General features: G+C 34.6%; 2 protein-coding genes across 2 annotated transcripts; one reads left to right on the forward strand and one right to left on the reverse strand.

The window, feature by feature from the left end:
• Nucleotides 1–18,131: 18,131 nt before the first annotated feature.
• TrpA1 (Transient receptor potential cation channel A1) lies at nucleotides 18,132–85,600 on the forward strand. Its single transcript, XM_076479068.1, has 25 exons — nucleotides 18,132–18,570; nucleotides 23,950–24,106; nucleotides 28,688–28,863; nucleotides 29,363–29,473; nucleotides 31,549–31,660; nucleotides 36,202–36,299; nucleotides 40,508–40,744; nucleotides 45,410–45,610; nucleotides 53,010–53,185; nucleotides 53,729–53,893; nucleotides 55,094–55,208; nucleotides 56,314–56,483; nucleotides 59,248–59,332; nucleotides 60,875–60,934; nucleotides 61,286–61,372; nucleotides 61,810–61,880; nucleotides 63,146–63,335; nucleotides 68,583–68,675; nucleotides 72,227–72,402; nucleotides 73,164–73,296; nucleotides 74,262–74,465; nucleotides 74,983–75,051; nucleotides 77,370–77,480; nucleotides 82,153–82,280; nucleotides 85,131–85,600. Exons 1-25 carry the CDS (start codon nucleotides 18,286–18,288, stop codon nucleotides 85,294–85,296), a joined length of 3,576 nt encoding a protein of 1,191 aa, XP_076335183.1. The 5' UTR covers nucleotides 18,132–18,285; the 3' UTR covers nucleotides 85,297–85,600.
• Nucleotides 85,601–111,218: 25,618 nt separating this feature from the next.
• LOC143239631 (uncharacterized) lies at nucleotides 111,219–132,211 on the reverse strand. Its single transcript, XM_076480938.1, has 2 exons — nucleotides 131,536–132,211; nucleotides 111,219–112,487 (listed from the first exon to the last, which is right to left on the reverse strand). The coding sequence occupies exons 1-2, from the start codon at nucleotides 131,966–131,968 to the stop codon at nucleotides 112,036–112,038; spliced, it is 885 nt and encodes a 294-aa protein (XP_076337053.1). The 5' UTR covers nucleotides 131,969–132,211; the 3' UTR covers nucleotides 111,219–112,035.
• Nucleotides 132,212–144,179: the final 11,968 nt, after the last annotated feature.

Genomic DNA, 144,179 nt, shown 5'->3' on the forward strand with positions numbered 1-144,179 from the left:
GTAGATTTCACTGCAGAAATGTATACACTGATTCTCTACATGTTTTCTTTTAAGATAAAAGAATGAGAGATACTTGGAGGTTGAACCCTCTCTATAACAAATTCATGAAACGACCATGACTAACCAGCTTATTTGAGATACCATAAGTTTTAAGATTAAGCCCAATGAAGAGCAGTGGATAATAAAATCCGATTTTAGCAGATGATACGATAAGAGCATGTATAATTTAAAATCATGTTTTTATGATATCTGCAAAAGTTCCTTTTGTATGTAGCTCTTTGTTACTTTCAAAATGAAAACGGTTATTTGTTCTTAAATAAAAATCATGGTACTGTTTCTATAACAATGCGAATTTTATCCATCTACCGCACAAAAGACGTTTTTTGTTTTAAGATACCTGCGCAAAACTACACGAGGGTTATTTGCTCTAGTGGTCCTCAAATTTGAACTGATAGATGAGAGAGAAGACAACTAGTTAACAATGCTACTCTTGTCTAACCTAATAACAGGCTTTGATAGTCACAAGACATCCACGGCACCGAAACAAGAAATGCGAGTTTACTTTTTTTTTCATTAACGGTACAGCCCCGTACATTAAATAACTGGCCTTATAAAAGACGTATTTTAACTTACAGTTTAAGGTTTATTATTTTTTGACGTACATGAAGACAAGAAGTGTTCACTGTTTCTATAGTTGTTCTGTTTATCATAAAAGAACACACGAGTTTTTTTTTGTTTGTTTTTTGTGAGTTGGTGCAATGTGTGAGTGACTTTTTTTATTTTAATCGAGACATTTATATTGTAAACCAGATGGTGCTAAGACAGCTGTTGAGTCAAAAACAGTTGTCGCATATGGATCATAATCGCCAACCAGTGGCAAAGTCTGCGTACTTATACTGCTAGAAACCGGGTTTCGAATATCCATGGTGGACAGAGCACAGATAACCGTTTGTGTAGGTTTGTGCTTAATTAAAAACAAACATTCGATCATAATCAAAATTATTGCTCTATCGCGAAATTTTACAACGTGTAAAAATGTAACTTGATAAAAGATGAAGTGAATAAACTACATAAGCTATAAAACTGAATTACGTGTAGTACATATACATATAGTGGGGATCATAATAGTATATACACCCACACACACACACATACATAGTTGTGATCACAGTGGTTCCAAATATATTTTTATGAATTAATTTATTTTCACACTAAGTATAAAAGAAAAAAATCTCAATTAAAAACAAAGTAGAGAACTGTACAGTTAACTGTATCAGATGTTAAAAAACCAGTTCTAATACGTTTAAAACGGCTAGTACAGATGTATTAAGAAATAATACATAAGACATTACTGTTAATTTTATTACAGTTCAAATGGGTTTCTCATATTATTAATAAACGGCATGGCCAAGTGTGTTAAGGCGTTCGACTCATAATCTGAGGGTTGCGGGTTCGAATCCCGGTCGCACCAAACATACTCGCCCTCCCAGCTGTGGGGGCGTTATAATGTGACGGTCAATCCCACTATTCGTTGGTAAAATAGTAGCTCAAGAGTTGGTGGTGAGTGGTGATGAATAGCTGCCTTCCCTCTAGTCTTACACTGCAAAATTAGGGACGGCTATCGCAGATAACCCTCGAGTAGCTTTGCGCGAAATTCAAAAACAAACAAACAAAACAAGAAAAAATTCTCATATTATTGATAAACGGCTTAACATCTCAGGAACTGACCAGCACTCTGAAGCTATCGAATATTTCCATATATTACATTTTTAAACACTACATTCTATAACTAGTCCCCCTGAGTCTTTTATAGAACTACAAAAGTGTATAACAATATTATTCCAACCACGCTGTATCGGTTGCCTGGTGTCTTATTTGTAATTAATTATGACATGCTTTGCCAACATGAAAAGAGAGTTTATGTCACAACAATAGTTTCTGTAACAAATGGTTTATATAAAATGGTGTCCGAGCGCTACTGGTCGTTGTATTCCAGTCGGCATGAGCAGCTCTGGATTAGGCGAAAAAGGTCGTCGGTTATGGATATGACAAATATAGTGTGGTTGAAATATGATTAGTATGTATTCCTCTAATTAGTAAAATCCCTAAAAGTCTGGATACAAACAAACTGTTTAAAAGGTAATAGGCTTAATACTAATGTTTTATGACAAGTGTAATTAATTATTGCAATTATTATTGGGTTAACATGAATTGAAAATTGTTCACCCATTACATTCTTTAATCGTGACTCGAAGCACACTCTCAGATGTTGCACCTAAGATGTAAATAATCTAATAATCTTATAAATAGAAGTTCTTAACAAATAGTTTAATCATGTTCCTATTTTTTTTCAGAAATCAATATAATAAAATCTTAAACCGTCTTTTCACCATAAATCTCACACTTGAGCTACTTCTCTTTCATTTAATACGGATCTTTCTAATGAAAAGTATTTAGATATGTGGAGGGAGCGATTTGATATTGATTGTGATTTCTCTTTCTAGTCTACGTTCTACCCACCATTGACAAATAAAAAGATAGAACCACGTTAATCAAAGTGAGTCGATAATAAAAGACCTATCTTAATAAAAATTAGATCAAATAATACTGAAATGACAGAGTAACGAATCTATGTCAGTAAAAAAAAGTGTTTTCTTTTTGTTTCGGATTTTCATACAAAACTACACCACGAGGTACTGCATATAACTGTACCTGATTTTGACCAGACAGAATGGAAGGAAGGCAACAGTTCTCATTACCAGCTCTTGGGCTACTGTTCGTTGACCGAATAGTGGGATTTGACTGTCACTGCTATAACACAGCCTACGGTGTCAGAGTGAAGAGTGTATTTTTGTAATAATGGGATGCAAACCATGAATCCTCGGATCCACAGTCTAGGAACTCTCGATATGTAGCTACGCCTGGCCCAGAAAATAAATGCAAAACTACACTAATCACATTCGATCAGTAACAAACGGTTGTTTTATTTGTTTTGTAATATTACACCAGACTACACGACGGGCTGTATGCACATAGCTTTTTCTAATGTTGACCTCACATATTATGTATATAGGGATGACAGCTTCTCTGCAGCATCTACCACCAACTCGTTGACTATTCTTGTTTGAAAGAATAGTGGTACTCCACTGTAGATGTTATAGTGAACTCATACCCTCAAAGTCCAGAGGGCGTATTTGTGATAATAGGACTTGAATTTCTAATCCTTGGATTCATTAACGTTTTTGAACACTGCAAATCAAATAAACACAGCATAACCATAGAAAACACCCAGATATTAAGTAGGGAAACAAATATAAACAAACGCAAAATCAAAGAAGCCCTACTGATACAGCAACTAAAACCAAAATTAAGGCAATATAAAGGAATACCTTTATACCTATACAAATTAATAACCTGAAATCCAACTGCAACGCCCCCTACAATCTCGTACCCATTTATACTTTCGTCCCTAAGACACGTGTCCGGCAACGGTCACTTGCAAACTCTCTCTTTCTTAAGTTGAAGATGACCTAGAAAGGTCGAAATGTTGTTCTCTGCTTATCAATAAATGTGTTAATATCCACACCAGCCGTTCTGAGATACAATTTTATTTCAAGTAGGTTTCTCGTCATCAAGAATAACACCCCATAAGTACAGAAAATTCAGAACCACATTACTGACACTATACCAGTAAAACATTCAACACAACCACGATCTCTATCAAATGGCCTCAATATTTTAAAGTGTACATTATATTCATCATTGTTTTGAATTAGCATAATATTAGAAACAAAATCATAAAAATGTTTTAATCACATGAGGTTTTTTCTAACAAGGCGAGTTGTCTCGTCTTCCATCAACGTAACTTTTACAGCATTTGACCCCATACAAACGTGTAACATTCAACTTGTCATACCAGCGTCCAACTTTGGTTATTGTACATCTGGCTGCTACAATTCTTCGAGCGATACGTCATTTTATACTTTATTATTTTAAAATTTATGATAAAGTAAAAGAAATAATGCACATAATTAGACAAAAAAGTAATTCAGTTGAAAAGAAATGATGATGAAAGCTGACCAGTCACTGTTAGCTACGTTTTGCTAAATAGTTTTCAAAGGTTAACTACTTTATAAGTGACGACCACTTTGGTACAATTATGAAAACTTTAATTCACAAAACAAACAGACGCATGCGTACTATATTCGATAACGGAAAGGTCGTCAGGGAAATTAAATGATGAAATATAGACCTATTTAAACCTCTAAAGACATACGTTAAAACACGACACTCACACATCAATTGGTGAATGATGTCACAACAAAAGACGAGGCCACTATTTCATAAGTGAAATGGGTCCATGTTTGATCCTAAGAGGACGCCTTATTTTGTCAGTTCTGGTTTCCATTTTTGTTAACTATTCACTATACGAAAATATAATGAGTAAGCCGTGTTCTATTGCATAAGTTTCAGTTTTGTTTTTACCTATCATACCATGTTTATTTCCTTCCTGTTTATTATCTCGATAGTAGATGCATTAGAAGGCCTTGAATTATAACACTAGATATACATTATTGTTTTAAAAATGAAGGAGATGAAGAAAGATATAATAATGTATAATATTTTAAATTTTATGGTTTTTGTCGTTATGAGATCTTGCTTTTGTTACTTGCAGTCACGAGGATTTTTTACTTTTGTATTTGATTAAAGACAAATAATTGCATTGTTTACATACACAACACAGTCACTGCTACCTGGGTATAAGCAATGCAATGACTGCCCGTCTAGGTACAACCAACACAGCTGCCTGGATATAAACAGCGCAATGCTTCTTGATGACGAGAAACCCACTTGAAATAAAAATGTATCTCAGAACTGCTGGTATGGGTATTAACACTTTTATTGATAAGCAGAAAACAACCAGCCGTTGTTGTGATTGCTGTCTGAGTACAACTAACACAGTGACTGTTACCTGGGTATAAACAATGCAATGACTGCCGTCTGGGTTCAACCAGCACAGCAACTGCTGCCTGGGTATAAACAACACAGTGACTGTTGCCTGGGTATAAACAACATGGTGACTGCTGCTTGCCTATAAGCAAATTAATGACTGATTGACTGCATTCTCTATATAAACAACTCAGTGACTTTTGCCTAGTCACTGTGTCTATACAGGCCACTGACTAATATTTGTTTATAGACAACTCAGTAACTATATCCTCTGTATAAACAACTCAGTTACTGTATCCTCTATATAAACAACTCAATGACTGCATGTCTGTGTGTTATCCTCTCAGTGTCTTCATCCTCTGTATAAGCAACTGAGTGACTGCTGTGTGTACCTAATAAACTCAATGGTTGTTGTCTATATATTCGAAAAAAACTAACTGATTATGTATATAAAGAACAGGTCAGTAGTTGCTGCTTGTGTTTGCGCAACTGCTGATTACGTGTGCAAATAAACAGACTGTTTCAGTACATAAAGAACGTTTTAATAACTGCTGACTATAGTCTTTGTGTGCCTGCAGCTTTTCATATTACCATTTCTCGAAACTTACGAGTGTTTTATATAATCAAAATCGGCCAAACATCCTACTTAACTTGAAGCCAATTTAGTAGCCATTGCAAACCTGCAATTTACTGATTAAATAGGGTTAAGGCATTATGTTTCCTTAAAAACAATGGAATTCTTTAAAAACAGCAAGACCTTTCGCTTCAAAGTATTTTTTAATCTAAAGGTTGAAATAATTATATCACTCAGGGAACTAGATGTTTCTAGGTCTGCATCAAGCTACACGAACAAATATAACAAGACTCATACCTTTACAGGAGAACTAACATTAGTTAATTAATATTAAAGACTTTCTATGTTTTGTTTTACTTTAAATTATGATTAAGAATTTAAAAAAATTACGAAAAAAGCTAATGATCTTACTTGTGTTTCTCAGTTGCTTTAATTTTCTAAATGTTAAAGAACTGTTACATATACTAAAGAGATGTTACATATAGACCTTGGAATATTGCACTGCTAATACAATACAACTGTTCACATTGACTTAATTACAAACTTTAAACAATGAATTTTTTTTCAGTTACATTTAATAAGGAGTTAAAAGTGTTTCACTTAAAAACACGTTAGGTAAGGTTGGACGAGCAGCTTTCGAATCCATGTGATACTACTATATATTCCTTATTTTTCGGAAAACTTAATGAAAGAATAAAACAGAAACGTGATAATACAAAGAGTTGATTAAACGTTATGGAATCTTCACAATTCTATCATCAGTAAGCTATAAGTACTAAACAAACGATACTTGTAACTACAAAAGCAATGTGTGCATAAGAGTAAATAATTTGAATAAACAAATATAAGTGAAATTAAAAAAACATGGCATAACTGAAGTTGATAAATTAATATATAAATTTGTATCTAGTAAAGACTGTGTATTAGTTAGGAATGGAAGAAGAGTTTTATGTATAATGTTTGTTTTATAAGAATTTTGGATTTGAGAGAACTTTAAAGTTAGAAAAAATGGACGTTCTGTTTCTGTTTATCGTGAAGGCCTGGCATGGCCTAGCGCGTAAGGCGTGCGACTCGTAATCCGAGGGTCGCGGGTTCGCACCCCCGTCGCGCCAAACATGCTCGCCCTCCCAGCCGTGGGGACGTTATAATGTTACGGTCAATCCCACTATTCATTTGTAAAAGAGTAGCCCAAGAGTTGGCGGTGGGTGGTGATGACTAGCTGCCTTCCCTCTAATCTTACACTGCTAACTTAGGGACGGCTAGCGCAGATAGCCCTCGTGTAGCTTTGCGCAAAATTCAAAAAAAAAACAACACAATAAACAGTTTGATGAAGCTAGTCATCACCACTCACCGCCAGCTCTTGGGCTACTCTTCAACCAAATAATAGTTGGATTGACCGCAAATTATAACGCCCTCACAGCTGAAAGGGCGAGCATGTTTGGTGTGACAGGGATTTGAACCCGCGACCCTCATATTACGAGTCGGGCGGTTTAACCACCTGGCCATGTCGGGGTCTTCTGTTTCTGTATTATGTTGATAGATAGTGAAGTTGGACTAAACGACACATCTCACGACATAGTTGTCGTTTGTCTTTTGAGATATAGCTTTTAATAGTTTTGTAAAAGTATTGTCCAATACTTAGCTTATCAGAAAAGTATTGAAGATAGATAGATTTAAAAGGGTACTCAAGAGTCATGTTTTTAGAAATCCGAGATTAGTCCAGGTTATTTGTGTTTTATCTGTTAACTTTAAGATGAGACACGAGAAATAAAAAAATGTATTAACTCATAGTATCAAAAGTGGATAAATATCAAGTTGTATCAATAACTTGATTACCCCGGAAATTGAAAATTTGAAGACACACTTTCCTTTACCTTGTGTTTGATATGTATTACTAATTCAACAAACAGTTCTATCAAAACGATTTTCTTCAAACTCAATATATTATTATAGAAATAAATATAATTGAAAAATGCCCTACAAAAAAAGGAAACAGATTAAATCTTATGAGTGTGATTAATTTTCGATTCATGTTATGAAAGGATATTTTTTAAAAAATTGCTAACGTTTTATAAACTACTTATTAACATCTGTTAACACTTCATAAGTCTACATATCTCATACAGTCCATTGTTCATGAAGTGTAATATCACATAAGTCAATTGAGAGTTAGTAGTCCATAAGCATAAGGCAACATTAAGATATCAACAGTCTGCCAGGCTACTTATGTCACCCTTGCTTAGATTTTATAACAGATTGTATAAAAGAATACCCAGGAAACATTTCTTCAGAAGTTATTGGCTTGTAAGGTCATATAGGACACCGTTAATTAGAAATTGATGATTTATAAAGCTTTCTAAGACACCTCTTTTCCAGTGATGGACTTGTGGTTGTGTGAGCTCAGAGGCTACTAAGTTTTGTAGGCCCTACATTTCATATAATTTTACATAGAATGAAATTATCAGTGGGCCCCATTAAAAACATGGGCCCTAGGGCTGAGCTCCCCTCTAGCTTTTACCTAAATACGCCACTGCTATTTTCATACGCAAGCAACAAACCTGTCTGTCAACCTGGGGCACTCTTTTTTCCGATATTAACAGTTTATATATAATGCAACCTATATAAAACAATTCTCTTCAGATGTTAACAGTTTATATATAATGCTACTTATATAGATACGCTTCTTCACAAGTTAAAAGTTTGTATACCCTCCTTCAAGTACTAATGCAGAAGTTGAACAAGTTATATTAAAACGATTTTCGAGTTTCCATTGCAAAAGGCTTTGGCGTAAGACTGTCATTTCCACAGCACACGACTCCTCCGTGATGCTTTCCATAATCCAGCTAGTTTGCAAGAATGAGTGTTTTTCAGCGTCCTTTTCAATAAGTTAATCACTCAGAAATTAATACATTCTACATTCTGTGTCCAACGACTTGACTGATATATATTTACATGAATCGCATGAAATAAGATAACTATTCGCTATTTTCCATTTGTTTGACGTATGCAACTGTTTAACGAAAGGTGTGTGTAATTTTTTAATGAATAGTTTATACTTGTAGAATTTCTCAATCTTTTAAACGTTTCGTGACGATAACAGTTTATAACTTTTAAAACCGTCTTATTATTCTCGTTTATGAAATGTTTGGAATGTTCTGACTACAGCTCTTCGCCAGACTTTCCCTTTTCATTAGTTAATTATTATTTTTTGAATATTCTAGGCCTAAGTTATAAGACGACTCGTTTCACATATTTTCAACGTTAACAGTTTGATGTGTAAAGTAGCCTTACTTCTTAATAACGATTTCCCCTAGATAATAATAATTCCTTACTCATTACTTCTAAAAAAAGATGGAAATTAAAAGCAGGTCTGTTGAACACAGCATTGTTTTATATGTATGTACAACCCACCACAAACATTCTAGTGATTCTGGCAAGCATGAATTTGAAGTCTATCGTGAAGTGAAGGAGTTGATATTAAGTATTTTCCAACTAGATTAACATTAATGTAGGTTATTAATAGCGAAGGGCAAACAATAAAAATACCATACACCTAAACTACGTTTCACAAGTTTGTCTTGTTTTAGGTTTGCTATTGTTTAGAACGAGTTCCCTGAAGCTGGAGTAATTCAAGTATTTATGTCCAAGTAACATTTCAAGTGTTATGAATGTGAAGTGTTTGTGTGATATAAATACTAAGGATATATATATTTAAGCATTTGTAAGGAGTATATTTTATTTTTAATGTGTATAACCTCTGGTATGGAGAAAACAGGAGATTAGAATTGTTTTATAAAACAAACGTGGACGATAGTGAGCCACTATGTATCTCAAGACAGCATTAAAACATTTATTAAAATAAAGTAGAGAACAAAGTTTTGGCCTTCTTAGGTCATTTTCAGGTTAACAAAAAAAAACAGAAAATTGAGCCACTAATTAAAGAAGACACAGACTTGAAGTCCATCGCAGAAGTTAGCTCGTGACCTCATATCTTCTTCTTCATCTGGATTTTGTCCATGTTGATCTCTTCCTTCCTCTCAATAATTGTTAGTTTGTTCACACTGTTACTGAATCCTAGGTAACAATCGTTGTTACGCTGTTGCTCTGGCGAGAATCCTTAATTGTTAGTATTCAGGTTCCTAAAGTAACTCACTTTTCCAAATTTTGGTTTTTCATGCTATTAATGTGTGGTATCCAGTTTAATTTTAAGTCAAATGTGGTTAATCCCCAAGCACTATACTGATGATCCAAACAGCAAGAGAGTCCAGTAACTATGTAACTATGGTATTAATTTTCTTGTTTACTATAATTTCGTAAATAATATAATCTGTGGTTTGTGTGATTTAATTTTAAAATCTCTACTTATTGCACTACAATTCTATTTCGTTTAGTAGTGGTTGTATATTGTATGTTGATGTTGTTGGATTTGGGGCATTCTTCCAGGCTGAAACATTGTCTGGAAACTGTAACAAAGAATGTGGTTTGGGTCAATGAGAGGCATGTTGTTGGCCTACATGATAAACAGAATAGAGCCAAGTACTCTTCCTTGAGAGTGCAGCACTCTGAGTAGGTACCTTAACATTTACTCTGATGATTCTATCTTCCAGAAAGCTAGAAACCCAGAGAATGTTTTGTATGGGATGTCCCATTTTGGTACGTTTGTATCTGAGTCATTTTACCATACTTTAACAAATGCTTTTTGATATCTAGAAATCATATGGCTGTGCAATGGTCTTTTTTATATTAAAGATGTGTTTTATTTCTTCCATTAATTTTATGAGCTGATCTATTGTTAGTCGTGGTTTACAGAAGCAATTTTATATTTCCGGGATTATTGATTTAGTTTCAAGGTAATTTACGAGTATATTATTTATAATTTTGTGAAGTAATTTTTTTCTAGATTGCTTGATAGACTTATGGGTCTCAGAGGTGCAAAAATTCACAGTAACCAATTTTCGCGCCAGACAGATGCGGTATGTTAAGAAACCTCATAAATTACATAAAAATGTGACAAAATAAACCAGTTAACAGGATGGTGATGAAATATAAGAGTGAAATACATTTAAGTGATTGGTATCATATAGATCATCTCTATATGTTCTAAATTAATTGTCTTGGATGATGTCGCCAAAGATATAAGACAAGTTACATAAATATGTTAGGTAAGGACGAATAACAAAAGTGGATTTGAGTTGCAGCCTGGTGGAATAGTCCACTTGTTGATGGAAGATCCCACTTGTACCAATCAAGTTAAAATAACTACTTTTCAGAGTAGATCTGCTCAACTTCTTGAAAGACCAGAAAATCACTAAAGATTGTGTATATAATTATGTGTTTCAGACTCCAAAATTGACTTCCCTTACTTATTAAGCTGCTTTGAGGACCTGAGGAGAAGATGGCAGTAATCTAGAATCTAACAGGAATTTGACACACAAACATGTTACAAATATGCTGCTTCTGATATAACAGTATTTCATTATAGGTGCAATGACGTACGATGTATAAAAAGAGAAAAATGTAGAATATTAATTAATGTACTAAAGAGATAGTAGATTTAATAACGCTTATAGTGGGTTTACTGAAAAACACCTTAGAATTGTTAATAAAGTTATACAGATTTTGACCATGAAAATTTCTCGTGTCAACTTAGTTTGTAACTTAGTTAATGGTGTGTCTGTTACTGAACATAATAGGAGGTCTTATTAATGAACATTTAGAATTTAATAAAAGTAAAGATTTCAATTACTTAGAGTGGTTTTGAAAGAACCTTGAGAGTTTCAATGTAAATAAACTGTTCAACATTGTCGATGATAAGAAACCATACCAGCCATTCTGAGATACACACTATTCAACAGTGTATGAATAAAGTTACTTGATTTGTATTCAGTTGTCTCTGTGTGAGTTCTTTATTCAATGCAGTTGACAGTTTGTGTGCTTTAAAAGCACAATCCTAAATTCTAATAATGTTTTTGTAACGAGCGTAAAGTCGATCCTAACGACTAAGCCCACACGACCGTTAAAAATGTAATACATTAAGAATTACTGTTTGTTTTCGAATTTGGCACAAAGCTACTCAAGGGTTATTTGCGCTAGCCGTCTCTACTTAGCAGTATAAGACTAGAGGAAAGGTAGCTAGTTATCACCACCCACCGCCAACTCTTGGGCTACTTTTTTACCAACGAATAGTGGGATTGACCGTCACATAATAACGCCCCCACGGCTGAAAGGGCGAGCATGTTTGGTGCGACAGAGATTTGAACGCCTTAACCCACCTGGCCGTGCCGAGCCGTTAAGAATGATAAATATGGGTAAGAAGTGTTCTGATTGAGAACTTCTTCATTGAAAATAATATAGTTACCAATGCTTACATCTATTTTGTACCATACGGCATGCTACAATTGACTAAATTGAGTAAAAGGTTTGTGACAACGTTATTGTTCCAGGTAAGTAATAATAGACCAGTTAGTGCTTCATAAAGGGAATATTGGGTATTGCTGATGAACGGACAGGTGAGATAATTGAAAACTTGTTTAAGTCTACTAGCATATCTTGCTATCTGTATTACATTAATTCTATTTTAAACATAGTTCAGGTTATCTGTTTGTTGTGTACGTTGTAGATATTTTCTGAAAAAGCTCATACCTTAAATAGCTAAAAATATAAAACGTGTGTGTGTGTGTTTTATAGCAAAGCCACATTGAGCTATCTGCCGAGTCCACCAAGGGGAATCGAACACCTGATTTTAGCATTGGAAATCCGTAGACTTACCGCTGTATCAGCGGGAGACATATAAAACATGTTCATTCTAACTGCGAACTGTTGAACAGATGGAGAGCAACCAGTCAGCAGAAACTGTCGCTTACCTGGCTATTCTTAATCGAATGTCGGAATTCACTGTCACATTTATAACACTCCTACAGCTTAGAGTTCAAAAAATGTTTACCGGAACATAGCGATTCAAAAATTGGACCTCCCGGCTCGCAACATAGCAAATTCACCACTAGAATGTATCTAGATCATAGATACTAAACGCTTTCGAGGCAAATTATTTTTATGTCTGTTGAACTAAGAAGTTTGTCTGTATTTAAACACTATCAGCGTAAGTCATTCACACGTTTCTTAAAGTAAGCAATGTCGACGTAAATCATTCACACGTTTCTTAAAGTAAGCGCTGTAATTAAATACGAAACATGTTTCTTAAAATTAGAGCTTCTGAACAAATTACTAAAACGCTAATTACTAAAATAACTCAAAAAACGTTGTCAGTTTGAACGTAACAAAGGTTGATTATAATTACAATGAACTGTCGGAAAATGTATTTTAACATCACTGTTTTCTGTGTTCTGTTTTTTATTGTAGCTCAAACCATAGAAAAGGTATATTTCAAAATAAACACGAATGTTTAACATTTTCTTGGATAAATTTTACACATGAAATCCAATACATTCATTCATGTTTTAGAACTATCCATCTAGAAATCTGAGGATCGCGGGTTCGAATCCCCTTCCACTAAATATACTCCCCATTTCAGCCATGAGGACGCAATAATGTGACAGTCAATCCCACTATTCGTTGATTAAAGAGTAGCTCAAGGGTTGTAATGGATGGTGGAGATTAGCTGCCTTCCCTCTAGTCTTACACTGCTAAATTAGGAACGGCTAGCGCAGATATCCCTCGTGTAGCTTTGCGCGAAATTCAAACTAAGACAAACCAAGATAATTCGAAGTCCTTAATTGAGTATAGTTAAAGCGAATGTTGGGAAATGGCATCAACTGTGATTCTACTATAATATTAGAAGTCTGAACCTAACGTTTATAACGAAACATTGTTAAGAAATGACCAAATATCGACGAATGTTTCCAAACACGTTATTGCAGTTATATTTTACAATTTCTTCCCCTTAGTCTAAGGTTTAATAAAACTTTCCTAACGAGTTTCTTTTGTAGCATAAGTTTTAATTCACTAATGTTCGTAAATTCGCGTAAGTCAAATACAACTTTTATTTTTTAAAAAAGAAGCAATTTCTTGAAGTAAAGAATAATTAATGATTCAACAGTATTATTTTACATCACGGTAATAACGAACAAAAACCTCCATTAATCTAAATTAAAATATCAAAGTATCACAATAGAAAGAGTGACGACAAACAGACAAATAGAAGTTAAAAACAGTAAAACATTGGCCCCCTAGCGCAGAACTTTAAAGTGAAAGAAAGAACGAGGACTAATGTTAAGTGAATTTAATAGGATTTATTAATAAAATTATAACATTGTATTAATCTGAGACCAGACGACAAACAAACCCACAAATAAAATATTGCTTTTGTCGTAATTAATATTCATAAGTTTAGATTGTGAATCTTCGACCCTTTTGTTTATAATTTCCGGCTATTTAACTAATGGATATTTTTAATTAAGCTTCAATCGATCCTAATCGTACAGCAAAAGTCTCTGTCCAGTAACTTTACGTCACTGTTGAACCTTGTTAATGCGTATATGTATATTATAGTGCTTTTCATGATTTTATAAATATTATCATGAGAATATAATTGTTAAATAGGAGGTATTCATTCTTGTAATAAACTTGAAAATAACAAGGGCATTTTAAATACTACTTAAATGCCGTTTAATAATATTTTGAACAGCTTGTGGCTTAAATCGGAAATATAGTAACTATACTAAAAGAAATACATAAGGTTGAAAATTTCGCAACGCCTGGAAATGTTATCTAAATATCAGGTCATCCCATAAGTAATTTAATACAAAAAGTGCATCGTCATTTCTGTCTTTGTAGAAGGGTTTAATGACTAAAATAAGCAGTAGGATTTGTATAAAAATGTTCAGACAAATAAAAGAAACTATCCCAACTCCAATTTTTTTCAGATTACCAATCAAACAAACCCTTAAGAAAATGGACGTGTCTGAGGAGCACATTAGGCATATAATGCTTTACGAGTTTAAAAAAGGCAGCAGTGCAGCAGAAACCACACGAAACATTCAAGGTGTTTATGCTGCAGAGTCTGTCAATAAAAGAAATTGTCGAAGGTGGTTTCAGAAGTTCAGATCAGGTGACTACAGCTTAAGTGATGCGTCACGTTCATTCAGGTCGTTCTGTTGAGTTTAATGATGACTTGCTGCTGGCTGCACTTGATGAAGATTCTTCTGTTACAGTTAAAGAACTGCCACAAAAGCTTAATTCAACCCACTCAACAGTTCATCGTCATTTGCAACAGCTTGGAAAGGTGTCAAAACTTAAAAAATGGGTCTCCCACGATTTGACAGAAGCCAACCTTGGAGCAAAAGTGGACATTTGCACTTCTCTACACTCTCGTGAATGTAACTCACCTTTTTCAGACAGGTTAGTAACTAGAAATACAAAATGGATATATTATAAAAATGTTAAGCGCCGCAGACAATGGCTCAGTGCAGGTAAAGTGGTTAAAGCACAACCCAAAATGGACCTCCACACTACTTTCCTAAACTCTTGTTAAGAGTTTGGTAGGATATTTTTTGTGAAATCCACTTTCAGTTGCTGCCACTCAATGTAGCAATTACATCAGACTTCTATTGTCAACAGTTAGAGTGTTTGAATGTTGTACTGAAAGAAAAGAGGCCTGATTTGATCAGTCGTAAAGATGTTGTGTTACACCAAGATAATGCACGGCCCCATACAGCAAGGATCACATCTGCATAGATTGAAGAGATATACTGGGAAACACTTCCATATCCTTCGTATTCTCCAGACTTCGTCCCATCTGATTATAATCTACTCCGAAGTTTGCAGAACTATCGTGATAGAAAAGAGCTTGGAACACATGAAGATGTCAAAACTACCCTCTCCACATTCTTTTCCCCTAAACCCCACGAATTTTACAGAAGTGGCATTCAGAAGCTTGTGATTCGTTGACAGGAAGTAATTAATAATAATGGAACATACATTATTGATTAAATAACATAAAAAGCGTTTGAAATCCTTTCTCTTTTTCTGAACCTAAAATCGGACATTACTTAAGGGATGACCTGATACAATTATAAAATATTTAACTGATTAGTTATGTGCGTATGTCAACATTGTTTCAACGGGTATGACGCGCTAATCTCTAGATTTGATGATTTGCTAAAATTTTGGCTTATTATTCACTTAAATAATTTTTTTTCTTGTTTCCTTATAATACGTAGTATTGGCTGCTGGTACTATTGCAGTGTTTTGCTAACATTGATGTCTGCTGGTGGCGGACGAATATTTTGATAAAATTAATCCCCAGTGCTGTAAACTATAGGGAAAGTAATTAGTCAATATTAGCCAATGCTAAATCTTGAGTTGCTCTAAAGTGTAAAGCACGATTTTGAGGAAAATTTTCACTAACCTACACAAGATACACAATCTGAATACTTACAAAGAGCTACGCTCGGGATGGCCAGGTGGTTAAAGCACTTGACTCGTAATCTAAGAGTCGCAGGTTCGAATCCCTGTCACACCAAACATGCTCGTCCTTTCCTGCTGTTGGAGTATTATAATGTTACGATCTATCCCACTGTTCATTGGTAAAAGAGTAGCCCAAGAGTTAGTTGGCAGTGAGTGGCGATGACTAGCTGCCTTCTCTCTGATCTTACACTGCTAAATTAGGGACGACTTGCGCAGATAGCTACCGTGTAGCTTGGGGCGAAAATTCAAAACAATCAAACAAATACAAAGAGCTTGTTTCCCATATCTCTAAAACTGAATAACAAACACACAAAAAAAGTTTTTGTGTACAAGATATGTATGAGACAGTTGGTGTGCGTGCTAAACAGCTAGAGCAAGGTCTTTGGAATATGAATCAGGTCAAAGAGTAACCTACTTTCTGAAAGAAAAATATCATTATGAGTGGGTAAAGTTTTGCCCAATATGTACTTCAGTATAATTTAAAAGATTTATATCGAGAAAACAGTATGCAACACAATTTGTGAGTCTTTCCGTAACACAACATACCATGTTTTCACTTTTTTGCAAATTTCCAGAATAGGTAATAATGCTACGTAGGTCCATTCCCAAATGAGGTTTCAGTTTGCTTGTTTCAAATTTCGGGCAAAGCTGCGCGAGGGCTAACTGCGCTAGCCGTCCCTAATTTAACAGTGCAAGACTAGAGGGAAGGCAGCTAGTCAACATCACCCACCACCAACTCTTGGGTTACCATTTTACCAACGAATAGTGGGATTGACCGCGTATTTTAACGGACACACAGCTGTAAGGGCGAGCATGTTTGGAATAACGGGTATTAGAACCCACGACCCACGGACTACGAGTCGCGCACCCTAAGCACATGGCCATGATGGGATCCCAAAGTTTCATATGTCTACAACTGGTAGACAGTTTGTGTGATGGTTCATATATAATGTGCAGAAGTATCAGGATGAACAATCGACGTATGGATTTAGTGATGCTGAGATGCTTTCGAGATACTGAATCCAATTTTTTTACAATCTTTCGCGAGTCAAGAAGGATCAGACTTTATGGTTATGAAAAAAGTAAAATGATGTATTTTGTACAAGATTAGGAATCAAGAATTGGCTAACAAGGAGTTCTGATCTGAATCATAAAATACATGGATACCGCATACGTGAGCATCTGGACCAACCATCTGAAAAGGGAATTGTTATATGATTCTCCATTAACTAATCGCTGTAAGAAAGTTGTTGTAAGAGATGTGAATGTATATACGGTTCATATGAAAGATTAGATTCAATATCAATAAAAGTAGCCTATTCATCATGTTAGATTAAGTGGCCGAAATGTTGTGTTGTATTTCTCTCCCACGGGACTTTGTTTCCTGCCTGGTGTTATATGTTTTATTAACTTATATAGTTTGTTTTGAATTTCGCGCAAAGCTACTCGAGGGATCTGTTTGCTAGCCGTCCCCAATTTAGCAGTGTAAGACTAGAGGGAAGGCAGCTAGTCATCACCATATACCGCCAACTCTTGGGATACTCTTTTACCGACGAATAGTGGAATTGACCGTACCATTATAACGCCCTTACGGCTGAAAGTGCGAGCATGTTTGGTGCGACGGGGATTCGAACCCGCTACCCTTGTATTAGAAATCGAGTTCCTTAACCACCTGACCATGCCGGGCCTTTATTAACGTAAAGCTGTCGTGTTTTTGTTAATTTAGCAATAACCGACGGAGTGAACACAAGTTTCGACAACAATTAATGACCTAACAGTTAGTTGCTACAGAAAATCTTGAGTGTTATAGAAAAGAAAACTTTGTGTATTAAAGAAAACAAACAACATGTGAGAGGTTATAGAAACCAGCTAATAATCCATTCACGTGTACTGGTATTAGTCCATTAACAATGTTTAATGTGTTATCCTTAATAACATACTTTCTTATTATTAATACGCTTATGTCGTATTTTTATACTGCTATGTATTTGACTGGAGTAATATTTGTTCTATGATTATTCTCTAATGAAATGACCTGGTCTTAGTGTATGATACATACTGTAATACACAAGGTAGAACCTGTTGAGTGTTCCAGAATAATCGATAAACGAACATTAATTGGACGACTAGAGTGCATATATAAACACACACTGTTCACAATAGTGTCGTACAGAACCTGGTATGGCCGAGCTGTTCAATACACCCATATTTCTTATATTCGTACAGTGTCAAGAGCAAATGTCTTAATTCGTGTGTAGTGCAGTAAATCAGACAACAGTTTGGGTTCGCTTAAATATATTTTGACCTGAGGTTCTTTCTTGCTGTTTTTTGTAGACATGTATAAAGTTTCTACACTTCTACAAACAATACAGTCTTGGCGCCAAGAACAAAGGAGTCGTTTCCGGTTACCAGACTCGGTTACAAGTCCCGAGAAAGTGATCCAAAACAAGGACCATCTCTCACTGCTAACAAAAGGTCTCACCGAAGAGCAAGAAATGCAGGTGGTCGTGCCCGTAACAGCTCAGAATCAATCTTCTCCCGCGTATCTAAAGAAAAAGCTCGGACAGAAATTCTGTGGTGCAGTTTGCGATATTCGAGACAGTCCGATGCGGATAATAAAGGTAACCATAAGAGCTTAATTTCTTGACAGATTTGTTAAATGCGAGAACTTTATGTCAGTCTATGTATCTGTATGTCTGTCTGTATTTCTATCTGTCTAACAAGTATACTCTCGGATATTTCTGTATGAAATATTCGTGAAAAATAAATACCAAAAAATGAACAGATAGTTTGTGCAAAGCTTTTAAAATATTATTTTCTCTGTCTAAGACTCTATGGAAAGAATCCGAATGAGCCAAGATATTTTCATGTAAAAGACGTAGTTACGTTTTAGCGTAAAACTGCACAATGGATTACCTGCGCTCTGTCCACAGCGGATTTTAATGTTATAAGTCCGAAAGATAACTGCTGATCCAATGCGGTACCTTTGTAAAGAAAAGCTGATATTGGTTTTCGTTATTTTTCTTCAAAACCCATACTTTGATTTAACGTTACGTAAAACTCAGTAATTAAAATGTAGTAGTTACGTTGCTTCCTTTATGCGATTATTAGTTGTAAACGTGTCTTAATAAGATGTAGTCATAAGATGATGAATCAAAGTATGAAGTGGTTATAACTCAAGAAAAAACTCTTCATATCAACATTGTAGTGGCTGTTGTATTATCAACTTCATCTGAGTTTATTTATTATTGCAATACTGGCAACCATTTTGTTTGTTGCATTCTCCCATTATGAGATATAGAAGAAGTTTGTGTATGTAATGTTATAGAAAATTTAATATATGTATGTGTGTGTATGTGTATAGAAAACGTAATGTATGTATTTTCTTTTAGCAAAGCCACAGTGGGCTGTCTTTTGTGCTCACTGGAGGCATTGAATCCCTGATTTCGGCTTTGTAAATTCAAAGATCTACCCCTGTACTACGTGGTGGACGAAAAATATAATAAAGTTGTTTTTGTTTGCTTAAAAACGTAGCGCTATCTATGAATGTAACTACGTTAACTTACCTTAAAAATAAAGAAAGCTCTATAACAACAATAATGGAGCAAAAAGGTTGTGAACCCCCAATTAACACATCCTTTGTTTCAGACTATCACCCCGCAAAATTTAGTTTAGATTGGCCCAGCAATCTAGAAGTAGTTAGATAAGAAACAGAGAGACACAGAGATGTTTGTGCTTTATAGAAAAACAACAGCACAAGTACGTTAAAAAAAACTCATTCTGAGAAAATATATTATTCCAAGTTCAAATAAAACTGTTTTTAATACTGATTATAAAACCTATATAGCAATATTTGAACATTTGTTTATATCTGATCTTTGATCTCCGTGATAAATTAAATAATAGTAAGTGTATTATTCTTTACTGTAAGTAAACCCAGTTTCTAAGCTTGTACAAATTGACTTTAAATGTAGGAGAAACTCTGTTATGTTGTAGTAATATTTAAATAGCTAGTTATACGTATGACTTCTAACGTCTCTGATGAACATTAATCAATTAAATATTTTCATGCTAATTATTTCTGAAAAAGCTCATTTTGCAAGAACAAAATTGACTTGAAATATGCAAAAGTGAATCTTCATTAACACCTGAAGTGAAAAGCCACAACAAAGAAAACGTTGAATGTATACTTCCTCTTAGTAACGAATGCTATAATAATAGTATGAACCCCCAATTAACATGCCCTTTGTTCCAAATTATCATCCCAAAAACTTTGGTTGAGATTGGCTCGGCGACTTAGGAGTAGTTAGATAAGGGACAGATAGACAGACACAGATATTTGTGCTTTACATATATAGAAAAAACAAACAACTACATATGCAAATTTAAGCTTATTTTGAGAAAATATGTTATTCCATTAAGGTCAATTGAAAATACTAAACAATGTTATAATAATATTGTTTATTGGACTGTTTGTTATTAAGCACAAAACTACGCAATAGGCTATCGAGGTTTTTTAATACAGATAATTGAAGTTCAGTTTCTAGCGTTGTATGTCCATAATCGTACTATTGACCAATTAGGAAACTACATTTATAAAGAGGAACTAATTACCACACCAAAATAAATTTCATGATTGCTTTACCCTTTCATTTAGTATTGCAGAATAATGCTAGAACATTCGTGACATTTCGAGAACACTTACTGAACCCAATCAAATGCACTTTATTATCTGTGTTTTATCTAATATATAAATTTGAGTTTATACATCTGCTTGTTCACACCTTTCAGCCATTTATTTCTCATACGTTTTTACATTTCTTGATCAATCAGCGTCAAACTTGACACAGTGAGAAAGGTCAGGAAGGAGGATTAGACACTCATCTAATATTATATTGATTGAATTATTTAATACAGTATGTCTTTCTTTTATGTATTAATACCTTTATGCCTTTTTATTGTACTTTTAATGTTTATTATCGTAAGAAAGAATAGAAGCACAATTTCCTATCATTTATCACAAACAAGTTTTTATTTTTCCCGTCCAACGGAAAGGTACTCCAAATAGTTTTCCATAACATAAATTGGTAGAATTTCTTCTTTGTGTGTGTGTGGGGGGGCTATTATTTAGCACTAATAAGTTAGCTAAAAGGTGATTTGCATCGTTACAATTACTGGACATTCGTGAATGACTGAGTCGGGAGGCATAGAAATATTCTAGTTCAAGGTGTTTATTGTATTTCTACTCACACAAAATCAATACACCACATATTATTTTACATATAAACGCTTACTTGTATTATCAGATGTTGTTTTTTAGACCCAGGTTAAAGTAAAATCAATTTACGAATTTTAAGTAAAACAATATTTTTTTTGTATTATGACTGAAATGAGGGATATGATTCATATCTTCCTAAGAAGCAACAACATATGGACAGATAAACAGATTCAGATATACAGAGATTTTTAAAAACAAACAGACCTTGTTTCCACTGCTGGCTGCAGTGTTTGGTTTTGTTGGAAAATACTGACATAAATAAAATAGGATTAAGATAATATTTTAACATAATTTGTTGTGTTTTCTACACAGGCTAGAAAACTTTGTTTTTGGTAAGTAGTATATCTTGTGTGACAAGGCTCTAATTTTGTTTTGAACTATTTATGTGTGTGTGAACCACTCGAATCAATACACGGCAAGAAGTTTGACAGATTCAATGGCAGGTAAAAGGTGGGTGGAGTTCCAGTCTTTATATGTACACGCACTAACACACAGAGATTTTCAAAACAAACAGACCTTGTTTCCACTGCTGGCTGCAGTGTTTGGTTTTGTTGGAAAATACTGACATAAATAAAATAGGATTAAGATAATATTTTAACATAATTTGTTGTGTTTTCTACACAGGCGAGAAAACTTTGTTTTTGGTAAGTAGTATATCTTGTGTGACAAGGCTCTAATTTTGTTTTGAACTATTTATGTGTGTTTGGACCACTCGAATCAATACACGGCAAGAAGTTTGACAGATTCAATGGCAGGTAAAAGGTGGGTGGAGTTCCAGTCTTTATATGTACACACACTAACTGCAGTTTCTAGGAAGTACGACGGCAGTCAGTTGTGACTTAGTTTACTTTAAACATAATAAAACAGTTGTTGCAACATTAACAAAAAATGAGTCTGTCAATAGAAAGAAAATACTAGGAGAGGCTGAGGTTATTCAGGAGCAAATAGCCATCAGAAATATCACCCGTTTGTTTCTTATGTCTGGTTTTATCTATTGTTGCAGGCTGTGTTTTACCTTTTTTAAATTTAGACGTTTGTATTAATGTTGGATAAAGGAAGCTTTGACATCACGTGATGAGTGTGTAGTTTAATCTCTGAAGTTTTCTCAAACCTTTAGAGAACAATTTCAGTAGTATAAAAGCACGAGCTACACTGAAGGGAGTATTGACTAATTTAGTGAGTTGTGGCAGTGCTGGAGTGATTATTGAGATGAGTTTTTTAGTTATTTGTTACTTTAGGAGCTAATGGAACGTGTGGAAGGTGCGCGAGAAGTTAGCAAGAAAGTAAAATTGTTGCAATTCAGCGTCCTCTATGTTCGTGAATTCCAATCTGCTTTTCTCGTGTATATTTTTAAAGCAAGGAATGTGACAATTTTATCTGAAGTGCGTATGTGATAATGGTGTTTTTCTCAAGATTAATACTTATAATAAGAAGTATTCATACCTTAAAAAAACAATTGTTAAATAAAATTAAGTATGTAAGAAGGTTTTTCATACACGTAAAATCCTAACAAAGGTATTATATTCACACTGCTGGCCAAAATCTTAAGGCCAATGAACATAAAGAAAAAATATGCATTTTGCGTTGTTAGACTCAACCACTTATTTGAGTAGAGCTTCGAAAGATGAAAATAAGAAAAGAGAAAATAAAAATAAAAAACGTTTTTAGCATTTAATAGGGAAAATGTAAACACTGTGAAATCAGCCTAAATACTAGCTGGTCAAAAGTTTAAGACCATACTGAAACGAAGCGTTAATCGGTAAACACGTAACGAAATTTAGTAATTTGTGTTCAAGCATTAGCGTTGTCAACATCTCCTGTGTTACATTGGGTAAAAACATGGCAAAGGCTAAAAAGCTGACATAGTTTGAACGTGGCAGAATTGTCGAGCTGCAAAAGCAAGGTCTCTCTCAACGTGCCATCGCTGGTGAGATCGGGCGTAGTAAAACTGCTGTTGCAAATTTCTTAAAAGACCCTGAGGGATACGGAACGAGAATTTTAAATGGTCGGCTCAAGAAAACTTCGCCGGCGTTGAGCAGGAGGATTCAACGGGTTGTTCGGCAAGACACCAGCCGATCGTCGAACCAGATTAAGGCCCTACGAACGCAGAATGCAGCTCAAAAACAATAAGACGGCATCTACGAGAGAAAGGCTTTAAAACCGTAAACGTCTTCAAAGGCCACGCCTCCTTCCACACCACGAAACAGCTCGGTTAAACTTTGCTGAGAAGCACCAAACATGGGACGTAGAAAAGTGAAAGAAGATTTTGTTCTCTGATGAGAAAACATTTAACCTGGATGGTCCAGATGGCTTCCAACGTTACTGGCACGATAAGGATATCCCACCGGAGACATTTTCTACACGACACAATAGAGGAGGTTCCATCATGATCTGGGGTGCTTTCTCCTTTCATGGAACAATGGAACTTCAAGTTATACAGGGACGTCAAACAGCAGCTGGCTACATTGGCATGTTGGAGAGAGCATCCTTATTGACTGAAGGCCCTCGCTTGTGTGGAAATGACTGTGATTCTGTAAAGCATATTTCTGTTTTATATCGTTTTATTTCAGTTTAAAATGGTTTATAACTGTCATTACAATGAAACATCAACTTTGGGTAAACGTTCATAAAAACCATAGCTTATTTATGACTATATATCTCCTTTTTTCCATATCAAATACCTATTTCTTTTACAATTTCAACGTCCTTGTTTTACATCTAGGCTGCTTCAAGTGGAAATCTAGAAGAACTTGTCATATTGGTTAATGGAGATGAGAAGCGTTTAAATTGCCGTGACAAAAAAGGTCGTACAGCTCTGCACCATGCTGCAATTCAAAACAAAGTCGAGTGTGTCCAGTTTATCCACGAACATGGAGGAGGTAAGTTTGAGTCTTTCACAGCTTCGCGTAAAATATTAATCTTCATCTTCGTTCCAGCTATGACCTGCTAATCCACTTAATCCAATATTTACAATTCACTCCCATCTGTCTTAACAAACTTACTACATTGACGAAAACACGGAGAGGCAAAACAGGCAAATCCAATTTCATTAAATTTAGTTTTCTCACACAACATAATTTAGCGTGTTGTTTTAGTTCGTTATAATAAAAGCCTTTTGAGAAACACCCCAAGTTATCATAAGAATTTTGTGTTTCTCGTGAATTCTCTCAGAAATCAATATTGTTTCATTTGGCATGTCCCACACATGAAAATGACAGATGCATTGTGGCATGCACACTTGATATGTACTGGAAGGATTCATAGATCATTATTCGGGGAAACGTTTTCCTGAAATGTTGTATTTATTGCCTTATTTTCTTTGTTTGTAACAGAGGTTTTAACTGAAATAACATGGGAATCAGAAGTGGAAACAATTTCACTATAGTAATATACTTTTCGTTTGAAAACGATCTATAGCAATAATTTTATCAATTACTGTAGTACCTTACAGAATATATATAAAACTAGGCGTGGCTATCTATGGATTCCTTCTTGATAGGGCCCGGCATGGCCAAGCGTGTTAAGGCGTGCGACTCGTAATCTGAGGGTCGCGGGTTCGCATCCCCATGGCGCCAAACATGCTCGCGCTTTCAGCCGTGGGGGCGTTATAATGTGACGGTCAATCCCACTATTCGTTGGTAAAAGAGTAGCCCAAGAGTTAGCGGTGGGTGGTGATGACTAGTTGCCTTCCTTCTAGTCTTATACTGCTAAATTAGGGACGGCTAGCACAGATAGCCCTCGAGTAGCTTTGTGCGAAATTAAAAAAAAAAAAAACAGACCTTCTTGATAGCGCCACATCGTGGTGAAATAACAAAACAATAGTCAGACACAATTAATAGTTTGCTAAATAATTAACGTATCTAATTCTCAGTGTTGGAAGGTGCTGACGTGTCTTAGAACTGATTTCAAAGTTCACTGATAAACATCATGAACGTCGTGTGTTATTATTATAAATGAAGTTACACTGATCATTATAACCAACAATGAGTAATTCGAACACTGTTAACACTTGCTAAATACTGTGAATGGTACGAACACTCACTGATATATATTAATTAACCAACACTGAAAATTACTCTAAAATATAAATATTTATTTATCGAATTTCGCGCAAAGCACTTCCAAAGTTAACTGCATTACTTGCCTAATTTTGAAGTGATGTACTAAAATTTGTTTATTTATTTATTGAATTTCGCACAAAGCAACACGACGGCTATCTAAGCTAGCTGCCCATAATTTACCAGTGTAAATCATCACCCTCCGCCAATTCTTGGGCTACTCTTTTATCGTGGGGACGTTATAATTTAACGGTCAATCCCACTATTTATTGGTAAAAGAGTAATCCAAGAGTTGGCGGTGAATGGTGATGACTGGCTGCCTTCCCTCTAATCTTACACTGCTAAATTAGGGACGACTAGCACAGATAGCCCTCGAGTAGCTTTGCGCGAAATTGAAAATAAACCAAACCCTTTAGTCTCACATTGCTAAATTTGAGACGACTATCCCAAATAGCCCTTGTGTTGGTTTGCGCGAAATTCAAAACAAACAAGCATGCTCTCAATCAGTCAATTTAAAATTAAGGCCTGCTAATATCGCGCAGTTAACCATTCGTGTAGTTGTGTGCAATAACTTTAAAAGAAGGATAATAAAACAGTTTAAAAATACCTACATTTTAATGAAAAACTTTCTTTGCGGTTTTATTTGTTTCTGTTCTGTAGGTGTGAAAATTCGAAAGAAAAATTAAATATAAAACATTTCAAGCGAAAATGGAGAACTTCAAAACCATAGAACTTCAGCTTCAAAATTCAGCAAGCCGCTGGACTACTCTCGGATCAGATATTCTAAAATTTGGAAAAGTAGATCAACAGCTAATCATCAGTTTTTTATTATTATTAAAATATTCAGTAAACATATAAGATTTTCGTCATTTCAGCGTGTCAGTATCTCCTGGTGTTTTCCTCATGGTTCTCTTGATGGTAGTAGTTTATATTTTAGTAATATCTTCTGTAAGCTTGGTAGATTTCATGGTTTCAACGTTTCGGTATCTCCTAGTGCGTTCCTCAAAGTATTACTGATGCTAGTAATTAAGGTATTACCAATACCTTCTGTAAGCTTGGTAGATTTTCACAATCATGACATTTCATTGTTACTTGACTTTTTTCCGAAATCATGTATTTTTACGCGCTTAAGAATCGGTGTGGCTTAGTGGTAAGCCAGCTCGTAAAGTGAATCCATGAATTCATGATTCTAAACCTTTACCGCAAAATGACATAGTTTACATTTGTATATTAAGATTGTTACACGACATAGTTTACATAAGTACATTAAGATTGTTGAATGTCATACTTTACATAAATACACTATAATCGTTGAATGGCATACCTAACATAAATACACTAAGATCGTTGAAAGACATGGTTCACAAAAGTATACTATTATCCTTAATGACTTAATATATATAAATACACTAAATCGTTGAATTACATAGTTTACATAAGTATTTTAAGTTTGTTGAATGACATATTTTACGCACTCACACTAAGATCTCAGAATTACATAATTTACATAAGTACACTAAGATCGTTCAATGACATCGGATAAATATGTATATTAACTCGGTGAATAACATAATTTTCATAAATACACTAAAATAGTTGAAACACATAGTTTACACTAGTACACTAATATCGTTCAATGGCATAGTTCACATAAGTACAGTAAGATCGTTGAATGCCATAGTTTACGAAATTACATTAAGATCGTTGAATGACGTAGTTTAAATAAGTACACCAAGTACACAGTTTACATATGTGTATTAAGATTGTTATATGATATAGTTTACATAAGTTTACTAAGATCATTGAATGATAGTTTACATAAATACACTGATCGCTGAATAACATAGTCTACACATGTATATTAAGATTGTTACATGACATAGTTTACATAAGTATATTATAAATACTACACGACATAGTTTACACAAGTACACTAAAATCGTTTAATGACATAGTTTACACAAGTACACTAAAATCGTTTAATGACATAGTTTACACAAGTAAACTAAAATCGTTTAATGACATTATTTGACATAAGATCGTTGACATTACGAAAAAGAAATCGTTGAATGACATAGTTTATATAAGCATATTATAAATGTTACATAACATCGTTTAAATAAGTACACTAAGGTTGCTGAATGACATTATTTACATAAATACACTACGATCATTCAATGGCATAGTTTACATATGTGTAATAAGATTGTTATATGACATACTTTACATTAGTACACTAAGATCGTTGAATGACATAGCTTACATAAATACACTAAGATCGCTGAAGGACATAGTTTACATGTGTATATTAAGATTGTTACATGACATAGTTTACATAAGTATATTATAAATACTACACGACATAGTTTACACAAGTAAACTAAAATCGTTTAATGACATTATTTGCATAAGACATTAAGATCGTTGAATGACATAGTTTATATAAGCATATTATAAATGTTACATAACATCGTTTAAATAAGTACACTAAGGTTGCTGAATGACATTATTTACATAAATACACTACGATCATTCAATGGCATAGTTTATATATGTGTAATAAGATTGTTATATGACATACTTTACACAAGTACACTAAGATCATTTAATGACAGTTTGCATAAGACACTAAGATCGTTGAATGACATAGTTTACAAAAATTCACTAAGATTGCTAAATGACATTGTTTACATAAATACAATAAGATCATTGAATGACATAGCTTACACAAGTATACTAAAATCGTTAAAATACATAGTTTATATAAGTACACCAAGATCGTTGAAAGACCTAGTTTACATAAATACTACGATCATTGAATAGCATTGCTTACATATGTGTACTAAAATTGTTATATGATATAGTTTACATACGTACACTAAGATCGTTGAAAGACCTAGTTTACATAAATACTACGATCATTGAATAGCATTGCTTACATATGTGTACTAAGATTGTTATATGATATAGTTTACATACGTACACTAAGATCGTTGAATAACACAGTTTACATAAGTACACTGAGATCGTTGAATGATATACCTAACATAAATACACTCAGATCTTTGAATGACATACCTGACATAAGTACACTAAGACAGTTGAATGACATAGTTTACACAACTATTCTAAGATTGTTACATAACATAGTTTCTTTATTTCCTGATATCTTAAGTTAGCTTTATTTTTGGGGTGGCAGCTATTAGTATTTCCTAATTGTATTTTTTCTCATAGTACACTATGATATGGTTATAACAGATCAATATAAATACATATTTTTTGTATTCGATTTATATGAAACTTCACTCAGTCGTTTTATAGCATTAATTGTTATATATTGGACAAATTTGTTTTAGTTGATTTTAATCGGAGATGATGAATATTATTGTTTTTACATTGCAGATATAAACGCCCAAGATTATGATGGTAACACAGCGCTCCATCTGGCGGTCGAAAGTAATGCATTAGAGACAATAAACTACCTGCTGTCCAATAACGCCGACTCTTCTATCCGTAATAATGAAATGAATGGCCCGATTCATTTAGCTACAGAGCTAAATAGAGTTGAGGTTCTTGAGGTAAAGTGACTTTTTTTCTTAGAGTATTATTTTAAATAGTGACGTAATTCAAAACATATTCGTGTGGAGGGGAGAGACAATCTTGTGTTACTAAATAGAAATTCTAAATTAATTTACTCATCTATAAAGAAAATTTCGTCCACCTTGTAAGTCATTATATTATATCTTACAAAATCTAAGGGGAATAAAGAATGGGAACATTGTTCCTCTTGCACCATAGTAAGTGACGCCCCCTGATGTTAAAATTAAAGTAAAATTATAAACTATTTGACGAAAGTGAACATAAGTCGCTTAAATTTGGAGATTAAAGTAATTTTTGGAGGTTGGAATAAGCTTTTCTCAGTGAGAGGAGTTTCTGTCTATATTTTTAGTTTTATCACAATCAGTGCATTAAACTCACACGTATCTTGCAGTGTAATCCATACCAAATTATGTTGTAAGATTTTTCTCACTGACCATTGCTCAAACTTCATCGAACAAGCTAAGGTTTTAATTTCAGGAAATGGTGAACCATAAAAGCCAGGTAGATACGTGCTTACGAGGAAAGCATGGTCGACGAGCACTTCACTTAGCGGCAATTTATAACCATGCTGATTGTGCAAGAATACTGGTAAGTTGGAAGCTCTATGTTATTTATTTATCGGGTGAAATATTTTCGTTTTACAATTTTAGTACATTTTTCATGTAAATTTGTTTAAATTTTTTTTTTATATAACTATGTTTGTTTTGAATTTTGCGCAATGCTACTCGAGGGCTATCTGCCCCTAATTTAGGAGGGTAAGACTAGAGGGAAGGCAGCTAGTCATCACCACCCATCGCTAACTCTTGGGCTACTCTTTTACCAACAAATAGTGAGATTGGCTGTCACATTATAACGCCCCCACGGTTGAAAGGGGGAGCATGTTTGGTGCGACGGGGATTCGAACCCGCGACCCTCGGATAACGAGTCGGACGCCTTAACACACTTGGCCATACCGGGCGCTAAAACTGTGTACTAAAACCTTTTGATAAGCTAATGATTCACGCATGTTATTACAATATTATAAAGGTGTAAACATTCGTGTTTCTTACACAATAAACAGAACTAAAACTTATTTCAGGCTCACTATTTTTTAGGTAAATATGAAACATTTTTATAAAAGTTAAGAAAAAAACACCTTTACATTCTAATTAAATATAAGAAACTATATTTTTATTTAAACCAACGTTTCGCCTTTGCGGTTTCTTCAGGGTTAATATGCATAGCTAGCTGTTTGATACAAAAATATTCGTTCTTTTTAGTTATCAGGAGTCTAAAAGTCGTTTTTTTCTTAACCTTTACCAAAATATGTAAATCTCTTCAGTATGCACTACAAATTTTGAAAGACAACAAAATAAATATGAAACAACTTTAACAATAGAAAAGAACCAAACAGGAACAGAGATTAGGCTTACAAATTGCTTAGAGTGAAATTTGCAGAAAATGGAAACATTTGTTACAAAACAGATGAAACTTTGTCTGAACACAATAAACTTTAATCTGATATTCGAAGCTCATGAAGTGAAACCTCAACGATTAATAAGTTTTGTATTGTTAGGCTATATATTAATAAGTACCTGATTTATCTACTCCCAATACGTGAGGGTCGCAGGTTCGAATACCCATTACCGGACATGCTCGCCCTTTCAGCCGTAGGGGCATTATAAAGTTATCGTCAATCTTACTGTTCTTTGGTCACTTACTGCCTTCCTTTTTGTTTAAATTAGGAACGGCTAACGCTGATAGCCCTTGTTTACCTTTTTGAAGAATTAAACAAACTACCCATGCATGTTTCTATGATAATGTTTTTGAAGGTATAATATAGTAAAATGTTATACGAAATTTGTTTCCACCATATTTGGAAATAACCATATAATTACTTCTTAAGTATGTGCGAAATTAGATATTTTGTAAATTATTTAAATCAGAAATAAAAAAATCCACGATACCAATTTGTATTCATTTTAAAAAATAAATTTATATGATAATAAAACATTAGAAGTTGAAAATTAAGTTACGTTTACCATGCTTTAATTAGTATTAATATACAAAATATCAGTAGACTAGACAACAAAGCTGAGGCCTGGCATTGGCCAGGTGGTTAAGTTTGTTTGTTTGTTTGTTTTAATTTCGCACAAAACTACTCGAGGGCTATCTGTGCTAGCCGTCCCTAATTTAGCAGTGTAAGACTAGAGGGAAGGCAGCTAGTCATCACCACCCACCGCCAACTATTGGGCTACTCTTTTATCAACGAATAGTGAAATTAACCGTAACATTATAACGCCCCCACGGCTGGGAGGGCGAGCATGTTTGGCAAAACGGGGTTGCGAACCCGCGACCCTCAGATTACGGGTCGCACGCCTTAACACGCTTGGCTATGCCGGGCCACAGGTGGTTAAGGCACTAGACTCGCAATCTGAGGGTCGCGGGTTTGAGTCCCCTCGTACCAAACATGCTCGCCCTTTTAGCCGTGGGGCGTTATAATGTGATGTAAGACTAGAGGAAAGGCAGCTAGTCATCCACTAGTAAATTAGGGATGGCTAGCTCAGATAGCCCTTGTGTAGCTTTGCGCGAAATTCAAAAAGAAACAAACAATCAAAGCTGATAAATATCACTTTTGGTGTACCTTCGTTTTAATACAATGGTAACTGTTTTCTTCTCCTTAGCTAAGTCAACTTAAATGTTGCCCGAGAATTCCGTGCGACAATGGCTACTATCCAATCCATGAAGCAGCCAAAAACGGATCTGCTAATGCAATGGCAGCATTGTTAGAGTGGGGTAAGTTGAAAAACTAAATGTATATCTTCAAATAATATTGACAAAGTTATCTACGAACTACATTTTCCCACTTTTTGTGGTTGACCATAATATCAAAAAGTCCTTCTGCGCTTTTAATATTAAAAAAACAACAACAACATTAAACCCTGAAAAAAGTAAAGTTTAAACGACGTCTGAAGATACTGAAATATATCTGCAAATATCTTGTAGCTTTAAGCAAACTGACATTTGATGTTTTTCATCATATTTTCAGTTAACGTTAGACCATTCTTCGTTTTGTCTTTTTATCGTAAAACCACATAAGGTCCACTGCGGAAAATTAAACCCTGGAGTTTAGCATTATAAGTCCATAAAGTTATTACTGACTAGCTTATTCTGCCTCTATAGTTTTCTTCTTAAGCTATTATATTTACAGATAAAAATAATGTAACTGAATCTTTTCCTACCATGTGAGAAAGTTGACAGATAGGGAGTTTCAGTGTTATATTATCCACTTAATAGTTACAATATAATGATGGTTTTAACTTCATATCTGCCACAAATAAGAAGTTACACTACTGCCATTCTTTACTTATAAATATTTGACACACTGGCCACGTCTACGTATTACAATATAAACAGAAACAGTGGGAGTTTCAAAACCTACAAATAGGGATCGGAAAAAAACATAAAAGGAAACAAGGCTTAAGACACTGTAGACATTATTTACTCAAACAATACAACCATATTTTGGCTCCATGCTGTTACCTAGAATTATATTTGCTTGAGCCAAAATAGAGATTTGTAGTTTGAGTGAATGATGTCTATATTATCTTCAAGTCTTGTTTTCTTACTTTTTTACGATCTTTATTAGCAGGTTTTTAAATTATTGATTTTTGTTCTTACCTTATTTGCTGTTGTTTTTTTATTCTCACTTATGGGCAAAGGATTACTTGATATGGTTACTAATTTTATACAATGTAATGATAATAAACATTATAATATAGTTCATGATGATTTACTGTAGCTATTGACTATTTGATCACATTAGTTCGAGATATAAACTGTTAAAATGGAGCTAAAGATTGTCATGGAGATTTGTGTAAGAATGCAATGAACGTGTATACTTTCTGTGTGTAACTAAATTCTTAATGTATACAATTCATAGCAACGGGGAAATTACGACTAGATTAAGACACGACTCCTACTAAGCACCTATAAATCTCTACTAGTATATTTTTGTATGTTTATTTGGAAATCTGCACAAAGCTACACAATGGACTGTCTGCGCTCTGCCCACCACGGGTATCGAAATCCGGTTTCTAGCATTGTAAGTCCGCAGACATCTTTCTGTGCCACTGGGGGACATTTACCAATAGAAAAGCAGCCTCTTCAAATAAAACTTATATACTCAAAACATTAATTAGTGGTTAATTATCAACATGGTGAGACATGTCTTGTATGAGTTATAGCCACTTGCCACGGCGGCATAGAAATACGTTCTCGACTTTGTGGCATTCTTATGTAATCATCCATTATAGCTGCTTTGCCGGTATCCAACTACAATTTCAACCATCCATAAGTTTAATTGCCTCCTCTGGTGACACTTTGTTGAACTATGACATAATTATTACCTCTCATGGTGGCCTAACAACGCATTCCAAGCGACAATTTTTGGAACTATGAACTCGCTATATTTAATGATGTCATCCTTCCCACCGTCTTCTGAAGCAATCAGTCAGCTTGAGACAGCATTATTTGGATGATGAAGTGTGTATTTATTCACAGAGGAAGTCGGTCATGCGTACAAAATTGGTTTATGTGAAAACATAAGAACAGTGGAAAACACAAAAAATAAATAAATCTATGCTTTCTAAATATAAAATTAACAAAGAAAGACTTGACGTAAACTACTAGAAACAGCTATATACTTTCAGAACAAATTTAAGCCTAGATATGTTCATCAGTAGATAGAGTACAGATAGCCCATTGTGTAGTTTTGTGTTTATTTACGAAAAAAACAAACATCAGGTAAGTAGTTTCAGTTATTGAGGTTTCACCCTATTTACCTCAGTACATCTGACGAAGAAGAGGCCTTCAGATAAAACCGTGGGTATCGATGTACAAATAAAGAAAATAGAAAGATACTAATCGTGTCGTGCGCCATATTCTTAAAATTAGTAAAACTATACAATGTGATTTTTCCGTCATGTGACTTTTGAAAGTTCTTTTTAGCGTTTTCTTCTTGATGGATGAATCTTGTACTTCGAAGTTATTGATTAGTTTCAAAGCGTCGTTTCAAATATGTCAGCCACTATTTTAAAGTATAGAACTGATGGCAGCACTGTCGTTATTCTTAACCTATAGAATGTGATGAATCACTTAGGCCTAAAATCAAAGATTTGAGCCTTCACAATTTTATAATTAGAGGTAAAACGAAGTTAAGTCATATTAAGACTACATATCTTTATTTTATACTTGTAACTTTATTAAATTTCCAAAAATCATGACTTACAAATGTTGTACGTTTATGTGGAGTAACAATGAGTAAAATATTTCAGCACATGAATGAAGGTACGTTGAATAATTTGTTTACGAGCCCATTTGTCCTTTGTTTAGACAAACTTTTGTTTCTATAATACTTGACTTCGTGAAGGACAATAAGAGTTTATTTACTTTCTACGACGGCATGCAAAGTAGGCCAGAAATCTCATTAACACCTCTTTCTAATTAATACTTGACCTATATTGCTGATGCAATAAATTATTCGGCGTGTGTTTTGTGCGATCGTGTAAGTGTCGTAATCAACCTTAATTCACGTACCCAGATGGCTCATTGCTGCTCTCCATCACCGGTCTGTGTATCTACGGGGATTTGTTGATTTATTACTTGCGAAAATTAAGTCGTAGGCCTAGTAATTCGTACCATAGTTCTAACAGTGTTTCGCGACTGCGAATTGTATGGCTTTCGTTAATGCGCAACATGCGCTAAGATATAGAGTTTATTATAAGCACCGGAAGACATTATCGGCTCTGAACCATAATACTTTGTGGAAACCGTGCTTGGTTAGTGTTAGATTGTGCAATCTTTATCAAAGGCTTATCAGTTACTTACCTCTATGACCTATTTTGAGTGACATCTTGTTTGCGTAGCCATTTCACACGTTATTATAAGGAATAATATTTTATAAAGTTCACAATCGATATGCCCTGGAGTAAATTTTCACGTGTACACAGCAAATTGAAAAAAAATTATAATTACAATATAGAGTAATCTTTCGAACAAAACAAAACGCGGGACATTTCACCACGTTGGCCAGGATTTTGATATTGCAAATAAAAATATTTTGAACATTTCAAAAAAATGTCTAAAGCCGTATAAGCAAAGATAGGTAATCATTATGAAACAGTAATAATGTATTAAGTATAGGTGTTAAATCATTAGATATTTTAGGTGAAACCTGAATTATACAATGAACAATATTTCAAAATTCATCCAGATGAAACTGTTAACAGATATTAGTTAAAAATTTATGTCAACACTACAATAATTCTCTAGTTTTAGTAAGTTCGAACTAAACACAGTAGGCCCGGCATGGCCAAGCGTGTTAAGGCGTGCGACTCGTAATCTGAGGGTTCGCATCCCCGTCGCGCCAAACATGCTCGCCCTTTCAGCCGTGTGGGCGTTATAATGTGACGGGCAATCCCACTATTCGTTGGTAAAAGAGTAGCCCAAGAGTTGGCGGTGGGTGGTGATGACTAGCTGCCTTCCCTCTAGTCTTACACTGCTAAATTAGGGACGGCTAGTACAGATAGCCCTCGAGTAGCTTTGTGCGAAATTCAAGAAAACAAACAAACTAAACACAATAGACCTATATTAATATATGCATTTATATTAATGTAAATGACGTTGAATCTTGTAACATTGCATCATTAGCAGTGTTACTACGATTCTTTGCTGCTGTATAAACAGCAATCCCGTTCTTTCCAAGATACATGAAAATCACGTACACCACAGACTCATTTCCACATTCCCCTGATTTGTTCATTTTGGATTCAAAATCAGAAGTTTGTAAAACGGCATTTCTGATTTTTTGTTTATCACAAGTTACCAAAAAAACTTTTGTTTAATACCAGAATTCGTCATTTGAGCTGAGTGATGAAAGAAAAATATTAATTTTTCACAATATTTATATATACAGTAAAATACTAAAAAGGTATGGTTTACAATACAAAATGAACAAATTAGAAGTAATAAAAATATTGTTTACATTGCTTTTATAACACCTTTTTTACGCTCTGTCGCTTTCTTATGCTTCACGGACTTTTATCGTTTAAACAGTAATGACCCATTATGTTTCGAAGATCAGTTTTCATTTCAATAATTTGACTTTCGTAACTGTAAATCAAAGTTTTTCATAGTCTGGATCATATAAGATAGTGTTTCAATATAAGAAACTAGTGTTATAAATATAAATACTTACTTATATAGATCATTATTACTATTTTCAGTTAACTATTTTACCAATGAAACTATCCAATTGTTAATTCTTGTATGCACAGGTGAATCAATTGGTGTTTCGCGTCAAGAAATGCTGAAGCTATATGACACTGATGGGAATGTTCCTCTACATTCAGCAGTCCACTCTGGTGACATCAAGGTATGATTTTAGTGAGTCCGGTATGGTAATGTTCCACCATACTCAGCTCTACACTCTGCTGTTATCAAGGTATCTTTCAGTAATATAGGTGAGGCCATGTTCCTCTACATTCAGCAGTCCACTCGTCCATTCATACTTTTCATTACAATAGGTAAAGTAACAATATTGGTTCAGCAGCAAGAAGTATAGGTGAGGTATTAAATAGATGAGTCAGTAACTAATAACTTGTGAGTAAAAACAATATTTAATAATGTATTAACCACACTATATCTGCCATATCCGGTGTCGGCGAAACTCTTCATCAGACCAGCTAGGATACAAGAGACACAGTGTTGGTTTATGATGTATCTATATCGTCATCTGGACAAACAACAGTTGTAATGATGTGAACTATATTAAACAAGTAAAATGCAATTATTATCAACTTAGATAATTGGGATGCGATGATAGGGTAAGCCAATAAGGTATGTGAGAGTTAGAAAAGTTTCAGAAGCAAGGTAAGTGAGAAATCAAAATAGACGAGCAAGTGACTTATGAATGACATCAAAGGAAGAAAGACAATAAGATATTTTAAATATTGAGGTGAAAGAGAAGGTAGGCGAGGTATCCATAAGTTAGACGATTCTGGACGTATAGATAAAGGTGACATCAAGATACATACTCTGAAGTCTAACAAAACGACAGTTCAGAAGAGTTAACGTACTTCAGTTAACGAAATCAGTTATAGCCAATTTAAAATGATCGTAAAATAAATATTTTGATTAGTACTTCAATGTTACGCAATTTTCTCTAATCATCGGATTCTAATACCCGTTATTAGCACAATACGAATACTCTGTTGTTTTAACCTTGTACTTAATAAGAAACAATGAAAAACAATTCTATACATTATTGTACATATTTGATTTAAACATTTGACATTGCAACATATCTGCTAACGACATTAGTGAGGCAAAATGTTTACTTAGCTCTATATAAGGCCAGAAATTACATGTTAAAAATGTACTGTTCTACAACCTAAGAAATTGACTGTAGCGACGAATTCGATAAAATGTACGACTTATGAAAGTTTGTGAGAAACATTTTCGCTTAAATCGAAATTGAGTGATATCACGTCAGTAGAAACTCGCTCGTGTAAATTTATCAACACTTAACCAGTGTCGTAAAATACTTATAGTTTTTCTTCATGCGAAAACTAAGAGTCGCTGATCTTAAATTGGGTTTTAAAATATCTTATTATACTTCTTAACGATCTACAGATCAAAATTAAAAATTGGTATTTCTTGTTAAGCCCTGATGACTGTTATAAAAATTACAGTTACTGTGGTAGACAATAATGATCGGTTGAGATGGAACATCGAGGCTCGAAGGAAGACATTAATGAAATTCAAGTATAAATCAAATATCTATGTCCATTGACAGACACAGTTGATCTTCAGGCTAAGATCAAGGGTCAAGGTTTGTTGAAAGACGTAATTGATCACCAGTTTGAGATTAAATACAACAAAGTTGGTACCATCTCCATAATTATCTTCATGTTAAAATCAGATCTTCGGATCTGATGTAAGATATTGATAGTCTCTAGACTATTTTTTAACACTGTGGTTTGATGGTGGACGTGGATCTCAATAATTCGATGGACAAATTAAGGATGACATCACATGATGATGATGGCTTCTGTCCTCAAGAAAATGGTCCATGTTTTTCATAAAACTTTGTAGTTCCCAGGTCACGTTACGTGATTTATTCTTCAGGGTTGACGATAGGTGGTGTTCTTCAATATAAGTTTTAAGGTAATTATTAAATGTCAATATTTGAAGTACTATTAAGTTCGAAAACGCTTGTCTGGTTGGTGGTTATGCAGTGTTGTGTTGTCTGTCGGTCAGCCAGTAAACACTAAAAGGCCTCACATAAAGGACGCTTAACGTTACAATTCGACGTCAGTAAAACGTACACATACCATGAATCACTGGAAGAATAGCGCACTCTGTAGGCTACAACACGGCATGTTATATGAATTTCAAAAGTAAGAAATAAATATATTTCTTATTCTTAATTTCTTTAATTTAATTTAAGCAATTTTAATTGCTTTTGAAAGTAAATAATTTGGGAGACTCTGGTTCAAATGTTTTTGTATGAATTTTGCGCAAAGATACACGAGGGCTATCTGGGATAGCCGTCCTAATTAGCAGTGTAAGACTAAAGGAGAGGCAGCTAGTCATTACCACCCACCGCCAAATCTTTTTAACAACGAACAGTGGGATTGATCGTCACATTATAACGCCCCACGGCTGAAAGGACGAGCATTTTTTATGTGAGGGGGAACCAGCGGCTTATGATTCGAGTGCTCTAACCACCTCGCTATGGCGTACATCCATGGTGCAACTTCATATAGTATCTGGAGTTGTATAAGCTGAACAGTAACGTAGTAAGTTCAGATTTAGATGAAGTGATAAAAAGAAGTGGTTTTAACTTATACATTATTAATAACAATATAACGTTAATACATGATATATTTCTGCTACCATTTAAAAGTGGACACCTAACGGTGTACATTTAAGCTTGAAGTTGAAAAACATAACGATAAAATCTTAAGATGTTTACGATTGGTCAAGAAACTAAGTTACAGGGAGGACAGAATTACTTATCTTCATGAAGAGAACAATATTACGAAACTCTAAACAGATGACGCAAGCAGAGTCTTCTCGATAGGAAAGTAAGTAAAGTCTTGTCAAGAGCTCGTGTAGTGTAATACTTCCTAGTTGTAAATGTCCATTTAATTTGCATGGCTCGTTTCCTTTTATTTAGTAAGTTAATATATTGCATTGGTCACTTAACACAAAGTGCTCCAAGTCACGATTTGTAAGCACTTTAAAAGCAAGTAAGTATTATAACTGAATTCAATGAGCCCATTATCAGTCTTCAGTAAAGATATCACATTATTTTGTCGTTGCATGATGTATCGTGCTTTTACGTGCTAATGTTAAGTCATCTCCGTAATAACATATTTTAACGTTTCGTCATTATAACACATGTAACGTTCTATACAAGTTTTAAATCTTATAGAAATGAACCGACCCATATAATTCGACAATGAGTTGTTGTTCAAAAAAACTCTTTAATATTATAGTAAACTCGAGTGTTTATAGGTTAGAGACCCGTGAGATCGAATCAGGTTTTATCACTTGATATAACATAAAACCGTTAACAAAGAACGGTTTGAATCACTTAAATACCTGGTTTTAACGTATTGAAAAACTAAGAAACAAACATCCCGAGTGTTTTATCAGTGAAAATAAATTTCAGTTTTCACAGACAACCGAAGGGCAGTAACTTGTTGCTATAATATATACTTATATTATTAGCTTGGTTTGCTTTGAATTACGCTCAAAGCTATACGAGGGCTATCTGCGCTAGCTGTTCCTAATTTAGCAGTGAAAGACTAGGGAGAAGGCAGTAAGTTATAATCACCCACTGCCAACTCTTGGGCTACTCGTTAACCAACGAATAGTAGGACTGACCGTTCTTTGTAACGCCCCCAGAGCTGAAAGGGCGAGCATGTTTGGTGTAACAGGGATTCGAACCCGTGACCCTCGGATTAGGAGTCGAGTACCTTAACCACGTGGCTATGCCGGCCTGATATATTGTTAGTATCTATTAATTAATTGGTTCTTAATTTGCTTAATTATTTCTTAAAATTACCTTACTATGATGGACCTAGCGTGTATGTTAGTATCTATTGTATCCGACATTTTTGCGTCATCTATTGAATGACCCCACAAACAAACATCTTTAAAAATCAAATTTTTAGTATTCAAGATTCAGACAGTTAGAAAAATACCTGCTATGAATAGAACAATCATTCATTTATAATAGAACACAGTTTTAAATAAAACTACTCTCTTCGTAACAGGAACATAGTTTTCACTAGGACAGTACATGACGGTTTATCTTTATTTATGAAATTTTTAAATGTACTGGTGATCTCACAAAGTACTGTATTTTCAGTAAACGACACCACTTCTAATATATAAAAAAATTCACTTTAATACGACGATGAGTAATTACTTTCACAACTGTTTTTATTTATTTAAAGCATATGTTTTATATATAATACTGATTCACTAACTTGAAGAATTGCTCGAAAATGTGCTACATGTCACGCCACTGACTACAGAGTGAAACCTACTTTTCTGTTTGAATTACAGGCAGTAAACCTCTGTCTTGAAAGTGGCGCCCTAATCAGCACCCAACAGCACGATCTATCAACTCCAGTGCACCTAGCGTGTGCCCAGGGTGCCATAGAAATTGTTAAATTAATGTTCAATGCTCAGCCAGAGGAAAAAAGCGTCTGTTTGAATACCAGTGATGCCCAACAGATGACGCCACTGCACTGTGCAGCAATGTTTGACCATGACGCTTTAGTCGAGTACCTTGTGAATGAGGTATGTGTTGTTAGCTCTAGAGATTTTTACATTTTATATCGTATATTTCTTGTATTTTAACACAAGCCTTTGTGGAAATTAAGGAAAAAAAGTACCTAAGAGTGTGAAATCTTAATGTATATTCCAACACTATACATATATCAATTATGTGAGCTTAGGTATTAGATTTCTCATTTGCTTTAAACACTCAATACAATCCTCCGTTGGGATAGCGGTAAGTCTTCGGATTTACAACGCTAAAATCAAGGGTTCGATTCCCCTCGATGGACGCAGCAGCTACCCCAATGTGGCTTTGCTATAAGAACAATCATAATACACAACGTAAATACTTACACTTAGTGAAACGAATTAAAAAGGCTTCGTAAGTCACTTAATGTAACTTTTACTAGTCAAAATTCATTACTGTTATTAACTTAAAAACTAACACTGTTTGGAGTTGTATAACTTCACATTTTGTTTGGTGTAATTCAATGATGATTCTTAGGTTAGTTAAGAAGCACGCTGAACGAAAGCTCATTTTTACAGCTCTTGAACAAAATGATTTGATGTGAATAATGTCAAATTGCTCTGTTTTACCGTTTCCATTATAAAATACTACCTGTTTGAGCTTTAGCAATAACTTTAGCTTTATTATCACTCAAGCGTTTTGTGGTAGATTTCACGATCTTTGTTTTCAGTTACATCCATCTTGGACACTTACACTGTACCAATTTTAAAAGAAAGCAACTTATACAAGGAAGTGCTACTCTGATCTTGATATTTCTACAATTTCACACCTTAACATTATAGATTACATATTATTGGAAAGTGTGTTGTTACCTTTAAGGTTGATAGCCACGAGAAAGAGCCACAAACAGCAGTGACCTCGGATTATACTCTCGTCCTAAGCTAAGCTATGCGAAATGAACTCTGGGAACGATAGTTATCGGAGAAAATGGAGGAGGACAATTTTTTTTTTATATTAATCGATGTTCTTCTTCATTCACCGTTAATATGTCTTGTTTTTATGAATAAATATTTATCCACATCTAAAAAGATGTAGGTAACTACCGCAGATTGAATTCATTGTTTCATACCGCTAGTGGTAGTATTGGTTCTAAGTCGTAAAATCCACTAGGCATTGTTTCTAGGTGCTAGCGTTGCAAGCGCTTATTAGAGCGTTCGCTACTGTACTCACTTGATGTACTTAGTTTTTAGAGTACTTCCCTTAGTGATGGATAACGAAGAAAAAATGTTAGTTTGAAAATAATTTTAATGCAATTTTTTTATATTCATGACAACAAAACTTTGTAAAAGTGTAAATACTCAACTAGTTATTTAAAACGAAAAAAATATTTTAAATATGGAATAAGAAACAATTAAATAAATAGTTTTTAAAGAATGTTTTAAAGTTATTTTGAATAATTTTTAATAAAGCGAAAACAAAACAAACTTTAATGGATAATTTAAGATTAGTTAGTAATTTTAAATTAACAGTTATACATACAGAAACACGGTAAGCAGCTGATGAAAGTTTTCATATTGACGAACTACTTTTTAAGAGAGGAAGGAATTGTTGATAGGCAAAACATATTACCAAACATTTGTTGGTTATACTCTCTTTAATGCAATAGGGGAGAAAAATCAGGTTGTTCTGGTAAGCAGATATTTACTCCTTTGGATTTTGTTAATAACACTATGTAACAAAATTTTTACTTTTTCTTGTTCCTGGGCAGAAAGTATTATTTCCCAATTGTTTATGCCTAAAGTAAATGGAAAAGACCTTTTTTTCTCTTCAAACTTTGCTTTTGTGACCCGGGAGCGTATAACCAAAACATGATGGGAGCTGATACGTAAAAGTGACTTACATTACAGTCGCAAATCTCGAAAAACTACTCACTTCTAAACATTTTTTTGTATAACATTAGTATAAATACATGTAAATCTGTACGTTTACAACATAAGCAATTAAGAAATAACACACACTATTAACGACCAAAATTTGTGTTACATAGCGTTATTGTTAGTTGCAACCATAAAGCATGATTAGAACTTATTAATTAAGAGTAGGTTTTAATCAAAACGTATTAATAGATTTTAATTATTTTTAACATACAGCTGTGAGCCTCTGTGGCCATTTAATTCATATGACAACAAACCTATTTTGTAAAAGTTTATTTAAAAAGATGTTTAAATTGTTTTCTGATTATCAGCTTGGTTATTAAATATTGTTCCATCTTACTTGTTAGATGATTTTTGGCCCCAACCCGCTAGTACAGCGGTAAGTCTACGGATTTACAACGCTAAAATCAGGGGTTTTATTCCCCTTGGTGGGCTCAGCAGATAGCCCGATGTGGCTTTGCTATAAGAAAAATCACACACACATGATTTTAAAATATTCGTGTTTTTCCTAAACAACGTTTCACTCTTTATTCACAATTTGAAGGTAAAATTTAATAAACTCTCACTTAAATAAACATGTTATTTGGACAATGAGAAGTAGATGTTTATTTTTGCATATTTCTATATAATAATTTATTTAAATACATTAATCCTATAATTATTGATAGATGTCAGTTTCGATCTTATCCACGTTTTAAACACGTTTTTACATTTCCTATAGGTATGTGACCAAGTTGGTTACAGGATTACTCATAATATATGAAACAAATAAACACTAGGGCCTGGCATGGTCAGCTGGTTAAGGCGTTCGGCTCGTAATATGAGGGTCGCTGGTTCGAATCCCCGTCGCACCAAACATGCTCGCCCTTTCAGCCATGGGGGCATTATAATGTGACGGTCAATACCGTTATTCGTTGGTAAAAGAGTAGCCCAAGAGTTGGCGGTGGGTGGTGATGACTAGCTGCCTTCCCTCTAGTGTTACACTGATAAACTAGGGACAGATCGCCCTCGTGTACATCAGTTATTTGTAAAATCTTTCATTTCCTATTCTTTATTTTAGAATAATGTTTGGTCAGCACATTCCCATGAGTATTATAATAGGAAAGAAAACATAACTTCTACAATATCATGTAGCGTATGAAATTCATCTGTAGCAAAAGATATAAATTGTAGTGTGAAGCTTAGTACTTATGATTGGATTCTAATTTTGGAAGTTTCTAGAAGAGTGTTGTTGGATCGTGCTCTTTCATATTTTGCAACTAACTAAATAAACTGAGAAAAAAGAAAAATTAAACAGTTTTAAGCATATATTTAATCAACGCTTACATTTGCTGAAACCAAGTTAAAACAAACATTTTGTTTGTTTGTTTGTTTCTTTAATTTCGCGCAAAGCTACACGAGGGCTATCTGCGCTAGCCGTCCCTAATTTAGCAGTGCAAGACTAGAGGAAAGGCCGCTAGTCATCACCACCCACCGCCAACTCTTGGGCTACTGTTTTACCAGCGAATAATGGGATTGACCGTCAAATTATATTGAAAGGACGATCATAGTTGGTGTGACGGGGTTTCGAACACGCGACCCTCAGATTACGAGTCGAACTAAAACAAACATATTCCTCACAATTGAATGTTGCGTAACATTTCCTCTCTATCCAGTTCATGCTACTGTTTACTAGTAAATAAAGTCGACCAAACATTTCACTTGTTATTAACAAATGACAAGAAAGAATCAAACAAACATAATTTAAATTTATGTTTCTGAAAATACATGGTTTTTGCAAATAATAAGCTTGCATTGTATATAGCCGTTAACTTGTGAAATTATCCTAACGTAAGATTAAATTTATCCTAGTAATCCTTAACTTGTGAAATTATCCTAACGTAAGATTAAATTTATCCTAGTAATCCTTAACTTGTGAAATTATCCTAACGTAAGATTAAATTTATCCTAGTAATCCTTAACTTGTGAAATTATCCTAACGTAAGATTAAATTTATCCTAGTAATCCTTAACTTGTGAAATTATCCTAACGTAAGATTAAATTTATCCTAGTAATCCTTAACTTGTGAAATTATCCTAACTGATTAAATTTATCCTAGTAATCCTTAACGTCTGATTAAATTTATCCTAGTAATCCTTAAGTAGAATATCGTGAATATCTTTTTGGGCTGTGGATCGGTAAATGTTGTCTTATTGAATCTACAAATCTTCCTTTATTTTTTTCTAGTAATAAAAAATGTCACAGCCCATTGGTTGTCATAAGACACTCCCAGAATATTCCATACTTTTGTTTAATACATATTGAATAGATTTGCATCAAGAGAGATAGATAACTGATCAAATTCCCGCATATATAAAATATGATTTTTAAAGAGGAAATAAATAAATAAACTGTCCTCTAGGGGGTCAGTGGTAAATTTACAGACTTACAACGCTAAAATCCGACTTTCAATTCCTTGTGGTAGATATAGTACAAATATCCCATTGTGTATCTTCGCAGAGAAACAAACATTGAAGCCTTGACTAAAATGTTGATGTTTTATCTATATCTAACAAATTTAAGGAACAATTCTGACCCTAGATTTCAAGGCACGCATTTATTTTTTGTCTTCAAAGTCCATGTCGAATTATTTAACTTTCTTGAGAGAACATATGAAATAAACTACAGAGGGAGACAATGTGAAGTTTGCAATGACAAACAAAAGGAAAGCAAGGGACAAGTGACAACATTACGTATGTTATGCCTACTTGCCTGTTCTTTTTTAGAGAATAATTCGATTTACAGGGAGCTGACATCAATGCTGTAGACAAAGAAGGAAGAACAGTGTTGTTATTAGCAGCCGCTAGGAGCGCTTGGAAAGTCACGAAAGTTTTGCTTCAATCAGGGGCAGAAATGGGAACCAAGGATAATATGAATCGTAATATTTTACACCACATTGTTCTTGCTGGTGGGTCTCTTGACGACTTCTGGAATTATCTCAATCAGGTATGTTGCTTATTCATATTTAACAAAAAAAAAACTTTTATATTGAATTATTATTGAAATATATATTGAATTATATTATATTGTATTAAATATATTATATTGTATATTGAATTGGTAGCTCAACTTCGTCGTGCTTTAAAGTTATATTTTTTAGTCAGTGTAAGTGGTACGAATATTTAGAAGTAAGAAACTGTAATGAAAGGAAGACAAAGCAAGATAAGAAGTGAGTCAGAGAAACCAAAAAGAACTTCCTCTTAAAGAATGAGATTTTAATTTCATGATTTCGTTTTTAAAAAGTTAAATACTAATAATGAATTTGTAACATTGCATAAAAAAACTTGCTCATTCAAATAATAAGTAATTTCCAAAAGTTGAATTGTTAAAAAGTACTTTTACCAAGGAAGGTGTCCCATTAATTACAGACCTATTAGTTCTGGCATCAGTTGTGGGAAAAATTTTGGCAAGTCTGATGAAAGATATTTTACAATGTTATATAACACAGTTTAGAAGTTTATTGGGCAGTCAACGTAGTTTCATAAAGGGAAAATCTTACCTTACAAATCAGTGGCGGCGCCAGGATATTTTCTTTGAGGGGCTGAGGTAAACTGTAGAGGGGTTTCCCAAAATGCCATCAATATGAAGTATAGATGGTAAATTATAATAATATAAATACCAAGATACATTTCAGAAAGGTGTGCTATTTTGAACTGCGTTTTCAATGCAGTCTTCATTGGACACTCACACTCTGATTAATAATTCATTATTACAAATAGGTCATGTTGTAAAACTGCGGGTAGCTAATGGGAGTGAGCGAGGAGGGTGTAGCGTGCGGCTGGCGTCTGAATCTCGATCGGGCTGAGCCGATCGTTAGCCGTACGCATAGCGTACACTATTGTCGGCGGCTCGGTGATCATACGCTTAAGGCGTTCGTCGCGCTCGAACAAAGCAAACCCGCGGTCTGGATATTGAATGGTCATAGTAGCACCAAAACAAAATGTCTAAATTACAGTTGACCTTCACAGAAAGGCTGGTTTCTTCATAAGATCGCAATATTCATACAGGCCAAACTGTGATTGTGATATTGTTTTTATTATCATAAGTGTGACAAGCACCTGTTACAATGATGTAACTACTACATTACATTAAATTAGGCACTTCTAAATAATCCAATGACAATTTCAAAATTCATTCTAGGATTGTTTAGAAATATTATTTGGTCAGTTAACATGTAAGGTTATTATCTGATAATAAGTATAACATTAATTGGATTGTAAGTCACAATTTTAAGTATATGCCTCAATCATCAGTACAATCTTGGATGGATGATACACAATGCAAAATGATCTCACAGAGAACACAACACCGGCTAAATGCTTCATAGTTTTGACCTATACACAATACACTTATACATGCATGCTATGTTTTACTTTTCAATAAAAGATAAATGAAATTAATGGGTAAATACCTGTGAAACCTTTGGTTTATCAAGTAAAATCCCTGATGATCTGTTGTAACTTGAAATCAACGTAGTTGTCTAATCTTCGTCAAAGCTGAAGATAGAATGGCATTACACAGGGAGCGGCAATACAGCGCATGAGTTTCAGTGTATTCAGTACGTTGCTATGGGACCCATGACACATACTCCGTCCTAATGAAGACGTTGAGTTCTACAGATCTATGTCTCTTTGATGTTAATTGTTAAGCAACAACGACGATTGTGTTTTCCATATTTTATGAATATATGTAGGTAACAATATTGGGGGACCTGAGAGGGGGCTTGCTCATTTTGGGGGGCTCAAGCCTCCCCCCTTTGGCGCCGCCACTGTTACAAATCTTTTAACATGCTTTGAAAATGTTATTGCATATGTAGATGAAAGTAATGGTGCAGGTTTGGACTACTTGTTTTTTCAGAAAGCATTTTACAGAATGCCATATAAAAGGCTTGTAAAGAAACTTACATCTATGGGTGTGGTGGATAACTAATGGAACAGAAGAGTGGCTTGATTGAAGAAAGTAGAGGGTTGGTATATATGGAGCTCAGTCAAACTGGATTAATGTTGCAAGTGGTGTACCTCAGGACTCAGTCTTAGGACCATAGCTCTTTTTGATTTACATTAATGACACAGATGAAGGACTGGTCAATAAATTACTTAAATTTGCTAATGATATCAAGGTCTTGGGTATTGTTGGCTGTGAAGAGGATGCTGCTGATTTACAAAAGGATTTAGATCATTTAGTTAGTTGGGAAAATAAATGGTCAATGGTTCTTAATTTTGTAAATGTAAGTTATTGCATGTGGGTCATCATAATTTGAATTATATGTATAATTTAGATGGGAATAACCTTAAGAGTGTCATGAAAGGAAAGGATCTTAGTGTAATGATTGATCAGTCTCTTAAGCCATTCAAGCAGTATGCTGTTGCTAGTGGTAAGGCAAATAGAATTTTAGGTTGTATCTACAGAAATATTAAATACAAGTCTAAAAAAGTTATAATTTCATTGTATAGGCCACTGGTCAGATGACATCTGGAGCATTGTGTTCAGTTTTGGGCTCCTTACCTTAAGAAATACATTGAATTTTTAAAAAGGGTTCAGTGGAGGTTGAACCCACGGGTTCAGCCGTGGGTGGTGTATTATGTGACGATCAATCCCATTATTCTTTGATAAAATAGCATTCTAAGAGTTGGCAGTGGATGGTGATGACTAGCTGCCTTCCCACTGCTAAATTAGGGACAACTAGTACAGATAGCCTTCGTGCAGCTTTGCGCGAAATTCCAAAGAACAAACAAACAATAAAGAATACCTGGTTGAAATGTTTAAAATTGTAAATGAAATTGATAGTGCTTACAGCGAGAATTATACAACTAGGAGACACAAATATAGATTTATGCAAGGTAGAAGCCGTCTTCAACTGTGACAAGTATGTTTTTGAAATAAAATAATTGCTTTTAAAATTGGTTGCCTTCGGATGTTGTGGAGGCAGTAGATCTGAGAGAGTTTAAAAGAAGGCTTGATAGGTATATGAATTATGAGGGCTGATGTTTCTTTAATTTATTTATTTAATTGTTTTAGTTTGGCTTAGTTAATACATCACAACTTTCAAAACTAAACAAAAGTGTTATTAGTTTGTTTTGAATTTCACGCAAAGCTACACGAGGGCTATCTAGCCGTTCCTAATTTAGCAGTGTAAGACAAGAGGGAAGATAGCTAGTCATCGCCACCCACCGCCAACTCTTGAGCTACTCTTTTACCAATGAATAGTGCGATTGACCATCACATTATTACGCCCCCACAGCTGAAAGGACGAGAATGTTTGGTGTAATGGGAATTCGAACCCGCGACTCAAAGACTACGGGTAGAGTGCCTTAGCCACCTGCTCATGCCAGGCCATCAAAAATATTATTTACGCCAACGAACCTGGTCTTACGTTTTCGGTTTCGAGAAGACAAGATGGAATGGATAAAACACGGCGTCTGAAATATATTGATTTTTAACACGATGTTCTTAAGTGTTCTTAGATCAATATTTAAACACATGAGTGATTTGATTGGTTAACTATGTATCACTTTTTGAACAACAGAACTTTTACTTTACAAAATTTAACTGGATTGAGGTTTAAACATTATTAATAGAAATAATAGATACCATTTTTTAAGTAGAAAATACTTTTAGTGCCACAAAAATGATCCTGGTATTTTCTTCAGTGACCAGTAGGAGTTTTACTTCTTGCTAACGCAGCAAGGCGAAATATATTTTTAGTGACAAAAATCCGTTTTTCTTCTCTATTTAAACATATTTTAGTCCCCCCCATGACACAGAGGTGAGTATGATGGCTTATGACGTTTAAAATTGGATTTGGATACCAAGTATGTAGAGCATAGATGGCCCATTGTGCAATTTGTGGAATATTTCAAGAATGAATATGATACGATTCCTTAAATTCTGGTCTTACACCTGTACCCAGTTTTAAAAAATTTCAATAACCTTTATCCACATTTTCTGTTTCTAGCGCCCTCTGTCGACATATGAAATAATTATTTTCGTTTCATCGGTACTTTATAGAAAGTTTTTTGTTTGTTTATTTGACAAATAAACACAAAGTTGCATAATGGGCTATCTGTGCTCTACCCACCATGGATATCGAAACCCGGTTTCTAGCGTTGTACGCTAGTAAAATTACATCATATTCATATGATGGTCAATCCAACTGTTCGTTGGTAAAAGAGTAACCCAAAGATGGTAATGACTATCTGTCTTCCCTCTAGTCTTACACTGCGAAATTAGGGACGGCTAGCATAGGTAGCTTTAGGTAAAATTCAGAAGGCTAACAAACTACAAGTTTGCAAACTTGCAGTTACATTTCGAAATCAACTGTTGTTTTCATGAAAAAATGGCTGACAAAAAACTGAAACCATAACAAAACAATCTGACTCGCTGTACCACTAGAAAGCCTTTGTTGAAAAACGGGCTATTGTTAATAACCTAGTCGAAAGCTTTCTGGAATATTTATCTGAATTGATAAAATACCCTTCACTCCTTTCAGTAACGTTAACCTCAGTTTATGTTACTTCGAAACGTAAAATAATTTATTTAACAAATTATTAAACTTATATAAATATCTGCATTAGTTTATTAATCTAAAGTTGACACATTTAAAAAGATGGCCAGATGGGTTAAGGCGTTCGACACGTAATCTTACGGTCGCGGGTTTCGAATTCACGTCGCATCAAACGTGCTTGCCATTTCAGCCGTGGGGGGGTTATTATATGACGTTCAATCCCACTATTCGTTGGTAAAAGAGTAGCCCAAGAGTTGGTGGTGGGTGTTGATGACTAGCTGCCTTCCCTCTAGTCTTACACTGCTACATTAGGGATGGCTAGCGCAGATAGCCCTTCTACAGCTTTGCGCAATATTCAAAAATAAACAAACACACTTGTGTCCATCCTCTGTTTTAGTAAAATAGTTTGAGATCTTGTTCGCATTGTTTCAGCATGTAACGTGAACGTATTAAATATTACAACAAACTAGATGTGTCACCAAGGGAACAATCACGTCTCTTTGTGTTTAAGCGCTTAGCTACCCAAGGGACTGACTGTATTCGCTGTACCCTCTATTGTACCAAACTGGATTTTAAACAGTGTAAGTTACGGAGATTACTGTTGAGTCAGCCTAAGGCAAAGGGAACAATAACTGAAGGGTGTTTAGATAGACTAATAGTAGATAATATTTAGTAAAGGAATATCATAATGTATTCGACGTTCTGATTACTGCTGTTGTACAAGCAAGGGCGGATTATAGGTTTTATTGGCCCTAGGCTTTTCAACTTACATATCGTGCAATACATTTATAGTCATAGCTTGAGAATTCCTAATTAGTGTGAAGCCCTGGACTTCAGCCTGATAAGTTCATGCCTCAATCAGGGGTTGAGTACAAAAATATTAATATCTAACAACAGTAGTTTCATCGGTATATATCAGATGGCGCTAAGGAGATGGCATACCTTACGAATGATTTTTCTACAATTTATTTTTTCAATAGAGAACAGAGAAATCTAAGTTATAATTCCTCTCAAAACATTTACATTTTTATTACGTACTTCTAGTAGGTTAGATAATTGCTATATTATATCATTGTATAAAAGTAATGGCGAAAGTTTTTAAGTAGAGAAAGTTAACGCAACTACGAACTGTTGATCAAATTACTAAAGTGCACAAAATATATAATTAATAATTAATTAAAATGGGTATAGTTGCAAAGTCTTGGTCCTACAATAGTTTACTAAAGCGTTGTTACCTCGGAGATTTTAAATTTTTTCATACAAAATTTATAAATTGTATCTCCTTTTCTATGAGTTGTTATTTTCTTTACTTTGCCATCATAAATTGTATTGCTAAACAACGTTATTCTATCTAATTGTAGTATGACTTTCATATAAGTTATTATTCCCTTTGAACTTCGAACGGTCATATTTCTAAATAATACGGCCCGGCATGGCCAGTTGGTTAAGACGTACGACTCGTAATCTGACGATTGCGGGTTCGATTCCTCGTCACACCAAACACGTGTGGTCGTTATATAATATGATGGTCAATCCAACTGTTTGTTGGTAAAAGAGTAACCCAAAGATGGTAATGACTATCTGTCTTCCCTCTAGTCTTACACTGCGAAATTAGGGACGGCTAGCATAGGTAGCTTTAGGTAAAATTCAGAAGGCTAACAAACTACAAGTTTGCAAACTTGCAGTTACATTTCGAAATCAACTGTTGTTTTCATGAAAAAATGGCTGACAAAAAACTGAAACCATAACAAAACAATCTGACTCGCTCCAATGAGTGTCAAGTTCTATCTAATGTAGTAACAAAAACATTTCTACTTTTGATATGTTTGTGGAAATGTTGCTAAGTGTTTATTAATGTCGCCTGTTACAGTGGCTATTGTGGAATATGTAATAGTGTGAAACTACAGTCTCATTGCTGAGCACAATAAACAATGTTGAAAGTAGTTCCAATGTCAAAACTGGCTCTAAAAACAAACGTTTTTATAAAGTATGAGTTAATCTCAGAAGTTGTTTGGTATTAACAACACGTGGCACTGCATGGCCAGGTGATTAAGGAGTTTGACTTGTAATACGAGGATTCGGTGTTCGAATCTCCGTTACACCCAACATGCTCACTCTTTTAGCCATGGATACGTTATAATGTGATGGTCAATCCCATTATTCGTTGGTAAAAGAGTAGCCCAAGAGTTTGCGGTGGCTGATGGTGACTATGTGACTTCCCTCTAGTCTTACACTGCTAAATTACGGATGGCTAGCGCAGATAGTCCTAGTGTAGCTTTGTGCGAAATTAAAAACAAACAAACAAATGAATAAAACACTATTTTTATTGAGTACTTTTGTCTGATTCATCTACTTTATTCTTTCACACATACTGTCGTTTGTAGTATTTTGGGATATAGTTATTTTATTATAAGAAGAATTTTTTTTTTTTTGGTTTAGTACATAAATATTCCACTTTTAGGCATTACAACTAGAAGTATTTGGGATAAAAGTGTAAGTAACATTTAGTTTTAAAAGTGTAATTCAACACTCTGTCTAAGTTTGATATATTTTCTACATTTTCTTCATTCTAATATTGGTTTAGTCATGTGTACTTTTTTCAATATTCTTAGAGTCACTTTTATAATAAATTATTTCATATTAATATCAATTAAACTGGTGTTTATATTACTTGTGTTATTTGACCCAGACCGCTAAATTACACCCATTTAGATACGACTGTCCAAATAAACTCTAGTTATCAGTGCTATAACTCTGTTAGAACTTTGTGTTATGAAAAGTTTAGCAACATACCCGGCTTTCGATGAAAATAATAGGTTTTATCCAATATTATTTCACCAGCACCAAGGTTCGAGCATCGCCAGTTTGATGAACGAAAGAGACATTTACGGTTGTACTCCGATGCACTACGCTTCGAGGAAAGGACATCTGAAAACAATTCGAAGTCTCCTGCAGCTGGGGGCAGTGGTCAACCTGAAGAATAATGACAATCAGTCGCCCCTACACTTTGCTGCCAGGTAGACATGCGCAGGACGAAAGTTTAATTACCTCATAGCTGTATACTAGTGTTGTCTAATATAATTACGTTTCAGGTTAATGATACAGATATTTGAACAGTACATAAACATAGCACGCAGACTTTGTGAGGTTGAGAGAGTTTCAGTTTTGCAAATCGGATGTTACACACAAGTTTTATGAATGACTTAAGTAGTGTTATATATGTTCAGTTACATCAGGTAAATTACTAAATTGAATAGAATATCGTTACCAGGTCTTACACACTTTTAAATATTATATAGATTGGTGATTTTATTCGTGACAACTCTGTATTAATGCCATATGCAACCATAAGATACCAAGCGAATACTTGTCGTTTTCGTTCTATGTTAAAAGTATTATATTGTCAATATAAAACTAAATACTTAAAACACTTTCAAATTCTAAGCGTTCCGTTTGAAAGTACCGGACTATTTTATCTCTCTCTTTATTAAATAACTGAACCAGTGGAGCTACTTCGCTCAAAATTGATTGATTTTTTATTTTCCTCTGGTCTTTAATAGGTATGGGCGTTACAATACAGTGCGCCACCTGCTGGAAAGTAATCGAGGGACTTTGATTATTAATGAGATGGACGGGGAAGGAAAGACACCGTTGCACATTGCATCTGAAAATGGTCATACAAGAGTTGTGTATTTGTTACTCGTGAAAGGAGCTTTACTTCACAGGTGAACATACTGGGTCAATTCAAGGACGTTTGTATCCACCTAGTGCTTGATTCATAAAATAAATATCATGAAAATATTAATTCTTTAGATTCAACATTTCGACAATAAGCAGAGTAACACAAAATATCAGTTTTATTTTCTCCTGCGTTGTTGTTTACTTAACAAAAAAACGCTCACAATGTTTACAAGCGTCTTCAGGTTTTTTTTAATATGTGGCCTAATAACAGTCAATTAATGTAAAAACATTCAAACTTTTAAAACAAATAAGATACGACGCTTGTTAACGCAATATTTCTTATGCTTTATATTCATAGTATCATTGTAACAAGAGTAGGAACAGCTTACGAGATAATTTATTTGTCAGATAACATGGCTGTGAAAGCCAAAATTCCCTTTCTACCCTTGTATTAGTTCTGACTTGCATGGTAAAATCCTGTACACGTGATTTTGCTAAACGATTTAACATTACAAGGTGATTGTCGTGTATGAAATATGGGGAATAGTTTACTATAAGCAAAGCTGTCAGATCATAAACTGGAGAGGTTCTTATTTGGTCAGCATAATCTTATAGAAATACAGCCTGCATTGTCTTTCTAACCCTATCCCATAGAGGTATTTTCTATTAAAGCGTTCAGTTCCTTGACCCGGGGGGCTTGTTGTTGTTGTTTTAAATTAAGCACAAAGCTACACAATTGGCTATCTGTGTTCTGCCCACCACGGGTATCGAAACCCGGATTTAGCGTTGTAAGTTCGCAGACATACCGCTGAGCCACTGGGGGGCGACCTGGGGGCCCAAATTGAATCTGATTATTAGTCGCTACCAATATTATTAAACCTAACTCCAGATTGTTTGTTCTTTAATGTGAGTTATCAGCCTAAAGACGTACTACAGAGAAAATAAACATGCTATAGAAAATCAGATATTGCAAGTAAAGTTTATTTAGTTTTAAACATAGTTTCTCCAATAACGATACAAAAGCAAAACAAGCTATGAAAGATTGAGTGTTTGAACCACCCACAACGTTTAGATTGAATGAAACTATACAATGCTCTTCAAGCTGATATAATAGAGCGCTAAAATCTGTATGATTGGGTTTTCACGATATTTTAAAATGTGACGATCCTTTGATAAGAGAGACTAAACGTAGAACCCGCACAAACACTTTGTGTAGGTTAGTTACAATCTGTTCTACTCTCCAGAGATCACAAAGGCAGAACTCCAATGCATTATGCTGCAATGAATGGACATACCCAAACAATAGAACAGCTGCTGTCATTCCACTCTCACCTTCTGGACCAAATGGACCGAGATGGGGTGAGCACCTAGCAACAAAAATTGTAAATGTTATTTTTATATAGAACTCTTTTAAGAAGCTTTATGGATAAGTGTTTTGTGTCTCTTAGCGACAAATGTTTTGTGTGTTTCTTAGTAACATTTGGTTTTATATTTTTCTTATCGACGAAATGATTTTTCTCGACATAAAATCTGATGGGGTATTCATATAAAAACTGTGTATGTTTTTTTTTCTGTCAACGTTTTTCAGACATTTTTGTTGACACGTGAGAAATGATTTTTTTATTACCAGCTAACATTTGGTTTTTATATTTTGAGTTTTGTAAATCGTATTATGTATATATATATAACTGATACATGAGACCGCCGGTCCTTGGTGAAACTCCATAATTACAGAATTGAGAACAAACAATACAACTGTATGTTTCACAAATACATTACTTATTACGACCATAGTTTTGTCAGTAAAGATATAATTAGGTTATTGGTGAAACCACGGTCATAGTAAATGATGTATTTGTGAAAGGTACAATGGTATTTTTTTTTCCTCATTGTGGTATTGTATATTGCCAAGGACATTATGTTTTTATAAATATCTTTAGACCTAAATGTTTTATGTATGAGTTGTAAACAATGTAGATTATTACTGTTTTCGCCCACATAAATTTATTTCTTTGTTACGTTTATTTAAAAGTCACCCAGAATCAGTCTGTGCGTTACAAATCAATAGATGCTAAATATAAGCTCTTGATATTTTGTGCAAACATATTTTGGTGAAATGTAAAACTGTGGTTTATTGCTGTTTAAACTTAATACCTATCCATTAGTCATTTGAAACTAAAATAGTGCTATTTCTAAACATCTTGAAAGGTTGGCGCAGTGTTAAAACAAGCAGAAAATAAAAACAAGTACAATTTTTTATTGCCTCGTTTAGTAGCAAAATTGTTTTCTTTATGTCATTAAGTTTCACTTTCGCAAAGCAGCTTAAACATATCACTCTGAGCTATCAGACGCGTGAACTAAACCTAGGGAAAAATATCCTGCCATGTAAATATTTGAATGTTTTTTTATTAAAATACATGAAATCAATTTAACATTCGTTTTACGTTTTCAAATTTTGATCTAGAATACTGCACTTCATTTGGCAGTAATGAATAATAAACCTGAGTCAGCGAAACTCTTGCTAACTCTTGATTGTGGAATACTAAGAAACAACCAGGACATGACCCCTATTGACTTCGTTCTTTATTTCAAGCACAGTGAGGTTGCTATGGTAATGGTCACACATGAAACTCGGTAGGTCATTTATGGTTTTAGCAAGTATCACATTAATTTTAACATTTAATATTCTTCTTTTAACACACATATATATGTATTCAAATAAATTATCTAACGTACATTTTGAAGGCACAGTTTCAAGATCAAGAAATAAATTCCTGTTCATTGGTTAGGTTTGAAATTGATTATATCTATTCGACCAATAGCATACTACTGTAGAAACGAGCGTTTTTTTTTTATTTTTCGTCAAGGGAATACCTTGCAATTGTTATGTTTATTGTAACGCTAGTCCCTAACTTTGCAGATGTTGGAAAACAACGTTATACTTTTTTGTTTTATTCAATGAGGCGTTTATTATGGGGTATTCCTTTATTACAATCGGGGTCGACGGAACAAAGCATGTAAAAAATATATATTTAAGACGTTGTAGAAAACGGCAACATTGTTTGTCTCTGAGCTGTATAGTTCCATATCATTTTGTCAGTACCATCCACTCCGCATCTGGTATTATTGTAATTTAAGTTCATCACTGGCCTTTTCTTACTATATTGTTATCATCCCTGGCTAATGATGAGTAATATTTAACAGCAGTGCTTTGAACATCAGGAACCTCGCTTCCCTTGATGAAGATCGTGTCAGATGGAAGTTCAACTTTATTTTTTTCCCTTTTGTAACCTATTGTTAGATTTATGTCCAGTAACTTCTTAGAAGACGTGGAACTTCTAAAGAAATTATCACAAGTTATACTATGTTCACTGTTTAACTTACAGATTACAGTTTGCTTTCTTTAGTTATTTCTGGTTGGCTTTCCTTCTTTGCTTCCTGTACACACTCGCGTATTAATGCCATTATCACAAATAGACCCGAAGTTTGATGGTATATATCGCAGGATTTCTTGGAATGTATTGTTTCCAAAGAACATTAACCACCTAATATGGTTTACTGGTCTTTAGTGGCCACGTTTTCTGGTGAATAATCTGCGTGGTTTCATTCAAAGATGGTTTCTGTTGGATCAAATGTTGCATTTGTTTTCTATTTTCTTCAGTATTACCAAACCGAGGTCAGCCTGAAGTTTAACGAAATATATTATTTGTCATTTCTTGCTGGTGTACCAAAGTGTCTACTCCAAACTGTTCAATTGCTTGTTTTTTATTTATTAACATCAGTTAGCACAACCATAACAAAGTAACGTTGCAGTTTCTTAACATCTGTGTTTCCACTTCTCTTTCTGCACAACCTTTCTTCCTCTCTTTGTCCATTTCAACATGTCCTCCTTATTATCTTCTTCAAGAATAGATTGTATCCAGATAAAGCTGTATCGGCATTTCTTCTCGCATATCCAGTTGGGCCTGGTTTAAACCGTAGAAGTTTGACATCTGTTTTGTTGTACACCATTCTTTCTAGTTCCTATCTTTTGACAAACGCACTTTTAATTTTTACTATCATAATCATTAATCATAATACATCTGAAAAATATGAAAGAAAACCCTAACGCTATAAACAGATCGTCTTCTTCAGAGGTACAAGTGAATATGTCAAAACCGCTTGGGTTTTATTGTACTTAATACCTGTCAACATCAGTCCAGTTTTCACCTAATCTGGTGTCACAACATTTTTATCGACTACTCACCTGACAGTCATTTTAAGAATTTACTTTACGCTCTGAAACTCATGTTATTCGTTGCAAAATTATCTAACAAGAAATTTAAAAGAAGGCTGAATATACTATAAGGTAACAAAATTTTATACTCATGAAAAATGATTCAGTATGATGCAATAAAAACGACTTGATATGATGCAAAACGTTACTGCATAAAACATCAATCAAGCAGTTTGAGTTTGGTTTGAATTTCGCGCAAAGCTACACAGAGCTATCTGCACTAGCCGTCTCTAACTTTGAAGTAATAGGCTAGCTGCTAGAGGGTTGACAGTTTGTTTTTTAATTTCGCGCAAAACTACACGAGAGCTATTTGCGCTAGCCGTCCCTAATTTAGCAGTGTAAGACTAGAGGGAAGGCAGCTAGTCATCATTACCCACCAACAACTTTTGGGCTACTCTTTTACCAATGAATAGTGAGATTAACCCTTCATATTATAACGCCCACACGGCTGAAAGAACGAGCATGTTTGGTGTGACGGGGATTCGAAACAATTTTGCGTTTTTTCTGCTATGGCATACAGTGACTGGAAGTTATCACAAACAATGAGTGAAATCATTTATTTTCTATGTAACATACATAAGGGCTCTAGAACAGTCTGTCAATTAATTAAATATTGATAACAGAAGTATTTACTTTTTATTGTGAATTATAGTTGCTAGGGGCCCGGTAACCAACAAAGCCATAAACTCACAAATAACTTAATGCATGAATAGGTTAAATAATATGTTTCAAAAACCGATGGGATATGGGCCCTATTGCTAATTCTAAGATTAATTTAGGTTAAAGCTAGATCAATATTTGTTTTAATGTACCAAAAATTTCACCCCAATAATTGCAGATGAAGTAACCAAGTAGTTGTTTTCATTATATTAAAATTCACGTGCTATCAAGATGGTTTTGAATAATTTTAGGCTGTTACTATGGTATATTATCATTGAAATATTTATATTAAAACACGCAAACAACAGTTTTTCTTAGCAATTTTGAAGAAAAATGTAACAATGCCAGAAACTGAGAGCATTTTCAAATCCTAGAAGCCAATTTCAACTTTATTTTCTTAATGTTTAGATAAAATGATCGTTCTAAGATAATAACTGGATATCCGATTTATTTATTATCCAGGAACGCAGAGATTTTGAAAAGTAGACTCAAAATGTTTGGATGTGTTGTAGAGGGACTAACCGCCGTCATGCCCGACGTAATGATGGTAAGCTGATACAGGAATATTTCACTGAGTTTAAATATGATGATTTTCAGTTAGCTCATATAGAACGACCGCTGTGTTTCAAGATGTAACAATGTTAAGTTAGATTTTGTACAAATACTGTTGTGTTTTAATATGTAACGATGTTAAGTTATATTTTATACAAATACTGTTGTGTTTTAACATGTAACGATGTTAAGTTGTATTTTGTAAAAATACTGCATTTTTAATATATAATTATTTAAAGGTAGATTACGTATGGAGACTTTTGTTACATTAGATCTCAGAGTGGTAAATTAGTGTTGAATGAGAATTTAATCAAATTATAGGATAGTGAATAACAATATAAAATCCATACTTGATAATCTGATCAGTGTAATAAAACTGGTATTGTTTTGTATAAATGTTTAGTCAGTAGATCTGAAATGTTATGTACAATGGTACTTAATCTGTGTTAGGAAACCCGGATATTCAATGAGTTAAGAAAACTGAAACTACGATATTTTTACATTGTATTGAACCAAGTGAATTGTGTGTAAAACGTTTGTATAAGCTTCTAGATATATTTAAAAATATAGAAAAATATTTTACGCTTGTCTTTTACGTATTCCAGTACACTGTAAAGGTTTCAAATTACAATTTATTATAACATATGGTAAAATGTTTTATCCACTCTTGTCGATACGTAAGGTTACGAGCAGAAATTAGTTTAATTACATCTTGACAAACAAACATACAAGAAACGTGTCAATACAAATGAAGAAATTAAAGATAAGTGCACAGAAATACGAAACTAAAACAAATGACTGTATAAGAGAAAGAAGCCTTGGGGCAATCGTTTTAGTATTCCCAGATTTGTCACTTTATAGCGATACTTGTATTCTCTGCTAACTTTTCACGATATATCTAGCAAACTTAAAAATGCTTTATGCGTAAACAGGCGTGAAACAACTAGGTGTGTTTTATACGTATACATGCCTGAAACAGCTTCGTGTGTTTAACACGACGACAAGCGTGAAGAACTAGGTGTGATTTACACGTATATGTGAAATGAAACAACTAGATATATTTTACACGTAGACATGCATGAAATAATTAGGTGTGTTTTGCACGTAAATACGAATGCAACAACTAGGTAACACGCAGACATGCTCGAAAAAAACTAGGTGTGGTTCACACGTATATACCAATGAAACAGCTAATTGTGTTTTACACGTAGACATGCATGAAATAACTAGGTGTGTTTCGCACATAAATACAAATGCAACAACTACGTAGCACGCAGATATGCGCGAAATAACATGGTGTGGTTCACATGTAGATATCAATGAAACAGCTAGGTGTGTTTTACACGTAGACATGCATTAAAGAACCAGGCGTGTTTTACAGGAAGACAAGCGTGAAACAGTAAGGTATGATTTGTATTATCCTCAATCACAAGCAAGTAATTCTTTACCAAATAGTCTTGTTAAAACAAATAAATCTCCTTATATCGACCTTGACCACACTACAATCTTCTCTCGTTTTTAACGTCTTATTTCTTAGGCTGTACTGGACCGCTGTATTTCAAAATCAAAGACTAGTGAAGACTCGAAGTATTTTTTCGTAAGTACTTTGTAAAACTTGCTTTTAACTTCTTTATACGACAGTTAGCCTCTCGACCGAAACAGAGTCCAAATGTCACAATATAAGTTTTAGTTTTACAGAATTAACGTTCGATTTGATGCACATAAAACGAACTAGTTTATATAGAAGATTGATTGAATAACTCAGTAGAATAAAAACAGGTATTTTAATGTAAGCTGGATGATTGTTTTAGGTGTCATCTCTGAGTGTTAAGTATTAACACCATTCGAGAAAACCTATGACTAAAATTAAATGCAAAGGCAACATCTTAAAATGTGTGTTAAAATATCTTAATCTTTCATAGGAATTTACTGTCCTTTTATATGGTAGGTAAAATACAATTTCGAAATTCTACAAGACACTCGAAGTATCTGTGCTTTTCTGAATAAGAAACGAAAACCCTTACCTGTTATGAACGTAAGTATATATATAAAGAAGTAGCCAACTGTTAATATATGTATGCTTGTAAATAACTAGTCTTAACTGTTATAAGTTGTTAACTCACGTATATATATATATATTCTCTATTCGACTTTAACCCTACATAGATATGGGTTTGGACGCTCGGAAATTTTGTATCAGATAATAAGTTTTACACTCGGGTTTTGGGTTGCTGGTCCTGAAAGCGACCAAAAAGGGCGAGTTATTAACATACGTGTGTTTGTACATAATTAACTTCAGTCGCTAACAGTTACAAACATAATTATCTTTGTACATAACTAGTCTCAGGTGTTAGCAACATAGTGCTTTTTATCTGTCCTATTTTCCTCATTATAAACATGCTCTAATTTCCCTTCTTAGGTATTTTTGTGTTTCTATCAAATACACAATATTTCTGTATTTTTTTTTCGTAGCATATGGTTCGTTACAAACGAGAAGAACTGCTTTCTCATCGTCTCTGTGTAAAATATCTAGAAACAAAGTGGTGAGTATGGTAATGCTATAAAACATTTATGATTTTATAACTGATGTATATCAACAGTGAAAACAAGTCGTTGTAAGAGGAAGGGAGACCGTGGTCAGTCTGTTAGGCTTTTGATAAATCTAATAGCAGACATAAAACGTTTTATTTATGAACTGATGGATTTCTTTCTTTAAATAAAGATAAAATATTCTCCATGTAAAAAAACAATGCACTAGGTTGTCATCTTATCTTTACACCAACTGTTCGACTTACTTTCAGGTTCTGTCATCTTATCTTTACACCAACTGTTCCACTTACTTTCAGGTTCTGTAAATGCAAACCAATTCACACTGCATTTTACTTAGAGACGAACACAGCAGTTTTAAACGTTCCACGAAAACTTGTAATTTTCATATCCGTTTCAGTAAGACGAATATATCATTCTAAAACCTTCGTCTCACAGTAAGGCACCAAATTCTCCAAGCAATAAAGACTTCGATGTGTGTGTGTCACATGTTTTATTTCCGGTATATATGTGACAACATATCTGTACATGTTATTCATGTGATGACTACTTTGAAATTTAAAAATGTAATACTCAGTAATGCTTGGTAATAAGTCATGTGTTCCTCGTGTTTGTAAGAGTAAATCGGCCCGACATGGCCAGGTGATTAAGGCACTCTGAGGGTCGCTGGTTCGAAACCCCGTCGCACCAAAAATGCTCGCCCTTTCAGTCGTGAGGGCGTTATAATGTTACGGCCAATTCCACTGTTCGTTGGCAAAAAAATAGCCCAAGAGTTGGCGGTGGGTAGTGATGACTAGCTGCCTTCCCTCTAGTCTTACATTGCTAAATTAGGGACGGCTAGCGCAGATAGCCCTCGTGTAGTTTTGCGCGAAATTCAAAAACAAACAAACAAGGGTAAATCAATAATATATCGAATTAGTTCCGTGGTGTAAAATGCCTAAAATGGTAGAAACAAGAAGACGTTTAGGTCTCAATTAAGATCACTTTAGGTCAAGAAAGTTTGAAACTCATTATAGCTGCAGTGAAGTATGTTTTTCTTCAATTTTTTAGGCCTGAAAGCCTCTTCGTTTTACCAACCTAGGCTTAACTTACACCACCGAACTAAGCTTTTTGTGCATCCAAACAGCATTTCAGGTAGATTTTTGAAAGTCATAGGTCCAGGTTATTTGTTCTGATACTGACACGCTAAAGATCGACCCGTATTGCACATCTCTAAAATGAACTGTGATAAAATTATTGTTTGTTTATCTTTTTATTTCAGGAACTCGTACGGCATGTACTTCCACTTGATGAACCTGTTTGTTTATACGATCTTTCTGGCCCTTGTCACAGCCAATGCCATCAGTCTAATGGATAACCGACCAAAGTATCCACATCATACAAGTCCCTTTCTTAATGACTCGGTGGGTAATGGATCGTCTGGAATAGCTTCTGCAGAGGGAAAGAGGCTGGTCAGTAGAGACCTATCTTACGTTTACATTTATAAGTCATCTTCTGATTAACAAAGAGAGTTTGTAACAGACCATCGCTGGGCACGTATTAGTAACGAGAGTGTAAACGGGTATGGGATTGTAGGGGGCGTTGCAGTTAGATGTTATGTTATTAATTAGTATAGGTATAAAGGTGTTCCTTTATATTGGTTGAGTTTTGGTTTTATTTGCTGTATAAGTGGAGCTTCTTTGATTTTGCATTTGTTTATATATGTTTCCCTACTTAGTATCTGAGTGTTTTCTATGGTTATGTTGTGTTTGTTTGATTTGTAGTGTTCAAAAACATGTTAAGGTGTTTTTTTGTGTTCTTTGAATCTGGTTTCCATTTTTCTGCTTGTTTCTCCAACACAGAAATCATGGCAGTTGTTACATTATATTTTATAAATTATGTTCGTGTTGTGTTTGTCAGTGTAGTTTGTATGGACTTTAGTTTTGCATCTGATTTTGAATAAATTTCATGTTTATTGGAATGCTGTGTTTTGTTATAAAATTTGCCAAATTTTGGTTATTTTTTATCGTTATTTGATATCGGGAAGAAAATGGTCTCCAACAGTGTAAGGTTTTGTTGTTTATTTGTCATTGACTGTGCTGTTGGTCTAGATGTGTGCGTATACATTTTTTTCAACGTTTTTTGGGGAATCTGTTGATGTTGATTAAGTTTTGTTTTATTTTGTTGATTTCATCATTAATTTTATCAGGTGAACATAGTTTTGTGGCTGTGTTTATTTGGTTTCTTAATATGTTGAGCTTTTATTTTGTTTTATGTGGTGAGTTCCAGGGAATGTATAATCCAGTGTGGGTGTTTTTTCTGTGGATTTCTGTTTTGAATTGTGTATCGGTCCTTGCGAACTAGAGGTTGAGATATGCTATTGGATGTTGGGGTGTATGGAGTTAACGTGGTTGGATAAACTAAGTATGTGTTCTGTAGATGTGAATTCAGCAACTGTATTGCCAACATATCGGTACCAGTATAGTGGTGGGTGTAAGGCTGAATTGATCACTTGAGATTCAATCTGTGTTATAAAAAATGTTGGTTAGAACTGATGACACAGGATTCCCCATACTTAGGTCATTTATTTGTAGGTAGTTTTGGTCATTGAACATAAAGTTAGTATTAGTGGTAGTGAATTCTATCAGAGTTGCTAATTGGTTGCCTGGAATGTCTATCGACGGGTTGGGATCTTGAATATAAAGTTCTAAATCTATCTTGCAGGCATCAGTAGTTAGGACTTCTCTGAAGAGGAAGATTACATCAAAACTGGCCATTAAGGCTTTATGAATTAGTTGATTAAGATTATATTTAAAATTAAAAGAGTCTTTGGAAAAGGAACTGGCTGATGTTATATATTTAGAAAATGCCAACACTGTGTATTTATCGAAGTTATAGTTGAATGATTCATAGGTCGATATTATGAGTCGTACTGGGGGCGCTGTATAGTTGTGATGTGTGTGAGACGGTCTTGTGTAGGTAAAAATAAAGGTTTTCTGAGGTTGTATTGGTTTTTCACTTGTAGTAGTATTTTATTAGTTGGATTTCATGTGTTATTGTTGGATTTGTGTGTATTGATTTTGAAGAATTTTCACGCAAAGCCATCAACATAATTTCGTAGAAAAGAAAACTAAAAAGCAATCTCGCACGGAAAGATATTAATTCTATAAACAACCTAAAACAAGACATCAATATCAAAATTCTAAAAGCAGTTAAAGGCAATGCTTTAGTTATAATGCACACAAATGAGTGCATTCAAAAAACGAATAACATTTTATCAGATACAATTAAACACAAAAACACTTTCACACGTTTTTGAATACTGCAAATCAGGTAAACATAACATAACTATAGAAAACGCCCAGATACCAAGTAGGAAAACAAATGTAAACAAACGCCAAAGCAAAGAAGCCCTACTTATACAATAACTCAAACCAGTGTAAAGGAACATCTTCGTAACTGTACTAAATAATAACCTAACATCTAACTTAAACGCCCTCTATAGTCCCGTACCTGTTTACGTTCTCGTTCCTAAGACACGTGCCCGGCAATGGTCAGTTACAAACTCTCTTTGTTAACCTGAAGACAACCTAAAAAGGATGAAACGTTGTTCTATACTTTATCTTAATTAAAGTTTTAACACCCATACGTCCTGAGAATACGTAGTTACATAATGTGGTATTCTGTAGTGGCTGAACAGTTACAAAAATGTGGTATTCTGTACTGGCTGAAATGAATCTCCTTAATTTTTTATGTTAAAATAAATCTTATATCAGCGAGAACAAATTATTTCACTCAAAGAATAAGGTAAATTTATGATTTATCTCGAACGAGTATCCGATTTATTATGTTATGTATTACGGTTTCAAATAGCAGGAAATTTAAATTTAGAGGTTAATTGAATATCGATGTGTATTATATTTGTGATATTTGCCAACAAGATTGATACACAGTTTTCTTTCTTAACACAGATATATTTTAAAATACAAACAAAATACAATTTATAATAACGGTTATTACACATAACAACATATATACAAAACTTTTACAAATGTGCAAATAATGTTGAGTCTTGTATCTGGTTTGGAACTGAATTTTCATTTTAGCAACGGTGTAAGATGAACGAATTAATTCTGTGTTAAAACACAGGTGCACTTCACTTGACGGGAAGCCAGCTCGTTTCTTTACACTTGAGCTTTTACCGCTGAAGTTATACAATATATTCGTAGATACATTAACGTCCGAAGTTAATCCGCTGAAATTAAACAGTTTTTAATGTTCGAAACCTTCAAAATGTCCTGGTCAAAAATCTGTAGTTTCTCGCTTAATAAGCGTTTATCACAATTATAACTTCCGAGGTTTATAGTATATTAACTGTAGCAAACCAGCAATAGGAAATTTTTTCTCCGCGTTGCCTTGATTAGCTTTTATAAACTAATTTTCTAGGAGATTTTCTAGAAATTTCAGCTGGCACAACAATACTAATATTTTACATACATAATCGAACATTGTTGATTCTTACGCTCGAAAATCTTCTACTCATATAAAGAATAGGCGGGACTTTCACAATACACATTTAACAATATAAGTTGCGTGCATTTTTAAATATATATTTAACTCGCACAAACGTCAATATCAAAATAAATGTACATTAGTAAGTCCGTTAATAGTAGTCCTAAATTATGAAATGACAGACCAGAGGAAAGACAGCTAGTTAATAACATCCAGTGACAACTTCTGAGTCATATTATAATCAAATAATGGAATCAGGTCTTCACATTTATATGAGGCATGAAGACCCAAGTGGCGTGGGCACACTTTTCTATTCATAAGGTGTTCTATTTATGGAAAGGGGAAGGTAATTCTTTGAATAAAGATGATCTAACAATTAGTTTGTAAAATAAAATAATACGTTTCAAGATAAGTAAGAATTTATGATAAAGAATTACAAGTTTTCGGATTTACGGTCTGAAACCCGAAATATTAAACCACTTCCTATCTTTGATTGCCACATAAAATTGGTATCCCAAGTTTACCCCTGAAGACCAAAGGCTCACATTTCGAACGCGCTCGGTTTATAGCGTTTTTTTATCATTTTAAATAAATATAATTGTTTGCACAAAGACGATCAAAGGAACAATATTTTCTATTTTGGTTAGTGTACTGATTGGAAATATGTGGTAATTTATACCAGGAGGTAAAGTTGTAAAGCAATAAGGTATTATAATGAGTTGTTTTGTCTCACAGCTATTTGTTTTTTATCGGCCGGCCTCCTATGGGAGCTCCACGTGCAATTTGTGAGTCACAGAATCTATATTTGTCATCGAAAGATGCTTGCTCTTTCAGCCGTCGGGGCATTATAATATGACGAGCAATCTCACTGTTCGTTGGTAAAGACTAGTAGTATTGACTAGCTTTCTTCGTTACAGTTTATCACTTCTAACTTAGGGGTGGTGAGCCTACACAGTCTTCAGTTAGTTTTGTATGAATTAAAAAAACAACAATATACAGACCAACTGATTAAATGCTTTAATGACGTAGATACATAATATATACACCCATCTATTTTCGACACACATTCCTTAATAAAGTACTAGTACTTTTATAAATTTTATAAACGTAAACCAAAGACTCCCGAGAGTGATCCATGTATCAGGTTATGTACCACTTCATAAGTCAGGGACTACCAAGAGCTACTCATGTATCAGGTTATGTACTACTTCATAAGTCAGGGATTACCAAGAGCTACTCATGTATCAGGTTATGTACTACATCATAAGTCTGGGACTCCCGAGAGTGATCCATGTATCAGGTTATGTACCACTTCATAAGTCAGGGACTACCAAGAGCTACTCATGTATCAGGTTATGCACTACTTCATAAGTCAGGGACTACCAAGAGCTACTCATGTATCAGGTTATGTACTACATCATAAGTCTGGGACTACCAAGAGCTACTCATGTATCAGGTTATGCACTACTTCATAAGTCAGGGACTACCAAGAGCTACTCATGTATCAGGTTATGTACTACTTCATAAGTCAGGGACTACCAAGAGCTACTCATGTATCAGGTTATATACTACATCATAAGTTTGGGACTACCAAGAGCTACTCATGTATCAGGTTATGCACTACTTCATAAATCAGGGACTACCAAGAGCTACTCATGTATCAGGTTATGTACTACTTCATAAGTCAGGGACTACCAAGAGCTACTCATGTATCAGGTTATGTACTACATCATAAGTTTGGGACTACCAAGAGCTACTCATGTATCAGGTTATGTACTACATCATAAGTTTGGGACTACCAAGAGCTACTCATGTATCAGGTTATGTACTACTTCATAAGTCAGGGACTACCAAGAGCTACTCATGTATCAGGTTATGTACTACTATGTGATAATGTCGACAAGAGTAATGCAGGTATTGTTTCAAACTGAAACGTGACCCGACAAACTGCACTTCAGTGGCACAGCAGTATGTGTGTGGACTCACACTGTTACAAACTGGGTTTCGATACCCGCAGTGGGCAGAGCACAAATAGCTCATTGTGTAACTTTATGCTTAATATCAAACAATCAATCAGTCAAACCACCTAGAATATCAGCATCCGTTGATTGCACGTTAGTTGTGTGTGTGTGTGTAAAATAAACAACTTCTTGATTTATGGATAAGCTGCTAATAATATATACGTTTATTTTTCCTTTTCCCAACAGAAGCCGCACGCGATGTGTTCAGTCAACGCTTTAGTCGTGCTTGTTTTCGTTGTTTTGAACATAATAAAGGAATTCTACCAAATGTACACACAGGTAAATAGAAAGTTTGTTCTGTTGTAACACAGGTAATTTGAAAGTTTGTTTAGTTACAGCTTTAATGATGTAAATTACCCCGAAAAGTTTCTTCTGTTGTGTCTTCAACGGTGTAACCAACACCAAGCGTTTGTTCTGTATTATCTTTAACTATGTAAACGACACCAAACGTTTCTGCTGTCATATCTTTATTGATGTAAACGACACCAGAAGTTTCTTCTACCATATCTGTAATAATATTAACAACCCAAGCTGTCTTGTTTGTTAAAGTTCTTTGCTCTTTCACATATAACTTGTTTTATTGAGCATATTTGTAATGTTTCGGTATGTACATAGATACACACGAGCAATAATAGAAGTCAGTGGTTGGGTAATATTGTCCTTTTCTCTAACATTGGCCATTGAAGACAATACTGTCCGATTTCATCTGCCAACCTTGTGCTAACGTATGGACCAATAACATCACCTTAGGTACATCGGACAGTGTGATTTGTCTTCAAGAATCAACCAGTAACCGAAGTTACGCATATTTTCGGATTGAAAACTATATTCTTAAACTTCCTAGCCAATGGTCAGGTATTGTTATCGGTGTCCAAGCACAGAGATAAAAGACATCCAACATTGTTTGGCCATTGACGACATTGGTCAGACTTTGGTCACTGCCTGTATCGTGTCCAATTATTACCTTTCTTTAGGCCAGACGTGTATAATCCAGTAGTATTCTAATAAATGGCTTCATATTCTTAGTTAGCACCACCAATAGTAAAATGGAGTACCCATAAAATGGTCTTGTTAAATACAGAACAGTTTGGTAAAAACAACAACGTAAAACATTCAAGTTTTCTTATGCATACAAACAACAAATGTATATCTTCAGAAGGTTTTAGATTACTAGACTAAACCTTTCACTTAACCAAATGTCTTCAGTGAAAACTTATTCAATTGCTTTTCACGTTTGTTTCCACCTTCGAGATCAAACGTATGAAAAAGCAATGAACAACAACAAAATTGTCTTCCTCAAAATTCGAAATGAACCCTCTTGGCCTTTTGTATCACGCTAATGTTAACTAATATTTGATTTCGTTGAAGCCCAGAAGATACATAAAACAATTAAAAGATCAAGTGTGGTACTCTGTCGGAGAAAACATAAGAGAATTAATTCCATGGAGTGATACATTTTTCTAATTTTAGTTGATAACAGATATTTTAATGAAGATTATTATTGTAATATATTCTTATAATCTGCCAACAAAGTATTGTGGTATTAAGTTAATTCATTTGTTTAGTCTCGTATTTAATTTTTGCATAGTCTAAATTCTTTGTTCATACACTGTTTCCGCAATAGTACTGTAATCATCAATAACTAATGTTCCATTTTATTTTTATTATATTCAAATTTAGTTTAATGGAATGAATGCCCTTTTTATATTTGAAGAGAAAAATTGGCGTAAAATGTGAGATCGTATACATTTTAACTTTTCTAAATGAAATACAAAAGCGTATACAAAACAAATTAAAAATGCAAAACAGAAATTACGGGCTTTGTGACCACTTATAAATGAATAACGGGATATGATATTTCTATTTTAATCCCCTTACAGCTGAAAGTAGTGTTCAGTAATATGTTACAGATCAGACCTTTCCAGTTCGGAACCCAATATGCTTGGTCCCTTACGATCCATCAGCAAATTAGAAAAAATACAATAAAAATCATTGTTTATATTTGTATATAGTGATACTTTATATAACTTTTAAAGTATACGACCATTATGAAATACTAATCTACTTCTGGTTGGCATAGAAGAGGTAGACCAGACGTAGCCTAATGTTGGCTGAGGACGGAGGGTCAAAGGTTCGAGGCGCGATGCCACTGAATATACTCTAACTTTTAGCTGTAAATCCGTTATAAAAGTAGCAATCTATACTCTTCTTCAAGGCCCGGCATGGCTAGATGGTTAAAGCACTCGACTCGTAATCTGAGGGGCCGGGTTTGAAGCCCTGTCATACCTTATAATGTGACGGTCAATCCCACTATTCGTTGTTAAAAGAGTAGCCCAAGAGTTGGCGTCGGGTGGTAATGACTCGCTCGCTGCCTTCCCTCTAGGTTTACACTGCTAAATTAGGGACGGTTAGCGCAGATAGCCCTTGAGTAGCTTTCCGCGAAATTTAAAACAATCCAAACCCTTCTTCAATTAAGATTAGCCGCTTAGGCGGCAGGCATTGCAGACTGGCTACTTTTAACCTAGTTAGTAGTTTTAGTTTGGCTATAGTAGACGCATAGGAGAGTCTCGCACGTGGTCATTTAAATTACTTGTGTGTAAGATACTCTTCAAGTTAAAATGCAATACAGATAAAACGCCACCTAGTGGCACAGCGATATGTCTGTGGACTCACACTGCTAGAAACCGCGTTTTGCTATCCATGGTGGGCAGAGCACAAATAGCCCATTGTGTAGCTATGCGCTGAATTCCAAACAAACAAACAGAGAAAAAAATGTTTAAATTATGAAAATTTTAAAGAAATTGGAATCTTCATCGGTTATGGAAATAATCTTTATTCTCGTGCTTTTGTTTTAGGAGTTTAAATAAAATTAACAGTAGCTATTGTCTGGCTTCATTAGAGGTATAAAGTAATTGGATTTTAAAATGTATCGGGATGAATACTTCTGATAATAAAGGTATTTTGTAATAATAATTTTGATACTTACAATGATAAAAATAAATTATATAAATAAAAGTTTTATTAATATTGTGCCTTTTTAAAACATAGATTTTGGTTATATTTTAATTAGATATATGGTAAAAATAACTTATTAGGACTGGAATATCTTTAAAGTAGCAAATGTATCGGAAATTGTGTTGTTGTTTTGTATATCATAGACTAGTTCAATACTTCTTAGTTTCTACTCGGAAAAAGTTTAATTGGCTTTTCCACAAAGATTTGGCACGTAGTAACCCAATCGGCCTGATGAGCTGGGAATTGAACAGTGTACAACTAAACATGTTATGTGTTGCAAACCAGCCGGTCTTATGAGCTGGGAATTGAAGAGTGTACAACCAAACATGTTATGTATTGCAACCCAACCGGCCTGATGAGCTGGGAATTGAAGAGTGTACAACCAAACATATTACGTGTTGTAATCCAAACGGCCTGATGAGCTAGGTATTAAACAGTGCACAACTAAACATTTTGTGTGTTGTAACCCAACCGGGCTGATGAGTTGGGTATTAAACAGTGTACAACCAAATGTGTTATGGATTGTAACCCAACCGCCGTAGCACAATCAAACATTTTATATGTTTAAATCCAGCTGGCCTGATGAACTTTTATTTTAAACAATACATGATAAACGAACACTCGTATCAAACAAGTTAAAATATGGTATTTAACGTGTTTATGATTTTATTTTGCTCTCTTACAACATACCAAATTTGACATTGATTTGATTATTTTATAATTTATAAAAACTTTAAAGATTTTTTTCTTAGAATACTTTTTGTTTTGATAAAGGAATATTTGATGTTTCTGACTGGTTTTATTTACTTTTGTAGAGAATAAAATATTTTTTGGACATAATCAACACGGTAGAGTGGGGGCTCTACATTACAAGTGGTTTACTGGGGGCAACAAATATCATCAGTGGAATCTTAGACTACGGCACTGAGTATATTGTAGCAGCCACTGCTGTATTTCTCGCATGGTTCAACTATCTTCTCTACTTGCAGAGGTAATTAACACCTTATCTATACTTTATCGTGAAAATCCACTTAAAACATAGAATGTGAGAGCAACAGTGCGTGCGCTGTCTGATGAAGACATAGAACGTGAGAGTAACAGTGCGTGCGCTGTCTGATGAAGACATAGAATGTGAAAGCAACGGTGCGTGCGCTGTCTGGTGAAGACAGAATGTGAGAGCAACAGTGCGTGCGCTGTCTGATGAAGACATAGAATGTGAGAGCAACAGTGCGTGCACTGTCTTATGAAGAGATAGATTGTATTATGGAGTACATAATAAACTTTATCATATTATTTATAAATATTATTAAGTTTTTCAAACTGATTAGTTTTCGATCATGAGGCACAGCGGCGTGTCTGCGGACTCACACTGCTAGAAACCGGATCTCGATGCCCGTGATGGACAGAGCACAGATAGCTCATTGTGCAGCTTTGTGTTTAATTCTAAGCAAACAAACAAACAATCCATTATGAGTGTTCATTGTTAAAATTTAAAACTTGTTACGTACACTGAAAAAAGAAAATGTATTTACTCTAAGAAACGGTGTTCGAGAAAAGAAATATACAAGTCTATTGTTCTTTGTTCATCTATTTATTTTTGAAATGAAACTTCACTGACTGTGCGATATTTTGTATATCTTTATGAAGTAAATTATTTGTGATTGCACTCTTTGGAAACTCATAACATGTGTATATATTACAATTGTACAGTAAGGGTTACTTGTTCAAGTATGTTTCTGATATTTGTTTTAGGTTTAATAGAGTGGGAATCTACGTAGTGATGTTCCTGGAAATACTATCCACCCTGTTGCGAGTGATGCTTGTGTTTTCAGTTCTCATAATTGCTTTTGGTCTGAGTTTCTTCATCCTTTTGGGCAAAATAGAGGTTTGGAAGTATATTTTATTCTTTTTTTTATGGATGACTTCAGAAAATATTGAAGATAATTATTAAATGCTGAAAAAAAGTAAAGTATGTTGTCATAGTTTCTCAGGGTTAGGTGTTAAATAATACATTGCCATAGTTTCTCAGGGTTAGGTGTTAAATAATACGTTGTCATAGTTTCTGAGGGTTAGGTGTTAACTAATACGTTGTCATAGTTTCTCAGGGTTGGTTGTTAAATAATACGTTGTCATAGTTTCTTAGGGTTAGGTGTTAAATACGAAAGCAATAAGTACTTTAATTATTCCTTTTAATTACTTTTTTTTTACGTTAACCTATTGCTTAATCTCAGCACCTACATAATTATGTACCGAAGTTGTATAATAATATCGAAAGTATACACAAATTAGGATTTCGTTGAATTGGTAAACGCGCGGAGTAACAAAGAATCAAGAACTCCACTTTTCACGACACTTAAAGTACTAAAGTTCTCTGGTTCTACTTAATACTTATGATGTAAAATCTAGAGACACTATTGAACAAATAAAACTTAAATATAGCTCATAGTAAAACTGTTTTATTTGGATTAACTATATTAAACTTAAATTTTCCTCAGTGATATTTCCAGTTTTTAAACTAAGAGAGCTTAGGATTTTAACACATTGTTTGCATACTTTGTGGTGATTATTAATACAGTTGTATGTACTCTATGAAGAACATTAACATACATGCATACTTGGAATATTAACATACTTGCATACTTTGTAGTGATTATTAACACAGTTGTATGTACTCTATGAGGAATATTAACACCGAGTTTGTATTCTTTACCATAAATGGAACTTTGAAGGATATTCTATGTAATTAAATTCAGTTCTTTTTGTGTTTCGAACACGACGTTTTTTTGTTTTTGGGCAAACACGTTTAGTTAGTAAGTGATTCGAGTGTATCATGTATCTATGATTTGTCAGGGGCTAGAAGAAAAAGGTTTTTACAACCCTGGGATATCTCTGGTTCGAGTCGGAACTATGATGCTCGGAGAAGTGGACTTTCTCGGAACGTTTTTGAGACCTCTACGCAGTCTCGTCGGTCCAATGTCAAAACAGTTGTTTGCTGCAATAGTATTTCTTATGGGATTTGCTATTTTAATGCCAATTCTTTTGATGAATCTTCTGGTAAGTTCACAGTCCAATGGTATAAATAACTTCGTAACGAAACGTCTACACTACGTGCGCTCAACGTAAAGCTAAGTGTTAGCACAGAATAAGACGGTCGTAGACAATAATGTAAAGTCGTCTTGGCTTTGTCTATAACTTGTCAATAGCTACAAGTTTCCAAAAATGTTTTTTAGTCGACAGACTGAGTAATTACATTTTATCAAGGGTGAAAACCGTTTCTGTTGAATAGAATAAACTAAATCAGTAGAGGCGTAACTGTAGAGACATGCCATTTTTTATTTCTGAGTTTTCATAAGTAATGAATGACATAGAGTTAGGATAAAGTCTGTTTTATTTCAGTACTCTGTTGTCTATTGCTGTACACGTGTCACTCAGGTTAAAGTTAAGAAAATGCTCGTTACATAGTAACATGTTACAACTAATATTCCACTTAGAAACATGGTAAACGAAACTCATGATTAGATCCGCCAAGTCTTAATTATATACTGCTGCGATTTTTTCCTTTTGTTTATAGATTGGTCTAGCTGTTGGAGACATCGAAACGGTGAGAAGAAACGCGCAACTAAAGCGGCTAACAATGCAGGTACAACGTTTCTTACAAGACGTTAATGACAAAAATGAAATAAGAGAATCAGGCAAAATTATAATACTGAAAACACAGAAAATGAAATAAAGCTATATTTCTCGAAACAGCCATCCATAACTGTAATTGTTACTCAAAATAATGTATTCAGGTATGCATGCATACTGCACTGCATAATGGTTTATATATTGTTTTGCAATAAATAAATAACCCCTTAACTTATGTTATTTAAAGGGATGCTCTTCGTTTTCTTGAAGGATCTATGGTTTGAAAGTGTTTGACCCAAGGTTTTAGGGTGGTTTACACTCACGTGGATTTTAAAATTTCCCATCATGCATCTTATGATGACTTAAAAAGGAAAATAAAAAATAACATCCTTCTATTTCATCTTCTTACATTAAAATGTTATACGACAGTAAATTATAACTGTTGCATAGAGAGAAAGCATTATATCAGCTTTAGTTTCATATTTTTATGTTTAGTTCATTTCTTCTAGCTGTTCTCCGATAAGTTCATTTAGGCCTGGGATGGCCAGGTGGTTACGGGTGCTTGACTCGTAATCTGGGGGTCACGGGTTTGAATCCCCGTCACACCAAACATGCTTGCCCTTTCAGTCGTGGGGGTGTTATAAAGTGACGGTCAATCCCACTATTCGTTGGTAAAAGAGTAGCCAAAGAGTTGGCGGTGGGTGGTGATGCCTACCTGTTTTACATTCTAGCCTTACACTGCTAAATCAGGGACGGCTAACGCAGATAGCTCTCGTGCAGCTTTGGGAAAAAATTCAAAAACAAATAAATTCGTTTAGAACTTATTACTTATGGATGATTGAAAATTTAAGGCATTACCCAGTAAACCGTGGTTTCAACAATAACCGAAAGGTGGTGTATTATTTGATGAAAAAGGCTTTTTTATTTTATGAAAGATACATTTTTGTTCGCATTTATTTCTTTTGTTGTTGTTGTTGCAAGAACAGGATATAATAAAATGAGTATTTATAGTGGGAATTTTTATTACAGTTAGCCAAAATAGTCATATATTTTACCGAACGAGTTATTTTATTTTAGTATTGAGGCATTTTGTCAGCTCATACCCAACGAAATTCCAACTGTTTCTTAAATTACATTTTTTTTACATATGGTCACATACACGAAATTGTTGCACTGTCATGTATTAAGGCTTATTATATACTGGTTAACGTGTTATGATTGTTTAACGTGACTCTCAAAATACATCTACAAACGTGTACACTTACCATAAGTGTTTTAAATTATAAACAACAGTTCAAAGTGTCAAAAAGAAATAATTCGAAACCTGTTAGCTCAGTGGCTAGCGTGTAGGTCTGGGGATCGCAAGGTTTTGGGTTCGAAACGTTATAGCACTAAATAAGCCCTGCACTGAAGCCGTTGACCCGTTATAAAAGTGACAGTCCCATTATTTAGTAAAAAAAATGGATGTTGGCTAACTGCTTTTCCTTTGAGTCAGCACTTCAAAATTAGAGACGGTGTATGAATCCTAGGGATCTCTGACATGGCTGTTTGTTCCAAGTATGCTTAAAATACCATTCAAGTTCATAGACTTTAGTTAATTTAGGCACCACTTGTTCAGAATAAAACTGACCCAGTCTTTGAGAGAATAAGTTTGTTTGTTTTTTGAATTTGCACAAAGCTATGCGAGAGCTATCTGCGCTACCAGTCTTTAATTTAGCAGTGTAAGACTGGATGGAAAACAGCTAGTCATCACCATCCACCGCCAACTCTTGGGCTACTCATTTTACCAGCGCATAGTAGGATTGACCATAACTTTATATCGCCTCCATGGCTGAAAGGGCGAGAATGTTCGGTGTGACAGGGACTCGAACTCGCGACCCTCAGATTACGAGTCGAGTTCCTTAACCCATCTGGCCATAGAAAAGATTAATAAAAAATCATTAAAATATATAAAAAAGGCTGCCAGTGTTTCCTCGGCAAGCTGATTAAAACGACACACGTTTTATTAAAAGTTGTACAAATATTACCCACACTACATCTCTCTAAAGGTTTTGAAATGCCAAATATTCACGTTTTATACGTTTGGTTTATGAATGCTCTCATTAGAAGAATATAGATTTCAGTATCCGAAACATTTATATTTTACTATTCTTATATTTCTAATAAACACAATAGAGGCCTATTCATCCTGGTTCTTATAGTACAATTTGTACGAACTTAAAGTTGTTTTGTGTAAAATTCACAAAATATTTACTATTGTTGTTTCTGATCTCTAGGTTCTAGTTATAAAGAAACCTTGTAATAAAAACAAGCGTTACACATATTCATTAGGTGGAGTCGCATACTGACTTGGAACGGAAGCTTCCTGAAAAGTTTTTGAAGCTTGTTGACAAGATGGAGGTTTATGAGTATCCAAACCGGACAAACGTTTCTTCTTACTTGGTGAGTTAGTTAATTCGTATATATTTAGAAGGATTTAGTAAATCTTCACGCTATAAATGTACGTATGATATTTCTCAGATCTGCAACTGATTACATGTTTCACACAATCTTAGTAAATAAAAATACGACAATCTTGATTATTTGGGTTTAAGTTAAACTAAGTGATCTAGCAGCGAAGGAAACTAATATAACGTGTTGTTTTCTTCTCCAATGATGAAAATAAAACATGGCGGAGGAATATACGTGATATATGGTGAAAATTCATGAAACTAATAACAAATGTTGTTTTCTTCTCCGATGATAAAAATAAAACATGGCGGAGGAACATACGTGATATACGGTGAAAATTCATGAAACTAATATTAAATGTTGTTTTCTTCTCCGATGATAAAAAATAAAACATGGCGGAGGAACATGCGTGATATACACTGCTGGCCAAAATCTTAAGGCCAATGAACATAAAAAAATATGCATTTTGCGTTGTTAGACTCAACGACTTATTTAAGTAGATCTTCGAAAGATGAAAATGAAAAAGGGAAAATAAAAAAAACCTTTTAGCATTTAATAGGAAAAATGTGAACACTATGAAATTAGCCTAAATACTAGCTGGTCAAATGTTTAAGACCATACTGAAACGAAGCGCTAATCGGTAAACACGTAACGAAAATTGGTAATTTATGTTCAAGCATTAGCGTTGTCAAAATCTCCCACTGACATCTCTTGTGTTACATTGGGTAAAAACATGGCAAAGGCTAAAAAGTTGACATAGTTTGAACGTGACAGAATTGTCGAGCTGCAAAAGCAAGGTCTCTCTCAACATGCCATCGCTGGTGAGATTGGGCGTAGTAAAACTGTTGTTGCAAATTTCTTAAAAGACCCTGAGGGATACGGAACAAGAATTTCAAGTAGTCGGCCCAGGAAAATTTCGCCGGCGTTGAGCAGGAGAATTCAATGGGTTGTCCGGCAAGATACCAGTCGATCGTCGAACCAGATTAAGGCCCTTACGGGCGCAGAATGCAGCTGAAAAACAATAAGACGGCATCTACGAGAGAATGGCTTTAAAAACAGTAAACGTCTTCAAAGGCCACGCCTCCTTCCACACCACGAAATAGCTCGGTTAAACTTTGCTGAGAAGCACCAAACATGGGACGTAGAAAAGTGGAAGAATATTTTGTTCTCTGATGAAAAACATTTAACCTGGATAGTCCAGATGGCTTCCAACGTTACTGGCACAATAAGGATATTCTACCGGAGACATTTTCTACACGACATAGTAGAGGAGGTTGCATCATGATCTGGAGTGCTTTCTTCTTCCATGGAGCAATGGACCTTAAGGTTATACAGGGGCGTCAAACAGCAACTGGCTACACTGGCATATTGGAGAGAGCATCCTTAGTGACTGAAGGCATTCGCTTGTGTGGAAATGACTGGATCTTTCAGCAGGACAACGCTTCAATCCACAATGCCCGCAGGACAAAGGACTTTTTCATGGCAAATAACCTGATTCTTTTGGACTATCCAGAGTGTACGCCTGAACTGAACGCCACTGAAAATGTTTGGGTGTGGATGGCAATGGAAGTCTATAGAAATGGACGTCAATTCCAAACAGTGCATGATCTTCGTGAAGCCATCTTCACCACTTGGAACAACATTCCAGCCAGCCTTCTGCAAACGCTTATATCGACCATTCCAAAGCGAATGTTTGAAGTTATTCGCACTGACGGCCGTGGAATTCACTACTGAGACCTCTTTTTTGGCATTTCCTACCCTGTTTCGGACTTCTTTTTGGTATGGTCTTAAACTTTTGACCAGCTAGTATTTAGGCTAATTTCACAGTGTTCACATTTTCCCTATTAAATGCTAAAATTTTTTTTTTTATTTTCATCTTTCGAAGCTCTACTCAAATAAGTGCTTGAGTCCAACACCGCAATATGCATATATTTTCTTTATGTTCATTGGCCATAAGACTTTGGCCAGCAGTGTATGGTGAAAATTCATGAAACTAATATAAAATGTTGTTTACTTCTCCGATGATAAAAATAAAACATGGCGGAGGAATGAATATTCGTGATATATGGTGAAAAGTCATGAAATTTTAATGTGAGTTATCCGAAACAAACAACAACATATTCTGAAGCATGATTTCCTTCAGAACGATAGTGAAATGTGTGGATAGTTCAGGTTTCTCATGGTAGTTTGTATATGAAAAAGTTCCATAAAATGTGAAATGATTGTTCATATTTCTAGCGTTTGTTTAATAGTATCAGTACACATCACAGTAACGTGATTGTGTCATTCATTAATTCTAACATGATTAACTATAGAGAAGACAAATGTGGTTATACACTGTTCGCATAATATATACTTCCATATTTAAATAGGTTAAGAATAAAGTAACAACAAATGTTAAATGTATATAAAGTTGTTATAATGTATATCTTATCCATCATACCAGGTATTTTACGTTTAGTTTCTTCTTTACGTCCTATGGTTTTAAAATATATTTAATTATCTTTAACTTCATACATTTGCAAAGTTGACAAACGTTGTGGTTAGGTTTGGTTTGAATTTCGCTCAAAGCTGCACGAGGGCTATCTGCGCTAGCCGTCCATAATTTAGCAGTGTAAAACTAGAGAGAAGACATATGGTCATCACCACCCACCGCCAACTCTTAGGCTACTTTTCTACCAACGAATAGTGGGATTGACTGTCACATTATAACGTCCCCACGGCTTAAAGGCCGAGCATGTTTGGCGTGACAAGGATTCGAACCCGCGATCCTCGGATTTGGAGTCGAGTGCCTTAACCACCTGGCCATGCCGGGCCGGCGCCAGTCGTCCCTAAATTAGTAGTGTAAGACTAGATGGAAGACATATGGTCATCGCCACCCACTGCCAACCCTTTGGCTACTCTTTTACCAAAGAGCACCCTAACCACCTGGCCATGCCGTGTCTGCAGTGTAGTTAGATTCTCTAGGCTGACGAGCATTTTTTAACTTAGGAAAATTTGTTTCTAAATATTGGACATCATTCTGAATATTTATTTTCTAACGTGCACTCTTCTGTCCAGTTGGATATTCGTTGTGTTTGTGGTGCACATTTTTAAGACATTTTGGGGATAATATTTTTCCGTCTCTTTGCACTGTACTCATTCTATGGAAGTTTCACATTTTGAACTTTACCGTAATTGAACGATTTTAACATTGGGTTATATGTTGTATCTACCACGTGAACCAAATCTTGGATTGTAGCATAGTAAGTCAGTAAACATACTACTGATCCACCGGACATCCAGTTAACACTAACAGTTATCGCTCAAAACCGTACCGTACCATAATTCAAGTTTGTCTTTTTGTTTATTTTACAATTATTTATTTATTAATTATAGGGCATGTGTTGAAGCAAATATGAAGGGATGAATGGCCTGGTAGTCAGGGCGAGCGATTCACAATCTGCGAATTGAAGATTTTAAATCCATTATCGGCCTTTAATCCATGGGGGTAATAAAATGTGAATGTCATTTCTACTGTACGCTGGTAAAGAGTAGCCCAAGAGATGGCGGTGGGCGTTCTGAGGTGATTAAATCCATTTCTTGTGGCCTATCACTTCTAAATTATAAATGTCCAGCACTCGACTCGTAATATGAGGGTCGCGGATTTGAGTCTCCGTTACACCAAATATGCTCGCCCTTTCAGCCGTAGGGGCGTTACAATGTTACGGTCAATCCCACTGTTCGTTGGTAAAAGAGTAGCCTAAGAGTTGGCAGTGGGTGAAGATGACTAGCTGCCTTCCCTCTGGTCTTACGCTGCAAAATTAGAAACGGCTAGCTCAGATAGTCCTCGTGTAGCTTCGGACGAAATTTAAAACAAACCAAACTTTTATAGTTTCATAAATAACAGAACAACGTTTCTAGCATCCTTTTTGAAATGATAATTTTTGCCCTAATTCCATTTCTTTGTTGGACTAGCAACTGGTATGGTTTTGTACTCCAGTTTTAAACCTCATATGCGTTTCTGTCAACATAAAACAGTTTAACGAAGTTTTAAATATTTTTGAAAGACGTACAACCAAAAAGTTTTCCATTAGAAAATTTTCGTTTAACATTCTGATGACATAAGTTGAAATAAACTTCCAACTCATTATAAATTCTGTAAAACGTTATTTTTCCGTATTGTAGAGTATACGTTAGGGTGCGCTGCGGTGGATAGAGAGAGACTGAAAATTAAAAATCAGCTCGTTACTATTCCTTCCTGAATTACTTTTTTTATTTACTCTTCAATTCTATTAGGATTTCTCAGGCTTTCAGAGCCACGTCTGCTTCATTTTGTACGTTTGCTTTCACCATTATTATTAAATGATACAAACAGTTTTATCCATACTATTGTTTTGTATTTTTGAATGATATAAACAGCTTTATCAATACTGCCGCCTAGTGGCACAATGGTAAGTCTGCGGACTTACATCGGTAGAAACCGGGTTTTGATACTCGTGGTGGGCAGAGCCCAGATAGCCCATTGTGCATCTTTGTGCTCAGTTCCAAACGAAGAGTTATCCACACTATTTCTTTCAATTTATAAATAATACAAACATCTTAATCCGTATATTTCTTTCTATTTTTAAGTGATAAAAACAACTTGATCCGTACCATTTTTCTCTATTTGTACGTGAATTAGTGGAGCACTATTCACAGCTGGTTTGCAAGTCCTCAAGAAGACTCAGAACAACGATCGCCCCACCTGGTGGACGGAATTACAGATACATCGGATGATTTGAGCGAGCAGCTTCATGAACAGAAGAAAAAGTACACGTTTTGTTTTGGTTGTAAAAATAATTTAACTATTCAAATTCTGTTTTTAAGCTTTAAAGTTGAAGAAAACAATAGAAATATTCAATAACAAGTTCAACAAACTTTGATTGATACAAAATGAATATTTCTGTGTTTGAATCTCTTTCAGTCATCGGTCATTAGTTAGTGGAGGTAAGTCATTATCTTGTCTATCAACATTAAAGAACGTTGAGGTTGCTTCTTTCTTTGTACAGTTAATATACTTTGAAGGAACTAATAACTTTTCTGATGAAATTCCAATTTTTCCTGCATCATTAACCACAAAGAACGCGAATAACTATACGTTTGAGCGCTTGATGTCATCTCAGGAGAAACTTGATACCCTGTGCTATGATTAACGGTTATGTACAGCACCTTTGATTTTGTAAATACACATAATATAAGAAGGACGGTTTAATTTTTATAAACTATAGGAACATGCGATAAAATGTGCAATAAACATAATTAAAAATTCAAAAATTGCGAGGTACTGCAACTATGCGTTTATTAGTTTTTGGAAAAGTGAAGGATATTTGTCTTTTTATAACACACGTCTAATTTTACAACTCTAACCAAATCGCAACGTTTCGATGTTTGATATTTTTCTAAACTTTTGTTTATTCATTTTTCGATATCCGTAACGACTGGTAATTTGTTAACATTCGTTAGCGTATGTTTCACGCTAATTGCGCCGTGATGTTAAGCGTGGGCTGGAAATTTATTGTAGAACTTTGTTTCGGATAATATTATTGTTCTCTAGGGTAACTTTTTCAAAGGCTTATAAAAATCTTCAGTGTTATTAAGAATAATTTTACTTCGTCTTTTGGTCTCTTTTAACTTTGGTTTTAACTCGGAGATTCACAATAAACATAAGAACAGCAGTGCATTAACTGTCTGACGTAGACATACAATGTAAGAGCAATAACGCGTACAGTATCTGATGAATACATTAATAAATAGAACAGCGGTGCAACTACGCGGTGCGTTTGTTTGTTTTTGAATTTCGCACAAAGCTTTTCGAGGGCTATCTGTGCTAGCCGTCCCTAATTTAGCAGCATAAGACTAGAGGGAAGGCAGCTAGTCAACACTAGCCACCCGCCGCCAACTCTTGTGCTACTCTTTAATCAACGAATTTTGGGATTGACCATCGCATTATAACGCCCCACGGCTCAAAGGGCGTTATAATGTTTGACGCGACGGGGATGCGAACCCGCGACCCACAGATTACGAGTCGCACGCCTTAACACGCTTGGCCATGCCGGGCCGCTTAGCGGTCCAGAATATGCGTTAACAAGTATTCTAGTTAACTCTAGACTCGTCTTAATTTCTCTTATTAGTTTCAGCTGTACAAATGCAATTATTAATCTATTTGTTGTTTTATATTCTTAGACAATAATAGTTAATATAATTTATATATTAATACAATTGCATTAATATATTTTAATGATATACATTAATGTGTATTATTGTATTACCATAATAAATCATGCTTATAATCGAACTGGATATCTACTATATCCTCGTAGATCATTATCCACTTGGATGCGGTGGCTTCATACGTTATAGTATTTACAAGTGTTATAACGCTGTGGGGACGTTATAACATGGCCCTGTACAATTATGAAGCTTTAAAGTCGTTTTTATGAAATACTGAAATCACTGATATAGTTCTAACATGATATTAAAAGCGTCCTTTCAAAGCATTAACGTATCTTTTCTTAGAAACTACACAAAACATCGTAGACCAAACTACTGGAAAGCGATCTAGGAAACTGAATACACTAATATTTGTTGAGCTCAAATTACTTTTCTTTATTTAAAGAATAAGTTTCTAATATATAAAACTATTGAGAACTTCTTAACATTTTTAACATCCTCTGAACATATCATGTAATAAAGTTTCTTTTTTTTTAATTGCCAAAAATGTTTTTCCACGTTCTGTATTTTAAGTGTATTCCGTAAAGTTAATTATTTTGGTTTTGTATCAGGTAATATCATATGCATTTTCCGACTTTTTGCTTTTTACATTTTGTTGTTGTTTTTTTTCAATTAATTTTTACACACCGTGCATGCGATGCTGTTCTTGTGATCTATGTGGCCGGCATGGCCTTGTGGTAACCTGACGGTCGCGGGTTCGAATCCACATTACACCAAACATGCTAGCCCTTTCAGCCGTGGGGGCGTTATAATGTGATGTTCGATCCCACTATTCGTTGATGAAAGAGTAACCCAAAAGTTGGTGGTGGGTTGTAATCACTAGCTGCCTTCCCTATAGTCGTAAAATACTAAGATAGAGACGATTGCGCAAAAAAGCCCTCGTGTAGCTTTGCAAGAAATTCAACAAACAAACAAACAATCATAGTTGTACAGAAGGCAAAACACACAAGTTAATATCTGGTATTTTGTTTTCAACCAGAGATAATACATATACATCAAGATTGATACCGTAATTGAGCCATAATAACATCCGGTCATCCAATTGTATGTCTTCTGCTATCCATCTTTAGATTATAACTTATTGTACTGTCTATCTTCTCTAATTCTACTTTAAAATAACTCACTGAGACGTTATAGGAGTATCATTTTGGTTCTTTTAGCTATACAAATGGAATTATTAATCTATTTCTTGTTGTATATTCTTAGACAATAATAGTTAATTAACTTACCATCTGATATTTATATGGAATAATTGTATGTGACTTACATAAGAAACATAAGGTTCGTTCAACATTCGTGTAATTGTAATGCTGAATAATTTATCATTGTTATTATTTTTAACCGAGAATCGCCACATTCTCATAGCGAAGTTTTGCTTTGTCCGTTTAGGCTTAGTGAGATATCGAAAGTAATGAGTGAACAGCTACAACTTCTTCGACTAATTGTCCAGAAGATGGAGATAAGAACAGAGAATGAAGACATGGACGAAGGAGAATATGATTCCATTAAAGAATGTACTCCTAGCGAACTTTACCGGCACATGACATTACCATAGTTACCATTTCACACAGGACGCATTACCATAATTTCCGCTTCAAAGTGTTAGCGTTGTTGCGTGATATTTTCATAGTTACGTTTCACATTGGTAGCATTGTTTCCGCCTATGGATACCTAAAGTAGTATGGTACTTTAATATCTGAAGATGTTAGGTGTTACAAAAGCTTATGTTGTTGTTTTTTCCTCATGCTTAATTTTCCAATAAACATTTAGTGGTAAGTCTTGTAAAGCTTCAGCTATATTCATACCTGTAGACACATGGCTTCGCTGTAGAAACACGTTTAATAAACACGTGGTATAACTTAACACCTTGAGTCTCAGTGTTTTCTAACCTGTTTCTAATTCATCATGGAAGAGCAAGAAATTCATGTAATATTATTTCACATTTTTACAGTACGTTATAAAGTGTTTTACTAATTTTTATTACACTTTATACAGTACGGTAGGAAAAAGTGCTTCTGTTAGTTTCTGTATGCGTTTCATCAGTCACATCCTACATTGACGGCTGAACAATGTATTTCTACTATTGTCTATACGTTTTATTACTCACATCATACATTGACGGCTGAACAATGTATTTTTACTATTGTTTATACGTTTCATTACTTCCAGTCTACATTTTAGGCTTAAGAATTTACTTTTAATAATGTTTATACACTTTCAACAGTCCGGGCTAAATAAGGTACTTTTATCATTGTCTATATTTTTAATTACTTTCACACTATAATGCCAGCAGTAGAAAGTGTTTCCATTGTATCCACTACTGCTTTTTGCAGGTTTAACCGTTTCTATTTATTTCACTTCGCTTCCTTTGACGTCATAATACCAATCTTTATCAAAACTTTTATAACTTTAGCAACGATTTCAAAACTTTCCACATTTTAATTTTAGTTGCAGTTGGTATTTAGAAACGTGTGTAATTCTCGCTTCTTCTTTTTCTACGTGCTTGATCAGGTTTTTTTTAATTGTATATTATTTAATACATATAACTTCATATAATATTTATCATGTAGAGGTATCAGTTCGTTAAATGAAAAGCTATTGCCCTCAGTAGATGCTTATTATTTTTCGACTGAAAAAAAACACAACAAAACTGGACGTCTCTATTACCGTAATTTTGTTTTAATAGGGTTTGTTTATTTGTTTAAAATTAAACATAAAGCTATACAATGGACTTTCTGTGATCTGTCCACCACGGATATCGAAACCTGGTTTCTAGCAGTGTGAGTCCACAGACTTGACAACAAATATAACAATTTATATTTTAAAGAATTCATTTATTATAAAAACAGATTTCATTAAAACAATCGTGTAGCAATTTTACGTCCCGAAACGGCGACTCTCAGCATCGATCATTGAAACAATTTGAATAAGTTATGTTATACTAAATTCAATCTGTGGTAGGTCTGAGGGCTTACAACGCTAAAATAGGGGTTTGATACTTTCGCCCCGCCAGGGAAATATTTACGGATTTACAACGCTATAAATCGGGTTTAGATACCCGTAGTGGGAAACGAACAGATAGCACTTTGTGTAGTTTTGTGCTGGTTAAAAACTCCCCCGCTGGGACAGCGGTAAGTCTTCGAATTTACAACGCTAAAATCAGAGGTTAGATTTCCCTTGGTGGACACAGCAGATAGCCCAATGTGGCTTTGGTATAAGAAAAACACACACACACACAAACCAGGAAACTTGATATTTGCGGTGAGCACAGCAGAAGTTCTCCACTGTGTGGCTTTTTACTTAGCAATAAATAAAGTCACATTTCTAAATTATAAAAAGCACTTGGTTTATTTAGTTGAACATTTCTAGGTTTATTTTGTGAGTGATAGACTGTAGTTAAAAACATCACATTTCTCCTTAATTACGTAAAAATAATTCAAATAATTTCTAGCTAATCTGAGTTATACTTGGATTAATTTAGTTTGTGTAATCACATATGAGGTAGATGGCGCCGTATTGTCGTTTAATTTCTTTGTCCTATTACCCCTAGTGTCGAATTGTGACTGATAATCTCCTATACATTAATACGTAATCCTCTGTAATTTATATTGAGAACTTAAGGTTAAAAAACAACACATAATATAAAAATAATAAATAAGCAAATAACGTAAAAATAAGTTAAAAGTAACTGAATAAGGTACAGAAATATTGCACTACGTTGCTGTCGACTGGTGGACTACGTGTGCTTGATGGCTCGAAATTAGGGGGTGGCACCATGCTCGTTGACTGCACATTTACAAATTCAACCCGACAGAACTCCATAATTGGAAGAAGGATAGCGCGAGTTCAGCCGATGGTAAAAGCCACAAAAGTATATGAAAATAATATTTTAACGCCCATGAAATTTGCCACCTAATGGGTCACTGGTGAGGCATGTAGAACCTGCTGCAGGTCTTGATTAAAATAAATTAATTTTATCTTACATTTATAATAAACATATTTGTTAAAATCTAATTTGTTCTATTTATGTTCAAGTCCCTACTAATTTGATTATTTTGAGTTAAGCACAAAGCTACATAATAGGCTATCTGTGCTCTGCGCACCGCGGGTATCGAAACTCGGTTTATTGCGGTGTGTTTCGGTAAACATGCCGCTGTGAGAATGAGAAGCAAGTCCCTACTGAACTAGTTCTTCGTAAGAAATGTAAAATGTCGAATTTTCATTTTCTAGACGCAAGATAGTGAACATCCAGAGGGAGCAAAAATCTATTTGTTTTGCGCGATTTACACAAGGGGTTCTAATAAAATGAGCATGCATACTGTATTTGGAAAGTATTAGGTGTGTGTGTTTTCTAATAGCAAAGCCACATCTGACTATCTGCTGAGCCCACAGAGGGGAATCAAACCCCTGATTTTAGCGTTGTAAGTCTGTACTTACCGTTGTACTAGTGGAGGGCGAAAGTATTAGGGGTGAGAGCTCAACAAAAAGATCTGAGGCTGGTGTTAGCTATGATAATTCCATATTTAGATTTATTTCTATAATCACTAAAAGTATAGTTAAATAGTCAATAGCTTTCTGCGTTTTAATCTTTTGTCCGAAACATAATTAATATAAAACAGAAGAGGAACTTACATGTAATATATATAGATTAGCGTAATTTATTAGATCTTAATATAACTGACATGTTTTAGAGCTTTGCGTGATTGCGAAAACCGTGGAGGAAGTTGAAGTTCTTAAGTTGTTTTATGAGCTGTCTGCACCCTGGTCACCTTTGCAATTCGAACCCCAGATTTGAACATTGTTAATCCTTAAACTTGCCGTTAACCTATTGTGCGTTGAAAAATAAATCGGTCATCCTCTAATTCTATGTTCTGCCTTAAATATCTTGGTTAGATCTTTAAATATTTATGTTTTCTCAAAACTAATTCGTACTTAACCCTGTCAATGACTCAGGGTTAAACCCGTGGGCTTATTACGCCAAAAACTGAGTTTCGATATCCACAGTGACCGTGGAAAAGATAGTATATTGTATAGCTTTTTGATTAATAATGGAAAACAAATATATTTTGCCCAGTAGAAAGAACTGCAGCTTGAAATACGTTTTTGGTGGTTGGGGGCGCTCGGCTTGTAAACATCGGATTACAGAACAGAAATCCCTCGTCAACAAAGTTCTCATTATTTCAGACGTAGAGGATTTATAACGTGACGGTTAATCGCACTATTTATTAGTAAAGAGTTGACAGCTGCTTTCCATTTATCATTTCAAAATTAGTGATGACTAACGCAGGTAGCCATGGAGTAGCATTACACTAAATTCAACAAACAAACAATTCATTTCGATTTCCATCAGCTTAAGTGCATGACATTACGGTTTTTAATTAATGAGTATTAAAAATAAACCAGAATGTTTTGCTCTGCAGGTTTAATGTAGAACAACAGTATTTACTGGTTCTATTATGTACAGGAATTAAAACTTGTACGATCTTGTGTTACAACTAAAATTCACAATGTTGTTATAATAATTAGGTATCTTGTGTTATAACTAAAATTCACAATGTTGTTATAATAATTAGATATCTTGTGTTACAACTAAAATTCGCAATGTTGTTATAATAATTAGATATCTTGTGTTACAACTAAAATTCGCAATGTTGTTATAATAATTAGATATCTTGTGTTACAACTAAAATTCGCAATGTTGTTATAATAATTAGATATCTTGTGTTACAACTAAAATTCGCAATGTTGTTATAATAATTAGATATCTTGTGTTACAACTAAAATTCACAATTTTGTTATAATAATTAGATATCTTGTGTTACAACTAAAATTCGCAATGTTGTTATAATAATTAGATATCTTGTGTTACAACTAAAATTCGTAATGTTGTTATAATAATTAGATATCTTGTGTTACAACTAAAATTCGCAATGTTGTTATAATAATTAGATATCTTGTGTTACAACTAAAATTCGCAATGTTGTTATAATAATTAGATATCTTGTGTTACAACTAAAATTCGCAATGTTGTTATAATAATTAGATATCTTGTGTTACAACTAAAATTCACAATGTTGTTATAATAATTAGATATCTTGATGTAACGCTCTTCCATTCTCTTAATCCCTTCGTAAGACCAGGAGTTTTAACGCGAAAATTCGAGATTCGATACTCTTAAGATATACCATTATGGTGTGTGTACCATTTGTGTCCATCTTTCCTTACAGAAGATCGCCTAAGCATTTCTTTCTTTCATGTGGTTTGTATCTGATTTAATAAATCGCTTTCTATGACATGCTTCTGTTTTCACTCCGGTTTCGAAAATGACTTTTCGGGTTCGACGTTGCGTTCTTCATCAGAAATGATGAAGGAGTAGCCCATGGCAACTATTTAGCATGTAAAACACACTACCGAAAATTCTCTTTGTAATAATACGTATATTTTCAAAAGAAATGCATGTTGTTATCCTTATACACACAGAAAAAAAACACCTTTGAATTCCAGGAAAATTGGACAGTATGAAATAAATACTTATAACGTAAAGAGTATGATAAATCAAGAACCAAGGATATAAATAACATTTCATGAGCTTATGTTATCTTCTTGGGAATAGATCCATAAGTTCGAAAAATAAGGCAGTTGATAATTGATATATATATATATATAGGCCTAATGCTTTCTTTTGATTGGCTGTATCCTCTTCTGTGGACTGTAGTTTCATCTATTCAAAGCTCAACAGCTCAGCCTGAATTGGTAAACCAAAGAAATGCCATTAAGCTTCATAAACTATGCTGATGAGCTTTGAATAAGCGAAACTGCAGTCCACAGAAGAGGGTACAGCCAATCAAAAGAAACCATTAGGCCTCTATGTCAAAGATTTCCCTTTCGAGTTTATCTTTGGTTAGAATAAAAAAACAAAAGTCCAACATCTATTTATGTTGTAACATTATTAAAACATCTAAATTATTTTAGATTAATTTATTGTTGATGGAAAATGGCTTAAACCCCCATTAATTAATTATTTGATTTCGTATAAAATGTAATCCATACCACAAGTGCCAAGACGAAGATGAATTTAGATAACATTAAATTTTCAAGATGAAAAGACTGGAAACAATTTTTTGAGGTGTAACGGGAATGCACCAGAAACAAATTGACTATTAATAGACCAGTCGTTGATCAGAATTGGGGTATAGGATATAAAGTGACAAAAATGAAAAGTGCTGTTTCAAGCCTGTCTGAATGGACAAGATGATCCGACCGAGTTCACTACAGTAAACAACCAATAAGGTGCATACGTCATTCACATACTTTGTAAATTTAAACATAACAAAAACGAAAAACATACGAATTAAGAATTAACAAAAGAAACAAATGCGAACATATTATTGATTTTTATAGCAAAAAAAAACTTACTGTTCTTTGACTTAAAAAATGGTGTTTAAGAGTGTGATTCAAGCACCTCTTGTAAGTTTTGCTGCAACCAGCAGTTTAAAGTTTAATAGGAAGAAAGAATGACAAAAACCAAATGACCTAGACGGGAAAATAGCATCTTTACAAGAATTTTAACGACTAATCAACTTAAATCATCTCTGGATAAATACATAAAAAATTGAGAATGCAGTTCAACAAGAGACAATGATACAAAACATACTAACTTTGACTCTCAACAGAACAATGATACAAAATATACTAGCTTTGACTCTCAACAGAACAATGATAAAAAACATACTAACTTTGACTCTCAACAGAACAATGATACAAAACATACTGACTTTGACTCTCAACAGAACAATGATACAAAACATACTAACTTTGACTGTCAACAGAACAATGATACAAAACATACTAACTTTGACTGTCAACAGAACAATGATACAAAACATACTAACTTTGACTGTCAACAGAACAATGATACAAAACATACTAACTTTGACTGTCAACAGAACAATGATACAAAACATACTAACTTTGATTCTCAGTAAAACAACGATACAAAACATACTAACTTTGACTGTCAACAGAACAATGATACAAAACATACTAACTTTGATTCTCAGTAAAACAACGATACAAAACATACTAGCTTAAATAGTTCTTTTCATGCTTCTTTGAGTTACTTGTAATACTCTCTTTATTCAATCAGTTAGCAGGCTTCACGTCCATATGCCATTAGTAATATCATCTATTAATTAAACCTTTTCTGCGTTGACAATTGCATTTATTTTTCACATAGAATAGAGCCCAAGTTTCAAATCACTGTTCAGATGATTCTTATCCGTCTTTGAAGTTTCTTTTTTTAATACCAATTAAAAATAATATCTTGTCTTAAATTTAAATACTTATCAATTTCCTTGATCTCGTTCGTTATTATGTGAAGGTCAACCACACTATTCGTTGGTAAAAGAGTAAATCCAAGAATTGATGAAAGGGGGTGTTGACTAGCTGCCTTCCTTCTAGCATATCACTGCTAAATTGGGGACAGCTAGCGCAAAGTAGCTGTGCGCGAAATTTGAAAGCGAAGAAACAGATTCTTTCAAAATCTGTTTATGTGCATATTGAGTCATGACCACATTCGTTATTACTGTTCTCTAGACAGAATCAAAAGCTGTTACAGTGTCTCTAAACGTTATATCTAATTATGTTTGTATTAATTTGTCGTTTCTGATATTTGTTTAATGGCTGATAAACAGCAAATACTGAAGTTAATGTTTTATTTGGATGAGGGGTTGAACATTCATCAAAAATATGGGTTATTCTTTTATTACTGTAAGACAATAAACTAAGTGCATCCTTCTTGTTTTCATTCTTTTAGAAGCACATCTGCAATATTTCAATCTTTTGGTACTGTTTTAGGTAGGATACATCAAGTACATAGAATTGCCATTTGTCTTTGAAGGGCCCGGCATGGCCAGGTAGGTTAAGGCATTCGACTCGTAATCCGAGGGTCGCGAGTTCGAATCCCCGCCGCACCGAACATGCTCGCCCTTTCAGCCGTGGGGGCGTTATAGTGTGACGGTCAATCCCACTATTCGTTGTTAAAAGATGGCGGTGTGTGACGATAACTAGCTGCCTTCCCTCTAGCTTTATACTGCTAAATTAGGGACGTCTAGCGCAGATAGCCCTGGAGTAGCTTTGCGCGAAATTCAAAACAAATAATTGTCTTTGAAACAGTTTTCTCACGCATCATTTCAAAACATCGCCTAACACGATTTTGTCAGGGTCAGACGGTTTTCTGGTCTTCATGAACCTAATCGAATTAGCGTGTTATATTGGTACGTTTTTCCAATTTAAGTCAGCAATGTATCCGTTTTCGTTAATTTGAGCAGCCAATAAAGGTCTGTAACTCCACTTTTAAATATTTATTTTCCTTATATTAACCATTTTCTATTATTTTCTGTGGTAACTGTTGTTGTTTCTTGATCTTTAGTCATTGTTTCCATCATGTTTTTATGCCCCTTGTTTTCATTTATTCTCTTATTTACAAGATCTGCATATTCTCTTGATAATCAGATTTCACTCACCTTTTAATAACTTTACATGACTCATACATTTTATTCTGATGCGAGCTAGTAATGGACAAATGAAGATAAAGAAACATTAGTAATTTGTTTTACGTGATAGATCGTCTCCTTTTTTATGCTGTCTTGGCTAGCTCCAATATTTCGTTGCTTCTAAAGTTCCTAGAATATCTTTCGCTCCAAAAATTTCTTTTTCTATGCTGAGTCTTCAAATTACAGCGTCATTTAAATTGTTTTTAATTCACAAGCATGAAATATTCAGGTTCAGTTGCAGGGTTCAAAGGCCCATTCACAGAAACCCAGGAGTACCTGTTAATATCCTACACTATCCCCAATTACTTCTATAACAACACCTTGAAGAAAAAAAAAAACTGTTAAGAAACTCGCTTCAGGTATACTAATGCATCAAATTGGTCCAACTAGCTAGTATTGGAGGCATGAATACAGTTTAAAAATGGCGGCCATGAGTGCAAACTCCAGAGCTAAATTCGAGTTCATAGACCGTGGCTACCTCATCACGAGTGAGTGATCTTTCAAGTACATTTTAACTTCCCATTTAGATCTTTAATAAATAAGGGCAATAAATAACGCCATTTAGATAAGTTTGCTCCTGCTAGTTTCAAAACTGTTAGAATAGTTCAAAGACAAAAGGATTTAATCAAACACAATGTGAATTAATATAGGATTCTTAAATTAAATGTAGAATGTTTTTGAAAATCTATATCAGTTTGAAAGCTTCATTGTTGTTTTATCAGTTGGTATGTACTACAATTTTTCAATAACAAATAAAAATTCACGAGCAATTTTAAAAACTAAAGACAGGAATTTTAAACAATAATTCTGTGGAACTTCATTTAAATGTTTCCTACTAAAAAATTAAAACTTTAGACAAAACTTTGAAGAATAAAATTGAAATTATGAAAAGTAAAGGAATACAAGAACAAAATGTAACAAGTGAATGTTTTCCACGTTTTGAATCATTATCACACTAAACATGCTCGCTCTTTCATCCGTGGGGTCATTATAATGTGGCGGTCAATATCAGTATAGTAAAAGAGTAGCCCAAGAGTTGGCGGTAGGTGGTGATGACTAGTTGCCTTCCTCTAGTTTTACACTGCAAAATTAGGAACAGCGAGCGCAGATAGCCCTCGTGAAGCTTTGCGCGAAATTCAAACCAAAAATGAATTTCTCATTGAGATAAAAAATCGGATTTGAAATAAGACAATAAAATCGAATTATTAAGATTTAATTTTTGTGTACAGCTCGAGCCGTATCTCACCTATCTGTTAACACGATCAAACTATGAATCCGAGGACTTACGGTTTGAAACCCATTGTCATAACAAAACACGTTCCGCACTTTGGAGCTGTTGAGATCGTCGTAGGAGTGACAGACAAAGCCTACCAATGAGTAGACAAAAGTAGCCTAAGAGTTGACGGTGGGTACTACTGAATAGCTGCTTTTCTTTTAGTCTTTGTGAAGCTGTGTGCGAAAACTATAAAATATACAAATAAATTTGCTGAACAGAAACGTCTTTCTTACGATCAATAACATATATATGTGAAGATAGTTACTGTTGTTCAGTGTTTGATCTCGTAAGCCCGAAAAGAAGAAAAAAAGAAAGTATTGTGACTAAGTATTATTGGTACATTGTGTTTCTTTTAACCACACAATCCATCCAAAAGTTTCCTTTTTAAGGTTTTTCTTTAACAATACACGTCTTCATTCTGGAGAGTTTTATACCACAAATGTATCCTGGCCATGGTCACGTATTTGTCACGCAGTTACAAGTGACATTTCAGTTTTCTTTCAGAGAAGAAGAACCGTACGAGTGACAAATTCGAATGACATATACATCAGCAAACACCCATCATGGTTGGATGTAAGCTTAAATATATCTCCTTTTCAAACGGATCCAGCCAGTCGCATTCATAGGCGTGGATAATTTGATAAGGAGCTTACTTCATAAATATATGGATGAAAGTGTCATGTCTAACTTGGGCTGGAAAGGAGTGGAACAGAGACAGAGCTGGGGAAAAAGGCAGATTCAAATTATCCTCATAGATAATCCGCAGGAACGTTCAGGGTCCGCGGCCAGAACCAAGTGCTGAGCAGTGATCGCTTACTGAAGCGAACCAAGCGCTAGTTTCCGGACGCTCTTTCTTCTCTTGTCGGTTCCGTTTGCGGTAACACTGAGATAAGGAAGTAAAAGGAATTTTCTGAAAGGGAATTAATTGGTTCCGGGGATGGTTTGTAGATTATTGAAACAGACCCGAAGAGGAAGCGAAGTCTTTTCTTTCTCACTCAAAGCTTGTAATAATATCACTAATGTATACAAGAAAATGATGGGCTTTAGATCAGCATATACATATATATATTTAACATCATCTATTTCTTCTAGATTCAAGATAAAGAGGCTCTGAAAGCTATATTTGTAATTTTATTTAATCACCTAACAATGATTATTCTTTTTAAGAGGATCAATTGCACGTTTATTTCCTATATCGCCAGCTATGATTTAAACCAAACTGTGCAGCCATTCGAAACGATTGACGTTTCTTATTAGATATATAGTACTTTGAGAATTAAATACCACAACACCAATCTTAGATCGAGGTCTATCTTTATTTACATAAAAAAGCATGAAATTTTCAAAGTATTTTAAAATCACTAGTGTAATCAGTATGGCACAGCGTTATGCCCGCTAACATACAACACTAAAAATTATGTTTCTATACTCGTGGTGGGCAGAGCATAAATAGCCCATTGCGTAGCTTTATGTTTAACTTCAAACAAACAATACATCAATATTCGTAAACTAGTTAAACACTTTCTTTAAGCTAAATAATATTCCACAGTCATAAGACTACATCACCAGTGGGGCTTATAAAGCAAAAAAATCGAGTTTTGATACCCACGTTAGGCGGAGCATAGATAATCCTTTGTTGAGCTCTGTGCATAATAAAGAACAAACATGTAAGACATACTGCCTTTATTGAAAGCCAATAAGTTTAGTATTTCGAAGTTAAAAAGATCGGCCACTATCTTCTCCAATTTGAAGATCGTAAGTATACAAGAAAAATCTAAATAAAACATTTATACAAATAACGATTTATCGTCCAAATTTACTATCACTAGATGGACTCTCTTTAAAATCTGTTAATTTAATATTTAGTTTTGCTTTGTTTAAAATCGCTTACTTTAGTATTCAGTTTTGCTCTCTTTAAAAACGGCTACTTTAGTATACAGTTTTGCTTTGTTTAAAAACGGTTACTTTAATATTTAGTTTTGTTCTCTTCAAAACACTTACTTTAGTATTTAGTTTTGCTTTGTTTAAAAACTGTTACTTTAATACTTAGTTTTGTTCTCTTTATAAACAGTTACTTTAGTACTTAGTTTTGCTCTCTTTAAAATCGATTGCTTTAGTATTTAGTTTTGCTTTGTTTAAAAGCGGTTACTTTAATATTTGAAGTTTGTTTTCATTAGTGCTTTGACGTAAAGCCGCAGATTTTAGGCTCTCTGTGATCTGTCCGCTGCGGTGATTCAAGACCAAGATTTTAGCCCTGTTATTCAGTGAATTATCGCTGACCATTGTTTAAAGTAGCAGAAATTTGTTTCCTTTTAAAATCAATAACTTTATCACTTAGCTTGGGACAGACGTGGTACATGCCTAAACTGTGAATATAAGTGTTCGTGGTTCGTATTCAAAAGTCCTGAATGCGCTTTAAGATCACTAGTAAATTTCTACTATTTGGTGAGATAAAAGCAGCGTAAGAGTTGGTGGTACATCCAGCTGACCATCCGCTTTTCCTCTTAAGAAGTAAAGATGCCTTATGTAGCTTTGCACAAAAGTTTAAACAAACAAGTGTTTAACTCTGTAAGACAGATAAATATTATCTCTGTTTAAGGTTTTAAAGTGCAGCGCTATTACATCTCTTCAAAGCTACCAATTTTGAAACCGAGGTTAAAAAGAAAAAAGAAAGTCTGTCCCCCTCGAAAAGCAGTAATTCTGCCATTTAGGTTTAAAGTGGAAAAACATTATTGCTTTCTGTAAGTAACACTTTAAATACAATATTTAAAATTAGAGAAAAATTACTTCTCTTTAAAAAACATTGAAATTTTGGCTTTTGTTTGGATAACTTGAAACTCTTTATTGTCTCTTTAAAGTATTTGGTATATTCGAATCATTGCAAATTCAAAAGTAAATTAAATATTAAAAACATATTGTTTCCATAGAATAAATTCCCAATGGGTTAATGGTAGCTTTACGTACTTAAAATGCTAAAATATGGGGCTCTATTCTTCACTGTAGACAAAACACAAAGTCCGTTACAAAACTTTGCGCGTCAACAAAAAACAGACAAAAATAGTCTCGCGGAAGAATGGACGTTTTCTACTCTTCAGATCAAACTCACAATTAAACGAATTATTAATTTTCAGCAACACAAGTTATCTTACTGGTCGTTAACAATGAAATACATAATTTCTGGTAATTGTTTCTTACAGTTATTATCTTTAAGATTTTATTTTTAAGTGACTTAAGCACTGTTTACGGCATAATTTTAGCACAAATAGCAGTTACTCAACATTTTTACCCTAACGGTTTACATTTGTTTGGTTCAATTTCTATTACGTACTATTATATATTAATAATACTGTATTAGTTTGAAGTTAAGCGTAAAGCAATCCAATGGGCTATCTTTGTTTTGCCCACCACGTGTATCGAAACCCGGAATCTAGCGTTGTAGTTCCATAGACATTACACTGTGCCACTGGGGGAAGGAGGGCTTTACGGATAAAAATTGGAGGTTCGTGGAAATACTTTGTTCTTCTGTGATTTACAAACGTGTATGTGTGTGTGTGTGTGTTTTCTTACAGCAAAGCCACATCGAGCTATCTTCCGAGTCCACCGACAAGAATCGAACCCCTGACTTGAGCATTGTAATCCGTATATTTACTTTATAGATTTACAGACGAAATGGTTATCGATATTACCATACAGTTTGGAATGACAAACAGTAGAAGAAGACACATATTCACATCATTTAATTACATGTTTATAACATGCTAATGTTTCTGTAATGGATAACGAAACTTTTAAAACGGTGTTCAGGTACAGAAAAGTCAATCATTTTTGGAAGTTCGTGATTGTTAGAGATCGTAAGCTGGAAAAAAATGTTTTAATACACCGTTTTTATTTAATGATAAACTTAAAAAAGCCTCTTTCCTTTGATTAGAGGTCGCTCATTGTCTTCTTACAAAACGACCGTAGTTTGTTTGTTTGTTTTGTTTCTTGAATTTCGCACAAAGCTACTCGAGGGCTATCTGTGCTAGCCGTCCCTAATTTAGCAGTGTAAGACTAGAGGGAAGGCAGCTAGTCATCACCACCCACCGCCAACTCTTGGGCTACTCTTTTACCAACGAATAGTGGGATTGACCGTCACATTATAACGCCCCCACGGCTGGGAGGGCGAGCATGTTTGACACGACTCGGGCGCGAATCCGCGACCCTCGGATTACGAAGCACACGCCTCAACGCGCTTGGCCATGCCGGGCCACGACCGTAGTAGGCATGATAAAGCCACTAGAGAAAATAAATGACGTACCTTAGTAAAGTCAGTTCAACACGCGACTGCAGCCCATTGACGATTTTTTATAATACATAAAACCGTGTAAGTCACACGCGTCAGTTAAAACAGGCAGGTGACTTTAACTAAAATGTTTCCATTTCTTGAATGGACAGCAATTGCCTCTTATGGAGACACAAGTGTAGAGGACGACGTTTCGAAAGTCTTCCGCCTTTCGTCTTCACTGACTTGAAGGCAGTTGCCTTCCGTTCTACAAAGTTTCATCATGAATACTCTACCTAAACAATCTATCAAAGTTTCTATTTCTAATTTGATAAAATCAATTACTGTGCATTTTCAAGGAGTTCACTTAATTTTTAGTCAAATCATATCATAAGGCTGTATCTCAAGACGGCTGGTATAGGTATTAAAACTTTTATTAGAATAAGGTTCTATAGTTTATTATAATAAAAGTTTTAATACCCACACCAACCATCTTGAGATACATTTTCATTTCAAGTGGGTTTCACGTCATCACGAGATCCGAAGATGTCTTCGCGAGATTGTTTGTTGCCTAGTTTTGCTTACTGTCTAGCTCTCTCATGCTACAGTGTCATTCTATACCGAATATAAACATTCGTTTGAACTTGTACACCATATTTTAGTTGCTGTCCCAGATGAATTAGGTGTTTCACTGTTGTGCTGTGTAGTCACTTTCAACTAAGTTAGCAAAGAACGACAGATGGCGCGTAGTTAACTAAAACTGTTTATGTGGAATCACGTGTCCATATCGGCGAGTACCATTGTATAACGCGAGGCACGTGTGGTCCTAGTGACAAAAGATTTAGTACGCTTGGTTCCCTGTCCATGTAACATGGTGGAATAAGCATGTGTGAAAAGCAAACAAAAATGTGGTCTTGCTTAATGCTGGTGTCTCCCCAGCTTCTGTTGCTTTAAGAATGGTTTGAGAGAATGTGTTATTAGAATTACTCCATGTTAACAGATAGTTCCAAAATTAGAGGTTTTTCAGTCAAATGAGCTCTTTGATAAAGCGAGGGACCCCTGTATCTCTTCTTAAAATACTTTTAAAAATGAAAATACTTATAATGCCTTTAGACAATTATTTACAAAAAAAAATCATTTTAGGGCAATCTTCTCCATTCGTTTATTTTTACTTTTCGCTAGAGTATGAACTAACCCTACAGTTTTGTAACTCTTTACCTCAGTTCATCGTGTTACATTGTTTCTTAAAACTATAGCACTGACATATCCAGACCATATAAAAAATTCTAAGCAAATCACGAAAGTTCTGATTGTAATTACTTGGAAGTCACAGAAGTGTGTACGTGATGTTTTGAAATGTTATTTTGCGATTACGGAGCACGTGATTGGTAGGCTTAGGTGTATAATTTTCAATAGATCCTTTAATCCATGATTTAGACAGTATACTTATGAGGAGACTCGGATTAAAATGGGCACCAACCTTACAAAAAATGTTACTCAATGTAAACAGATACGGTGATAATAATTTAGAACTCTGCCATCTTTAATCTGGAAATGCACGTACCTCATCTTTTATCACAAAATTTACGACTGAGTTCTTCACGTGAGTATAAAGAGCTAAACATATTTTGTGTGTTAAAATATTTGAATATTCATGTAATATTGTCAGTACCATGGATAAATGGAAAAAAAAAATACGCTTTGAACTGTGACCTTTGTCCTATTTGCCAAGTTTAAACGCCAGTTGCTATGATTGTCCAAGTTTCGAAGCTGTGAACTTAATTTACACACATATCAAAGTTAATTATCACATTTTATATAAAGTATCTGGTAACTGTCAATCACCCATATAACAGCATTTGTAGAACAAAGAAATGTTTCCATTAAGGAATAGCCTAATAACACTGATTGATAGGTTTGTTTATAGAAAGGGATGTAATTGTGTAACACATACAAACCTACAATAATTTTGTTTATAATTTATAAAAAGAATAAGAGTTACACCACGAGGTTGAAGTTACATCACTAGTTTTTGACAAATGAATCCGCTTTCTGATAACCTCCAACAAGAAGGAATCTTTAGTACTCTCGGCTGTAATCAGATCTCAAATCATTTAAGAGCTGGAGTTATGAGCTACAAATTTGTACTTGAGAAAACAAGGAAACTCAGAAACATTCTGTGAGATTCTATGCCAAAACAATCAGTGAGTCCTATTTGTCACTAAAAACTAAGTAGTTAGTGTGACTGTCCTGAACACTGCACATTCTTGTTGTATACATGCAACTGTCTTGAACAGCATCCTTCATTTTGTATAGATATGACTGTCCTAAACACTATACATCCTTGTTGCATAGACTTGACTGTTCTGGACACTGCACACCCATGTTGTATATTTATATTTTAGAATCAAATATAGATTGATGCATCAAAAATATTTGTGTGAGAATACAAAATAATGGTATACAATTGCTTCCAATAGTTCAATAAGTCCAAGGGTTTATAACGCAAGAAATTTGGTTTCGATAACCAGGGTGAGTAGAGAACAGATGGCACATTGTGTATCATTGTGCTGCATATAAAACAAAAAATATACGAATATTAAAGCCCATTTTTTGTACTATCTATGCTGGAGAGACAACATATTTTCATAACAGCAACAACAAGGATATTTTCAATATATTAATCGTAAGCATATATATATGTATATATATATATATATGTAATAGTCAAACATCTGTTTATCTGTCACGTTCTGTACCTCGTGAACGTTAAAATTCTATATCAAAATGTTTATTTTAAAAAATACGTTACAGTAAAAAATTTTAATATTTTCACAATTTCTAAAAGCTCACACCAGTATTAATATCGATTAGTTAGTCTTGGTATGAGTTGAATGATCATTTTAAGGAAGAGAACGTATTAGGAACAAAATGTTTCTTTCTTTTGAGAGAATTTCACAAACAAAAGAGACTTCCTCCGTCGACTAATTGAAATAAATATTTTCAAACTAGAAACATGAACAAAAAAGGCATAATGAGAGAAACGTGTTTCAGTATATATTTAGTGTTGTTTGCTTTATATATATCTATACTATATACGTGCGTGATTTTATTCTACCATGTCGAATAAACTAATTTGAATTACATTGAATACTTCCCCTTTGGCAATCACGTCGGCCGAAGTAGCTGTCTTTTCTGACGCGCAGTAAACGACAAGGAACAGTGGAATCCAGCGGAACAAAATCCTCGCGGCTACTTGGCGGACCTAAGTACTCTATGGCATCTAAGCCTAAACATTTTTTGCAAACAACGTATTACGGTCAGTTTCCTTTGCTTAAAAACAAACGCAGTGCATTTTTTCTTAATGAAATAACACGAGGAATGACAAAATACTGTTGGTAACCGCACACTGGACAATCATATTGCATACACTTTTTGATCCACGAGTTTTGATTCCCTGCACATTTCTTTTGTTTATTCATCACTTACAACGTTACAACTTACATTGTTACAACGTGCATCTGTAAGGCAATTAAAACACACTTTACCACCTATTGTTTTCATATCATAGCATTCTAACCCCTAGGCACAGTTGGGTTGCATTGTATTAGATATTGTTTTATTTTTTTTTAATTTCGCGCAAAGCTACAAGAGGGCTATCTACGTTAGCTGTCCATAATTTAGCAGTGAAAAACAGTGTAGATGGAAGGCAGATCGTCATCACCACCTACCTCTACCTCTTTGGCTACTATTTTATCAACGAATAGTGGGATTGACCATCACATTATAACGCCCCCACGGCTGAAAAAAAGCATGTTTAATATGACAGGAATTTGAACCCACGACCCTCAGATTACGAGTCGAGCGCCTTAACCACCTGGCCATGCCCGGGCCCTGTGTTAGGTAAGGCCCTCTTGTTTGAAAAGTACTCGTGTAGGTGAATTCATTTAATTCTCTATAAGCACATCAAGTCTGTCTCTAAATTAAGTTTCTTCAAACATCATCTGTTCTGGACAACGGTCATTGATTCTTGTAATGTCCTTAGCATTGACAGGAAATTTGTTCAGATTTTAGTCTCGTGTTGCGGAGATAAAAAAGGAGTATACAATAAAAGTCAGTTTGTGATAAAGTGACATAAGTGTAGCAGTACAATTCGTCCACTCTTTTCAGAATAAGACCTGTGGTTATCGACATTTCTCTAGCGGGACCTGTTCCCCCTTAGTTCTTTAATACATATGTTTGTTAATAACCACATTCTGATTGTAATTATATTGAACAAAATGTACTTGGCCATGCATAATTGTATTTGAATGTGTACGTTGAGAAGTGATACGAGGGTAATTATTATATAACGTTTCCTACATCCATTTAAAAATATATTTGAAGAAACGTCATCCACTGTTTCGATCGAATAAATTAGTAAGTTTTGTTAATGCTGGTTTGATACAAAGTTGTGTATTATATAAGGTGCCCAAAACTAAACCGGTTTTTATTTCTTTCTACACGAAAATAAATTCAAGTAACGGTTTCATGAGATGAAACGTCACGTAAACCGAGTCGCTGAGTCACCATTCTAGATAGTTTCTGGTTATTCTTATTTCTAGTTTAACATAATCCTAAAGCTTTGTGGGTAATTGCTCAAGTATTTTTATATATCATGAAACTTAAAATATATTGTAACAATATTGTGTTCCAGATGATGGTTTTATGTATAGATGTTTGGTTTGTTTTGAATTTCGCGCAAAACTATATGAGGGCTATCTGCGCGTGTAGCTGTTACCAGAAAGTTTGATGGGATAGAAGTGACATTTATTTGCGTGAGATTTCAGTTAATTTTGTATGTGTGCGTGTGTGTATAATATAAAACAGCAAGCTCCATGACAAACCATAATGGGCCCGGCATGGCCAAGCATGTTAAGGCGTTGGACTTGTAATCCTAGGGTAGCGGGTTCGAATCCCGGTAGCATCGAAGATGGCCGCCCTTTCAGCTGTGGGGGCGTTATAATGTGACGGTCATTCCCACTATTCGTCACTGAAAGAGTAGCCCAAGAGTTGGCGGTGGGTGGTGATGACTAGCTGCCTTTCCTCTAGTCTTACACTGCTAAATTAGGGACGGCTAGCACAGATAGCACTCGAGTAGCTTTGCGCGAAATTCAAAACAAACAAACCATATTATGAAATAAAAACTAACTGGGTTTTCTTATCAAAACAGTTTAATAATATTACACAAGATGATTTTCTTACCAACAGTTTATCACTCGAATTAACATTTTACGTTCTTTTCTCATCTGGTTAATAAGAATTAAGACCTTGGGCTGATTTTCCCAGAAAATGTTAAGATTAGATAATGTACTTATTGTACTATTACAGTAACGGTGTTTTGACATTCGGTTCGTAAAGATTGAACTCCATGTTCTATTTTACATATAATGAGGACTCTAACTTCACCTCGTATTTCAAACTCTGCTCGCAGGCTTGGTTGATTTTTCAGCAGAAAAGGTACAGAAACTGTGTCATTCTGCAGGCTCGGAGAGACAAGTGGTACAAATTGCCGGAGGATAGAGGCAGAGCAATCCCAGAATTCCCAACGGTCGAAAACTCCAATTAAAGTGTAGCAAGGATGTAATCATGTAACCACAGTGTCCTGTGCACGCTTTAATCTGTCCCCTGAGGTCTCGTGCACTGGCGGTGAGAAACCCACACTATCAGCATCAGTAACTGCCATCCATTGGCGCGTGCACAAGACTGATAGGGAGCCCGCTAGGAATATTGGGTACATTTCAACTGCTGGTTGTGCTGTATTGTATACTGAGCGGGATAGGTTTGATCATAGTCAAACGAAATTCCAGTTTCTGTTTCTTAGAGAATATACTAAAAGTGGACATAGATTGCGTTCTCTATACTTTGAACCAACTTTATTGTATGAAATTACAAACTTAATAGTGCTATATTTGTATCTAAATTATTAGTAACGTATTTGAGACAATTCTTTTTTATTTATTTAGTATATGTTTATTAAGAACCAGAAAAAGTTTCAACTTTCGAAGTTTTTACTCAATGTAAACCAACGTGACGAAACAACGATAAAACGAATCCAACCAAGTAATTCTCTCTAATTTCATTCATTATCTTTATAATATTGATGTGAATCGAGAAAATTCTAGAATAGCTGTTGAAAAAGATCAGTTTCTTTTTGTTGCAATTTTTTCATTAGTTTAAAACTGCCTTACTTTAAATAAAGATTTTGAGTTGGATATTTTAAAGATATCTTTATTATATAAACAAATTAATATAAAATCCAGCTCAACGATTATTGGTTTTATTTGTAGGTATAAATTAATATTATAGTCTATACCTAAGACCATTTTTATATACAGATAACTATCTATTAATCAATTGTAACAGTTTCCTCCGTGACATAGCGGTATGTTTGTGGAAACCCGTAGTATCAGAGAACAGATAGCAAAATATGCAGACGTTGACTAAAAACAGTATAACAATACAAACAAAACCTAGGGTAACAAATTGTGCTTTCAGTACGTTGATCGGTTCGGCATATCCAGGTAGCTAAGGCGCTCGACTCGTAATCCAAGGGTCGCGGGTTTGAATCCCCGTCACACCAAACATGCTCGCCCTTTCAGCCGTGGGGACGTTATAATGTTACGGTTAATCCCACTATTCGTTGGTAAAAGAGTAGCCCAAGAGTTGGCTGTGGGTGGTGACGACCATCTGCCTTCCCTCTAGTTTTACACTGCTAAATTAGGGACGGCTATCGCAGATAGTACTCATGTAGCTTTGCACGAAATTAAAAAAAACAAACAGTATGTTAATAAGGAACGTTCAACAGGGTCATTAACTTATCTGCTTATTAGGAGTTTAACAGATACACCTTTTCTAATGCTTGACGAAAATACAGAGCGGATATTAAAATTAATTTCAAAGACATTTAAACATTTAATTCAATGCAACTTCTCGATTATACGAGAAAACAGAAAACAAGTGTGATAATATATTTCTAGACTCTCAAATGTATCAGAACGTAAAATATACCGACATATTTTCTTACTGTCGCGGTAAAATGAAAAACAATTGACATTTTAAACAATGATAAAAATTACCGTCATTTGATTTCTGTAGTAGACATTGGTAAACATAGAAAACACATTAATACTACACATGAACGATCTGATTTGAACCGTTCAAAGCTTCGTTCTCTCAGTTTCGGTTTGTGTTTTAGTAGAGCCCCTGAAGAAGCTGTGAAGCGAAACGTTGAGTGTCTAATTAAATATAAAAAAGATACATGTTTAGTGTTATAAATTCATTTGTTCCTTGTTTAAATAATCTTCTTATTGTGGGTGAAATTTGTTAGACGTAGAAAAATTAAATATATATGAAAACCTTAAAACATAATATTACGATAGAAGTTAAAAAATTTTGCCTTTGGGAAAACATAATTAATTTTGTAATTATAATAATAAGTACTATAAACTGGAAAATTTCGTTAAATTATTACCATAATATAAGATAATATTTAATATAATGAGAGAAATCTTGTTCAATTACTACTGAACTTGAAATTTGCCTTTCCGAGATATTATAGGTTATTTAATAATCAATTGGAGCACACGTGTGTTTTTTTTTTTATAGAAAAGCCACTACGGGCTATCTGCTGAGTCCACAGCGGGGGAATCGAACCTCTGATTTTAGTGTTATAAATCCGTAGACATACCGCTGTACTAGCGGAGGACTAATTAGTTTGAACTGTGTTTTAAATATGACGTGTTTTGTTTCCTGCTGGTACAGCGGTAAGTCTACGGATTTACAACGCTAAAATCAGGAGTTTGGTTCCCTTCGGTGAACTCAGCAGCTAGCCCGATGTGGCTTTGCTATAAGAAAACACATACACATGACGTGTTTTATTAATAAAAGTCATTTACTTGGCCCTTACTCTAACTGTGTTTTATTCTTTACAAGTTCACAACTTTTTCTAAGTTGTTTAACGGGAATGAACAGTTTATTTTTCTAGTGGTTGGCCTAAGAACATGTACAAGCACACAAACATTAAACTAACATCACTGTTGGCAAACACTTTAGAATTAAACCTAATTAATTACTTAACTTTACACAAAAGTCTTGCTTTTAGCTATCGTTATCATTTATGTTGTATTCCAGTCGGCTTTTGTTCGGTTTGTTTTGAATCTCGCGTAAAGCTATTCGAGGGCTATCTGCGCTAGCTGTCTCTAATTTAGCAGTGTAAGAGTAGAGGAAAGGCAGCTAGTCATCACCACCCACCGCCAACTCTTGGGCTACTTTTTTACAAACGAATAGTGGGACTGACCGTTACATTATAACGCCTCCACGGCTGAAAAGGCGAGCATGTTTGGTGCTGCGGGGATTCGAACCCGAGACCCTCGGATTACGAGTCGAGTGCCTTAACCATCTGGCCATGCCGAGCCTCGGCTTTTTTAGCCCTGGTATTGTGCGAAGGCCTCGTCGGCAGTAGATGTAGCAGATGTATTGTAATTGATACGTTATTACGCTCTTGCTTACAGTTCTTAAAATTAAATATGTCTAAAACATCTTTTCCTAAGAAAACTATGCTTGGACTGAATAACTTTAATTCCGTTCAGAAGTATACAGAGTTCATTATTTGAAAAATGTGTGTTTATTATTTGATCTAAGTTCATTGTCACTCTATTCGAGTTCACTAGCAGAAGGGCGATTTTTATTTTGTTTGAGTAAAGATGAGTTTTTATTTTACTTGTAATTAGTCTCCAGCTGGGACAGTGATCAGTCTTCGGATTTACAACCTTAAAATCAGCGATTTGATTTCCCTCGGTAGATACAGCAGTTAGCCCGGTGTGGTTTTGCTATGAGAAAACATAAACACCTACACTTATAGTCAAATTCACTTTTAAAATTGTTCCTTGGTAATAATAAGTAGTATTAAATGGAAATTTCCAAGTTTAGAATAATTTGATCGAAGTAAGTCTGATTTAGCTGAGAATTGCGTTGATCTACACGAGGAAAGTGCATTTATTTGGTTTCAATTGTACCGACTCGCGCATGAGCGTAGTGGTTTTGAGCATTCAAAGAGTTGGTACTGAGAGAAAGATTTTCGTTTCACTTTAATACAATTAGTTTTCAAGCTAACCACATATAATTTATATAAATATTTAGTTTAAGTTCTTATCCACACACTTTGTGTGTCCGCAGCACATAATCTAAGGGAAGTCATAGGTTGAACTCATACACACACAAAACTGATGAGTTAAAAGAGATTTTGATGAAAACCCACACTTAATCTAGCTAGAAACAACATCAATAAACTTGACTAAAGCTACAATCTGTGGGTCTCAGTTGTTATCATGGGTGATAAATAATGTGTTTGAGACGAAAGTAAAATGAGGGGTGAAATAAAACGTTACTGCAAACAAAAAGCTATTGACCGTATAGTGCATTTGCTTATCTTGGTGACGACAATAAACGGGACGAGTTGGTTTATCAGGCTAACTTAAATCGAATTTTCTAAGCTTAGAGGACAGATATGTTTGGGGTATCAACCTTTTTAATAGAGTCAGGCTTAATCAGCAGCGATAATGGTCGGATATTGATTCTGTATCAAAAGCTGAACACATATACCGGTCGATTCGAATAACAGAATTCGATTTTAAATGCTTTCGTGATGACTTCACAAACTATTATTTGAAAACGCAAACTTGACGATTAGCAAAACAACATATATTTTTGAGAATGGATAGTTTCGATAAACAGCCTGTTTTTAGTAAATATGTGATGCTTAAAAAATCTGAACATTTCTGATAAGTTTCTATAACGTTAGTTATACGGTAAGTCTATAGCATGAGAAGATGGATAATTACAAGTGTAATGAATGTCTGATATAGATAAAGAAACGATCACGACAGATAGAAGCACCCAAGTTTGTATTAAGAAAATATTCAAGAAAAAATACATATAGTGCTATACTTTGTGGGAGAAGCGATGGTAATCTTTATAAATGTGTAAAAATCGCCAAACAAAAAGAAAGAAAACATTAATATTGCAATACACGACTTAAGAACAGTATATATAGAAGAAAGGATGAATGTTATTTACAGCATTATAACTGATTGTTCTTCCCAAATTATGTGAAAGACAAATTTTACGATTTTCATTTTCAGAAGTTATTTTTGTATAGATGGCGCCTTATATCAAGTAATTATGACACAGAGTCATAATTAGCTACATTTTTAGCTACGTTACATACAAAACTCAATCATATTTTAGCCCAGTAGCGCCATAACATTAGCATTTTAGAAACTTGTTGAAATTGTAATTAGTTAACACTGGGATGATACTTAAAATATTACTTATCCTTTAATATTAATGCATTGAAGTATTGCAATAGATGAAGTGACCATGGGATTAATTTAATTTTTTAAATTGTTATAGAATGTAAAATGGATTTTCAATCCGAACATCATGTTTTAAAAATATTTTATTTGATTTTCTAATTTCCATTTCTCAGGTAACGTATTTCGTATACATATATAGTCTCTTTTGAATGACTATATTTGATGTGTGATACGTTGTTAACTGTTTAAATGACTATATTTGCTACAAAACACGATTAATGAGCTATTTCGTGAAACGTTGTTAACTGTTTAAATGACTATACATACTACAGAATACGATCAGTGAGCTATTTCGTGAAACGTTGTTAACTGTTTAAGTGACTATACATACTACAGAATACGATCAGTGAGCTATTTCGTGAAACCATGTAAACTGTTTAAGTGATTATATATACTACAGAACACGATCAGTGACCTATTTTATTAAGTAGTTTCTTCACCGATAATAATGTTATTCTCTCACACAAAAAATAACTTTAAAAAGGTGTAGTTTAGAAATAAACATTTACCAACCGATACTTAACTCTTAAAGGTTTAACATTTTAATACTTAAAATCACTCCTCTAGTCCGACATCCACATCTTTTCATAACAAAATTTTCATCCCGTACGTCATTCCCTTAAGATATTCAAAATAGTTTAAGCCTGTATGTTACTTCCGATTCTGTATACAAGTATTGAGTTGACATGCTTTCTTGAGTCAGTAATCTGTTTCTCTATTGAATTTTCTTTCTACCTTATTCGTCTCAATACGAAATGCGTTGATTAAAATGTTCAAGATAATGTTACGTAAGTAATTTTTAGCCTAAAGCCGTGTAACTGATTTTGTAATTGTTAAATTATTAGCTTAATGAGATTATTACTGACTTACTTCCCCAGTGTTTCAAATTCCGCCTAAATAAAGGCTTAATTTGTAGTTCACAAATTACTAAAACAAATGCAAATTTTCTTCAGAGAAATTCCGAAAAATCGTTTTGAATATATCGGAAAGATTTCATACGATACTTACAACTATGTGGTGCTACTTGTCTTTATGTGGGGGAGTATTTGTTTTAGGCAAATGCATCCATTTACGATATCCTTAGTAACAAAAATTCTAGTAATTACATTAATCTAATCTAAGAGAGTGCAGATTTAGTCTTGGAAAAGAAAATCCTCCGGTAAAGAGGTTAGATTAGACGAATTAGTTGAACTAATAACATTATCACCAAGTCCCAAGTCTCTAAATCGCATCACCATTAATGAAAAAAAACCCTGAACTTGTAGCTGAAACATCATGTTTCTAGTTCTGTTTCTTCTCTGTAAACTTTGTTAACATTTCTGCTAAATGTATTTTCAACAAGCAACGCAACGTTTTCTCACTCTCCCTTGTCATTAGGGCCTTAAAATATTTAAATTATACTTCCCGTGAAACTCACCTACACTTTTTCAACAAATATTTTTCAGCGTGTCATCTCGGTAAAATGGGTCTTTTTCGATAATTTAAAAAGACATGTCGGGGACTTTACAGTGGCACATTTCGCAAATAAACGTCCGCAAATACCCAGTGAAGAATTGCTCACACTTATGGCTCAGTAAATCAGAGTACTTTAAGTACTCGAATTATCCATGCTTTTCTATATGATTTCAGTTTATGTTTATATCAATTTTTTGCATGTTATACTTAGAGGCCTAACGCATATTGTGTGAGCCCCTTATAAGTTCATCTTTAGTGTGCACCTCACACTCTACGAATGTTAAGAGTTGATAAATCTTGTCTTTCAAAGTATGTGTGTTTTTTTATAGCAAAGCCACACCGGGCTATCTGATGAGTCCACCGTTTTCCAAGCATGTTAAAAAAATGAAAACATGGATAACCCTTAATATTTAACTATTGTCATTTATGATCTCACTTTATGAATGTCAAATAATATTTAGTGGGGTTTAGTGTGTATGTGTTACCAGATTAATCCAACTTTATCTGTTGAAGCAATACGGACTTTATTGACCACATAAAACATTCTTATACAATAGCACATAGACAGTATCAGGTGGTACAGTATATCTGTAAAGAATAGCAAAATTACACGACGAAAAACTCGGCTTTTGAAACCTTATCTTCACGGAAACTGGGATTGCTCATGATCTCAAATTACACACTCGTTTCTTTCCCTTGTGGTGGAAACACAAGTTAGAGTTTGGAGCTTTATGTAAAGGAACGTTCTAAAATATTCGTTTGATAAAGTAGTGAATTACTGTAATTCTATTTAATCTAATATTACAATAGCTCTTGAGCAGAGGAGTACTTCGTATGGTTACTGTAACAGTATTTTCTAGCTTGTCAATGAAATGTTTGTTATTTCTATCTGAGAGTGAATGTTAAAAACGGTAAATTTTACACATATAAGTGACGACTTACTGTGACGTTATGGTTTACACGTAAAATCTCCTTTTAACTTAAAAGTGTACAAGTATAATACAGATTTACTGGCCCGCGTCAATTAAAAAAAAAAAAAAAACTTTGAAAGAAAAGCTAATTATAAACAAGAGGAATTAGAAAGAAACAGGAGTTATTGAATTTTTTGAAGGAGTTTACACACACACACACACACGTTTTACTTCATATTTCACTTTGTTCTAAAGAGCATTATTTGTAGGCATAAACGCTACAAGTATACATTCTATGTACATAGCATGAATATTACTTATCAGAGCTGAATTTTTGAAATACACAAACGAATTTGGTTACTTCTAATATTGCCAGGACGAGCTCTCTGAATTAACGTAATTGTCTTTCATCGTCTATTGTTTTAAGAAGGACCTGGAGTTCTACCGTAAGTGTAGGGCTCGACGCTGCAACAATTTGTGACCGAAACGCCTGCTCCAGACACGGGGACTGGTGAGGGTATGGCCACGGCAGCCGCTGCCGCCGCCGCAGGGGGCAGGGGAACACCAGATTGGTTCATGTACGCTATAATCCTACGCATCTCTTCCAGGGCATTAGCCTGCATGAGGATATAGTTCTTAGCCAGGAGAAGAGTAGCGATTTTGGACAATTTTCGCACCGATGGAGAATGAGCGTACGGGATGATGGAACGTAGATCGTCGAGGGCGTCATTCAGGTCGTGCATTCTGCGACGTTCCCTTGCGTTAATACCGAGTCTTACGGTTTTAGCGTGGCGAAACCTCTTACCAGTGGTTGGTTCTCCTGCTTCGGATTTCTTGTGTAATTCTTTCTCGTTAGTCAAGGAGCTCGAAGTACCTGTAAAAGAAGCACGCTATGAAAACAACAACAACTGTCTTATTTTCTTACTCATGTTGATAACGTGTTAAAGTTGGTAAAAAAAATTATATGTATATTATTGCAGAGAAGTTAACAAGAAATACTTCTTTTGAAGAGAAAATATTAAATAATAATTTATTATTATCTCACATATGCACAAAAATGACTAATAGAGATTTTAAGGGCTATGAATCTAAAAACACAAAATTTTAAAATATCCATATTTGTAATTTTGTTTTAGCCTTAAGAATAAGGTCTATTTTTCTGGATTATATTTACTAATGATGCAAAAAAATTCCCGTTAAGTTGACCTTTATTAATTTGGCATCCATGTTATGGACGTAAATGCAGTGTTATCGTAAATGTTTTATAAATATGTCTTTACTTTTTAAAGTGAATTATCTACTTAGAGCAGATTTATATGTAATCCCTACATCAGTGACACAACTTCTGAAACCTGAAACGTAGAAAATTTAATAACTCTTCAAAATATCTCTGCAAGTTTTCCCAATATTTGTTCAAAATGAGAACAAGCTATTACCGATTTTAAAATTTCACCTACCGGCAGGTAGAATACCAACTTTTTACATAACTCTTAATTTACGTTGCGAAACAGTATATTTCAAAATACCAATTTTTGTTGGCAGCAGAGTCGCGGAACGACTGTTGGAGTCAAGCAGGTAACATTTCACTAGACACTTTTGTGATAAGTTCTTGGAAATCGATGAAGAGAGGACACTTCCTGCTACAAATTAACTGTTGGCGGAGCGAAACTGGGAAGGTTAAAAATCGTACAAATAATTTCAGTGAGGTAAATTGAAAATGATTTCCGGTTGTTTCTAATCACGTGACTTCCGTGTTTACAATATTAGTTCCTTATTGGCTTTAGTCACGTCATCTTTTTATTTTTTTTCGTCGAATCTTCACATGTCACATGTATTATTAGTGCTTACGTCACTTCTATATTCAAGTCACGTGCTATTTCTATTTTTTATGTATCTTTTTTTTTCTCACGTCACTTCCGTATTTACATAAATAAATAATTGGTTGATAGAAACATACACTATACCGAAGTCTTTCTATTTGGAAATATAATCGAATAATAATAAGTTAAACATCAGTAAACTGCTGCAAAAAACGTATTCACAAAATAATTAATAAACGTTTCTCTGCAATTTCTTCTACATTTTTTTTTCCTGGAAAACACTAATCGCTATCTGCATTTCACTTTCTTACATATTTTAATATAACGATAATGTGTTTCTAATTTGTATTGAAGGAGGCCTTAAAGTTTGTAATAGATATATGTATGATTTTACTGTCTTAATTTTACGTCGATGTCAAATCATAAACTCCATCTCTTCAATCTACTGTTCTCTAAAACAGGATTGGATCTTAAATGTTTCATATTTTGAGAAGCGTCCTGGTGTGAAATTTAAATAACTTGCATGCAATAACAACACAAAACATGGCTAGGTGGCTAGGGATCTTGACTCGTAATCTGAGGGTAGCAGGTTCGAATTCCCGTCACACCAAACATGCTCTCTTTTTCAGTCGTGGAGCGTTATATTGTGACGGTCAATCCCCACTGTTCGTTGGTAAACGTGTACCCCAAGAGTTGGTGTTGAGTGGTGATGACTAACTGCCTTCCCTCTAGTCTTTCACTGCTAAATTAGGGACGGCTAGCATAGATAGCCCTCGTGTAGCTTTGCGCAAATTTCAGAAAGCTCAGAAACCACAAGTTTGCAAACTACCAGTTACATTTCGAAATCAACTGTTGTTTTCATGAAAGAAATGGCTGACAAAAACAGAAACCACAACAAAACAATCTTACTCGGTCAAATAAGTGTCAAGTCCTATCTAATGTAACAAAAACATTTCTACTTTTGATATATTTGTGGAAATGTTGCTAAGAGTTTACTGATGTCGCCTGTTACAATGGCTATTATGGAATTTGCACTAGTGTGAAACTACAGCCTCATTGCTGAGCACAATAAGCAACGTAGTAAGTAGTTCCAATTGGAACACTAGCTTTAAAAACAACGTTTTTATAAAATGTGAGCTAATCTCAGAAGTAGTTTTGTACTAAAAACAAGTAATTAAGGCGTTGCTAAGAGTTTACTGATGTCGCCTGTTACAATGGCTATTGTGGAATTTGCACTAGTGTGAAACTACAGCCTCATTGCTGAGCACAATAAGCAACGTAGAAAGTAGTTCCAATTGGAACACTAGCTTTAAAAACAACGTTTTTATAAAATGTGAGCTAATCTCAGAAGTAGTTTTGTACTAAAAACAAGTAATTAAGGCGTTCAACTTTTAATCTGAGGGTCAGAGGTTAGTTTCTCTGTCACACCAAACATGCTCACCCTTTCACGGTAACGGTCAATTTTACAATTCGTTGGTAAAAGAGTAGTAAATATTTGACGGTAGGTAGTGATGCTTGGTTGCTTCCCTCTTACACTGCTAAATTATGGAGGATTAGCGCAGATAGCCCTGGTGTAGCCTTGCGCGAAAATTCAAAACAAACAACACAAAAAATAATCGCGCTCTTCAAAGCAAGACGACACTTCTAAGTCATTAACACCTACTAGACTGGAAATCAGCGAGAAATACTTCATCCGTTCTATGAATATTTTGAATTATCTAGTTTAAACGAAATAATAAAAAAGTGTGATACGTGCTTAGCCAGAGTTATCGATGAAGAGCGAAACTTCACGACAACTGACGGGTTCAGTGGTGAGGTGAGTCGGAGGAAAGATTGGGGCCTCACGATTCCTTTGTCATAGCTCTGGAGTTACTTCACAAAATACAGTTAATCAGGTAAAATGAATTAGCTGGTAGCTTCAATGGTTCACTACTTATATTAATTGGTGTAAGTGAGTTATAGTAAAAAATATATATACATTTCAGAAGCCATGTGGTTCCCAGATTATCAATAATGGGAGGCTATACTGGGGTTGCGAAGAGAAAATATGACGGAACTTTGCTTAATGTCTTTACTATGTGGTTAATCTTAAGAAGTAGTGTTATTCTTTCATTTCATTTTAAATATTAGTGTAAAGGCCTCTAGCGGCATAACGCTATGTCTGCGGACTTACAACGCTAGAAACCGGGTTTTGATACCGGTGGTGGGCAGAGCACATACAGCCCATTGTGTAGCTTTGTGCTTAGCGTGAAACAAACAAATAATTAGTGCAGAGCGACACAACAGTTTTCTACGGACAGCTAAACGGAAGTCAATACACAAAGCTGTCCCTAGCTAAAGGGAAGTCAATACACACAGGTGTCCCTAGCTAAAGGGAAATCAATACACAAAGCTGTCCCTAGCTAAAAAGAAGTCTTTGTTTGTTTGTTTGTTTGTCTTGGAATTTCGCACAAAGCTACTCGAGGGCTATCTGTGCTAACCGTCCCTAATTTAGCAGTGTAAAACTAGAGGGAAGGCAGCTAGTCATCACCACCCACCGCCAACTCTTGGGCTACTCTTTTACCAACGAATAGTGGGATTGACCGTCACATTATAACGCCCCCATGGCTGGGAGGGCGAGCATGTTTGGCGCGACTCGGGCGCAAACCCGCGACCCTCAGATTACGAAGCGCACGCCTTAACGCGCTAGGCCATGCCGGGCCCAAAAAGAAGTCAATACACACAGCTGTCCCTAGCTAAAGGGAAGTCAATACACAAAGCTGTCCCTAGCTAAAGGGAAGTCAATACACAAAGCTGTCACTAGCTAAAGAGAAGTCAATAGACAAAGCTGTCCCTAGCTAAAGAGAAGTCAATACACACAGCTGTCCCTAGCTAAAGGGAAGTCAATACACATAACTGTCCCTAGCTAAAGAGAAGTCAATACACACAGCTGTCCCTAGCTAAAGAGAAGTCAATACACATAACTGTTTCTAGCTAAAGGGAAGTCAAAACTATCCACCGCCAAGTTTTGTGTTATTCTTGTCTGATCGAATAGTAGGTTTTGATAGGTACACTTTTAGCTTACCCAGGACCACAAAATACAGAGCCCATTTTTTTGGAACAAAGAGACGCGAATCATGAACTCTCTGAACACCAGGCTAAACTTAGCCCTTCCTTTCAGTATTCTATGTGTTTTGTGATTAAGTGTTTTAAAGTTATGTATACACTATTTTAAGTCTTATTTAACGATAAGGGTCTTGAATGTTTATCAAAACACAAAGAGGGCTGATTGAAAATGTCTGAGAACTCCTTCACTAAAATAATACATTTTTTTTCTGAGTCTTCACATATGTAAAATAATCAAGATAATTTTAAATACTCCAATAACAATGTTAATCCCTTTACGAGTGTGCAAATTATGAAGACGTAATCTGCAATAACATCGCGGTAAGGTAGGTATGACATTTAAACCATTCAAAAAAATGATAATACACTCTCAAGTGCTGTTAATACTAGGCTTTAGAAACAAATGTGTGGAACGTGTACAGTGTTTTATTATATATGGTAAATGTATGTTGTTTATGAAAAATAAAAAAACACAAGTGCACACCATAAACCATGGTAACGTTATTGTGAAGGTGTCAGTTATTAACTTTTGAAGTTTGTTACAAATATATAGTTCCACTTTTCTTCTTTATCTTATAAAACCGTTTACTGCAAGTAAAGGCAATTTTTATTGTTTGTTTGTCTTTGAATTTCGCGCAAAGCTACATGAGATCTATTTGTGCTAGCCATCCCTAATTTAGCAGTGTAAGAATAAGGGAATGCAGTCAATTATCATCACCAACCGCCAACTCTTGGGCTACTATTTTACCAACGAATAGTGGGATTGACCGTGACGTTATAATGACCCCAAGGATGACAGGGCGAACATTTTTGGTATGATAGGGATTCGAACCCACGACCCTCAAATTACGAGTTGAGTGCTCTTACCAGTTGGCCATGCTAAATCCGTTATTTTTATATAACATTCAACAAACTGTAACTAAGCCTTTTTAAAAACATATTATTTGAAATTTGTAGCTGACTGTTGCATGCTATTTCCCTTTCTACTAGTAAAAGATAGTATAAATATAAAAAATAAAGTTCGATTAATAGGAAACTTAAGTCTATCAGTACTGGTGCTTAAATGTTCTCTAAAACAGCGACATCAACTACCAGATCAACCAATCAAATTCATCTGTGCTCTAAGAGTGTACTAGTTGATAAAATGTTAATACCTGATAGAAACATTTAACGCTGACAACATACGTCTCGATATTTTTTTTCCAGAATCTTCTATCTTTAACTTGATAACATAATAAATGGAAATATTACAGCTGCTGTGACTTGGTTTACCCTCACTTAATTAAACTGCTACTATACATTAGGCGTAAGAACAGTGTTTCTACACAACGTATGACTGTTGATGTGATGTTACTACGCTTACATTGGATATGCTGTTCAAAAAACTTGCTTTAATACAATTTGAGTTACTCATGAAGGATGGTTTTCTACACGTTCCATTAACTGACAGAAAGTTTAACACTAACTAAATATGGTTATAACATTTAGACAAGGCATGTTTGAAAATGTTAATGCTATTCTGTTAAAATACATGTACAAGTTAAAGAAAGGAAAGGAAAAATCGGCGTTTATTTTTGTTTCAAAGTACTTAACGCGTATTTTCAGTCACGAAATATCGTATTTTACGCCTTGTAAGACGCACTTTTTCTTTAAAAATACCTTAAAAACCTCATGCGTCTTCCAAGACAAAAGTGATGGGTTAAATAAAGCAAGAGAAAAGCTTAGGGTCTACTTAAAACAGTCTCTAACACAGAGTGTAACCTCATTAATAACCAATTACAAGTATTTTAAATAGCATAAACATTCGGTTTAACTAATATTGTCGATATACTCTAAAAATATTATGTATTTAACAGTATTTACTCAGTAGATTACAAAAAAGTCAAAGATTCATCAAGGTGTTGGTTGCTGAGCCAAAATATATTTTTCTTAGAATTGTCTTTCCAAAATGAGGGTCCGTCTTCCACGATGTAGCGTCTTACGAGGCGTAAAATACGGTAACTACACGGTGAGAGTCGACCCCGTGGCAGATCTCTGAAATTCTGATGAAGAGAGCCAGGTTCAAATCCTTGTGCCTCCACTAACTACGAAAGCATTTTAAACTGTGGACACGTTACTGTTATAAAAATAAGAATCAGTTCCTTATCATAGGTATTAGATTGTTGCTAGCTAGTATTCCGTCTCGGTGGTTATTAGTTTAAAATAAGGGAAAACAGTATGTGGCATTAATATACACTGCTGGCCAAAATCTTAAGGCCAATGAACATAAAGCGAAAATACGCATTTTGCGTTGTTAGACTCAACCACTTATTTGAGTAGAGCTTAGAAAGATGAAAATAAGAAAAGGGAAAATAAAAATAAAAACTTTTTTAGCATTTAATAGAGAAAAGTGAACACTATGAAATTAGCCTAAATACTAGCTGGTCAAATGTTTAAGACCATACTGAAAGGAAGCGTTAATCGGTAAACACGTAACGAAAATTAGTAATTTATGTTCAAGCATTAGCGTTGTCAACATCTCCCACTGACATCTCCTGTGATACATTGGGTAAAAACATGGCAAAGGCTGAAACGTTGACAGAGTTTGAACGTGGCAGAATTGTCGAACTGCAAAAGCAAGGTATCTCTCAACGTGCCATCGCTGGTGAGATTGGGCGTAATAAAACTGTTGTTGCAATTTTCTTAAAAGACCCTGAGGGATACGGAACAAGAATTTCAAGTAGTCGGCCCAGGAAAATTTCGCCAGCGTTGAGCAGGAGAATTCAATGGGTTGTCCGGCAAGATATCAGCCGATCGTCGAACCAGATTAAGGCCCTTACGGACGCAGAATGCAGCTGAAAAACAATAAGACGGTATCTACGAGAGAATGGCTTTAAAACCATAAACGTCTTCAAAGGCCACGCCTCCTTCCACACCACGAAATAGCTCGGTTAAACTTTGCTGAGAAGCACCAAACATGGGACGTAGAAAAGTGGAAGAATATTTTGTTCTCTGATAAGAAAACATTTAACCTGGATAGTCCAGATGGCTTCCAACGTTACTGGCACAATAAGGATATTCTACCGGAGACATTTTCTACACGGCATAGTAGAGGAGGTTGCATCATGATCTGGAGTACTTTCTTCTTCCATGGAGCAATGGACCTTCAGGTTATACAGGGGCGTCAAACAGCAGCTGGCTACACTGGCATATTGGAGAGAGCATCCTTAGTGACTGAAGGCATTCGCTTGTGTGGAAATGACTGGATCTTTCAGTAGGACAACGCTTCAATCCACAATGCCCGCAGGACAAAGGACTTTTTCATGGCGAATAACGTGATTCTTTTGAACTATCCAGAGTTTACGCCTGAACTGAACGCCACTGAAAATGTTTGGGTGTGGATGGCAATGGAAGTCTATAGAAATGGACGTCAATTCCAAACAGTGCATGATCTTCGTGAAGCCATCTTCACCACTTGGAACAACATTCCAGCCAGCCTTCTGCAAACGCTTATATCGACCATTCCAAAGCGAATGTTTGAAGTTATTCGCACTGACGGCTGTGCAACTCACTATTGAGACCTCTTGTTGGGCATTTCCTACCCTGTTTAGTATGGTCTGAAACTTTTGACCAGTTAGTATTTAGGCCAATTTCATAGTGTTCACATTTTCTCTATTAAATGCTAAAAAAGTTTTTATTTTTATTTTCCCTTAATATTCCCTTCAAATAAGTGGTTGAATATAAGAACGCAAAATGAATATTTTTTTTATGTTCATTGGCCTTAAGATTTTGGCCAGCAATGTATATATTTGTCATTTGTGTTTCTAAGAATCAAATGGACCAAAATATAACATTATCTATAATCATGTCTACTTTGTATTTGAAATACCACAAAATTAACTTTAATTTATCATTCAATATATTTGATAAACAATGATAAAATTAGCTGAAAATTGGAGCTTTTTGACTCTTACATTTTGTATTACAATTATCGCTTCAGAATCTAGATTGTTTCGTTATATTTCGTTAACATCAAGTACGAAAACACGATAATGTATCGTATAACTAATGGTAACCCAATAAGTGTGTTGGTAAAACGATATTAAGTTTTCAGTTTTATACGATCAAATGTTCGATATTCTTCAAGACGACGAATTGTTGCTGTATCCAAAGGATGCCAGCAAGGCGTTTGTGTGTTTTAGTGTAGTTAGATAAGTGGTAAGTACTGTAATCTTCTTCAGCAACTTACTGCTTGGTGAATGAGATAATAGACCAGTAGTGGGTTGTTCACAACCCTCACTGTTAAACCATGTGACATATATTCAACGTGGTTATAATGTTCGTAACACGAATAGATCTATTGACTGTTAACTCGTCCCCTACGGACTCGCAACGTTGAAACCCGGTGTTTGATTCCCAGAGGTGGACACATCAGATAACCTATTGTGAGTTTGCTCCAAAGCAAGCAAACAAAATTGTTTACCTAATCGTAACAGCGCGTGTGTTAAACGTAGTTACAATAATCGACTGTTAATCAAGTTATAGTATGTGTTAACCACTTCACTGAGGCAACAACGTTTACCCCCTGTACGAAAATTATTTGTGTTAATTTTGATGTAATGTTACGGCTATTTCTACATTGTCACATAGTGGATATTCTACGAATGAATAGTAAAATCATTTGTTTTCTAATGACTTATTATTTCATATTTTAATATAATCTGCCAGATTTTCCGTGATATTCATAGGCCTACACTTTTTAACTGCACAACTTTTCATGTTGATATATCCTCTTATAGTGCACACTTTACGTAGATCCAGTACTGCAAATAATTATTTGTAGTAAATACTGGGACTTCTTAAGATAGTCACAGCTTTGATAATTCTATGATTGTAAGTCGGGAAACGTTTTATACAATTTAAAATACAGATCGTAGCTTGTTCCAAGTTTATCATAACTAAACGATAGCATATTAACTATAGAAGAAAAGCAGTGGATTCCTTGAAGCTCTATTACTAATCCCAAAACACTTTACCCTGCTGAAGATATTATTTTGTCATGTGGTTTATACATCATATAACCATTAGAAATCTTGGTAATTTTCCTGATGCGCCCTAGGCTCATAATATAAGGGTCACGGGTTCAATATTCTCGTCACACTGGACAAGCTCATCCTTTCAGCCATGGGGGCGGTATTATGTTACAGTCAATCTCACAATTCGTATAGGCCTAGCCTGGCCAGGTGGTTAGGGGGCTCGACTCGTAATGTGAGGGTCACGGGTGCGATTCCTTGTCACACCAAACATGCTCGCCCTTTCAGCTGTGGGGGCGTTATGATGTGACGGTTAGTCATTTAAAATAGTAGCCCAAGAGTTGGTGGTGTATGGCGATGATTAGCTGCCTTCTTTCACTAAAAAATTAGGGACGGCTCGCGCAGATAGCCCTCTTGTAGCTTTGCTCAAAATTCAAAACAAACAAAGAAACAAATGTGCATTTTACGTGCAGATATGTAGGGAATAGATTTTATCATGCGTCATATATTCTACGTCACAGCGCAAACGTATAAACATACATGTCATAACCCTAGGCTTCACAGTAGAAAGCAGCGAACAAGTTAACTCAATTACGACGTTGTTACGATGTTCGACGGTTACACTAGTCATATCTCATGATAATTAACGTAGCTTCAACACTTGTCTTTTAATCTTATCGTACGGTGTGTTATTCAACGTGTTCACGTGTTTAATTCTTGTAATTTTTATGTTAAATGTTATGTAATTTTAACAACCGTCGTACAACTGCTTCCACTACACAGGTCGTAAGCTATTTACTACAATAATCTGTGTTTTACTTCACAGAAAATGTTGGTTATATACAATAAAACTCTAGGATCTAAAGAAGTAATCGTAACTTTAAGAAAGCATAAATATCAATTTACCATATTATAAATTGAAAGTAACAATATTTTACTATAAATCAGAAATGTATATTTTTGGACTAACTTAATTACTAGTAATCAAATGTTTTAAATAGCCTGTTACTAATAACTTACATAAGCATCGTATTACATTGAATACAAAGTCAAAAGTCATAAATAATATTATATCTTACAACTTCCTGGAATTATACAGAGCTTTCTGTTTGTCACGAGAAATTGCTTGAAATACGTTTATGACCTCGAATCTTTAACACGGTAAAATGTATAGTACTTTGCAATAAGAACAAATGCATAATTTTCTCTTCATTTCTATATTATTCAAACACGTTATGAATGAATCAAAAATATGTTTTATAAGTTTTATAAGTGTGCTTAATAAATGTGTAATTTTTGTTTCGTTTGTTTTGAATTTTGCACAAAACTACTCGAGGGCTATCTGTGCTAGCCGTCACTAATTCTGCAGTGCAAGACTAGAGGGAAGGCAGCTAGTAATCACCACCCACCGCCAACTCTTGGGCTACTCTTTTACCAATGAATAGTGGGATTGACCGTCACATTATAACGCCCCCACAGTTGAACGGGCGAGCATGTTTGGTGTGACGAGGATTCGAACCTGCGACCCTCGGATTACGAGTCAAGTGCTTTAACCACCTGACCATGCCGGGGCCGTAGAATTTTGTAACGGTTATTGAAACGCAGAGAAACCTGCCTTGCTACTCTAATTCGATATTTATTAATGCACGTTATATGGCTTAAGCAACATATGTCAGCCACATCGTGGTGACGATTCCATCAGGCGTAGTAGATACCCCACTTAGTCTTAACGCGTAGTAACACCAAGTTAACCACTGTTATAAAATTCAAAGTGCAAAAACAAAATAAAACTTTGAATTATTTTTATCAAATAAAAAATGAATCAATTTTTTTGCAAAACCAGATGAGACGTGTGCAGACTCTTATGATCTATAGCGAATACAAAATTGCCCAAAAGTGTCAGTAAATAGAGGTAAGAATTCCCCGTTTAAATGTAAAATATCTGGATTTTGTTACAGTTGGAAATTCGACTTGAAAGGTTGTACTCAATATAAACGTAGGTTTATAATTACAGCTTGCCGTGCACTAAAAATATATAAAGATAAAAAACGTCTTGTTTTGTTCAATTCATGCTGGACTGTGTGAGGCCTAGTTGTTAGTGGACTATTGATTCTCGTTTCGTTGCCACAAAAAATCAAGTTCCAATTTGGAGATTGTGGGTGCTCTATGAGAGTGATGGTCTAATCCCAATATTAGATTAGAGTTGACCAAGAATTGGCGATAGAAACTGTTGCTTAGTTGCCTCCCTCCTATTGTCTGTCAGTTTGAAATTAGGAGCGGCCATGCGCAGAGGGTTTCCAGTGTAGCTTTGCGCGAATATCCGAAACAAATAAACCAATCAGCGCACGTCATATGTCAAAAAGAGTTGGCGTCAGAATTGCTGCATTCATAGAACGAATATTATATAATCAGTTTCGTACACTGAAGTGAGTTTTGGAAAACGTGCTCTGAAATGTTTGGAAATATATAATCTGTGAACCAATACACAATTATATATATTTCTCGTCTTAGCATGTGTTTACCGATGTTATGATAACATTATTACATATGTATAAATTGCAACTTGGTGCACAATTATTTATTTCAGGAAGAACACATCTCAAAGTGAAGAACTTTAACTAAATATAGTTTCCACTAAGAACGAATTAAGGCCCGGCATGGCCAAGTGTGTTAAGGCGTTCGACTCGTACTCCGAGGGTCGCAGGTTCGAATCCCGGTCCCACCAAACATGCTCGCCCATTCAGCCGTGTGGGCGTTATAATGTAACAGTCAATCCCACTATTCGTTGGTAAAAGAGTAGCCCAAGAGACGGCGGTGGGTGGTAATGACTAGCTGCCTTCCTTCTAGTCTTGTACTGCTAAATTAAGGACGGCTAGCGCAGATAGCTCTTGAGTAGCTTTGCGCGAAATTCAAAATACAAAATACAAGAACAAATTAAATCCTGCTCAAAACCAAACTTTATTTGTCATATTGCTCTGTTATCATTTTTGTTCAATCTTCCCGATAAAAACTACTAGAATTAATAAACTTCCTAGGTTTATTTCTACTGTGAAAGAAACATAGACTAATGAAATAACATCATAAAGATACTAATATCGATAACTCTATAAAAGACATATATCAGGTCATCCCTTAAGTAATGTCCGATTTTAGGTTCAAAAAAAGAGAAAGGATTTCAAATGTTTTTAATGTTATTTAATCAATAATGTATGTTCCATTATTATTAATTACTTTCTGCCAACGATTCACAAGCTTCTGAATGTCACTTCTATAAAATTCCTGGGGTTTGTAGGAAAAGAATGTGGAGAAGGTAGTTTTGACGTCTTCGTGTGTTCCAAGCTCTTTTCCATCAAGGTAGTTATGCAGACTTCGAAATAGATGATAATCAGATGGTACAAGGTCTGGATAATCAGGAGGATGTGGAAGTTTTTCCCGGCCTTGCTCTTCAATCTTTGCAGATGTGATTCTTGCTGTATGGGGCCGTGCATTATCTTGGTGTAACACAACACCTTTACGATTGATCAATCAGGCCTCTTTTCTTTCAGTACAAAATTCAAACGCCCTAACTGTTGACAATAGAAGTCTGATGTAATCGTTACATTGAGTGACAGCAACTCAAAGTGGATCACACAAACAATATCCCACCAAATACCTAACAAAACTTTAGGAAAGTAGAGTGTAGGTCCATTTTTGGCTATGCTTTAGCCACTTTACCTGCACTGAGCCATGTTCTGCGGCGCTTAACATTTTTATAATATATCAATTTTTCTTTTCCAGTTACTAACCTGTTCGAAAAAGGTGAGTTACATTCACGAGAGTGCAGAAAAGTGCGAATGTCTACTCTTGCTCTAAAGCTGACTTCCGTCAAATCGTGAAAGAGCCATTTTCCAAGTTTTGACATCTTTCCCAGCTGTTGCAGATGACGGTGAACTATTGAATGGGTTGAATTAAGCTTCTGTGCTTGTCCTTCAACTGTTACAACACAATCTTCATCAAGTGCAGCCAGCAGCAAGTCATCATTAAACTCAACAGGACGACCTGAACATGGCGCATCACTTAAGCTGTAGTCATCTAATCTGAACGTCTGAAACCACCTTCGACATTTTCTGCACCATAAACATCTCGAATGTTTCGTGTAGTTTCTGCTGCACTGTTGCCTTTTCTAAACTTATAAATATTATAAGCCTAATGTGCTCCTCAGTCCCATTCATCTTCATAAGGGTTTATTTGATTAATGATCTGAAAAAGTTTAGTTGAATTAGTTTCTTTTATTTGTCTGAACAGTTTTATATACGTCCTACTACCTGTTTTAGTCGTTAAACCCTTCTAAAAAGACAGAAATGATGATGCACTTTTTGTATTATATTTTCGGACATTACTTATGGAATGACCTGATAGTTTGAGTACTTTTTTAAGTGTCCAACTGTTATCTTACAAATAATTATGTCATAATTTTTTATTTACTCAACTGGGATTCCAACGCGTAACTTCTATTATAAAGCTCCTAAAACGTACTAGCAGGACACATTTTTAACAACTCATAACTATCACAACTACAACGTTTAGGGTGCATAAGACACTATGAAATATTTTATACCTTAAATTAAAGATGGAATATGAAACTAGATGTGTATATGCCAAAATCTGCTGCCTAAACAATAGTTTTATAGTTTAGGCTTAACTTTTAGACAGGATTCTTAAAACATACTTTACTCTAGACCTTTTACAATAACACAGTTCCGGTAAATCTACTCGTGTCTACTACTTCCTATACATATATAGTATATCTGTTTTTAGAAACAACCTATTAAATGTTTCCTAAACCTGTTAAAAAGGAATGTAGTTCTTCTTTATCGCTTCCACAGGTCTTATTCAACTATTTGAATTTTTCTGAAGGTACAGATAGAAACGCCTCCTGTAAAAAAGTCAGTGTTGATAAAGTGACTTTTCTTAGTTTGTACATTATACAAATGTTCTTTCACTTGTTTTCAAGGGTATCACGATCATTCTGTAATTATCGCGTGATTCTCTGGATGAACTTGCAAAAATAAATAGTACATTCCTGAAGTTGTTACTTATAATTAGAAATAAATAGAACATTTTCTAATTTGTTATTTATAACTAGAAGTAAATAGAACATTTCTCATGTTGTTATTCATAAGTCAATAAACACAACATTTACCAATTTGTTATTCATGCATCAATAAAGAGAACATTTATCAAATTGCTATTAATAAGTAAAAATAAATAAAACATTTTGTAAGTCAATAAAAAGAATATTTCACCATTTGTTATTCGTACGTTAATAAACAGAACACCTGACAAGCAATTTTCCTAATTCAATAAATAGAACATTTCGTAAGCTGTTTATTCGTAAGTCAGTAAATCAAACATTTCGTTATGTTTCATCATAATACAAAACATATATGGGCAGTGTTTTAGTGAGAAGTTATTCCTGCATTTAATAAGAAGATCGTGAAATTCGTTCTACGAAGTTTTATCTCTATAAATTACAATTATCTACACTATTTCAGTGTGTGTAAAGCAGTTAATAGCCAGACAAGTGTGATATCATTGAAGACTCAGTTCATTTTCAAATAGGTTTTTTTGTGTGTATGCCTCTGAACACTAGAATAATTTATTGGCTTGCTATATAAATCAAAGGATAATATTTCACAATCTTTTCCTTAAGCTTGTTCAATATTACGAATTATAAGGTAATAGAATAACATGCTGCTAAAATGTATGTACTGTTTACATATTCACATTTTTCGTACACAGTAACTTGGCAACGTGACAAATTTTAAAACTGATGAATTTACGTACAAAATTTCTTTCATATACACTAAAATTTATCTCAGTCAAACCATATCTATGGTTACATTATTTATATAATCCCAGTAGTTTATATACATATGACCAAAAATAACCTATATCGCACATTTCAGTATTAAGTATTATGTAAATATAACCAAAATAGTTTATAAAATGCTGAAATTGATTATATTTACCTCGAGAAGTTAAATTAAAGAGATATTTTCGTAACTCATATTTGCTTGAGACAGTCATTCACACAAAAACTGAAATTGAATAGTATTCGGTCATTTTAGACAAGAACGTGGCTGAAAAAACGTAGAAGCTAAATAGTATAAAAATAAATGTTTGATACAGCAACGGCCAAGAAATAGCAAAACTATCATGTATTGAAACAAAACGTAATCCAAACAGATCAGACCTAGCAATTTAAAAACTAAGAAATATTTAAAATAATTTCACTTCACTTCTTACCAAGAAACATAAAACTAAGCAGTATTCAAATAAATATGTGTACAAATATTCCAATAATATGGAATCTAATGGACATTTAAAGTACGGATGAATTCTTTTTTCATTAGGATTTAGAAACTTGAAGAACAATTTCATTGTTAGAAACGTCTAAATTGTTGGTGTAATCGTTAAGAATTTACAGATTTTAAGAATAATTTTATTGTCAGTAAACGTCTAATTTCTGGTGTAATCGTTAAAAAGATACAGAGTTTAAGAATAATTTTGTTATCAGAAACGTCTGATTTGTTGGTGTAATCGTTAAAAAGATACAGAGTTTAAGAATAATTTTGTTGTCAGAAACGTCTGATTTGTTGGTGTAATCGTTAAAAAGATACAGAGTTTAAGAATAATTTTGTTGTCAGAAACGTCTGATTTGTTGGTGTAATCGTTAAAAAGATACAGAGTTTAAGAATAATTTCGTTGTCAGAAACGTCTGATTTGTAGGTGTAATTGTTAAGAATTTACAGAGTTTAATAATAATTTTGTTGTCAGAAACGTCTGATTTGTAGGTGTAATTGTTAAGAATTTACAGAGTTTAATAATAATTTTATTGTCAGAAACGTCTAATTTCTGGTGTATTCGTTAAAAATTTACAGACTTTAAGAATAATTTTATAGTCAGAAACGTCTGATTTGTTGGTTAATCATTAAGAATTTACAGACTTTAAGAATACTTTTATCGTCAAAAACCGCTAATTTGTTGGTTAATCATTAAGAATTTACAGACTTTAAGAATACTTTTATCGTCAAAAACCGCTAATTTGTTGGTTAATCATTAAGAATTTACAAAATTTAAGAATACCTTTATCGTCAGAAACGGCTAATTTGTTGGTTACTCGTTAAGAATTTACAGACTTTAAAAATACTTTTATCGTCAAAAACGAGTAATTTGTTGGTGTAATCGTTAAAAAGTTACAGACTTTAAGAATACCTTTATGGTCAGAAACGGCTAATTTATTGGTTAATCATTAAGAATTTGCAGACTTTAAGAATACCTTTATCGTCAAAAACGGCTAATTTGTTGGTTAAACATTAAGAATTTACAGAATACTTTTATCGTCAGAAACGAGTAATTTGTTGGTGTAATCGTTAAAAATTTACAGAGTTGAATAATGATTTTATGTTAGAAACGTCTAATTTCTGGTGTAATCGTTAAGAATTTACAGGCTTTAATAATACTTTTATTATTAGAAACGTCAAATTTGTTGACGTAACTATTTGTTTAACGTACTTTGATAAATAATATTGAAATTAAAACTTGTTCTATCACAAAACTTGAAATTATATATTAGTTGACATAAGTACTCAAGTATCGATTTTATTGTCCAGTGGCGAATTTGATACAAACTTTAAAATACCCAAAGAAATTAACAATTTATTTAACTTAGCTGTCAATTCGGTTAAATTCTAAAAAATAAAACATTGTTTTATATTTGTTTTTTTAATTTTCTTTCCATTCACGGCACAGAAGACTACTAAATCTTATCCAGATGAGTGTGGACGTTCTTCTGAATGGCTCAAAACCAAATTATATTTACATACCTACATTGTTTTTTGTGGGGTTTTTTTAGAAAATAACATTGGCTTGGACTCACTTTTTTATCTTTATTTTAACAATAATGTTTTCCAGTGTTCAGGCCATTGCGAGAATCAATGAAAACCGTTTAGAACATATGATGCTTTTAGTAATTTTATTGAAGGATAAACCTGATGTGAATAATCAAAAACAACGGAAATCCCATTAAAAACTTCTTTCTACAGCCTTCGATACCCCCTGTATCGCATCCAAACTTCCTTCAATAAAGCATATTGTTCTCTATATACGTAGTAGTTAGTGCCTTAGAAAGAAGTAATGTGTGATAATTTCTCTAAAACCGATCTATTTCAGTATCTTTATCGAGATTTTAAAATATTTCGAAATTTCACCTAATATTTAAACGGCTATTCTAGTGTGTAAGTAGGTGAATAACAACAACAAATAAAACTGTAAAATTAAATATTAACTAATATTTACTAGCTAATCAAGATAGAAACTTACATCTCTGATCAAAAATCACTCAACTTATTTTAGTGCACTTCATATTCCACTGTAATCTGTCAGCGTATGATTATGAAGGTAAGCGGTTATTTGTACCTTCAAAGTTATAGAAAGTAACTGACTATGAGAGACTGTAAAACTAGCCATCAATTTCTTCAATTAGTTTCTTTAGAGTACATGTACTATCCTAATGCGGTTTTTCCCGTAGTATTTCTCTCTACTGCAGGGACGACATTTATACAGGGTAAAACATAATCAGACAAACCAATAGTAAGACTCGTTATAAAATACAGTCTAAGGTACTTGATAATACCGTATTTGCTACAAGGTCATCTATTAGCTCTTTGATTGATATGAACTTTACTTCGAAATATTTTTTGTCGTTTACTACTAGCTTATGCCGCATAAGAATACTTCACTTACAACTGATGTATTTAAGTACAAGAATACTTCACTTACAACTGATGTATTTAAGTATAAGAATACTTCACTTACAACTGATGTATTTAATTATAAGAATGCTTCACCTACAACTGATGTATTTAAGTATAAGAATGCTTCACCTACAACTGATGTAATTAAGAAAAGAATACTTCACCTACAACTGATGTATTCAATTATAAGAATACTTCACCTACAACTGATGTATTTAATTATAAGAATACTTCACTTACAACTGATGTATTTAAGTATAAGAATGCTTAACCTGCAACTGATGTATTTAATTATAAGAATACTTCACCTACAACTGATGTATTTAATTATAAGAATACTTCATCTAACAACTGATGTATTTAATTGTACTTTTGAATTTGCACGAACTTCTAAGTAGGATCATTTCAAATACTCTGTTTTTTATTAAGTTATGGAAGTTTTTAAATTTTAATATGGAGTTATAATTTATGTAGAAAATATGCAAGTGTTATTTTTTTACATAAGGAAATGATGATAAACGTAGCGGAAAATGGTTTTCCATAATTAAACTTTTGCTGTTCATGTTTATATATGAAAAACGTTTTTCCATTTGTACTAATTATCAGATAGAGAGAAAAATAACCAATAGAAGTTCAACCTAACAGGTGAGTTTTGAATCAAGTCAGGACATTAAATTATTGTATGTTTTGGGAGTTACAACATAAGTATCCTTAGTAAAAAAAAGATACGTCCAACCTACTAACAATATCATGAATTATTAACGCACAGGTAACTGATACACCAAGATTTCTCAACAAGAAAGCTACGATAATCAGTGTACAAGTAACACGTTACAACTACACCAGTTTGTGTTTCTTCATAAATATTCAAGTCGAAAGCTGAGTGATAAAGTTATAGTAAATTCAGTTTTAATTTTAGAGAAAGAACCAAGCATATAGCGTTACGTAAAAACAGTGTAAACAAATAGAACAGTTGAAAATAGTGTTTAATACGTACATAAGTGGTTTCATGGTTAATCTTTGACTTTACACACTGGCGAAGAGATGAACTAATTTATGTTGAAATCAGAAAAGAATTTAATAAGGAACAAATCTCCCACAGAAATGGATAGAAGAACTGACCATTTTAAAACTTTGTGGAAAAAGATATTCGGTTGTTAAACGATTTAAAAGAGATCTCGACCTACTTGCGAATGACCTTTTGTCCTGCGAGTTATCGTCGTCAGTACTTCCTTGCTGTGCTTCATCGGCTGTATCGCCATCAGTGTTACCGGTTTCGCTCGGAGAGGATGGGGGTCCGCCATTCCGAAAACCTCCTCTTAGGCTGGATGAGGACAGAGGAGAAGCCACGGGTCGCGACTCTGAATCAGAGACAGGTGCCGATGATGGTATTGTTAGATTTGTAGCGTACTCGTTGATTGTTTGAAAGTCTGAAGAAGATGTGCTGGAAGAAACCAGCTGGGTTAGTGATCCTGTCCGGAAAGCCTCTGCTGTCGAGACTAAAGGTGGAGGAGGTGGTGGAAAAACGGAAGCAGGTAGTCCGTAGGAGAATGCAGACGAGGAAATCACATGTCGAAATGTACTTGAGGAGCAGACAGATTCCATGTTTTCGAGGGGCATGAAAGTTAGTTTGTTTTTGTCCTACTCGTAGAAATCAAATAAGAAAAAATAGAATGTCATTGAAAAAAAAAAGATACCAATTTTATTTTCTTCGAAAATTACAACGTTAGATTTATTCTAGCTTTCAGTTTTTCGGTATAAGTTCTCTTCTAACGAAGTTGGCGTGAAAATTGTCCCAGTTTTGTCTCTGCCTCTATCATCCACAACAGATAATACAATCGCTTCTAAAAGTCTGCTGTTCCCTTCTCCACCTCCTCTTGTGTGACGCATCACATTTTCTCCGCCTATTCACGCACTTTATTGCCACGCCTGCTAGCCAATCACTCTGACGAGTGTGCTGCTTGGAGATTGCCAGCGGCTGTTTGTTCCAATTGGGACAGTTGATTCAAACTACGTGCGATTATAAATGTTTCTGTGACTTTGTAAGTTAAATATTTCGAAAGAAATTAGGGTAGACGGCTCCTATACTTGTAATATCGTAGTATTTAGAGAACGCGACAGCTCTTTTATCTGTAATACCGTAATATTTAGAGATGTGAGAGATATGTGTAACCTCAACAGCATTTCTTTGTTAATTATTACGTGGAGCTAATGTAATATAATTCTGTTATTGTTGTTTTGAATTAAGCACAAAGCTACACAATGGGCTATCTGTGCTCTGCCCATCACGGGTATCGAAACCCGGTTTGTAGCGTTGTAAGTCCGCAGACATACCGCTGAGCCACTGGGGGACATATAATTCTGAAATAAGGCCATATTACGAATTCTAATTAGATCAACTTATAAAATTGCCTAATCAATCAAAATATAATTATATAATAGTTGATGTTCTGATTAAGAGTACTTTGAACCTACTCAGAAAACATTGTCTAGGATATGTAGGCATTCGCGTAAGTAAATCAGAACAAGTCAGTTTAGTACCTTCTTAACTTTACGATACGTGAAACTTCTTTACAGGTAACACTTCCTTTCTCTAACTTTACAGTGATGGAAGTTTAGTACCTTCTTAACTTTACGATACGTGAAACTTCTTTACAGGTAGCACTTCCTTTCTCTAACTTTACAGTGATGGAAGTTTGAAAATGAATAGAATGGAAATATAGGAAATACTGCTCTGTGTACAGTTTTCAAACTATGTAGAAACTGGAATCACATTAAAAGACTTCCAACAGAGTGAGTAATGAGAGATTTATCACTTGTGTATATCTTAACAAGTAATATTTGATATTTTAAACATGAACAACACATGGAAGATTTGTTAATGGACGCCAATAATTTAGGAAAACTGATCATTGACATATCATATCTTCTAATCTTGAAGTTTCAAGTCCGCATATGGGAATGCTTATTGGATGCTTAGTTTGAATAAAATAATTTCATAATGAATACAATTTAGTGCATTAATAAACAATATAAATGACAATTCCGAAAACGTGAGGCGATTCAAATTTTGTAACATGATTTCTGTGATTAAATTCAAATATCAAAATCCTTCAGTCTATTAGATAATGTTAAAACACGAGTTCTTTAATACTTTATCTTGTTTTACTAGCAATAGTTTTAAGTTCAAACACCCAAACTAAATTGCTATTAAGCTTCAGTTGGCACAACAGAGTATAGGTTATAAATAGTGCACTTTGCTCTATTTAGTAAGATAAATGAACGGTAACACTACGTCAGATAAACAAAACTGTTTTTGATACTCAGAGCAATACCACAGACTAACGCTGAGTAATAGTTCTTTAGAGAGTCAGCTCAATTCACTTTCTGTCCTTTAAATTTTACCGCTAGTTTAGGTAAATTAAGTTGTCACATAATTATACATCACAGTTTATTTTTTAAAGAAGAGAATTTTATATGCTAATAATAAATTAACAATTATGTTACATCAATGCAAATAAAACGTTTTTTTACAGATATATATATATATATATATATAGAATAACGTTGTATAGCTGTAAAATAAATATTTCGTTCACATAAATGCAATTTAGTAACAGCTATGCAAATAATATTTCTTGTAGAGATAAGAATATGTCAATGTCAAAGTAACTAGTCATTTGTTCACATATTAAAATTAATAGAATTGGTTTACGCACATTTGACGTTTTATCGCATAATTTATTTAATCATATCACATATGCTTAGTTTTCAGAGACGTTTGGCATATTGGCGCCCTCTCATAAAATAAAACATATTATTTCACTTCAAGGTCACATATGCGGTCCTGTAGTTCAGCTTTGTATATCCAGTTAATTCATAAATAATTATCCAGATAGCTTATAAATTTTTAAACTCACTGATAATTTCATGCCCGGTGTCAACTTTGTATGAGAATTCTGAATTAGTAAACTATAAAGTCCCGTGTTGTGGTACCGTGTTCAAATCGGCTTAGAATCCGACACTAACAGAGGAAAGATAGCCGTTTAATATTCTGTAACACGTAAATCTCGAAATGATTCACATTTATTGGGTCAATACCTACAACATTAGTTGTTGTATGGGACTAAATATCTTTTACACATAAATCTTGAGATGAACCACATTAATTGGATAAAAACCTGCAACAGTTAACCTGAAGATAACCTATGAAGGCCAAAACGTTGTTCTCTGCTTTATTACTAAAAGTATTAATACTCAAACCAGCTCTCCTGGAATATATTTTTACTTCAAGCAGATTTCTCGTCATCACGGAAAACCTGCAACAGTTGGATTTCATTATTGTTGTGTAGGCCTTAATAACGTAAAATACACAAACACATCTTGAAACGATTCAGCTTGATTGGGACAACAGTTAAGTTTTATTATTCTTGTGTGGAGTCTAATCTTATTCAACGTAATATTATTATGATAATTGTATTCAAAATACACTTATTTATCCACATTATATAACTAAAATAGGTCGTTTGAAATAAAAGCCAACTCAATATAATCCTTACAGCCTGCTTCTATAATAGCATGTATAATAGAGTAAAAGAACGCGAAAATTACTGGGTATATCAATTGTGTGATATTTGTACAATATTATAATTTTATGTCTATATAAAATTCAGTGTTCAAGAAACTCAGTTATATTGAAAAAATATATAATACCCTTAAAACTAAAATAATGTGAAATTATAGTATCCAAACATACATATGTGTTTAGAACTAAAATAATCTGATATTGTACTTGATTTCCACACTACCAAAAAAGATATCAAAAGGGCAGAATTTATCATGGTCATGAAAATTGCACCTACTATGAAACTATGTGAAAATACGTAGTTTCAGTGCATTAACATGTGCTCCAACACTGGAAAAAAATGCTCTCCTTTTATGTTCTTTGTGTTCAATTACTCTATTTCTTAGTCATCTGTTCAGTACGTTGTTTCTGTATAATTATGTGACAATGATCCCTGCAGGTGGCGTTCATAGTCCATTGGCCGAAGTATAAACTATAGAAGCTTATTTTGATGTATTTAGGTCCAACTGTGTACACGCCTTGAAACCACTGGATTGTAGTACATACTAGAAAACTTAAAGCTTTTCGTGCAACTAGAACAACTGGAAATAGGATATAGTGATGGAATTATGAAGCGTTAATCTGGAGAGATTTCACAAGTCCTTCAGAAACTGTCAAATGAATGTCAGCACAGCTTCTTATTTGTTAAAAATCTCTCAAGACATTTGTGAAGGAAATACACGATTTTTTCCCTAATTATTAGGAAGAGGGTGTCAAACGTGCGACATACAAGTTCGAAATTGCTGAGAAAAAGAAGAGAAATATGTGATGAATACAAAGTGGATTATTTTTAATAGAAACTGAAAGAGTAATCAGTGACCAATAAGAAACAGATTTCTAGAGACCGGCTTAAGAGTGAAAAAAATATTTTTCAACCCTGCGGTTGGCAACACAGCAACGTACTGCACGTTTTAATGTTCGTTAAGACCGCTAGGTTAGGTAATATAGCAAATAAGCGCCTATATTTTCGGAACCGAATCAAAGTCCTGCGTAGCGGTGACAACAAATGATCGACGAGTTCTGGTCTGGTGTTGAAATAAACGATATATTCAGTAAAACATCATTAGATGTGGTGTTGAGTTGTAACGTAGGTAAGTATCATTATAAACAGGTTATTGACCTTAGCATGTTACTTGTTATTGAATTTAGAGTTTGGTATTTTATTGGAATAATGTACTTAGATGTAAGCCCATTTGGCGTGTATTTGCATAAGAATGATTTCTTGACGCAAGACAATAGCCATTATATATTTCCGGAACTGGCTCTTAAGCTAAGTGTTCGTGAATTAGACAACAATATGTGATGGTTTAAATACAATATCAAACACTTGGAACCTCTTTAGATGTTGGGATGTAATACATGACTGGCTAGATGACGTAGACAGCCATTAAGTACTGGAGAAAAACAAACCAACTTGATATCTTTTTGTTACACGATACTCTATCATACCTTAACCCTAACCAATTTCAGTTTGTTAGGCGTAGCTAACACACTGTTAACGACCGTGTTTAAGCACGATGGTACACAATGGGCTATCTGTGTTATGTTCTGTAAGACTTAAGAGTATAACTCCTACATTCAGGTTTGAATTAGACGAACTTTAAACATTTCCTTCAAATTTTCCCAAGTGGTTGGAAAAGCGGGAATAGTTTAAAATAATATATCTTGTTTTATTTATTAATCAACGCTTGTGCTGTTTTAAGCCTTACATTATGTCAACGCAGAAGGGAATTTTTACAGGAGTTATTCAACTTTTGCGCGGGTATTTAAAATAACTTTGTAAATCTTGAAAAACAAAACGGATAACTTTAATTTAATGCATTTAATTTCAGCCGAAATTAACTGATGTGGTATTTCGACCTTAGATGGAGGTAGATTGACTTTTATTAGTGTACAACTGTTTGTGTTTAGAAGTTAATTTCAGAATAGGTAACCTCAGCATCTAGCTAATAAAAACAGTGGCGTGTTAAGTGATGAATATAAATTATTGACGCTATGGAAATAAAAAAACGCATAGAGCAGAAAACAAAATAAATACGGATCGTTTATATTAATATTGACTGAGTGGCTATAATACATTGTAATTCATAATATTATTGTTGCAAAGGTACATAAAATAATATCTATTCTAATTTTCAAATGTTTAATTAATATCGTGTAACATTACAATATCTAAGCATGTTTTGTCATTTATTAAGAAAGTGTATGAATCTTGCTATTCGCTGATATACTAAGGGTTAGGGTTAATCGTACATTACAAGGATTATAAACTAAGTCTCATGTTTCCCCTGGGAGTAATTCCTCTAACGTTGATTGTGCTTGATAGGGCGACTATGAAAACACACTATTACACAATATGGCTCTTCCAATTGAAATAAGTTACTATGAAGTATAACGAGGTTTGATTTAAATCCAAATTACCTACAGACTTGAAAAAAAAACACTTATTGCAACTTTATGGTTGGCTTAGCATACCACGTTTAGCACGTTAAGGCACAAAAGTACATTGTAGCTACACTGAATGATGTGACAGCTGTATGTTCGAATGAAATTGAGGTGACTGAGCCATTTTAGTCATCTTTAATATCAAAATGTCAGTTGATTTCGATATGCGAAAGGAAAATTGTAATATTTTCGGTTTTTGGGCCTTACTCAGTTAACTTTAAACTCTTTTTAATTAGAACCAAAATATATACAATGTATTTTTTTTGTCGAATGGTTCTCGTAACCATGACTTTCTCTTTGGGGACTAAAATTGAGTAGGGAGGGTATGATTTTTTTGCGTGTAACGCTACCCTTTACGCTCAGCAGTGTGGGTTTTAAATTACAATGGTAACTTTGAAGAAGAACAGCTTTCTTCGGAATGTTCGTTAACTGTCTTATTATTTAAGAATCCTTCTATAGAAATAACGGTGATATTTTTATGGAGCCGTAAGACTATTCTGGTATTACCGTTCTCTCTAGTGGCTGTTACTCGCAGTGAATCAGACATACACGCCCGAAATACATCGTAAAGTTTTTGCAATGATTTGGCTCTGTATTAGCATATGCAAGTCGCTTTTTTTAAATCACAGTTTTAATTTTCGCTGCCTATCACTCAGTAGGGTGTTATATTATTCTACAGAGGTTGAATCTCACGATCTTCTAACATCATGGTATGTTCGCGCACTTCTGAGATTTCATTCCACGCTCAGATCTTTCGATCTGTTTTGTAACAGAACATTTTCAGTTTCCAGAAAGTTCTTTTTTTCCTTCTTCTGTCGTTGTTACTCTTAAACTTGCGATAAACACGTTTTGCTAAACGAGTATATAACTTACTAGATATGTGGGTATAATTCTATGGTGATGAACGTTCAGACCTATAGAAACCGAATGTAAAAATACTTTTGAACTCGCTGACAAAATGGTCCTATGCACTTTATCATGCACCATGTACTCTTATATATTCCACATAATAACGTGTTTTAGGGAGAAGAGAAAACTATAAGACTTGTGACAGGCTTTTACGTAATGTAGTCAAACTTCTTTAGGGCTGGTCTCAATTCATTTTGATAATGGAGTGAGTTAGCCACACACGCACTTGGGTTCTACTCGCGACATTACAGAGACAACCAATGTCGACAATTACTGGACGTGGCAGCCCGAAAATCCCTCATCCCCCCTCTCCCCCAACGCTCGCGCAAGAACGCGTTTCTAGTCTTCATCTTCGTAGGATCTCGTTCTACGGTCAACTCAGTAAGGCTGTCGATCTATTTTCTACAGTTTCGGTAGCAAGGGACGGCTGGAAAGCCCACCAAATCGGTCGGATTGAATAAGTGATACTCCACGGGCTTTACACTTGGCGGTGGCGGTAGATGAACTAGTTCTTGATTAAATGGTGATTTGCTGCTGAGATTTATGTGTTTCTGTGGCAAATACCGCGTATCGACGCCACTAAGCCGAGCATCGAACGATTTAGTCGGCTGAAAGGCTTCGAGAGCTAAGAACGTAATATGAGTGACGATAATGAAATAAAAGCGTTCACGATTTCTTACGTTCACAAATGAATCCGTACAAAACTATATTCTCTAACCCTTAAATTAACTGCTTATTTCTTTTACACCGTTCAGTATCGATGGTGGTGGTGGTGGGGGGAGGTCCACATACTGTGTCGTATTTTGAATAATTCGAATTTTCTCCTGTCGTAGAACTCAGTATAAGGAACTGACAAAACTCGTGGGTGTTTAAAACACATAAAGCAGTAATTAGTGGAACTGGTTACGATACTCAGGAATTTTTTTTTGTATCTTTTAAGGGGATCCTGAAATCAACAGTCAATGTTTGGTTTAATCATTTTAATATAAGGTTCAAGTCTCTCTTTTATCAAATTTGTGTTACTTATTAGTTACGTTTTGATAATAGCAGACTGAAACTATAACATATAAAGGTAAGTAAAGATATTCTCTTTATGAAGGATCTTCACTAAGTTAAAAACTACGTTATTTTATATTTTTAGTTTACATTTTTTTCTACCATTGGTTGTCCGCGTTTACCAGAAGCTGTGAATCTGTTTAATATTATAAACAGGTGTATATTTACTTTCTGTTTCTGTATCATACAAATTATACTTTTTTAAACCATAATACATTGTTGTTTAATTACTCTTTATAATGTGCCTCCACACAAACCGTTTGTGACTCTAAAATTTGAGACTCGATCCTTACCGACAGATGGCCTGTCGTACAGCTTTACGCTTAACAACGAACTACATCGTGGGACTGGAACAGTTGTAATCCTTATATCTGTGGTAAGGACTGGATCATAATTACGAATTGGGAGCCTTCCTTCTCTAGCTGAGCAGTAAGCTTGAGGGCTTACAACACTGCTGCAGCGGGCAAAACGCAGATGGCCCACTGCGTAACTTTGTATTTGAAGACAAGCAAGGAGACTAGCAGAAAATTATCTGTTTATCTAGCATTATTTATGTAGTTCTTTGAATATATATTTATTTGGCTCTTATGGATCATTTATTCTAAATTCGTAGCCTTGCATTTAGTTCGCTTGGACTCAGTTAACTGCCGGCATACATTAAGTTAAATTATTTTCCCAAGAATAATTTTATAGCCACATTTTGTTTTTCTAACGCGGCGTGCATGTTAGTTGATGTGTAATGCGTTAGTTTTCTGGTGGCGGGCCTTTTCAATGACAATTTAACATTTGTATATCGTTTGGTTTGATGATTTAAAATATTAAGAAATTAATTTCGGGTATTGGTGCAGATTTCTTTTTCAAAAAAGAGAATTCTCTAAAGTTACAAAACTTTAATTTCAAACCTGAGTTACTTGTTTTTAGGGTTGCAAGTGTCTAGAAAAATAAGCATCTAACTCCTTCCACCCAGTACTCGATGAGACAACAGTAACCTAAGAGTATATTTATTCATGATCAGGAACGTTTGTGTTGGGCCCGGCATGGCCAGGTGGTTAAAGCACTTGACTCGTAATTCGCGGGTTCGAATTCCCGTTACACCAGACATGCTCACCCTTTCAGTTTGTTTGTTTGTTTTGAATTTCGCACAAAGCTACTCGAGGGCTATCTGCGCTAGCCGTCCCTAATTTAGCAGTGTAAGACTAGAGGGAAGGCAGCTAGTCATCACCACCCACCGCCAACTCTTGTGCTACTCTTTTACCAACGAATAGTGGGATTGACCGTCACATTATAACGCCCAGACGGCTGAAAGGGCGAGCATGTTTGGTGCGACCGGGATTCGAACTCGCGACCCTCGGATTACGAGTCGAACGCCTTAACACACTTGTCCATGTCGGGCCCCACCCTTTCAGCCGTGGGATTCTTATAACGTGACGGTCAATCCCACTATTCGTTGGTAAATGATTATCCCACGAGTTGGCGGTGGGTAGGTGGGTGGGTGGTAATGACTAGCTGCCTTCCCTCTTGTCTTACACAGCTAAATTAGGGACGGCTAGCACAGATAGCCCTCGAGTAGCTTTGCGCGAAATTCAAAACAAACAAAGAATTTTTATTTTGTACTTCTGTAAACGTCATTTTTTAAGGAAACGGTGTGAGAAATAATGGATCTTTCAGAAATTATTTCTGTAATAAAAGTTTTAATGCTTTTTATAAAAATAAAACATAAACAGTAAACAATGTGTACCGGCACTCAGGCCCGACATGGTCAAGTGGTTAAGACGCTCGACTCGTAATTCGCGGGTTCTAATTCTCGTCACGCCAAACATGTTTGCCCTTTTAGTCGTTGGGGTGTTACAATGTTACGATCAATCCCACTATTCTTTAGGAAATGAGTATCCTACGAGATGGCGGTGGGTGGTGATGACTAGCTGCCTTCCCTCTAGTCTTACACTGCTAAATTAGGGACGACTAGCGCAGATAGCCCTCGTGTAGCTTTGCGCGAAATTCAGAAACAAACAAACCCGCACTCAATGACAACGACAATTTTGTTTCTTATCAACACTGGGTAAGAAAATATTAATAATAAATAAAATCTTTGTCGTGAATCACTATTTTTGTCTGATTAGAGTGTGAAAAAGTTGTTTCATTTTGAATTTCGCCCAAAACTACGTAGAGTTTTATCTGCACTATTCACCCTCAGTTTTACAGTGTAAGATGAGAGGGAAGGCAATTTGTCGTCACCAACCACCGCCAACTCTTGATCTACTCTTTTACCACCGAATAGTGGGAATGAACGTCACATTCTAACAGTGAACGGTCCGGGGAAACGTCATAAGGGCCGATCGTGGTTAGCAAGGATCTGCGGATCCAGTGTTTGCGTCCCAATAAAACTAAAAACAATTATACTCTATACTTTGCTATAAGGGCAACGTTCTAGTTTCACAAGACAGACAAACGTATATCACGTGTTTGTGTTGGATAGCACTGACCTTCTAACGTATCAGTTCAAAATAAGTGACGGCGAGCACAGATATCCATTAAGTAATGTTGCACATTATTTAGAAACACTACAATCCATCACGTAACAGATTTTCTTTAATATTTGAAGTCTAGCTTAGACATAGCTAATGTTGTGGGACATACATTCTGATCTTACCATGTTGTTGTGTTTTCTGTTACATAATACAATGATAAGTGTATTGTTAAGTGTAGTTCAGTGAAATGCTCGACTGATTTGGATTTTACTCAAAAATTAACCCAGAAATGCTCTTTGAAATTCGTACCACTGAAATTTGTAAATAAACACTGTTATTGTCTTACTATCATAATCCTTCAATGGGTCAGCTGTAAGTACACCACGGCATTACTCAGCTAAAATTCAGTGTTTGGTTCCTCATGGTGGGCACAGTGCAGATAGCCCAGTATGAGGTTTGCATTAAAACAAACAAATACGGAAACTACGAATTCTAGAACAGCACCACTGGCCTAATCAGCACCCTAGGAAAGAAACAATATTTGTTGGTGACGAGACTCTGTTGGTAAAAAACACAATTTTCATATTTTTTGTAATATTCAAAACAGCTATGCGTGGTTGTAAGCGCTTTTTCACCTAAATGCAGTAATATAGGAATTTTGTTGTGTTTAAAGTAAAAGAATGGTAACGTTTGTTTCCTTGTTATTTCTTTCATTATACGTAGTAACGTTGAAGTTTTCTTTTTAATGTTTAAGAGTTAGGCTTAACGTTCCCAATAAAATTTCATAATCTCATTTTTTCATCATCTCTACTTTTATAAAATTCGTTATATCGTCATATTGATATATTCTTAACTACATCACTGTTCTCACCTATTTAAAGAAAGAAATGTCATCACGAAATTAATGAAAAATATTGAAATATTAAGAGTGCTATAATGTTTTTATTTATTTTTTCCTAGATGACAGACCAGGCCGGACCCAAATTTTCTTAATGAGAGAGATCAGACGTATTATAGGGCCAAATCTAGTTGAGGTATAACAACATTTCAGGGGCCTGACTTCTACTACTGCTTATCGTGCTCTAGGAATAAACCAGTATTCACAAACTTCACTACACTGTAGTTCTGTGTGCATTTGAATTCATTATAACTGCACAAAATCAAAAGGATTTAAATCCCACAATAGTGTAATTTTACTCATTTGGGATTCTACATTATCTGCAAACTGCTTAGTTTTCTTAAACTGTAATACACGTGAGTCGAGTAAAGTTCATTTGATATTAATGCCAAAGAAAGAAGAAAATGGGCTACAGACAGACATTTATCATGTTGAAACTTTCTTCATGAGCTACAGAGACAGACCATTTTCACGTTAGACCTTTCTTGGTGAGCTACACAGACAGAATTTTATCATGTTAGCGCTTTCTTGGTGAGCTATAGAGACAGACTTTTATCATGTTAAACCTATCTTGGTGAGCTACAGAGACAGACTATTATCACGTTAAAGCCTTCTTGGTGAGCTACTCAGATATACTTTTATCATGTTAAACCTTTCTTGGTGGGCTACACAGACAGACTTTTATCATGTTAGAGCTTTCTTTTTGAGGTACACAGACAGACTTTTATAATGTTAGAGCTTCTGGGGGAGCAAGAGGGACAGACTATTTCCATGTTAGACCTTTCTTGTTGAGCCACAGAGACAGACTATTTTTATGTTAGACCTTTTTTCGTGAGCTACAGAGACTATTTTCTTGTCAGACCTTTCTTGGTGAGCTACAGAGGCAGACTTTTATCATGTTAGAGCTTTCTTTTTGAGGTACACAGACAGACTTTTATAATGTTAGAGCTTCTGGGGGAGCAAGAGGGACAGACTATTTCCATGTTAGAGCTTTCTTGGAGAGCTATAGAGACAGACTACTTTCATGTTAGACATTTATTGGTGAGCTTCAAAGACAGACTGTAACCATGTTACAGCTTTCTTGGTGAGCTACACAGACAGACTATTATCATGTTAGAGCTTTCTTCGTGAGCTACCCAGACAGACTTTTATCATGTTACTCCTTTTTTGGTGGGCTACAGAGGGAGACATTTATCATGTTAGAGCTATCTTGGTGAGTTACAGAGAGAGACCATTTTCACGTTAGACCTTTCTTGGTGAGCTACACAGACAGAATTTTATCATGTTAGCGCTTTCTTGGTGAGCTATAGAGACAGACATTTATCATGTTAACCCTATCTTGGTGAGCTACAGAGACAGACTATTATCACGTTAAAGCCTTCTTGGTGAGCTACTCAGATATACTTTTATCATGTTAAACCTTTCTTGGTG

Source organism: Tachypleus tridentatus, chromosome 13 (assembly GCF_004210375.1).
Source record: "Tachypleus tridentatus isolate NWPU-2018 chromosome 13, ASM421037v1, whole genome shotgun sequence".
NCBI classification, from domain to species: Eukaryota; Metazoa; Arthropoda; class Merostomata; order Xiphosura; family Limulidae; genus Tachypleus; species Tachypleus tridentatus.

Bases quoted from the DNA above. Each gene is read 5' to 3' on its own strand.
- LOC143239631 (XM_076480938.1), bottom strand. From the start codon at position 131,968: ATGCCCCTCGAAAACATGGAATCTGTCTGCTCCTCAAGTACATTTCGA. The intron at 112,488-131,535 runs GTAGGTCGAGAT...CTTCTTTTACAG, and splicing joins GGACAAAAGGTCATTCGCAA to GTACTTCGAGCTCCTTGACT.
- TrpA1 (XM_076479068.1), top strand. From the start codon at position 18,286: ATGTATAAAGTTTCTACACTTCTACAAACAATACAGTCTTGGCGCCAA. The intron at 45,611-53,009 runs GTATGTTGCTTA...TTATTTCACCAG, and splicing joins TCTGGAATTATCTCAATCAG to CACCAAGGTTCGAGCATCGC. The intron at 60,935-61,285 runs GTAAGTACTTTG...TTTATATGGTAG, and splicing joins AAGACTCGAAGTATTTTTTC to GTAAAATACAATTTCGAAAT.